This window comes from Gobio gobio (assembly GCF_949357685.1).
Source record: "Gobio gobio genome assembly, chromosome: 11".
NCBI lineage: Eukaryota > Metazoa > Chordata > Actinopteri > Cypriniformes > Gobionidae > Gobio > Gobio gobio.
This window is the reverse complement of record NC_137104.1, coordinates 42770596-42892491: the sequence shown is the minus strand read 5'-3', so window position 1 is coordinate 42892491 and position 121896 is coordinate 42770596. Positions and strand designations below refer to the sequence as shown.

Here is a 121896-nt window from a genome sequence, read left to right as displayed (position 1 = left end):
GAAGATCATTCGTAAGTACACTTAAAAAATGCAAACAAATAAAATTAACATTCTAACAAATATGCATAAAAAAAACACAAGGTAATAATATTTGACAGAAATTTTAAATAGGTATATTAATTAGGTTTTAAAAAATAATAATACAGAAAAACCATCCAACCCCACCCAAAACTTCAACCCAAAAGTGCTATCCAGAGGTAAAAGCAGGTAGCCTAATGGAGGCATGATAAACATTAATCACAAGTTTGCAGAAAAGAAATAAAAGGGGACCAAACTTTTTCAAAATGGATAATTATCTGCATCTTTCCCAAAACGTTTCCTGGTGGGGGAAAACAACAACAACAACAACATGGGATGTAGTTGTGTAAGCAGGATAATGTAATCAACCATTTATTGCAAAATAAAACCAGCAGTGGTATCACAGTCCAGCACATTACCTCTTGCTTTTTAGATGTAAAGCATTCAATGTTCGCCTTTTGGGACCGTAAGGACGCATTGAATGTCCTTAAATTTATTTCAGTTTCAATGTAGCTATTTTGAAATCAGTCAAAATAATTAGTCACAGAACAAGTTTCCCATTTTAGCTCACACCGTGAGGTTTCGGGGGGGAGGGGGGTCAGATGATACTGCACATGCGCAGAGAGGATTACATTCAAGGGAGATGAAAGCTATTGATTACATGGATTTCTCGTGCTCCTAATAAACTTTTTTGCTATGCGTTTACTTAACCGAATTCTAGGACTCGGAGCATTTGGAAGAAATCTAAAGGAATCGGATTACATTTTCCAAGGAGATAATCTCGGTGAAAAATAATCAGGTTTAATTTTTGCGATGGCGCGGTGGTTTTCGGGACACGTGATCTGCTCCATCCAATCATGGCGCAGCAACGATAGCCATATCTTCTTTGTTCTGGATTTATCAACGTTGCTGACTAATTACTTGCTTACATTTTATGGATTTTTAAAGATCAAGTATTTAATCGCTAGAGGATACTCTCTGTTTGCAATGTATTTAAAAGGAAGACGTGTTTTACGGAATTCCTGCTTAAACCCAGTTTTAAGCCACGCGTAGTTGTGGGTGATCACATGACTCTCCCTGCCCCCACTTCGATCCAATGAATGGGGAAGAAGAAGTCGGACATGTTTGAGGGAAATGTGTTGAATAAAGAAACGTGGCTGAAGACGAGAAGAAAATCAGGATTTTTTTTTTCCAACAATGAGGAATTCGACATATTTTGTTTTTCCTTTTTGTTTTCAATTCACTTAATCTGGATAGAGGTATATGTTAAGATATTTAGATTTATTTAAAAATTTAGTTGTTTGTAATGTAAAATTAAGCGTTTTAATTTTAGTATTTTATAGATAACTAATAATTTGGGAGGTTTAGTGTTGTACTTTTGTTTCCGACAGTCTATGACATTGTTTCAAATATGTAACCTTGGCAGTGGGGGATGGGCGGCAGTATATTTTTCTTAAAATCGGTTGTCCTAAACAGTTTAAAAATCGAAGATCCTTTTAAAATACACGTTGTTGTACCAGGTAATTTACATTTAGACGTCTAACAATTGTTAATGACTTCTGGAAAGAGAATATTTTAATCAGAGTATTTTAAGTGTCTTCTAAAAGGCGTTGATTTAAAAACCTCGACAATGTTATTAAAACATTATTGGCTTTTATCAAAACCGCTAGAAATTTAGAGGCGAATCAAACGTAATTTAAGTTTTATAGATGATTGATTTTGGTTGTGGTTGGTAGAGCTCGACGTCGGCCTAAGCGCATTACTTCTGTTTCTAGGCTTTTGTTTAAATTCTCGACGCAATTCGAATAATTAAGGTATTTCTGTCGGTTTTTAGTGTGTTTTGTATATATTTGGTCATTAAATAGTGTTTTAACCACTGTGGGTCGTCGTTCGAAAGACCAAAGTTGCTGCGTCATTTATGGAGGACACTCCTTGTAGGCCATGTTGAATCGACACAGAGACGGACGTCGCCTTTTGTCAGCTTTAGTGTGGGTTTGAGGTCGATGTATGGTCTTTTTTGTACATTAATGGGACGATTAAAAACATTGTGGACTATGGTTTTTGGCTTTTAGGTTGCTTTCCCCCTCACGGTTTTATTTTTAGGATGTATCAGTACCACATGGACGTTTGAGTTATATAGTATTTTTGTGATATTTTTTCCAGGCAGTCGATGAGCAACAGACTGTAAGGCGAGGTGATCTGTACGTGTGTGTGCCGCATTTGTCTGTTACGCGTGACTAATCGGGTGAGCCAATGGCGTATTTCCAACTTGCCCTGGGTAAACGCGCCTTAGTTTTGGGGAACCAATCAGCGAAGTCTGTTGACGTAACGCTCAACTCTTGAGAAACGCAGTATTTCTGGAAATGCTAGCGCAACCTCGAATGTTGTAAACTATTCGCTAAAATGTTTGAATGTATGTTGGTTATAGTGGCGCTGTTACCTAGATAAGCGTTTTTTGGCAAAATATATGGTTTAAATCCACAAATCGTGCTCCGGAGGATGTGCGGGCGTGGTTTATTTGACGGACAGCTCGAGTGGCCTATAGAATACGCGTAGGCGTGTACGAATGGTGTTACATCAGCCAATGGAGCCGTCGATGGGTTTATAAAAAGTCGGGCGGAGCCTTTACCTCGCCATTTCATTGTAGCGCTGCGCTGGAGGATAGAGGAAGTCAGAAAAACAAGGCCGCGAAACTCGGATATTCGAACGAAACCGGTTCATAAACAGAATCCGGATCCATCCCGATGGAGACGGCCATTAGCCCGCCCTTTGACAGGTACCGGTTGGAGTAAATGACATTGCACTTGCTCTGTGAACGAAAATGTTGTTTGGATTGTCATAATTCGGCATCTTTCGGAATTATTTATTTTAATCACTTGCGTCCTGTCGCAATAACTTCAAGCGAAATACCGGAATAATAAGACTGCATTGACTTTCACTCTCTAATGGCAGTGGTGTTGCAGAGACTGTTTTTTTTATTTATTACAACGTCAGTTCGCCACTAGTTTTAAAGTCTTAATAACGAGCAGCTGCCCGCGTTTACTGCGCATGCGCGTTTTCGCTCCGTGAGACGGGCAGTTTGTTTATTGACAAATTTGTTCGTGTCCAGACGGTCAAGATTGAGTATTACAACCGCCTTTTCATTTATGAGACTGTTTAAATCCTAAATTTGACTGCATGTCGCTAAATATGCATTGCTAGGATGCGAACGTGAAATTAGCACGGTTGGCTAATGCTAACAGCGATCAGTATCTTTGTATTGGTCATACAGGTTGTGGACACGCTAACGTTAGTAGAAATGTTACTATACTTTTTTTGTGATTTTATTAAGACTCGGTAATGTGTGCTCACTTTTAGATCCACTGCTAATGTTGTGATGCATCGATAATTTCTTCCACGAGTGTTACAGTGACCATGTGGTTGTGTATTTGATCGCTAGATTACATACAATACTGTCTGGCGTAATGGAAAGGCATGTTATGATCGATATGGTGTTTCATTGAGATATATTTATATTTCTGTGTTGTGTATAGATGTAACGTTAGGTCACAAGGCGGCGCCTTGACTAGGAAAACAAATGTATTTATTAGGGGTTTTGTAAGTTGTTTTGCCTCTTATAGTAGTTCGCATGTGTTTGGGTCACTTTGAGGCTCGTATGTTAACAACTTTTGGTTTTATTTTTTAAACGTTTTAGTCATTCTGAAACTCAACTTAAGTTGAGCTTCCGCCTCACACCACGTGGACTTTTGTCAACATCTTGCACGCGTGAAAGGTTCTGCGCGCGAGCCTGTTTGATGACCTCACGACTTGATTTTGTGGCGAGTGTCATTAATTCGTGAATTCTAATGACACAAGCACTGAATAATTTGTGGAGTTGTTTCGCTTTTGGTTGCTTAGCAACGCGTGTAGTTTAACGAGCCGCATGAATCCCGCCGTCTGCCCCCCCTCCCAAACCAGCATGCAGTATATGGGACAAAACAATTAGACCTATTATTTGTTTTTATTGTTTTTCCAAATATTGTTTGTAATCCAACATTTTACTTGACTGAAAATAAAACGTTTTCAATGTCAACTGTTTGTGATTTTTGTATCATTCAGCAATGTTTATATTGTATATTCAAACCTTAAATTATTCAATGTATTATCAGCATGTCTAAATATTTATAAAGTTGAAAAATTTATTGTGTGATAGATTTATTCAAAGTTTACTTTGAAGCAGCTCATCTGCATTCTGTTTTCTTCAGTTTATTAAATTATACTCAGAATCCATACTGGGGCAAGTATGCAGACCTTCACTTACAGAACCTGACTGGAAGGCATGAGAGCTACTGGAGAAAGAGTTGAACACCCACCTTAACTGTTATGTAGTTTTGTTTCATATTAAAATCACGTAACTATGTTTTTACAAATATTGCTGCATCGTGTATGGGCAGTCCCAATAAATGAATCTCCAGAGGATGAGCATGTAATGTCAAATATTGGGTGCTGTCAACTCACCCATTTTAAAGCATTGAACAGGCCTCAGAAGGTAAGTCTCATGGAGGAAGTGAGATTCTTTATATTGGCAGGTTATACAAAGCAAATGTTTTACATTTTAAAATTAGCGAGGGTAGGGCAGTTTTACATGAGCAATTTGTGAGCTTATCAAAGGCTTTTAATTGCCCTCTAGGAATACATTCCTGTATACATGAGCTCATAATGAAGTTTGTTTTTAAATAGACTTAACCTCTTCAATTGTATTGACAGCATACATTTATAGAAACTATTTTATAGTGATGTCTGAGATATTAAATGTAAATAAAATCATGTTTAAAACTTAATGTGTTAAAACAGTCGTGGTCAAATTTTCCTCGCTCTCTTTGAAGAAGCAGAGTATTGCTGCATTATTTGACATTTAATAAAACATTTGTTTAGGGTGAATCATTATTAATATTAGGCCAACAGGAATAATTGATTTGTGCTTCAAACTATTTGTTTTGAAAGCTGCACACTCATTGGCTAATTCCTTGGATAAACACAAACATGACCTGATCTGGGTTATCAAGTCTATTTAAAGTCACGCCCCCAGTTTCCAGTTGGACTGTGGTGTATCGGTTTGGAATGAGTCGTAGCATAACTCACCCATGCGCGGACAGATGAACTGCTGGAGGGGCAGTTGTGTTTTCATGCTCGGCGCACATAGGCAAAGCAGACGATTAGTCAAGAGTTTGAGTCATCATGAGTGTGCTGTGATTATGTTGACTTGTCATATTTCATCTCATTAAATCACAAAGTTGTCTGTCGTTCAGTCTCTCTAGTTAAAAATTTATCTGTGCATAAAACAATCCACATATTTGATTGTCTCTATTCCCTGGTTTCACAGACGAGGTTTAAGCCTAGTCCCAGACTAAAATGCATGTTTGAGCTGACTCGAAACTGGCTTATCTTAAAATATGTCAGTACCCTTGTTTTGTCTCAAGATTCTAAGTCACGTTTATAAAAGTTTCTTAAATGTCCTAGTTTAACTAAAGCCTACTCTTGGCTTAATCTAAGCCCTTTCTGTGAAACCAGGCCAAGATGTTCTCTCCTGGCTCTTCTCTACATGACCCATCCTCATCTTCTTGTTCTCCACAGCTCTTTGGGCGGGGGCGACGGCATGCAGGGGGTCACAATGATGGATCACACCATCTCTGGACCCGGCAAGCGCATCCGCAAGCCGTCGCTGCTGTATGAAGGTTTTGAAGGACCTGCTCTGCCCCAGATACACCAATCTGGACCCCATCAACCCCCTGTACGGGACCCCAATCGACAGGGTCGCATGACCAACCAACTGCAGTTCCTCCAGAAGGCTTTACAGAAGACGCTGTGGAGGCATCACTTCGCCTGGCCTTTTCATGAGCCAGTGGATGCTTCCAAGCTCAACCTCCCTGTAAGTTTGTTCTTGTTCCAGATTGGACCGTTTGGGGGATGTTTCGCAGAACCTAAGATTTGTTAAGTTCTGAGTTTAAGTATTTAACAAGATGGCATGTAATGAGTCTAAACTCAAGCATTTGCTCATCTCTTCTCTCATGTAGGATTATTATAACATCATTAAGCAGCCGATGGACATGGGCACTATCAAGAAAAGACTGGAGAACAATTATTACCGCAGTGCCAGCGAGTGTATGCAGGATTTCAACACCATGTTCACCAACTGCTACATCTACAACAAGGTCAGTCAGTTCATTAATGTGCTCAGCCTTGTTTTGTTCTTCCATCAAGTGGCTCAGGTCTTCTACCCAGCCTGTTATGGTGCAATTACATGCATCAGTAGTGTTGTCTAGAGACTGCCATGTGATCTAAAAGTCGTCTGTTTATTATAGCCAACAGATGATATTGTCCTGATGGCCCAGTCTCTGGAGAAGGCTTTCCTGCAGAAGGTTGCACAGATGCCCCAAGAGGAAGAAGAGATTCCTGCACCAGTCCCTAGGGGCAAACCGGGCAAACTTAAAAAAGGCCACAAATCATGTAAGAACAGGGTGGGGAAAAAAAGATGACCCTGATTAATTAAAAACTTATATATATATATATATATATATTAGTGCTGGGAATCGATGAAAAAACAACAACTAATTAATCGCAAGTTTTGCGAGTTTTTAATATTTTGATATTGTAATAATTTCAGTTACTTAAATATGTGTTATAATGGCATATTTTTATGAATGAAGGCCAGTTATCACTGATAGTTATGTCTATATGAAACATTAATGATATTACATCATAGTATAACTGAAAACTGCCAATTTCAACATTTATTAGGCTTTAAAAAATAACAACTTTTAATTTAAGTGAGCTTAAAACAAGCTTTAAATAAACCCATTATAATAAATGTTATATTTACCCATGGCCTTCCCTGTTAGAGATGTACAGAAATGTAATAGTTATCAAACACCTTTCTTAACTGCATAAATAATACATTAAATAGAGATGAATCATATTTTCTCTCATATTTTCCCCTTTGTTCTTTGATGAACATTAATGACAGACATCATTAGTGCTGCTGTCACTTTAAGATCGGCCGCTGCCGTCACGCGCAGCTCATTTTCTCACGTTCATTTAAGACGTTATTTAACTCCTTTAAGACTCCTATTATGAGAATACTCAACAAAAGTATTTTCGCAACATTTTCTGTGTTGTTATTGTTTGTTCAAGAGCGAAAGAGAACTCAATGTGTGCACGAGACTGGTGCAAATAGGGATTGAGACGCAGCCACACACACACACACACACACACACACACACACACACACAGACAGGACATTGACATACAGCGCGTTCTCTTGTGTGTCTTGTCGCGCTTGGATGGTTTAAAAGCATTTACATGAGTAAGAGCGTGATCATATAATGTAACGGCAGGCAAAAATGGATATAAAAACGAGCGCTACGTTAATTGCGATAAATATTTTGAATGCATTAAAATTAGAAAATTAATCGCACTCGTTAATTTGCCCAGCACTAATATATATATATATATAATTAATTGCATCAGTCAAATTTTTTATGAAAATTATATATTACAAATAATAATTTATAAATTCATACATCGAAATGGGCTGCATTCATACATAGAAATCGCTTAATATATTCAAGTAATTATTATACATTTTATATGCGAATGGGTGTTTCTAGATGCTCAGTTCTACAATATTTAATCAACTAGAAGCTGCTCTTTTTCAATAATAAAAAAAAATCCTTAAAGATTAATTACGAACAATTTGTGTGAAATACAATTGGTGCTGGTGTTTATTGGCTGTTTGTCTGTTTTTGTGCTTATGCATTTCTTTTTTACCCTCTCACTTTTAGTTTTAGGTGGATTCACGACCGCTCATCAGGTCCCTGCTATATCTTCTGTATCCCAGTCTGCCTACTCCCCTCCCACTCCAGACACCCCAGACTCTGTGTTGTCCACCCCACCACAGATGCTTATAACCAAGTCTTTGCCTCCCACTTCACATAGCACCCCTACAATGCTGGGCCTGCCACCTACTCAACCTACCACAAAGGTAAGACCACCTCTTATTTTTAAAAGAAACTATTTATACACAATTCGTTTTCAGATGCAGCATAAGCTAGTTGGAATGCCAATGTGCTTGTTTGCATATTATATGCAATTTAGCTCATTTTTCTTTCTCCGTCTTTTCAATAGAAAAAGGGCGTCAAGCGCAAGGCAGACACAACCACCCCCACCACCACAGGCATGCCCCTCACTATGGGTGTAGGTGGCATGGGTCTCGGGGGCATGGGTCTCGGGGGCATGGGTCTCGGCTTGGGCGGTGGTGACTCCCCTCTCACCATCTCTGCTTTTAGTGCAGACCCCAAACAGAGCCTGACCCTTGGCCTGAACCTGGGTCTTGGCGGGGGCCTGATTGGAGACAAAGTTCCTGCGAGACGAGGTGGCAGTGGCAGGCCCATCAAGCCACCACGGAAAGACTTGCCTGACTCCCAGAATCAACATCAGCCAGTGCGGCGTGGGAGGCTGAGCCAGCAGCTACGGTACTGCAGCACGATTCTCAAGGAGCTGCTGTCGAAGAAGCACACAGCCTACGCCTGGCCCTTCTACAAGCCGGTGGATGTTTCCTTACTGGGACTGCATGACTATCACGAAATTATCAAGTGTCCCATGGATCTAAGCACTATAAAGGTGTGCATCGAAGCGTTTCAAATACATAACCATTTAAAAATGCCACCATGTGCACAATCAGATCTCCATGTATTTCTCGATGTTGCAGAGGAAAATGGATCATCGGGAGTACCGGGATGCATTGCAGTTTGCTGCTGACATCAGGCTAATGTTTTCAAACTGTTACAAGTACAATCCCCCAGATCACGATGTGGTGTCCATGGCCCGAAAATTACAGGTATGTTTTATTACAATTATTCTCATTTCAGAAATTTCTTTTTACATTTTAATCAGAATTTCATGCAAACACAAATCAAGATATTGTCAACTCATACTTATTTATTGTATGCATCATATACATTAACACTCCCTCTACATTATTAAAACTGATAAAACCTTAAGAAACTTGTCAAAAGCTGAAACAGTGAAATTCCTAATATTAATTACACCTTATTCTAGTGTTTTGTTCTTCTATTAAAACAACAAAATAACGCTGTACTGTAGCAAAAAGGTTCCATAAGTGCATTTATTCAGCATCAGCAATCGCAAAACATTACAGTTTATTTATTACAGCACGTCACAGATTTAGTTTCAGCAAATAGCATATGAAACAGACTGGCTGTATTACATTTCATTTGAGCAGAATTAAAATCTCTAAACTTGCTTCAGATCATCAGAGGGGTTTTTTTTGCACCGCAGAGAGTGTATGTGCATGGCTGTCAGGTTGGGAAGATTAAGTAAAACACTGAGCAGAAAATATACCCTTTATAGGAGTATTTCACTTTAAAATGAAAATTACCTCATGATTTACTCACCCTCAATCCAACCTAGGTGTATATGACTTTCTGATGAACACAATCTGAGATATTAATAAATATCCTGGCTCTTCCAAGCTTTATAATGGCAGTGAACAGGCCCGAGTTTGAAGCCCAAAAAAGTGCATCCATCCATCATAAGCATAATCTATTTGGCTCCGGGGGTTAATTAAAGCCTTCTGAAGCATATTGATGGTTTTTTTAAAGAAAAATATAAATATTTAAAACTTTATAAAATCACATATCTAGCTTTCGCCAGACTGCCTTCCGTATTCAACTAAAGAAAAAAGCGCATGCTCTCTTCGGGGGGATTTAAACCCTTGTCATCTGGCAACCTCAAGCATGGAAAGGCTTTTTACCAATGAAATATAACAAATATTGAAATGATTTTTTTTTTTAGGATAAATAACCAGTGGGCCAATATTATGGTTAATCGAGCAAAGCCGAAATTGTGATCACGATTTAAGTACGCTTAATCACGCAGCCCTACTTTTTCTATTCTTTACACCACAAGTAAGCATGTAAGTTGCATATTAAAAATGTCACCTCTCTATTGCAGGATGTCTTTGAGTTCCGCTTCGCCAAGATGCCCGACGAGCCCCTGGAGTCCATCCCACCTGCGTCCCTGGGCGGTGGCCTGGGCGGTCACTCCTCCTCTTCCTCCTCCTCTTCCTCCTCGTCGTCAGAGAGTGACGTGAGCAGCGAGAGTGAGAGCGAGAGCAGCCCGAGCTCTGACAGTGAGGAGGAGAGAGCGCATCGCCTGGCCCAGCTTCAGGAACAGGTGTGTACACAGGTAGCGACTGAACTTTTCCAACAAAGTTCGCTAAACCGGCACTGACAGATTTGACGTATTTGTACGTTTACTGAGAGCTGCAGTGGCCGTGGGTTTAGAAACACAGTGACACTCATTCACTCGCTTGTCTGCAGTTGAGGGCGGTGCACGAGCAGCTGGCTGCGCTGTCCTCTACGCCCATCGTCAAGCCTAAGAAGAAGAAAGAAAAGAAAGACAAGAAGAAAAAGAAGAAGCCGGAAAAACACAAGCGGGCCAGGAGTATGATGGAGGATGAGGTAGTCATTCGGCCGCCGAAAACGCCAAAACTCTCCAAGACACCAAAGAGCAAGAGCAACAGCAAAGCGGCGACCTCCACTCAGGGCAAGAAGGGCTCCAGTAAGAAGAGCAACAAGAGCAAGTACGTCTCCACTTACTGATTTAGACAGTAGCTAATTCATAAATCATTAACGAAAACAGACTTCTAATATTCCTTCTCATGTTTCCCTTAGATCCTCAAAGAAATCTCAAGCTGCATCTTTTAACCCCCTATCTATGAGCCATGGTGGTCTTACGCCACACTACGACTCGGAGGAAGAGGAAGAGACCAGCCCCATGAGCTACGACGAGAAGCGGCAGCTCAGTCTGGACATCAACAGGCTGCCGGGCGAGAAACTGGGCCGCGTGGTCCACATCATCCAATCGCGAGAGCCCTCGCTGCGTGATACCAACCCAGAAGAGATTGAGATCGACTTCGAGACGCTCAAACCGTCCACGCTACGGGAATTGGAGCGCTACGTTATGATGTGTTTACGAAAGAAACCAAGGAAACCTTATGGTAAGAGCACATTTCATTTAAATAACATTGATGATATGATTTGTAAAAAAAAAAAAAATAATTATATGATTTTCCTCTGAGAAAGCAATGTTTGTTCTTGGGCAGCTAATGGGAATCTGAAGCTAGACTTTAACCCATAATGCTTTGTGTAGCCCCACCTTTCCTGGTTTTACTCAACACACTCCACAGGTAGACAGTCATCTGCTCTTTACCCTTCTGTGAACAAGCACAATGCTGTTCTTTCATTCCTCCACTGATGTCGAGTCATCTCCCATGTGACTCGTGTCAATAGAGGTGCAATGTTGAATGATTACATGGCAAGAGGGAATAAAAGAATACACTACCTTTCAAACATTTTTTTTTTAAAGAAGTCCCTTATGCTCACCAAGGCTACATTGATTTGATTAAAAAATACATAAAAAAAATATAATACTGTGAAATATTATTACTATTTAAGAGACCTATTTTCTTAAGTATATTTTAAAATGTAATATTCCTGTTCAGCATCATTACTCCAGTCTTCAGTGTCACATGATTCTTCAGAAATAATTCTAATATGCTGATTTGCTGCTCAAGAAACATTTCTTCTTCTTCTTCTTCTTATTATTATTATTATTATTATTATTATCAATGTTGAAAAAAGTTGTGCTGCTTAATATTTTTGTGGAAACTGCTACATATTTTTTTTTTCAGCATGAATTGAAAGTTCAAATGAACAGCGTATATTTGAAAGATAAATCTTATGGCTTTTAAAATGAATACATTTAATTCAATGTCAGTCTGTTGTGTATATGTTATATTGTCTCTGCTCTCCAAGTAGGAGTATATGAAGCCTTTTTATATTTTAATTTGTATTTTGTATAACTTAATGGTAGCAAATGTGACATGGAAAGAATTGGAGGAATAATGCATTTGGCAGATGCTTTTATCCAAAGCGATTTGCATTGAATCCAAGCTATACATTTGATCAGTTCATTCTCTACTGTTTGTTAGCATTATGCTTTACTGTTTGGGCTACACTATTCACTGCAAATGAACAGTCAGTAGATTTTGTTCACTAGGGTGAACTAACATTTGACAAAATCCGACAGGTGGTACAACCATAGACTGTAAAAAAATATGGACGTAGTGTCCGTGACGTCACCCATAGGATTCTGATGAGCAGTTTTGAAGCATAATGTAGGATCGAGCTGGCCGTTGTCATCTTGGCAGCGAGTCACTCCCGGATAACAGAAAATAGGTGACGCGATGACTAACAGACAGCAGACAAACGGCAATCCACCTGTCACTCAAAGTGGCCACCCCCGTAATTATGCAGAACTTTAAGGCTTCATATAATGTTAACAAATGCGTTATAAAAAAAAATTCGCCCCCCGCACAGTTGTCATGAAGGGCAAAATTAGATTTATAGACCAAAACCACAATTTTTAGGCTGTAAACATGTTTTTTTCTGCTGTAAAGTTGTGCATTTTAACATGGGGCTCAATGAGATTCTGCTCCCTTTTGGAACCTGCCCCTAGCGGCCAACCGATGAATTGCAGTATAATTCACGTACGAAACTGGGGGAGGTTGCCGCTTGGGTACAACTGATGCTGATTCTCTCAAAAAGACTGCCAATTAAAGGGTTGGTTCACCCAAAAAATTAAAATAATGTAATTTATTCCTCACCCTCATGCCGTTCCACACCCGTAAGACCTCCGTTCATCTTCGGAACACAAATGAAGATATTTTTGTTGAAATCCGAAGGCTCAGTGAGGCCTGCATATGTAATTTACACTCTCAAGATCCATTAATGGACTAAAAACATTTAAATCAGTCCATGTGAGTAAAGTGGTTCAATATTAATATTATAAAGCGACGAGAATATTTTTTCGTGCGCCAAAAAAAACAAAATAATGACTTCGGATTTCAACAAAAATATCTTCATTTGTGTTCCGAAGATGAACGGAGGTCTTACGGGCGTGGAACGGCATGAGGGTGTGTAATAAATTACATTATTTTCATTTTTGGGTGAACTAACACTTTAAGTGGTTTAGCTGATATGTCTTGATGTTTGACTAATAAATGTCCACCTAAATAGTGGAAAAGTTAGTTTGAAGTAAAAAAAAAAATGCAGTTTCCCTAATCTCATTTACATTTATTGTATCTTTGATTTAAAATGTAAGCCTCTGGGATGGGTAGAGACTCCTTTGACTGATTATGTCATATAACATGCAGCATTTCTAGATAAAATACTATAAATTACTTAAATATTCTGCAATATTATCGATTTGACTGCGCTGACACTATAGGATGAGAACTGAACTGAGCTGGATGATGACATCACTGTTTTCTCCACCGCTGCTTTATAGATAAATTGAACTCATTCCGTAATTGATGAACTTTACACAGTTATTGAAGAGATCTGACTAAACTGATTTCAACTGAACAATTACAGTAATGTCTTTACAGCCAAATTGAACCCTGTTTGTATCTTTATTTACCTGTTTATCACTGTTACGCTGCTTTGAAACAATCTGTATTGTATAAAATGCTATATAAATAACGGTGACTTGATTTGAAGATTTTAGAAATTGCATGGGAAATTTGACCAAACGTGCGTTGTGTGTTTTCCAGTGGCAGTCAAAGGTGCTGCGGGAAAATCCCGTGAGGAGTTGGCTCTGGAGAAGAAGAGAGAACTGGAGAGAAGACTGCAGGACGTCAGCGGCCAGCTGAACTCTGGCAAGAAACCACAGAAAACCAAAGGTAGGGACTGAGATGTTTACATACGATCAATCAGAATCAGGATAAGACCGATGAAATGAACATCTCTCTTGCTCTTTCAGTGGAGAAGCCCACTGCGGTGGAACCCCATGCCATGGCGTCTCGTCTCAGCGCCAGCAGTTCCAGCTCAGACTCCTCCTCATCGTCATCCTCTTCATCATCCTCTGACACCAGTGACTCAGACTCGGGCTGAGCGAATCGAGAGGAACAGACGTTAATTAAAAACACGCACTCCATCCCAGAATAGAATAGAATAGAGCTCCTGCTCTAATAAACAATAACTAGAGAAATATGAATAAGGAAGAGCAGGCTTTCTCTTTAGATGTACAGAAGCAATGTGAGGTCGAAGAGAATTCTGGGAGATGTTGGACGGAGAAGGAACTGATGGAAAAAAAGACCAGGGCATCGTTGTCTATTTTGGGACTCATTTCCGTTAGTCCATCCTTCTTTACCTTGTGTATATACATGTACAAAGATATATAAATATCTATTTTTCTTTTATAAAGAAGAATTTTAAGCAATTCCCTGGTAGGGAAGAAAACAAAAATCTGACTTTCTTTTGTGAATCTTTTGTTGCTTTTTTGTTTTTTTTTCTCTCTCTCCCTCTTTACGTTTGACCTATTAGTTGTTTGTCCTAAAGAAAACAAAAGGCTTGGAGTGGAAACTGCTGTCACTTTTGTCTGCATGAGCGAGTTTGTGATGTGTACGTGTGCCATTGAATCTAGTGGTTTTCCTGCCCACTCCGAGTGGATTTACACACTTTGCACATACATGGATGTGTGGCCTCTTGGCTGTGCATTTGAATAAAAAAACAAAGCTCCACCTATTCAAATGGCATCTGTACACCCTGAAGTTAGAACATGGAATCACGTCATCCGTCTCTGTTCGATGGGCGGCCTGTTGGCTTTAGTGGCGTCTTGAAACTTGAATCTGATCTCACCTCCATCCAGCCTGCTTAATTTCCCATGGACAAATGAATGGGTTCAAATCTGCATTAAACATACAGAATCGTGCTCTTCGAATTCAGCTGGGCTACATGAGCGTTTCTTTTTCTGGATGCATAAATTATTTTTCCATTCATGTGGTTTCGGTCAGGATTATTTGAGCAGAACTGAGTCTTAGATGCACTATCAGAAATACACAGCTGCTTAATTAGGTGTTGATATGAATACTGTTTTGTAAATCTTGGTTTTTGAGTTTTAGTCTGGTTTTGTTTTAGTGTGTTTATTATTATTTTCCCAGAGAATGAATGCACAATTTATGTTTTTAACAAAATGACCCTCGTGTTCAGAAATTAAATGCTTGGAAATGTAGTTTCAGTATCATAGCACGTGCAGTTACACAACAATGTGTACTTTTTTCTTCCAAAATGTGTACATATGTAAGTTTCATGACCTCGCAGCTTGCATCTGTCAATATGACCTGATTTCTGTTTCCTGCATTCTTTTTTTCTTTGTTTACTCCTGTCTTCAGCTCTTCTGTTTAGTATTGTGGCTGGTTTTTTCCACAGCTCATTTTTTTAAGAAAACAACAACAGTAAAACATAACGAAATGAAACCTCAAGCTATGAGCATCATCTCAACAGATGCTTCATGCGACCGAAATTCTCATCTGATAAATGTCACATTAATAAAGAGGGTGAGATGTTCTTAAAACAAAATCTTGTGGCGAGTGTTTTCTTCAGGACCCATTAAATTTAATTAGCATATTTCTAAATGAACTTCAATGGAATATTTATTGCTTCCAGGGCTATTATAGTTAACTAAAACTGAAACCATAAAAAACTATTTTTGTTACTATAAAGTTTTGTTAGTATAAAAAAGAAACGTAACTTCATAAAAGGTTCTGATTTGGCCAAAGGCTGTGCCTATATATATACATATTTTTTTTTTTTTTCGCTGTCAAGCTATAAATCGCATCCAAAATAAACATTTGTGTTTACATAATATATGTCTGTAATTTGTGTAATTATGTATATTTGAATACACACACATGCATGTATATATTTAGGAAAATGTGTTATATTTATATATAAAATATATATAATATAAATTATATAAAAATATATAAAGGCTTTGCATGGAAATATTTCTTATTATATACATGTGTATTCAAATATACATAATACATACTGTAATAATTATACACAGTACACACATATATTATGTAAACACATCTTTTGAATCGTTTGATACTAAAATGCAATTTATTTTTGTGATTCAAAGCTGAATTTTCAGCATCATTACTCCAGTCTTTAGAGTCACGTGATCCTTCAGAAATCATTCTAATATGATGATTAGCTGCTTAAGAAACATTTATTATTAGTATCAACTTTGAAAACTTTTTTTCAAGATTATTTAATGGATAGAAAGTTCAAATTAACAACATTTATCTGAAATATAAAGCTTTTGCAACATTATAAATGTCTATACTGTCACTTGATCAATTTAATGCATTCTTGCTGAAAATATGTATTCATTTCTTCAAGTTGTTTCCCAAAAAAAAAATAATAATAATTCTTACCGACTCAACTTTTGAAAGGTACAATGTTGCTTTATATTTCAGATTAATGCTGTTCTTTTGAACTTTCTATTCATCAAATAATCCTAAAAAAAAATTTGTACACAACTGTTTTCATCGTTGATAATAATCATAAATGTTTCTTGAGCAGCAAATCAGCATATTAGAATGATTTCTGAAGGATCATGTGACACTGAATGATGCTCAAAATTCAGCTTTACATCACAGGAATAAATTACATTTTAAAATATGTTCAAATAGAAAACAGTTATTTTACATTTTAATAATATTTCACAATATTACAGCTTTTTTTATAACATAAAAGGAGCCTTGGTGAACAGAAGAGACTTCTTTTAAAAACAATCAAAATAGTACAGTTTCCAAACTTTTGACTGGTAGTGTATAATACACACACACACATACACAAAACTTCACCACAATAATTTATTAGTATATTATAGCATCAGTTTGTCTTGGGAATGCCCAATAAATGTCCTGCACAGTAGCCAGAGGGATTTTGAGCCATTCCTCCTCCGGAACAATGGACAGGTCACTATGTGATGCTGATGGAGGAAAAATTTTTGCTTCTCCAAAACACCCTAAAGTGGCTCAAAATATTTATATCTGGTGACTGTGCAGGCCAATTCATGTTCATCAAACCATTCTGTCAAAGAAGCCTCCCCAAGGTGCCAATTGTACACCCCACCAATACTGATCTGTACACAGGATATTAGCACACACACACACAGATACACAGCTTCTTCAAGGTTGGAGTTGGTCGAGCTCTAAACAGGGAAGTTTCCCAAAACATAGCCTACTGATAACATGTTCTTTCTCTCAGTGAGAGGTTCAGACAATATTCGTTATTATTCTCTAATGTTTATAGAGGAAAAGTAAAGTAAGTGCTTTGACTAAGAAGTGGTCACGTAAGCTCCAAGCTGAATTTGTCCCGTTTTGAACTCTGATATGTCTCCCTTGTGTGGATTGCAATATTTTATGTACAGCTGTGCTATTGCTCTGCTAACTCAAACTTCACACTCTGCTCTTACTGATGGAATGTACAATCAGTGAAGATTGGCCACCAGGCTGTTAATATATACAGGTGTGAAACCAACACTACATCGGCCAGTGTTTCAGCTTCATTGTCCATCTCCTATATAATGGACAAATAAAACTTCAAAAACACACTTGAAAAAATCTTTTTAAAACTCATGTAATGCATATTTCTGAGTCATGAACAATGTGTTTAAACAAGTTTCAGTTGTTAAATAACATTTCAAAACATTTTGTCTGTTTTTGTGTCAGGCAGTTTCTATACTGTAGTTGTACCACCTGACGTGGAAAGTGTACCAAACCCATACTTAAAATAGGCAGTTTTTACCAGTATTTGAGCGAGATCTACACACCTTTGCACTCTGCCACAAGGATCAGTTGAGCTCCTCCTGATGATTCATTATCATGTTTACTGTTATTACCAATTCATAATGCAATTCATATGTTTGCCACAATGACATTTGAAAATATACAAATTGCTGGACAAAAGTTTTTCAATGATCTGAACAGCTTTAAAACTATTGATTTTTTTTTAAAATGTTTATATGAAAGGTTTCAAACATAAAATTAAAAACTAAAAACTAAAAGTCATTGATTATTAAGACACCATTTTAACCCTTAAATGCATACCTCGGGTCTTTAGTGACCCGAGACGACATTCACTACCCTCCTCCTCATTCATTTTTAAAGTTAGACATCAACCTTCTTAGTATTCCTCAATCAATCCATTTTAAACAATATAACAAGAAAAAAATATTAAAATTATAATTGAATGCCTGTTTTTCCACTAGTTTTTTTGTAAAAAATTGTATAGGGTCGCTAACGACCCGAGGTGTGTAAGATTGTAGGCCTACTTTTTTTTCTCCCCTGCACAATAATAAATGAATCTATAATGACGAAATAAGTGCAATTCACCTTTATTCCACAAGGTGGCAATGTCTGATACACAATTATGAAGTGACGCTTCACTCATAGTTACCGCAGGCAGAAAACAAATCAATAATATTTACATTATAATCTGCAACACTTGAAATGGCTCAGCGATTTACTGCAGAGCAAGTACTGAACACATTCAAATATTACTGTCAATGTCACTTGATGGTAGATCTGGTGAAGGAAGCCGTCAGTGATCAAAATATTTATTTTGAAGACGTTGAAAATGAGTTTTGAGAATATGTGTGAGATCGCGAATATGAGCCAGATGCTGAATGTATAGTCTGGGAAATGAGCTCTGACGAGTACAGTGATAATGGTATAAAACATCTGCTCAAACTGAACCCTTCCAAGCTCCCAAATGTAACGAAATATGTTACTGTAATTGTTACTCTAATATCAGGAGTTTTATATATTATCGTGACAGGTATAAATCTATCCATGTTAGATATAGATCCGGGTCGCTAATGACCCGAATATGTAAGAATGTTTGGCGAAACAGTCATGCATTTAAGAGTTAAATAGTTTTCTTAGTCTGTTCATTTGTTCGGACAGTTGCACACCCTGACATTTTGGGGTTCTTTTTTTCTTGAACCTTTAACGCCATTCCAGCTTCTATGGCTATGTTCATGGCGAGAGCCAGGTTTAGTTATTCAAAAATACAACTAAATAAGATGTTTAAGATGAGTTTTTTTCTTTAAAAAAACTTAAGACTACATTTGGATTTACTTGATTAAAAACCTTTTCAAAAGTCTACAGAATAAAACTAATTTCTCAAAGGGGTAGAAGTATTACAGTCCAGCAAATTATGTTTAATGGACAGTGGAGTCTGCCAAGATGAATACTTTGGCGAATTTTCTCCTGATAGTAAAAATATTTGAGGCTTGAGCATCATGAATAAAAATGAATTAATCACAACATCAAGATATATTCCATGTAGTCTGTTTTTTAAGCACTGATCGCATTCTCATTTATTTTTGGTATCTGCATTTAATTTTAGTCTGGTCTCAGATCTGTGAAAGATATAGAGCATTTACTGGATCTGTAGATAATGCTTCCTTGGCAGCACTGTCTGCTTGCTCATTACCAGAGATTCCCTAGTGGCCAGGTACGCAGCAGAAAATTATATTCAAATTCTTCGATTCAAGAGATGACAATTTGATAAAAATCTTCACAGTTGTTGGGTGATCAGTTTTTATAGATTCCACTGCTTCAAGACATGATTTTTGAATCAGTTATTATTAAAAAATCCTATTGCGAAGAACTTGAACTTGCCAATAATAGAACATTTGCCTCTGCAGTGAAAACTGAACTTTGGTCATGGATGCGTATATATAAGTTGATTTGTTGCAAAATATGCTACCGCTTGATTTCCAGATTTAGATTCATCTGTGTATATCTGAGGGAACATTGCTCTTATGTCTAAAAATGGCTGATGATAATCATTCGGGAGATTTTTTGATGTTTAGTTTCTTGCTAAATCCAGATTCTGCAAAAATGTCTGTTCCAAATTGTTTAAATCCACTTTCAGGTTCTCCAGATGGGTTTTAATGCGTAGACCAAATGGTTACGGATGTAACTTGGTTTTCTTTGCTATATTATTGAATTCTGAATTGCTGAATAAACTGGATTTTCCTTATTTGATTTATGTTTTATTGCTGAGCCAACTTTAGTCGTCTGATTTCCAAGTAAGGTTCATTGGCTTCCACATATAATCTTTGGACTGGTGATGTTCTGTAGGCCCCCAAAGCCAATCTTATGTATCCAGTATCCAAACTGTATATAAACACAGCCGTATATAATTTCTTGGCTGATCCAAAAATGATGCGAATCAAAGTTCTGTACAAATTCATACGAGTTGAACTGTCTGCTCCCCATTTGGTTTTGGATAAAATCTTTAAAACATTCATGGCTTTAAAAAATGTATTTTTAAGTGATTTAATGAGAGGGATAAAAGACAGTTTGCTGTCAAGGGTGATACCAAGAAACCTTGTCTCTTTTACTATTTTAATGGGGGCTCCATCATTGTGCAAATAACAAAGCTGACAGAAATGCATACAGTCAGTTTCTGTTTGTGAGAACTTGAAACCGTTCTCAGTTGACCAAGATTGCATTTTCATTTTGGGGGTTTAAGATAACAAAACTTAAATGTACTAATAATAAATTAAAACTAAATAGGTTTTATAAAAGTGAATTATTATTTTGAATTAAGTGTCATGAATTTATCTAATTATTTTATGCCGTCGAGGCATGGACTCCACTAGACCCCTGAAGGTGTGCTGTGGTATCTGACACCAAGATGTTAGCAGCAGATATTTTAAGTCCTGTAGGTTGCGAGGTGGGGCCTCCATGGATCGGACTTGTTTGTTCAGCACATCCCACAGATGCTCAATTGGATTGAGATCAGGGGAATTTGGAGGCAGAGTCAACACTTCTAACTATTTGTTGTGCTCCTCAAACCATTCCTGAACCATTTTTGCTTTGTGGCAGGCGCATTATCCTGCTGAAAGAGGTCACTGCCAACATTGAAAACCGTTTCCTTGAAAGGGTGTACATGGTCTGCAACAATGCTTAGGTAGGTGGTACATATCAAACATCCACACGGATTTCAGGACCCAGGGTTTCCCAGCAGCCCCATATATGCTCCTTAATATATTGTGTAGATGATGTGTGAACATAATATTATAGAAGATCTTTAGCTTTCCTTTACACTGAAATGTGTTTGTATAAAAAAAAAGTTGAAGGCGTGTTTTACAGGCCTTGTGTACTTTTTGTTCCGGGTCCCATGGATGACTAATACTGAATAATGAGGAAGTATCCTTGAGCAGTGAAACAAATAAATGCTTTCATTATTTAGACTGATTTTCAAACACCCTCCTCGAGCAGCACAGCTTCTTCACTGGAAGAAGAAGACTTAGATGAACACATTCACACTCATTGTCCTGGTGGGCGTTGTTTTGTTGTGTCTCATCTAAAGGTGAGTTTAATTCCCTGAAATGACTGTTATAGGAAGACAGGACTGACATGTAGGGCCAGTCTCACAATTTTACGGTAACTAATCACATGCTCAGAACCATTTTAAGTCCATGTTTGATCTCTCCAAGAACCTCAATGCTGAAAAACAAAATACCTCATTGCTGAATATGTGCAGATTTCTGAATTTAGCTATTGAGTCCTCAATTATGTATCTTAACTGGCATACATTGACACTTATTTGAATAACTTTGTTCCCTTCAGACGTTTACGTGTTCCAGGAGATTGATGAATGTGAATATAGCAAAGAGGATTTGTCTGACATGGTCTACATAATAAAGCTGGTCTTCAACCAGAAGCTTCTGTGCAGTTATGACTCAAGGCTGGCGAAATATGTTGGTTATGATGAGTTTGGGATCAGAAATGCTGAGCATTTCAACAATCAGACCTGGAAGATGAAACAGCAGAAGGAAGAGCTGGAGACACTGTGTAGAGCTAATGCAAGATTTTAAGTCAACAGCACAACGAGAACAGGTAAACAATGTATTTTTCATTCTTCTTTTATATTCTGCATTTTCATTTGAGCAAAATTATAGCATTTTAAGGAAATAAACGCAATGAGTTGTGATAGTCTGAATTGGTCCAATAGGTTATATTTAGTGTTCATTTTATTGTCTTCGCAACAGTGCCGCCCATTGTTACCGTGCGTGCCACTGAGAAGGCTCATTACGGTCAGCTGACCACCCTGGTGTGCCATGCATACCATTTTTACCCAGAGGCTATTAATATGACATGGCTATTGGACGGATCGAAGGTCACAGGTGATGTGATCTCCACTGAATTCATGGAGAACGGTGACTGGAGCAACCAGATGCATTCATACCTGGAGTCAGAGTGAGCTGCCGAGTAGAGTACAGCGGCCAGGAGAAACCTCTCATTGTTCAGTGGGGTGAGTTAAGATGGTGAGATAATTAATCATTGTTTAGATTATTCTTGGAATTTACCAGTGGTATTTGGTGGCGATCATCTGACGATCCACGAACAAAAGGACAGCACACTGCCACAATCAATCAACTTCTCCTTTCTGATTCATGCAAAAGAACTGACCCAGGTTATTAACGTTAAAACCACTTTTTATTAACATAAAGCTGAAATAAAATACAATTCAATATTTTCCATTTAATATTTTTAAGCTAAAGCACTAAAATTACACACTGGAATAAATACATGTCTTAAACTAATGTAAATGTAAAAAACTAAACAAAACAAAAAACAGGAAAGAATAAAAATGAGAAAAGCGCTTAACAATGTTACTAAAATGAAACTGAAAAAATTAAAACTGAAAATAGAAAAAGCTATTTAAAATGATTAATAAAAAAAATATAATCAGTGTTAGGGTTGATGCATTACAAGTAACTTAAGTTACGTAATCAGATTACTTTTCTCAAGTAACTAGTAAAGTAACATTACTTTTAAATTTACAACAAAATAATAATAACAATATTAATTTGTTACATTTATAATGCGCTTTTCTGGGAACTCAAAGCGCTTTACATTTAAGGAGGGGGGGGGGGTTCTTCTCTGGTTATCACCAGACCAAGCTCAATTTAAGATTGAACATTGGTCTGGGGAGTATGCTATGTATTTTCTACTGCACAAGAGGCGTGATAAACAAGCATAAATTAAATGACTCTTTATGCAATTGGATAGTCCTTCAACCAATCAGACCACAAGTGCCGTGATCAACGGGCATCAATCTATTGCTTCTCTATTCGTCATCGTGTAAAACCCGCCAATAGCGCGCCAGGTGGATAAGCCAGTCTGTGATTGGTTCCTGCAAAAGTGTAACAGAAGCAGAAGAAATGAATGTATAGGTTTCCAGACTGAGTTGCAGGGCAAAATCAAATCGACAGCAGATCAGGCTGGGTTTACCCAGTCTAGGGGATCTCCTCAACCACCACCAATGTGCAGTATCCACCTGGATGATGTGACGGCAGCCATATTGCGCCAGAACGCCCACCACACACACACCAGCTGATTGGTGGAGAGGACACCGAGTGATGAAGCCATCCAGGATAGGGGGATGATAAGGAGGCCATGATGAACAGAGGCCAATAGGCAAATTTGGCCAGGATGCCGGGGTTACACCCCTACTCTTTTCCAAAGGACATCCTGGGATTTTTAATGACCAAAGAGAGTCAGGACTTCGGTTTAATGTCTCATCTGAAGGACGGTGCTTGTTACAGTATAGTGTCCCCATCACTATACTGAGGTGTTAGGACCCACACAGACCACAGGGTGAGCACCCCCTGCTGGGCTCACTAACACCTCTACCAGCAGCAACCTAGTTTTCCCAGGAGGTCTCCCATCCAGGTACTGACCAGGCTCAACCCTGCTTAGCTTCAGTGGGAAACCAGTCTTGGGCTACAGGGTGATATGGCTGCTGGTAATATCAATTAAAATAAAATACCCAAGTTACTTTTTCAAATGAGTAGAGCAAGTAACTTTGTTTTTCCATTAATTGACGGACAGCTCTCATGTTGAGAGAGCAACACCCAGCAATTGGGTTGTTTTAACCCAGTGAATGGGTCGTTTTAACCCAGCGGTTGGGTTAAATGATTGCTTAAAACAACCCAATCGCTGGATTAAAACAACCCAATTGCTTTTTGAGTGCATTTTTGAGCATTTTTTTTAGAGTGTACAGAGTGTGTGTGTGTGAACATGCTGGTTGTTGTAGTTCTATAATAAATGTGAGCAGGCATTTACTCAACTCACTTGCAAAAAAACCCCACCAAAAAACAGATTCAGTATCAAAATGAATAAAAACTGAATATTATGCAAACTTGCAATAATGAAATGGTCAATTTCACAAATATTCTTTATGTATTTGATTTCACTTTATTAACCAATGTCTTTGCGGCTGACCTTCGATGGTCCACTTCAATCACTAATAAGCAAAAATGACTTTAGGTAAACATCACATTTGTGTTTAATTTTTTGATATTTTAATTTCTGAAGTATAAGCATGTTGAACTTTCTTCTCCTGCATTCTTCTTCAATTAAGAATGACAGAACAGCAGAAAGTTTTTTTTTTTAAATTGCGGCATCTACTGTACAGGCGTGAATTTGCATTTCTTTCAGCCTGAGGATTATTCATTTAACTTTTGTGTGAAAAAAAGGGGCTTTACATTTGGTAAAAATAGAACTTTATTGATGTTATTAAAACAAAAACAACATCAACAACAACAAAAAAACAAGCCCAGCCCAGTTGAGAAAAGGTAAAACATTACTTTCCATAAAAAGTAGTAGTTAGGCTACTTTTTTTATGGAGTAACACAATATTGTAATGCATTACTTTTAAAAGTAACTTTCTCGAACACTGACTAATAGTATAAATAATGTAATAAAATGACACTAAAACTGACGAGGCATTTTGTCCATGACCCACTAAACGTGGTCTGGTCCAAATTTTCTGACACTTCCGCTTTTGTCCCCTCACAAATACAAATGTTGCTGCATGAAGTACTTGTTCTTGTTGCACTGAAGTCATGTTGGAATTACTGTTGAAATTTCCCTAGTAAAATCCACAATGCACATTTCAATGTCATGATGTTCAGATGTTTTTCTTGCATTGTTGGTTTACTGATTTGCATGTAAACTCTTAAAATAGGTTATTTGTGTCTGTCACCAGTTCATTCTCTTTCTCTGGTCTTTTCTCATGCTCAGACTCGACGTCTCTCGATACCAGAATTGCAAAATTAGCTGTGGGTTGCTTTTTTTCCCTTATCGGCCTTATTGTGGCTCTTTTTGCTGCATATACTTCTACTACAAACGAAACCACAGAGGTAAACGTCAACCAGTCTTGAAATAATAATGTGATAATCCAGCATAAAAGAAACTATGTAAACACTTTTCTTGTCTTTCACCAGGTTTTTCTTCCCTTCCCCTCAATTGAGCACCTTTTTCATTGAAATGATTTTGTGATGTACGGTTGAACCATTGATGAAAATCAACTCTGCTTTTATGTGGATGTGTATAAATGTTTGATTCCCCGTTGTTGTAGATTATTGCTCATTTTAATAAAGAATAATATTTTGAACTTGCCTCGGACTCATTGAAGAGTTTTATTCGTAATCATCTGGTGGTGAATGATATCATTAGGGTAGAAAAGCAGCAGAAAGAAAACACTCTGACTGCATTTACTCCAACAGCCACAAGGGACCGTCGTTAATTGTTCTGTTTATTTCCCCAGACGCACAGCGGAGGTTTGTGTTTCAGAGCAGGTGCAGTGGAGCTTATTCACTGTCATTATCACTCCTGAGCCCAGAAGCCCTTTTGTGTTAAAGCTCTTTATGTTTCTCGTAAGTATTTCACCTAGGAACAAACCTTTTCAATTAACAAAAACTAAAGCTTTTTGTAGTTTATACATTTGATATAGAAAGCAAAATATGCAGAAAAGTTAAAATTAGATAAATTATATTATGTTCAAAATAAATTATATTAATTATTTATTATATAATATGTATTAATTATATAATATTATGTTAATTATTAATTATAATTATATTAATAAGAAATTAATTATTAAAAATTGTAACTTTAAAATATTATAAATTGTATAAAATAAATGTAATTATAAATAATAAAATAAAATAAAAATATATTTAATAAATGATATATATACTATGTACATAATTCACATTCCATTGCATAATTTGTTTATAGAATACCTGTAGCCTACATTTACTGTCTATATATACTGTATTTTTTTTTTGTCTTTTTACTGTTTATTTTTATAGATATATTTTATTTTTTTTCACTTATTTTTATGATCAAGTTTCTTTTTGTTGTTGTTGTTGTTGTTGTTGTTGTTGTTGTTGTTGTTGTTGTTGTTGTTGTTGTGTGTGTGTGGGTGGGTGTGGGTGGGTGTGTGGGTGTGTGTGTGTGTGTGTGCATACTTGGCAATAAAGCTCTTTCTGTGTCGGCTATAACAATCAAATTATTATTAAATTATATCTACATTTTATTTTAAATAAGTTTAAGATTTATTGAGGGTCCCTTGGAATTTTTTTGAAGCCCGTTGTTTACCACTGCTCTAGACTTAAATGTAATAAAATAAAATAAAATATGCTGGTGTATTCTTTTCATAATAAAAAGGTGACTTTTTAGAGGGAGTCATTTTTCCCCCCAGTTGTACACTTCTGCCCTCTTCTGGTCAGTCACGGTATTGAGCATTTGTAAATTACCCTAGTGTGGTTTCTCAGTTTCTCACAGTGCTCCTAGCTGGCATAGTATACCTCGTTTCATAAATCTGTCTTTTTGATGTAAAAAAAAAAAAAATACTTTTATCTTTAACTACCAAGCACTTTATCACTCCCTCTCTCCAATCGACAGTAACTGCAATCTTTACACTCAAAAATGGTCCTTGTTTAGTTTACTTATTAAAAAGTGTCAATGCAATGCAATTTCAGTTCTGTTAAATTTGTAAAATGAAGTAGTTTACAGACTACATGAATACCCAATTAACATTTACCTCGTGAAATAGGCCTATGTGCTGGACAATTTATTTCACTGAAATCGAGTAGCAACAACAGTAAACGTTTCCGTTAAATTATATATAAAATAGGCGGAGCTTATGACGACAGAAATGTAAAATGATCTGATCATTTCCATGCATGTTTCGTCCAGGTAATGTATGTGCTCCTGTAGGGTGACCAGAGGTTTGCCAACAGCAGCTGCTTCAACATTCTGCTAAACTCATACAAAGCATGATTTTACCGACATAAATGTAAGCGAATCCATTTAATTGTATTAATTAATCCTTTAAGAAGACTATCTGTGCAAATTGTGTTGACCCTCAAGATGACTGAAAGTCAAGAGGTCGTGACGGAGAAGCATGGAAAAATATATAAGTGGTAATTTAATGTCCTCTAGTGGACATAATTAGGTACTACAGCACACAGTTGACCGTCATGGCGGCGTCCTCTCGTCTCATATCCAGGTTGACATTAGTGACGGGTGAGAGTTTAAACATTTCATTTGTCTTAATGGCCATATATATTTTGTATAATTTAAGTCATAATACCATTTTATAGTTGAACACTTTTGTTATACAAGTCATATACAGATAGCGTTCACTTTCAGTGCTCGTGAAAACACCTTTGTTTAGATTATGTGTAGAATGATTTAAACAAAAGATTGAGTCTGTAGAAATGCAACATTAAAAGCTACAGTTACAATATTGATTTGAGTCTTTATCGAACAGAATACATGACATGCATTTAGCTTTGTGTTTAACCATTAATATGGTTATGTTATGCAATATTTAGGGCATGTGTCATTTTCAAGTTTAAGGAAATCTATTGGAAGTACGTTTTTGTATGTATCAGAGATGTATTGATAAGATTAATAAAGCAGTCATGTTTTTGTTTTGTTTCAGGAGGTGGCAGTGGCATCGGCAGAGCCGTGTGTCAGAGATTTGCCACTGAAGGTGCTTCTGTAGTAGTTGCTGACCGCAATGAGGAATCAGCCAATCAGACCTTGGAGCTCCTGTCACGTGACCACAAAGGTCAGGAGCACATGGCCCTGGGGGTGGATGTGTCATTAAAGGACAGTGTGGAGAAACTAGTGACAAGTATACAGGTAGGACAGATGTGTGTCTATTCCATTCATGGGCTCTCCTGTAGAGGTCGAATAATAAACCAGAAGGTTCATGCAGTTTTATCTTGTTTTCTTACAGTGCCGCTACTTCCAGCCGCCCTCTGTGTGTGTGAATGCAGCCGGGATCACGCAAGATGAATTCCTTCTCAAGATGGAAGAAGATGATTTTGACAAAGTCATTGAAGTCAACCTCAAGGTACTACAATCTAGAGTCTCACTGTTGTGTTTACAGTTTTCCACCTTTGCTAAGACCTCCCATTTTCTCATAACATTATTCACAAGACTCCCTTCATTCACAAAACCCCTGACTCTTCTGGCAAAATCAGACAATCGGCTCAAAACCATTTAATCTGTACTCAAAATCAAACAATGCTTTCAGATCATACACACATCAGTCAATATATAAACACTACAGATCATTCATTGGACATTACATCAAAAAATGGAGAACACAGCATCCAAAGCATGCAGTTACAGAATAAATGTGTATTGTATACAGTAAACAAAATTTGGAATTATGTAAAGAAGTATAGTAATCGCAACAAAGTAAGGTGAATATATGGTATACTGTATGTACTGCAAGTGTAGCATTGTATTGAATATTGTATATTATTGAATGTATGTATATTCAGAACTTGCACACTGTAAAAATACAGTAGTCCAAATGCAAAAGGTAAAAAAAAAAACTGAAAAGAAGCAAGTTACTGTACACTTAAAAGAGCGAAACTGCAAAATCAAAGTCAATGAGAGGTTCATTCTGCCTCAGCGTCATGTCTTTGTGTTGGGTCTGGCCTGAGGACTTGGACAGGCAATGTCTTCTCTTGCCAGGCAAAGGGAAAACCCCTCTAGTTTGCCGGATCCTGCTTTGATAACTATCACACCTTGCTCTTTCTCATCCTCATCCTCTTCCATCTTCCATAGTATCCATCTGTTATTGGTCTCAACATTCAGTGCACCGTGCGCGCCACATGTGCACTCTGAACTGGCTTATATTTAATGTGTTCGATCACCTCATTAGAAACAAGTGTGAACAATTTTGAGTCAGTGTGTGTTGACTTTTGCTGCTTGCATTTACCGTTTTGCAACACATGTGCATCGCGGTGCGAAATGTGTTTTAGTGTGTGAGAATGTGTTTAAGGTTTTGCAGAAAGAGTGAATTATTCAATAAATTAGTTTAGGCCATTGAGAATTTTGTGCAGAGGTTTAGTGTCTTAGCAATAAAAAAAAAAAAGATATAGATACAGTCATTTAAAACAACAGAGATGGTCACTGTTTGGGAAAAAAGTGGATTGGGGAAAACTTTTGCTTTCTCTTGCCAGAAGTAACACAAAGTTTACAATCCTTGTGTAACAATGTGCAAAATGTTGTGACCTGCAGAAAGATTTCTGGTCTTGTCAAGAAACACACACAAGTTTCTTCTAAAAAAATTCTAAAACAATTATTTTCTGACGCAAGCAAAATGTATATAGATAAAGATAAAAACGTGCCTAATAATTCTGCACACCTGAATATAAGGCGTTTTTCATTTCCAGCCTTCATGAACAATTATATATCACTTATTAATGATTAAATACAAAATTAATAGTAGTTATTAAGATTAAAGTTGTTTTGGAATTGGTAAAATATGACCAGATCAGAAAATCAATGTGCCTGATAATTCTGCGAGCACATGTTTTTACTGCCACTTTTGATCAATTTAATGCTTGCTGAATGAACAAAACAATTCTTACTAACCTTAAACTTTAAAATGGTGGTGTATAAATAGTTTTTTTTCCATTAAGGTTGTCCCCTTCTCCGTAGTGTTTCTGAAACTTTTGAATGTAATCTGTGCAAGTCTGTGTCTGATCTTCTGTATTCGTGATCTCTTTCAGGGGACTTTCCTTCTGACTCAGGCCGTCTCTAAGGCTTTAGTTTCTGCCGGAGCTGCGAAGGGCTCCATCATCACTGTGGGCAGTATAGTGGGCAAGGTCAAGCATTAACAGTATAGCGCTATCATGCTGTTGGACATTTAACATTTTCTGATCATAGGGTCTCTCTCTTTGGCTTTAGGTTGGGAATATTGGCCAGGTGAATTACTCTGCTTCTAAAGCAGGAGTGGAGGGACTCACTCGAACCGCAGCCAAAGAGCTCAGCAGGTATGAGCGTTTTACTATGACTGGAACACATTTACAGACCTGCAGTTTTTAAACGCATTGTAACCATTTTATGTTTTGCTTTAGGGTGTGTGGTGCTGCTTATGTGTTAGTAATGGGCTGTAAACATGGAAATGGTTGAGCTTTTTATGAAGAGAGATCATTAGGCAGCTAACTTGTTGCCATGCTGCCTTATCAGACAATGACCTTGTAGGCAGCTTTAGGTATCTTTCAAAGGTACTTCATGAAACTGATTTCAGACAGGCTTCCATTTAATGATCTACAGCACAATAAAGAGAACTTTGGTGATAACTAAACAAATATTTAATTACTACAAATAGTCATTTCTCACTAGAAATGACATCAAAAATACAAAATGTACGTTTACACGCAAACAGACCACCAACTGCAACTTTCAGGCGCCATCTTTATTTTTTAGTTCAACTGTCACGGAATGGAAAGCACAGGATTGTGGGATATCAAAGGCAGCGAAGGATACATCTATGCTGCCTTCAAAAATTGACCAGATGAAGGCATCTCAGGATACAGGAAATGTAGCTAGCATTAGATTTGGACGTGCCTTGATGCATTTATAAGCTTTCGCATGTAGCCCATGTCTCTTTATGTTCTGTTTTTTTATTTTTATAACTTAATATAATTTTTTTTTGTTCCTTTTAGATTCGGTATTCGCTGCAACTGTGTCCTGCCAGGGTTCATCGCTACACCCATGACAGATAAAGTACCAGAGAAAGTCATCAATAAAGTAAGGAGGAATATTTCTGTCTTCAAATGAATAAAATGAGCTGATTATTTGTGCACATGAACGAGTCTTTTAGAGTTCTTTCTTAGATGCAACGTGATTTGAACTTTACTGAAGGATCTGAACATTTGTATTATATTAATTTATTGCTTTTTCAGACCATTACAAGATATCTTACCGCATTAAAGCCACTTTTATAGTAACTTTAAATACTATTTTGGTTATTCTGTTCAGCTCACTTCCATCATTCCAATGGGAAGGATGGGAGAGCCTGCTGGTAAGTATTTTTTTTCATTATACAAAAACATTTTCATGAATGCACTTGTGAGTATCACACCAAAAGGGTTCTTCTAATTGGTTTGGATGATCACTATGTATATACACTATATTGCCAAAAGTTTTGGGACGCCTGCCTTTACATGCACATGAACTTTAATGACATCCCATTTTTAATCCACAGGGTTTAATATGGAGTTGGCCCACCCTTTGCAGCTATAACAGCTTCAACTCTTCTGGGAAGGCTTTCCACAAGGTTTAGAAGTGTGTTTATGGGGATTTTTGACCATTCTTCTAGAAGCACATTTGTGAGGTCAGGCACTGATGTTGGACCAGAAGGCCTGTTTCATCCCAAAGGTGTTTTATCTGGTTGAGGTCAGGACTCTGTGCAGGCTAATCAAGTTCCTCCACACCAAACTCACTCATCCATGTCTTTATGGACCTTGCTTTGTGCACTGGTGCGCAGTCATGTTGGAACAGAAATGGGCCATCCACAAACTGTTCCCACAAAGTTGGGAGCATGGAATTGTCCAAAATGTCTTGGTATGCTGAAGCATTAAGAGTTAATTTCACTGGAACTTAGGGGCCAAGCCAACCCCTGAAAAACAACCCCACACCATAATCCCCCCTCCACCAAACTTTACACTCGGCACAATGCAGTCAGACAAGTACTGTTCTCTTGGCAACTGCCAAACCCAGACTCGTCCATCAGATTGCCAGAGAGAGAAGCTTGATTGGTCACTCCAGAGAACAGAGAGTGGTGTGCTTTACACCACTGCATCCGATGCTTTGCATTGCACTTGATGTAAGGCTTGGATGCAGCTGCTCGGCCATGGAAACCCATTCCATGAAGCTCTCTACACACTGTTCTTGAGTTAATCTGAAGGTCACATGAAGTTTGCAGGTCTGTAGCTATTGACTAGAAAGTTGGTGACTTCTGTGCACTGTGCGCCTCAGCATGCACTGACCCCGCTCTGTGGTTTTACGTGGCCTACCACTTCGTGGCTGAGTTGCTGTTTCCAATTGCTTCCACTTTGTTATAATACCACTAACAGTTGACCGTGGAATATTTAGTAGTGAGAAAATTTCACCAATGGGTGGCAACCTATCACGGTACCACGATTGAATTCACTGAGCTCCTGAGAGTGACCCATTCTTTACAAATGTTTGTAGAAGCATCTGCATGTCTAGGTGCTTGATTTTATACATCTCTGGCCATGACAAATGATTTTGAGGGGTGTCCCAATACTTTTGGCAATATAGTGTATAAATATATATTTGGATATAATTCTCTTTCACTCTGTCTCTGCAGAAGTCGCTGACGCGTGCGCCTTTCTGGCTTCTGATGACAGTCGATATATTACTGGAGTCAGCATTGAAGTTGCTGGTAAGAAGCTTGATCTCTTGCTGAACAGCATCTTCAGCAGAAAAACATGTATGATTTTGTTTGGGAAATATGCTGTCGTCAATTTGTTTTGAATTGACATGGACTTTTCTCTTTAATCAATACAGGCGGACTCTTCATTGGCTGAAAACATTGTTAAAAGTCTCTAAAGTGTTCACCAACACAGTGCCTTTATCTCTGACAAATTGTCCTTGTATAAATGTAATTTAATTGCTGTAAAATATTGTGTACAATGCAACAAATAAATGAAAATTCTATATTTATACAATTAAAATGTGAAAATGTAATACCCACTTTTAAAAACAATTAAGCTGACACAGGAGGAAATGTGTTGATGTGTGGTTTAATGGGAATGTTTGGACCAAACAACATCGTCAAAGAATTAATACAGTTAACAGTTCAAAACCCAGATTAATAGAGCGAAAACAAAACTGAGCGTTTAGATGATGTTTTTTTTTTTAAATATAGGTGTTTGAATGAAAGTGGCCAAATTACATATGGTTTTACTAAGACATGAGAAGACTTGTGCTGGGAAGTTGTTGAAAGGTGAAAATGGGAGTTTGGCTCAGAAGAATGAGGCAGATCATATATTAGCTAAAGCACCATGTGACCATGACAACAGGAAACAAACGGGGAAAAGAACAACAAAGGAGTCCAACAGCTCTTTAAATAGATTATATATTACACAAACAGATTTTGAAGTACTTACATAAAACAAGTTTTAGCACCATATTTTATTTAAAGACAGATGTTTGTCTTTCACCGGCAAAAACAATCCTAGCAGTATTGTCCTTGTGAGAAAACCACACAAACAACTTTTAATTCACAAATAATTTTTATAGCATTTCATTCCCCTCTCCATGTTTTAAAAAAAGAAACAAAAAATATACATAAAAAACAAACCACCATCAGTTTCCTTCCCTCTTCCTGTCCCTTCTCCACTGCTGTCTGAATCTCGAGACTTTTCCGTCATTTTTTTTTGTCGTCTCCACCTGCACTAAACTCTCCTAAACCTCTATTCGTGACTGAAATGCATTGAAACAATGCGATATTATCACCAAGAACTGATCACAAGCAAGTATATATATCATACAGAGAAGGCAGATTTGCTTTCTGGGGTTTAATTTACATATTTAATAGGTTGATGAAAAAAACTACAGGAAATAATTACAGATGAATACCACATTTTGTACTGCAAGTGTTGGTCATTTTCTTGTGAGCACCTGTTTGTTTCACAAAATAAATACAATAAAATATTTCTGTACAAATGGTTCTAATGCACAATTCCAGCCTGAACACTGTTCACACGAAAGGTCTAAGGTGACAAACAGATTGGTTTATCATCGATACTGAATGCTGTGGGTCAATTGTGTGCAGATAAAATGCAAATTTGTAAAAAAGGCCCCTGTAGTGAAACAATAATCAGCTTAACTTTCACCATAAATACTGGACTGGTAAGTTGGCAGCATGTCTAAAAAAAAATATTCGAAAATACGTACAGATTTTCTTACCCTATAATACATGTACAACATTATCAGATTCATTACAATTTTACACTGTTAATGGCTTTGATTTCATATGGCCCAAGTCATTCAGTACAGTTACAATGCTGGTGTGATTTTTTTGACGGCACAGAAACGCGTTCCAATTTCACCTTCTAATGTAATTTTCATGCTCGGCTTCCGTTCCTCAGTTTAAATTTTGCACCTGCATTCTATTCTATAAGGTAAGGGAGGAGGCGAGGAAGGGGCGGAGCTCTGCACAGGACTAAAAAAAAAGGATTGATCAGGCATGGAGGTAGGAAGAGTGGAACGTCTCGGAAGAGAAACAGTGGGGAGGGGAGCTGTAGGAGAGAGGGGGCCGAAACGGGAGGGTCTTCCGCTCTAGGCCAGCAGTATCTGCTCGAACACACTTCTGTTACTTGACAGAATATTTGTCAATCTCTTCTCTCCTGCGAGAATGGCTCTCTTCTCCTCTTGTTGTCCATCCGTTGCTGGGAGTGTTTTTCCCTGGGCGTGTACTTTGTGTGCAACTTTGTTTCACAACAATGTGTCTGTGTGCATGTGTATGTGTGTGTGTATGAATCTATGTGTCCCACTTCTTACATGTAATTTCAAATGTCTTTATAGTGTTGGTTTTATGTCTAGGTTTTAAGTGCATGATTAAGTGAGTATGTTTGTGTGTGAGTGTTTGTATCGGTGACTGTATTCCCCTTGCCCTCAGCATGTGTGTGTTTATCCCAGGAAACAGACAGGTCCCACTTCAAAACCAAATTTCTGATTGTCCTCCCCAAAGTCTGAGATCCTGATGTCCAGCAGAGGGAGCTGCTCCACCTGAGGTGTGTTCACCTCCAGCACTGTCCTGTCCAAACCTTTACGATACTGCAGAGAGAAAAAAAGAGAAAGAAATACTTAGGAGGAGAGACAGAATACCTGAAGATAATGAAAAAAGAACTGTGTAATAATGAGTAGAGACAATTGTACCGGACAAACTACCCAGCAAACTGAACATTTTTAATAATATTGTATTTGGTTATACACTAAAATTCAAAAGTTTGGGGTACATTTGTTTAAAAGAAATGAATGCTTTTATTCAGCAAGGATGCTTTAAATTGAACAAAAGTGACAGCAAAGACATTTATATTTTTTAAAAATATTTATCTATAAAAGCTGTTCTTTTGAACTTTGTTTTCATGAAAGGATCCTAAAAATGTGGTTTAGAAATGTTTCTTGAGCACCAAATCAACATTAGGAAGGTTTGTGAAGGATCATGTGACAAGAACACTGAAAAATCCAACTTTACAGCCATCACAGGATTTTTTTAATCAAATAATTACAACCATGGTGAGCATAAGAGACTTCTAACATTACTAAAATATTAATTATTAAACATTATTGATAATGTTACATTCAATGAATGTACTTTAATGCACGTTTAATGTTAATTTAGTGTAAAAAAAAAAAAAAAACATGAAACATTTAAGTTTCATGACTTAAAATGATTTGTGCAGGTACGTTAGCTTGTATTTAATAGCACATAAACATCTTGAAATCTATTGTTCATTTATTAGTTTTGAAATAGCATGAGGAAACTTACAGAGCAGCCGTCGATGAGGGCTTTGATATAGGGGCTGGTCTCGTAGCTCAGCTCTTCATCGTTGGCTCCCTGGAAGTGTAGCGCCCTCTGGTAACCGTTGTCGGTAGTGAGGTCAGCCCAGGCCACTGATCGGTGGCAGTGGTAGGTTAGGTTTTGACGGGCCTGGACGCTGAGCAACCGCAAGAATCCCAGCTGCACTACACCTACAGGTTCTCCACTCGTGTCAACATATGAAAACTACGACACAACGGAAAGCATTAATTCATGATTCAAAATATATTAAGCTTGACCATAATCATGAGATAAGAGCTTTTGGTTTGGCATATTAGTTGGATCTGATATTAAAGCGTTGAGGCCATAAACTCACCTTGTTGCCCTTTGCAAACTGACTGTACCAGGACTCAGGCTTCTCCTTTGGCCAAGAGTTAATCTTCACCTATAGGATAATTTTGAACAAATTAAACAGGATTCGTACAATCAGATCAATCCAGATTTCAGAAGTGGATGTCTTATGAATGTTTAAACGTATAAAGGTGAATGACTGCAAGTTCTTACATTCTCTACTGCTTTGCTGGGATACAAGCACGTCTCTCCACCGGCAGTGAAGTTACAGTAAACTCTGAAAGAGTCCCGGGCGCAGCCTTGATTTGGATCAATCCAGTACTCACCTGAATAAAATAACCATAATGATTGGAATGCGAAATGCATTGGTCATGGGATGTGTCAATCGTGTAATAACAATGATGATCATACCGTCTTTCAAATCTGGCTGGCTGAGGTGGAGATCCTGGCAGGTGCGGGCCGGGCTTTCCTGCGTTCCCAGTGGGAAGCGCATGCTCTCGATCTCCTGGCGCAGGGAATTGAGCGAGCCGAAGATCTCCTCCATACCTTCATTGCCAGTCAGGAACTCTGTGCCCGTGGCGTCGGCAGCCTCAGTGTCAGTCTCAGAGTGCATCTTGCTGGCGTCGATGGAGCGCTTGGACTTCTTGGGGATCTGAATGGGCAGCGGCTGGATGACATCACCAGGTGGACCCTATAGCAAAAGATGAATTCAGCTGCATTTCAAGGACGCAGGAACTCTGGGATGTGCTGATCTCCTTTAAATCTGTGGCTTAAATGATTGCATGTTTTTTTGTATTAAATGATTTCCCTGCCGAATGTTTCTTGTGCAACATCCTGTGTTTTGTACTGTAGATAACACACTCACCGGTTGTCCTGGTGGTCCTTGTACACCTTTTTCTCCTTTAGGACCAGCTCCACCCTGTAACAGAGATAAGATTTTACTGAAAAGTATGACATAAGACAGAAACTATGTATAACGCTTTATTTAAACATTACCTCACATAATATGGCTCATGATATATCACTCTCATTAATAGACATTTTATGTTAGGTACAAATATTTAAGGAAGGATTTCAAAAATGGTTACTCACAGTGGCACCTTTAGCTCCTTTGACACCCCTAGGACCCTGTGAGAAACATCACATCCATTTAGCTTTAATCAAACAGACCAATATTTTGAGACTATATTTTGGTGCTTCAGAGCTCAATTGGGTGCTCATAGTTCCAGAAAATTCAGAATTTGGTATGATAAACAGCTCTACAAAACTGAGAAATAGAGAGGAAAGTTTACTTACAGGCAAACCAGCAGGACCTGCAGGGCCAAGAGGGCCACTTCCTCCAGACATACCCTAAAATAAAACACATTAAGAAATTGTAGGTAGGTGACCTCCAGTCTTCAGTGTCACATGAGCCTTCACAAATCATTCTAATATGATTGGTATGCAGATTACATGCTCAAGAGACATTTCTTATTATCAGTGTTGAACACATGTGCTGCTTAATATTTTTGTGGAAAAGGTGATACATTTTCATCCAGGCTTCTTTAATAAAATAAATGCTACAAAAGAAAATTGATTTTAAACCGAAATCTTTTGTAACATTATAAATGTTCTTACTGTCACGTTTGATCAATTTAATGCATCCTTGCTGAATATAAGCATTAATTTCTTTAAAAACAATTGTACGATGCGCAAAATTTTAAATGGTCATGTAGATTTTCCTGCGGTCTTATTTCGATGTGCAGACTTGACCAGACTTCACGTACCGTTTCTCCCTTGGGTCCTGATGATCCCTGGGGTCCTGGCATGCCTCTGTCTCCCTTCTCTCCTTGTTCTCCTGGAGGCCCAATCAGACCAAGCATACCTGGATGTCCCTTCTCACCCTTAGCACCAGGGTCACCACGAAGACCAAGTAAACCTGGAGGACCCTGTGAGAAGAGGGGAAAGCATTTTAGAACTGAATATATATGCATATATTACATTAAATTATAATAGTAGTTCATTAAAGGGGTCATGAATTGAGAAATCAACTTTTCATTCAGCCTTTGATATATAAAAGTTCATCGTGATATAAGAATATTCTGTAAGTTTCGGAGCTGAAAACATCCTTGTTAGTCAAAGAAAAGCCTTTATTGACACCAGGTCCAGAAAACGCTCGATCTCAGAATCTGCCAAGCTATGAAGTCAGAGAGTGGTGAAACACTGCCTCAACAGAAAATAACAACACCTGATTCTGTAGCCCCGCCCACCAATTTGTGCATGGGATGTTATAGATAAATAACAAAGGCCTACATGGAGCTAAACCGGATTGAACTTCCAAGCAATAAACATGCTGCATAAACTTAATTCGGATTCCAATATTATGAATGCATGGATGACTTTATTTTTAATGAATATCCAGCTCACGTGGGCAAGACATTGCACATTTGTTCCTTCATTTCACCACAGATTAGTTTGTAAACAAGAGACTGGATTTGCAGATTACATGAATGAATGAAGCAACACACTTATGTGAGTAAACATTTTTTTTTTTGTGATAGTATTGCATTGTTACATATCGTTTGATATCTATTGATTATGTGTACGTGTCTAACTGAACATAACTTACCACGGCTGTCACAGGGCTCGCAAAGCCCAATGTCCCGGGGCTATGCATTTTCCAGACGAGCTATAACATTCCTTTCTTGATGTGCGGTACTTGACTTGATATTTGAAGGTAAAAAAATTGCGGAAGTTTTGATCATGCTGTTGTTTGAGTATGCACTGAGCCATGTGTGTGTGTGTTAGTGATGCACGGTTCGCGGTTATATCCACCGATCGGGCAGGCCAAGTAATACAAAATAACATTCCAATTAATCGCGGGTGGATGAGAGATAAATCATTGTGTTTGTTTGATAAAGACATTTTGCGAGCCCTGTGGGCGAGCCGTTTTCCCACACGCTTTCAAAACAATTCCTCACGTGTACTCACGGGAGTGCCGATCGCTCATTATAATATGCAAAGCTTATCCCATATTAGCAGTGGCCGTTTACTTCCAAGTCTTCAGTGCGGCACGCCCATAAAAACGAGGGTTCCACGAGAGAGGCTCAAAACCAGGGTATAAATAGCCTATTACTTATTCATTATCATGTTTTTTAATGTAAAAACCACGCAAACATCATAAGTTGACCTAAGACAACAGTTGACCTCAGACAACAGTATAAAAAAATTAAAAAAGCCAGTTCATGACCCCTTTAATTAATTCTTGTATTTTCAATACTCAATCCGTTGATAATGCAGAAGGTCTTACCATAGGTCCAGGGGGTCCTTTCTGGCCAGTAGCACCTGGGGAACCTTGCTCACCCTGTTTATCAGTAGATCATTTTGATTAATATGACATGATTACAGTACTTTTACAGAAAAATAAACAATTCTGATTGGATAACTGTCATCTCGTACCACTGATCCAGGCAACCCTCTTAGACCTTCAGTTCCTGGTTTTCCTGGTGGACCCTGTGCCCCCACAGGGCCAGTCTTTCCTGGAGGGCCAAGGGCACCTGAATCGCCCTAGGAAAAAAACCCCAGAAAGATTACAGGGGGAAAAGAACTACAGAAAGCCTGTTTATTTCTTGTAGTTGTAGTCTCTCTCAATTATATAGTCTTACCTTGCTTCCTTTCTCTCCTTGACGACCCTCTGGTCCCCTTGTACCTGGAGGACCCTAAAATATTAACATTAACACACAATTTAGAGTCCAGAAATATGCCTTTTTGTAAGATCCTGTATAATATGTATTGTATATCAAATACAGTTGTGGTCAGAATTATTGGCACCCCTGGTAAATATGATCAAAGATGGCTGTAAAAATAATTCTGCAATGTTTATCCTTTTGATCTTTTATTTAAAAATGCGCAAAAATCTAACCTTTCATTGAAGAAAAAATTATTGAAATTAAGGGGTAAATTAAGTATGAAATAAATGCTTTTCTCCAAAACACGTTGGCCATAATTATTGGCACCTATAAAAAATGTAATGAGTAAAATATCTCTCAAGTATATTCAAATTAATATTAAAAAATTTTTTTAGCACACCAGGGTGACTATGATCATGAAATTGCCTAGCTATGACTATCACAGCACTATGGCAGGAGTATAAATATGAGGAAACAGAAAGGCCAAATTCCCTTAAGCATCCATCAGAATGAGTAAAACCAAAGAATATAGTTCTGATTGTTAAGCTTCACAAAATAGAAAGTGGCTGTAAGAAAATAGCTAAAGCATTGAAAATCCCAATTTCCACCATAAGGGCAATAATTAAGCAGTTCCAATCAACTAAATATGTTACAAATCTGCCTGGATGAGGACGTGTGTCTATATCGTCCTAATACACGGTGAGGAGGAGAGTTTGAGTGGACAAAGACTCCCCAAGGATCACAGATGAAGAATTGCAGAGATTAGTTGAGTCTTGGGGTCAGAAAGCCTTAAAAAAAATCTAACAACCCTACATCACCACATGTTGTTTGGGAGGGTTTCAGGAAAAATATTACTTGCTCACCCAGCACTCCAGCATATTCAGTTGTCAGATACAACTGGAACTTCAAACGGGACCTGGTTCTATAGTCAGATGAAACTAAAAAAAATAGCTTTTTGGCAGCAAACCCACCAGATGTGTTTGGTGCAAACAGGGATAAAAAGTACCCCATGCCCACGGTTAAATATACCGCTGGATCTTTAATGTTGTGGGCCTATTTTTTCTGGAAGTCCTGGACATCTTGGTACATGGTATCATGGATTCTAGCAAATACCAACAAATAAAAAATCAAAACCTGACTGCTTCTGCTAGAAATCATATAATGGGCCGTCGTTGGATCTTTCATCAGGACAACGATCCAAAACAAACATCAAAATCAACACACAAATGAGTCACTGAGCACAAAATGAAGCTTCTGCCATGACCGTCCCAGTCCCCTGACCTGAACCCTATAGAAAATGAGTGGGGTGAACTGAAGAGAAGAAGCACCAACATGGATCTGGGAATTTGAAGGATCTGGAGAGGTTCTGTGTGAAGGAATGATCTCTGATCTCTTGTCAGGTGTTCTCCAAACTCATCAGGCATTATAGACTCATAGCTGTTATCTTGGCAAAAGGGGGTTGCGAAAAGTATTTAATAAAAGGGTGCCGATAATTATGTTTTGGAGAAAAGCATTTATTTCATAATGTGATTTACCCCCCACTTTCAATTCTTTTACTTCAATGAAAGGTTAGATTTTTGTGCATTTTTAAATAAAGATCAAAAGGATAAACATTGCAGATTTATTTTTACAGCCATCTTTGATAATATTTACCAGGGGTGCTAATATGTATGTAAATGTAATTGTATGTAAATATAATATTATGAATGACTCTCTTCTAGGTCAAGCTCAAGGTGCTCTTACCCTCTTTCCTGGAGGTCCAGGTGGTCCGTTCTCACCTGTTGGTCCAGGTGAACCCTAAAGTAAATACAACATATGTTGATCAACACCTCATAAGGCCCAGTATGCATAAGGAAGATGTGCACTTCATAAACAGGAAAATGATCACTCACAGCTTCTCCTTGTTCTCCGTCCTCTCCTCTGTCACCCTTTGCACCATCTTGGCCCTGTAAGAGAAGTCAGAAAGAAAGTCAAACATTTTTGAACGTATAAAGAATTCATGTTGACTTTAAGTGTCATGTATTAGTATATAAATAACAATAGCTCTACTCACTCTGGGTCCAACTTCACCAGGGGGGCCAGGATCACCAGGGAAACCAACAGGACCCTTAAAAATACAAGTATCAGCTGCTGAAGTGTCACAGAGAGACATATTTCTTGTTTATCACGTTTAATACATACAGGGTTTCCTTTGGGTCCATCATCTCCTGTGGGTCCCTTTCCACCAGCAGGACCAGCGGTGCCAGGCTGCCCAGCCTCTCCCTTCTCACCGCGCTCTCCTCTCGGGCCCTGTCATTGAATAAGCGCACCAGTAAAATGTTAGCTGTGATTGTATCTACTAAATGAATAAATGTAAGTATTTTTGAATGGTTGAGAGGATGACAAAAAGTTTCAAATAAAAACTAAAATTATCACCATTTTTCCTGGCTCTCCACCAACACCAGGTGGTCCAGATTCACCAGGCTCGCCCTGTCAAAACAAATAAAAAGACGTCAAGTGCCATCAATCAGAACAATCATATAGTCGCCATATATGCAAAAGTTGAATTCTCCTCTACTTGCCTTCTCTCCTATAGAACCTGGATTACCCAAACCTCCTGGAGGACCTTGAGGGCCCTGCATGCATGAAACAAAATAATGCCATTATACAAAATTAACTTACCACAGAATCTGAATCAAGTATTCCAGATGGAGTCAATGCATAGTGATTATAACACATAATAATGAATTTATATTATTTATGGTGCAGTTAATTCACTTACGTCAGCACCATTAGGACCAGCTGGACCACGTGGACCTGGGGGACCAGGAGGACCCTACAGTAATACGTAACCAGAAAGGATTAGGAAATACATTCATTCTAATCGTGATCCAAAACACTAGAAGATCAAATGATGCATTATACATAACAATTGCACCTTTTGATTGCCTTAACTCTCTATAAATCAAAATATTAAGACTCACCAATGGCCCAACATCTCCTGTCTCTCCCTTTTCTCCAGATGTGCCTGGCAAACCCTAATGAACATAAATTAAGTATAAATGATGTAAACTAATGTATGTAGAATTTAATTGGTATGAGTAAATGAAATGCCATCTGAATATAGTACCTGTAGTCCAATGGGGCCTGGAGGCCCAGGGAATCCTCTTGTCCCTTCATCTCCCTTAGAGCCAAACGGTCCCTGCTGACCTCTCGCACCGGTCTCGCCATCAGCACCCTGAGTAGAGATGAAGAGATTTGAAATGGGGTTGTTATAAAGCCTATAAAACCCATGCATGGCACCATGAAATTGTAATCCCATTTGTTTCCATCAAAGTGCAATGTAAACATTTCTTGAACATATGATTTTCATGAAATTCCTTTCACACTTACAGGTGCACCAGGCTGTCCAACAGGACCCATTGTCCCAGGTGGACCAGGAGGACCCTGTAAATATGCACATAATTGATTATAGATTGATATCATGCTCACAAAAACAAGGATTTGTTGCTTTAAGTGAAAGCTAATTTACTTACATGTTCTCCTTTGGATCCTTTACCTCCTTTTTGTCCTGGCTCTCCAACCTCGCCCTATGCAGGAACAATGAACAATGTAGAATTTGAATCCATTTGAATGTGATGATTGAGATCAAAATATGAAGAAGTCACTGACCTTGTCTCCATCCTCTCCAGCAGTACCCGGAGGTCCAGCAGGGCCGGGGAGACCAACTGGGCCTTGGATGCCATCGCGACCAGCTGGACCAATTGGACCTTTCTCTCCCTGTAAAACAGGACGTTCTTGCGTGACGGGCCTATAAATAAAACTGTATTAGAGATCAATGCAAACTTACAGTAGACACTTACTGGCACTCCTTTTTCTCCTGCCGCTCCAGGGGGCCCCTGAGGTCCAGGTCGTCCAGGTGGGCCGACAGGACCTGCAGTGCCAGCACCTCCCCTCTCCCCAGACGATCCCTGCATTGAAATTAAATTTGTTGAAATATCAACATATGCTTTCATAATTCCTCAAAAGATTTATTTTTATTGTGACATTTTCATAACAGTTAAGCACTTGAGGAATTATCTTAGGCCTACTGTAATGACATTTTTTTTTTTTTTGATGTAATGCGAAAATATAATATTTAAATTGTAAAAAATTGTGAAGTACAAATGTAAACATACATCATGTTTGTATTTGTTGTGATAATTTTCATTTAAGCTATGATGCAATGCAAAATCTTAATGTTTCTTGAAATTATTTTCGTCATGTAAAATATATTTTTATTTTTCCTGTTAATTTTCTGTTGGAATATGAGAGATATGAGATATTCACCTATTCATGGGTCAATATAGAACTGATCAAATAAAAGTCTGCATTCTACTAATATTTTGATGATATGTTTAATATGAGCAACATACAGCAGGTCCAGGTGGTCCAGCAGGGCCTTCATTTCCTTTCAGTCCTCCACCGCCCTATGGAAACACACAGGTAGACTCAGATATTAGGTGTAGTTTTAAAGTTGGTTGACCAAACCCAGAAAAGGTTTTACAATCTAAATTTCACTGGTAACAATGAGCAGGTCTTGTTACCGGAGTTCCTGGTAGTCCTCTCTCTCCGGGAAATCCTCTCAGTCCAGGGGGTCCGTCTTTACCGGGGCCGCCAGAGGGACCGGGATCTCCTTTGGTTCCCTCTTTTCCAGAGGGCCCAGGAAGGCCTTGTTCACCGGGTGGTCCTGGGGGTCCTGAGTGGCCACGCTCACCCATCTGACCAGTCTCACCAGAGGGACCCTAAACGAGAATTAGATTTGAGTAAAACTTGCATAGTTTAATACATTTCTAAAATGATTAGAGAAGATAACCTCTACCTTCGAAGAAGCAGTATGTAAGCCTCTACCATGAAGCTTCTACCTCTGATGAAATGATAAAACTCACCTGTGGTCCAACAACTCCTGGTGGCCCAGGTGGTCCAACTTTGCCTTGGAAACCCTACAAGTGCAACAAAAACGATAAAATAAGGTTGTTGCACATTGATCTCAGTGAATGTTGTAACTTGGATGCACAAACACAAAAGATACGTACAACTTCGCCTCTCTGTCCAGGGTGTCCAGGCAGTCCATCCTTTCCTGGAGGTCCCTTCAAAAATTGATTTACATATCAATAAGAAATAGGTAAAAACGTAAGTTTCAAAGCATCAGATCCAACTAAATTGTAACTTACAGGAGGTCCCTTTGGCCCAGGGAATCCATTTGCACCTTGAGGTCCGGTTAATCCCTGAAAAATGTGGAAACATTAAAAAATAAATTAAAGATGAACCAGAAAACCCAGGCTTGTTTTAAAGGATTAAAAAAAATACAATAAAATTGTAAATAAAGACATACTCTCTCTCCAGGTGGTCCAGGAGGCCCGTCACTGCCTGATCCGCCCTAAAACATTTGATTGAATTGGTTATGTACACATAATCTATGATTGTTGGCAATTACAAGATTTAATACATTTTTTGAGAATAATTTCACGTAAATTACGTTTATACCTTAGCACCTGTTTTTCCTGTTGACCCACGGGGTCCCCTCTGCCCTCTGGGACCCTAAATAAATAAATAAAAAATCTTAGAAGATCATTAAACATTGCTTTACAAGTGAACTGATCTGAAATCAGACATCTGCTTGATTAAATTAACAACAGCTTTAAAGCAGTTTAATCTACAGTAAAATAGAATAAATCAAGGAACAGAATAAGATAAGAGATGAGATGATGAATTAAAACGGGTCCTTACTGTCGGCCCTCTTAGTCCTCTTGGTCCAGGTTTTCCAATCAAACCCTGGAAAAATTAATTCAGAATTTTTCAGCATCATCAATTATTTTCTAAAGGAAGATAGAATATATGGTACTATTTAAATTATTCATGTAAATGCAGGACTTTACTCAACCTTGAGTTAAAAAGCAGATTGGAGATTGACTGGAGATTTAGTGTAATTTAGTCTAAAAATTTTTTACCCTTGCGCCCTTCTCTCCATTTGTACCAGGGAATCCTGGGAAACCAAGGGAGCCCTAAAAATACAAGCATTACATTGATTGAAAAAAAAGCATTACATTTGATGAAATACTTGGCTGTATATCAAATGATGAGTCATAAACAATATTATTTTGTTTACCTTAATTCCTTGTCTTCCGGGATAGCCAGGAAGTCCAGGCACACCAAGTTTACCCTGGAATGACATAATTTAGAAAGATTTAACACATCTTTAGACCAGCAATATAACATTATAACGATATACCTTACTGTCAGCATCAATTGCAATACAAACATAGCTAAAATGATATATGACGGAACAAAAATAGCAATAATCAAACTAACCTTCTCTCCCACCACGCCGATAGGTCCAATTTCACCAGGGGGACCAAAACGTCCCTTTGGCCCCTCAGGGCCGTCCTCTCCTCTTGGGCCGGGCACTCCCACCTCTCCCTGTTGGTGCAAAACAAATCTTAGTGGCCAGTTGAAATGGGTCAATATAGTCAAGTGCTACTAATGTTAGCCTGACATCTGAAGCAACTCTGGACTGCATCGTTTTACATTTGTGCTAAATCATATGCTAATCGATGAGTTTCTATCCACTGATGTTTTATATGCAAGACGTACCCTCTCTCCCTTCACACCAAAGTCTCCTTTGATTCCAGGGAATCCATCCTCTCCCTGAAAATAAGAAAAAAGTTATTTAACACAGTCCGTTGAACCTGCACCTTTGGCACAAACAGGTCACAATTTACTAAAATGTTTCATTATTATGACATTGAATTTGACTTATGTTAATGTTTTTGACCAAAAACACTCGCCTTCTCTCCCTTATGGCCCTTCAGTCCACGGATACCTTGAGTTCCCTGTGAATGTCACAAAATATTCAGTCTATTATCTGACTCAGAGTATTACAGGTGAGAGTTGATATCAAACCATTACCAAAGTTCCAATATGTAAAATGTCTTTTGACAGAATTGTTTATAAAAATTATATATTTACACATATTTAATTTCCAGTGGAAAATGATCCCAACAAAACAACAAAAGCTACCTGCATTGACCAAAATAAAGAAGATATATTTTACCTTCACTCCCCGAGGGCCAGGATAGCCAATAGACCCCTGAGGACCATTGGGACCCTAAATATATATGAACAAGGAAAATAAACGTTGAAATATGAACACACTGGGAATTGTGGGAACGTGCTGGATATGCAAATCTTAGATATATGATATATTGAGACTTTATTTTATATTATCTCTTTGTACTGACGGCTAATGTCATTGTTGATTACACTCAACTACAAAGAAGTATACAACAATTCACAAAAAGTATACAAATAATTGTGGCACAAATAACATTTAAATATGAAGCTAAATAGAGAATATACTTATTATTATTATATGACCTCACCTGATTTCCTTTGGTTCCACCAGGGCCTTCCTTTCCGGGATGACCCTGTGGGACAAACACGTACGGCACATTCATTACCTCATGTATTATCACATATATTTTCATTGTCTTCTGGCAACTGGTCTAAAATTAACAGACCAAATAGATTTTAAAAAATCATATCTAGCACTTACAGGAGGACCGTCAGCTCCGGGCATTCCTGGTAGACCTGGCTTTCCTGTGGGTCCCTGTTAGAAGACAAACAAAATGGCAGTATAATTGCATTAAATTCCTTTAAACATAATTGGTGATCCTACTTAGACTGGACGTGTAAGTATGTCATACATTTTTATCAAATTCAAGTAAGTCATATTTTTTTTATCAAATGCAGACATCAAAGTGTTAAAGAGCACATTCTGTAAAGCACATTTTTTGATGATTAAAAATTGCTTTTAGTTCTGCAATCACAAAAATCACTCACTTTCTCTCCTGGCGGTCCATTAGCACCCTGTGGCCCTGGCATTCCCTGTTGCACAGAAAAGCAATAATTTATTATAAATACACTTTACTAAGATCTTGCCCCTTTTGTCATTAAATCTGTCATAAACTTCATCGTTCACCTGTGTTCCTGAAGCCCCCTGCTGTCCTGGAGGACCAGGCTCTCCTTGTGGTCCCTTAAAAGAGGAAAGAGGACAATGATAATGAGGACAGACATTTAGTGCTGATGTTTTTCTCTTACACTATTAATTTTTTCTATTACAGTTTATGAATATTTAGCCTATTACATACATATGCCAACTATTGCATAATTTTAAACTGTTAAAAAATTGACATCTAGAGTAACGTCAGAGAACTCTGACCATTTACTGACCAAGTTTCCTTTTGGACCATGTGGACCATCATTTCCGCGAACACCCTGGCAAAGGCAGATAATAATAAGAAGAAATGAAAGAAAGATCGTTCTGGATATCCATGTACAAATATTTTGTTTTAAAATTTTATGATGGTGTATTGAAGCTGTTGTGCAACCAAAGCAATTATAAAATTGACTCAAAAGTCCTCATTTAACACTTTACTATGTGGTATTTGTAGCTTTCAATGAATACTCACAGGAGGACCAGGAAGTCCAGAAGGCCCTTTAGGCCCCAGCAAACCACGGGGCCCCTACAAAATGAGAAAAAGGTAAATCAAAGAACATACAATGAATTCCAAGTAAAACACACAGCATTATGGAGTTAAAACTGGAGAGGAAATAAATGTTATGCAGGGCAATACTATCACATACACTGTCATATCTGTGTACAGTGTTTGAGAAAAAAGAAATGCCTACCGGTTCGCCGGGAAGACCTCTGGGTCCGACGTCTCCATCATCTCCCTGACAATTGTCAAGATGAAAAAAAAAAATCAAAACACATTTTTTTATGCTTTATGAAGATGATGATAGATATAAGGCAAATACAATGACAGATCAAGAGAACGTTTAAACAACATACATTATAATATTTACTATTGTATGGTGTTAATTTACTGTAACAGATGTTTTAAAAAATCCTTGAGAAGTACCCTCTCTCCGTCCTCTCCAGTGGGTCCTGGGGGTCCCATTCCTCCAGTTTGACCCTGTAGAAAACATTTAACATTTTAATATTACTATGCATCCAATAGCTACGTAACAAATTCCATTGAGTGAAACCCTTGCTGTCTACTGTGCACACATGGGATGCTGCATTCAATGTTGGCCAAAAGAAGGTATCATAGAAGCCATAATTTATGCTACCTCACTACATTTTGGAACAGGGCTTATGATTAACATTAATTCAATGAATTTTAGCCCTTACCCGATAACCCTTGTCACCAGGCAAACCAGGAAGGCCATCAAAGCCACGGTCACCCTAACATAGAAAAACACACATACATGAACTGCATGTCCAAAAGATTCAGTCAAGGTCAATATGGTTGCCTTTCAGAGTTGGAAGATACGTACAGCTGAAATCAAACACATGACACAATAAATCACACACAGAAAACAACTTAAACAAAAATATCCAACCTTAACTCCGGACTCTCCCGGCATTCCCCTGGCTCCATCAGCACCAGCACGACCCTGTAGGATACATCATATTGTTAACAAATAACAAATTGGTATTAGGAAGCGCTAAGTAGTTTCAATGACATTACTGTGTGGTTTCTAATGTGTTCTGGGTTGTTGCAAGGTGGTTGCTTTAAAAAAACACTGTTAAGTTATTATGATGATGTTCTGATCCCTAGATATGGCCTGTGTCGATGTAAATCTATGGGTTTGGTTTTTTATTAGTAAGGAAAACTGTAGTGGACTCACTCTCCGACCAGCTTTACCAGCAGGACCAGATAATCCCTGAGGACCTCTGGGGCCCTGCAAAAACACAATAGGGATGCATGATAAAGGCCTGTCTCTTTAGATTCTATGCAAGATATATATATATATATATATATATATATATATATATATATATATATATATATATATATATATATATATATATATATATATATATATATGTATATATATATATATATACATATATATATATATATATACATTCTGTCTGTCAGAGTATCTCAATTTCTGGCAAATGTTCTTGAAGGCAAGACTAACAATTATAAAAACACAGAAACACAAATGCAGAACACCTTACCTGAGGACCAGGGTCTCCACCTTCTCCCTTTATGCCAGGACTTCCAGGTGTTCCCTATTTAGGAACCAGATAAAAAAAAAAACTACAATATAACACATTGATCACAAAATCAAAATGCAAGAGCTTGACAAAGAACATGTAAAAGACATTATATATATTTTATTTATTTATTTTTGTTTGTTTAGTTCTTTTACCAAAGGTCCAGGACGGCCAGTGAAACCCATTGGTCCTGGTGGACCTTTCAGAGCCATCTAGACAGGAGAAAACTCCATTAATTCTAAATTAAGTATAAAGTTAGACCTCAATGTGAAAACACAATAAGTAAATGGTTGATTTATGACAGCTGCAACTAACCCGAGCCTGAGACAGAATGGCTTGAGCTTGGGCCTCCTGTGCTGAGGCAACGGGCCCTTTTTCGCCACCACTCTGTCCAAAACGGAACTGCGAGAACAGAAAAGAGGGTTGCAAATCAAGAACCAACATTTATGTGGGAGCTACAGGCCAATTTATACTTCTGCGTCGAGTGTACGCCGTAGTGTACGCCGTAGGCTACGCGCGTAGCCGACGCCGTCGTGAGCATTTATACTTCTGCGCTGTTGTCTGCGTCAATGTGCAATTACACATGCAGACGCTAGTAGGCAGTGTCCTCCGGCATGTTGGTGTAATCAAGAGAACAGCCGAAGAAGAAGCAGCTTGTTGTGTAGAATCTGTACATTCATGCCGGAGTATCAGCAGCAGTGAGAGAACGGCTTTTCTTGCAGCTTGAGTTGTTGTATCTAATACAAATTAAGCATCTCTAGTTGATTAGTAAAGTTAAATAAGGCGATCTGGCGCTGGAATGTGTTTGTGAAATCATGCAGAGCTGGTGGCCGCTGTTTTCAGTAGCGGTGGCTCGAGCAATCGATTGCTGTTGCGGAGACTTCATTCACGAAATATACCCTAATGTGTCCCTGTTCTTGATATACAATTACTGATTAACATCTTTGGTTTTAATGAGAAAATAAATAAACTATACTCAGTGGATCTATGTATTTATTTACTACCATAAAGAATCGCTGGACTGCAAAATATTGTGTTATAGCAGACATAAGGAACTATCATCCAATTTCTGGACACACACACACTCCTATCGCAGATTTTTTATTTATTTATTGACCTGAGGGAAGGGTTCTGGCAGACCAATCACAGCGCTTGCGGTCCGCGTAGAATTGACGCGTTGTTACATTTTTGGAGAGGTGCGCGTCAGGCTACGGCGTAGGGTACGGCGTATCCAACGCGTCTATGCGTAGGGTACGCCGTACCCTCTGCGTGCACTCGACGCAGAAGTATAAATTGGCCTTAAGGGGAAGCAGGTTTGGAATAAAGTCCTGTATGACATCCTTGACCGTAATGGTATAATAGTGACATCTAGTGGTGAGATGACTTTATGAACACTGAGCATCGAGAGAAGGAAAGAAAGAGGAGAGCAGACTTACAGGAAGCATGACAGAAGTTCCTGGAGGTCCTGGGACACCGTCCGCTCCAGGTAGACCAGCCTTACCAGTAGGACCCTACAGAAACAAACGCTTTCAATTATAACTACATACTCTTGACGTGAACTTGGAAAAACTTAAGGAAACAATGAGCACCACAATGTATGAATAATGTTTCAAATTAGCATAATCAAAAAACTAAAGCGTAATTAGTGAAAACACAAAAAAAAAATCTACTCACCCTCTCACCAGGATCACCAACAGAACCAGGGGGTCCGTGAGGGCCAGCGGGGCCAGGGAGACCCTAATGCAGAGAGAAATGGCATAAATAAGAGTTTTTTTAATCTACACAAACTACCATTGTGAACATTTTACTAGCATGTAGCAACAAGTAACTTCTGCTAACTAGGGTAGTTAGGGACGTCCCAAACTAGGGACGGCCCTGTGTAGTAAATATCATATACTAGGGTGAATTCAGGTTGATTGGGACACTTTATTGCCATTGAAATTACTGAGGAAAAGGTGTCCAAATCAACCTGAATTCACCCCTATATGAGGAGGGAAAATAGATGGCAATACACACAATATGGAGGCTGAATATAATGAAGTTCTGCACTTCAGTTAAAAGGAATGGGAATGCTAATTTATCATAAATTCACTCAAAATAATAAAAGTGAACATACTGCTGGTCCTTCTGGTCCAGGTGGCCCTTCAATCAGCATGCCCTGTGAGAGTGAGAGTGATAAAATTAAGAAATTAAAGACATAAATACATTTAAAAACGACATAAAGATGCAATACATCAACATGTTATTCTGTAGCACCATCTGGTGGCCTGGGTGAATTACGTGTCTAAACAGGTTTAGTAGTTGTATTTACACTTTCTAAATGTTAGCATTTATCATGTTTTGATTATGGAATTATGATGCTTACAGGTTCAAGGACAGCAGGCTCTCCCTTCTCTCCCTTCAGGGCTCGCACGGAGGCCTGAGGAAAACAGATATGTAACCCAAAACAGAGCCCAGTCAATATACAAAAAGAAGAAACCAACAGTCTAAGATGTTAAGGTAGTAGCTGAGCATTGTACACCCACCTACAATATAACCCTTGAGTGGTTATGAATGTGACTTATAACTTCCCATAAACCATTGAAACTCGTGATATGTCTTGACGGACAATATATTTATAAGGAAGTCAAGTAAATACTTAGCTGAGGCTTAAAATGCCACTCATCTGCTGTTGTGAAGCCGTCCATCTAAATGTAGCACATTACAGACTGAAGTAACCTCTACACATTTTTTATTGTTGTATATGCAGATAAGGATCTACAAAGCTACAGCACATTAATACATACTGAAGTACTCTGGTGCTGAAGTCAAGCTCAAACAGTCGTGGTGCCCTTCCGAGAAGATATACTGCTGTTCTATGCTGATCGAGATTAAGGCTGGTCTCAGATCAGCATGAGAGCAGATGAGTCTACCAATATTGATGGCTCTATACTGAACTAAGCACTCTATGCAGACTTGCAGAGGAATCTTGTGCAAAGGGGGCAGTGTTCAAGTCCTGTGATAATCAAAGTTTGCTGACAGGGGAACTATTTCCTGTTGATGGCATAACTTGCTAACCCATTACTCTTTAAGCAAACTTGTTTTAGTCTTAGGTAAACATTGACTGAAAACTCTTTTGGAAATTGAAGTTCTCTTCCAAAACCTAGTGTGGTGCCTTGCTGCCTACCAATGTTGTTATTGTTAAAGGAATAGTTCACCCACAATTTTTTTGCTAACCAGGCATTTGACGGTAGCATTTTTTTTCTGTTTGATAACAACATTCTTCAAAATATCTTCTTTTGTGTTCAACAGATGAAAATTATACCGGTTTTGGAACAACATAAGGGTGAGTAAATGATGACCGAATTTTTATTTTTGGGTGAACTAACCCTTTAACTAAAATACAATAAAAAAATTCCTGTTAATTGAAAGAAAAAATATTAGATGAAAAACAAAAAAATATATAATCTTGTTTTTGAAACAGAACTTTAATCTTAAACCAGGGGCGGGCTGGTTGCATGCAAACTGACTAGTCTTAAGTTAGTAAGTAATCTAATTTTTTTTTTTATATGGCCAATCAGTCTAATTTGAATCAGAAAAGTTAGACTGGTTACCTTTTGTCTAACTGCTAGTTGGTCAAACTAGTTCTTAAGACACAGTCTTAACACAGTGGCTAAGTATATGCCACTGGCAGCAGAACTTAGCACCAGTGCTTAGCTGGTCTTAACAACTCTCTGCTTGATGCCTCTGCAAGACTTAAAGCCATAGCAAATTCAATTTAAGCTTTTATAAAAGCTTTAAAGGGAATTTGCTGGAAAGCACAAGGTAACTTACACCACCCTCATCTGTCACAGCGGACAGGGCAGGGCCTAGGGTATCTTCCGTCTTGCTCTCGGAGATGGGCTCATTGTAGTCCTTGTAGGAATAGTCATACTCCTTCATTCCAAAGTCGCTTGTTATGTACTCCTCAGCGAAGGGCTCTTCTGGTGTTTGAGACACCTCTTCACCACCTGTCTTGGTCGTATCGATTTCCTCGACAGCGAAGGTCTCGTCCACCTGGGCCGTACCATTGGGAGCAGAGGTGGGGGTGGAGTGGATGGTTTGGAGGATGGAAGATTAAATGGTGGGATGGGGTAGGAATGGAGAGAAGATAGGAAAATAGAGAGGAGAAATGGAAATGAGAGGGCAAAGAGACAGAATAATCAGAATAATAGATCTTACCTGTTGTAAAACAGATCATGAGAGAGGAACACACAGATTTGGGCACAGGTTTACAGACAAGCACACACACACACACACACACACACACTCATAGCACACAAACTGATCTCAGTCTTCTTCATGTCAAAATTTACAAAGAATTGGTATCGTTTACCGCTTTATTCAGTCCAAAGGCCTGTTCACACCAAGAACAATAACTATAAAGATAACTATAGTGATAACTATATTAGCATCCACACCAACAGACTATAATATATATTTTATTAAAATCATGCACTGCCTCTTTAAATACTTAAAGCTACACTGTGTAACTTTTTTAGTTTATTCTTAGCTAAAAACACTTAGTTCTTTCAAAAATATATGTGCTCATTAATGTATATTTACTTCTTTCAAGTAATAAAGTATTCTCGTAAGTTTATAATATGCCATTGAAAATACATACGGGTAAGGGGTTCGAATGCCGGTCGCCATGTTGCCCCTCCATCTTGAAAGTACATTAGCCAAAGAGGGACATACCCGTAAATTCAAGCTTCGCCTTACACGTTTTAACACTCGATGGCACCGTGTCGAATGTGGACGAGGTCGAACTGGAAGCCATGTTAATCTTGGACTAAATCGGCCACCGTAGGAGTTAAAACGAAATCAAAATTGAGAGGAACAAACTAATATTCACTGGATGGTCATATACCTTTTCACCGCTAGATGGGGGAAAATATCACACAGTGTAACTTTAAGCTCTGGCTATGTTGTTGATTGAAAAAAAAAATCTTTCAAAAGTGATTCCAACAATATTATTCCTCTGTGTTGTTATCGTTTTAGCTGTGGTGTGGACTTCCCTATTCTTACAGAATAAGAATGATTATTAAATCTTTATTGTTATAGTTATCTGTCTTGATGTGAATGGGCCTAATTAAGGCACTTGTCCATTTCTTCTCAGTCTTCATGACATTGACTAAGCAAAATGTGTGACCATAATTATGAGCATTGTGCTTCAATGAAATTACTTTTTTGTGGTGTATTATCCAATTATTTAATTGATTTACAAGACTACAGAATCACTCAGGTCTATGGCAACACACTTACTATGAGGCAAAGACTAAAGCAATACTTCCTACTAGTCTCTTACCATTATATTGTTGACTATTAACTTTCTGGCCATGTAGATTGTCCATTTCCAAACTATTACTAAACATATAGTTTAATCCAAAATACAAACCTGACCGAAAAGTCCCACTCTAGACGAAACGTTTTAGTTGCGTCTACCCATAACTAACTGAATTCTTTGTTCGCTCTCAGTAAAATGGCTATATATGAAGTTCATAAGTTTCTTTGAACTTACGGATTGATAGTGTCTGACTCCCAAACATATCTCACTCTTAAACGAAGCTGTCTGGCAATGAATGCATGGTACTCATTCCATATTTGCACCATTTCTTTTGTGATCTCTGTTTCTCAAGATTTTCGTTCTTATGTCAAGATGATGTCACATCCGGTTTTGATATAAGAGCTAGGATAAAATCTTGAGGAAAGTAAAATAAGAGTCGCAAAAGAATATCTGATCAAATGGATGCTATGCATTCATTTTGCAGTTAAGTACAGCACTTATCATGGCACACGTGGCTGCAGAATTGTTAATTGTTAAGGTAAAATTAACACAGGCTGGTCTCACCTCCAGTGTAATGATTTAAAGCAATTGAGAGACTCTTATAGAGATTGTTGACTGCTCCACGTCTCTCAGCTATCTATGGGTGTGGGTTACCTGGTTAATGGTTTCTTCATATCCAGTCAGATCACTCTCTGGCTGTGGGGACGCCTCTTCTTCTACTGTGTAATAATAATCGGTCTCTGTGGGGGTGTGGTCAGCCTCTGAGTAAGCAGGATCTACGTCCTGATTGGAGGAGGCCAAGAGGTGGGTGGGGTTGGGGGTGGAGGTAAGCAGATTTGAAGGGGAGAGATTGATTAGTATAAAAACAAGCTCAGGTCTGATGAACTTGTTACATGCAGAAAGAAGAGATCAATGTGCCTTTGCTGATAGAAGACGATATGTCTTCTGGCAAAAAGCCATTGTTCTCGTGTCATAGTAAAATCAGAACAGGAAACTTTTGCAGCTGGAAACGAAAATCTTGGAATAAATCTTTCCGTCTTGAAAGACTTATTTTTATCACCAAGATTTGCTGTCCCAGACAGATTTTCCTTTGAACCTGATTTGATTTAATAAGCCACATTGCCATGTCAAGCAAAAAATGCAGTCAAGGTGGGTCAAAACTTGACTTTACGGGTGTTGACGTTAGTGCCAATGGTCACCGGACCATTGAAACACAACAGACATCATTAATAAACTTTTTGTCCATCATTTCATGGGACAGATCTTCAACAAAGACAGAAAGAATTGATCATCATGGAATGCAGCGTCACAGAGTCAATATTTTAAGTAGTATATTTTCTGTGAAACCGCATCTCTCATATTTCATTCACATATAAATAACACATAAAAGAGAAACAGGATGAAATCAGAAAGTAAGACGGAGAAAGAGACTCGTTGTGTCATGTGTAACATTGAGCTCTACAATGACTCATTAAACTGTGGGATCTTATGACTATGTTTCTCAACTGATCACATGCTCTAATCGGCATTACCTGGTAAACTAATTTCTACAAACTAACCAGTTAGAGAGTGTAGATTTGGAGTGACAGGAAATAAAAAGGAAGAGAAACAAAAGACTGTACAAATAGCCATGCGGTGATGACACAGTCTATACCGCTTATCATATCCTTCTAATGATCGCTCGGATCATTTGATATATGAAAGGGTGGAGGAGATCCAGTGGGTCTGTATGTCTCCAACCTCACAGCTGGTCAATGTCATGATATCTTTATGGTTTTACACACTGCTTTCTGAATTTTGAATAACCCGATGGAAAGTAAAAATCAACTGAAGATTAAAAATGGCCAATGTTCTGTTTTAACATTTATCCTGAAATGTAGAAAAATGTATGCAAAACCTGAAAGGTACGATGTAGGATCGTATTCAAGAAGCACCTCAGAGTATGTGTTGTATCTGTTATCTTTCAACATTTTCAATGAAGGCAAATCCCAGATCAACCTTTACTCTGAGGTATGAATACAGTCCTGAACCAAGACGACGAGGTTGGAAATACAGCTCTGGACAGCCAACACGGGCTCTTGATTTTGTACCTGTTGATAACCATTGGTGGGTTTCTTCTTGGGGATTTCAGGAGAAGAGATGGTCGTGCCACTCACAGCAGCCTTGTTGAAGGGTGGGAAATTTTTGGACTTTGATTTGACGTTATTGAAATCCAAGACCTTAGGTTTTGAAGGGAGAGGCAAAGGCGCAGGGGTAGGTTTGAAAACAACAGGTTTTTGAGTGACGGCTGCTACTTTGGCAGTTTTCGTGACTTTGGTCTTAACCTTCTCTACCACAGTTTTGGTCACTTTAGACTTTGCAGGTGCTGTATAGGCTTTCGTTTTGTCTTTGGTTGGTTGTGGTTTGGCCAGCGGTTTAGTTTTTCCCATCTCAGTTTTCGCCGCAGTTGTCTCTGACTTCTTGGTTATTGTTACTTTGGTCACTGCTGCCTTTTCAGTCTTCACTGTTTTTGCACCATTGCCATTAGTTTTAGCTTCTCCGTTTGCTTTTTTCTCCACAGCTGCCTTCCCATTGCCATTGTTATTGACTTTACCATTGCTGCCAGCCTTAGCCTTACCATTAGCGTCTTTCCCATTCCCGTTGATTTTGCCATTGCCATTACCGTTTACTTTAGCCTGACCATTGTTTTTTTTCTCCACAACTGCCTTTCCATTGTCATTAGCCTTCTTTTTGTTGTCATTCTTTGGGGCCGGAGTTGCTTTTGGTTTAGGTGCTAGTTTAGAAGCCAAAGTAGGTTTTATCTTTGAAATCAATAACTGCGCTGCAGTAGGTTTGGTCTTTGTCGTTTTGGCTGATGGAGTTGGCTTGGCTTTAGCTGGTTTAGCTGGAGCTGATTTTGCACCAGCAGTGGCTTTGGCTGGAGCATTTTTTTGCTTATCAGCTTTGCCGTTGTTCGCCTTGCCCTCCTATTTCATACATATCGTTTTTATTTATTGTATTAAAAAGTGTCGGGTCAGCGTTCATGAAAAGGGAGGGAATGAGAAAGAGATAGAGATTGGAAGACATCAGGGATGGGTGGGATTGAAAGTAGTGGGGATGGACAGAAAAAGAGAGAGAGACAACACAATGAATTTAAGATCGCTGGCGCTTGAATGACTGACTGAGATTTCACTGGCATTACTGGATACAGTATAATGTTCAGTCAGATTTAATTGTCCATAGTTATATCATGAGTTTAGATTTAGTGAACTTCAATGGCACCTAAAGAAAGATAAATAATGCGATACTGTTTTCTCCAATAATGCCAATCTCCACATTAAAAAAGCAGCATGTTGTGCGCATGGGGATGTAACGCTGTGAGGCACTGGGGGAAAAGTATGCTCAAATAGCATCTGTTGATAAAACTGATGCATGGCTGGTACACTGTGCTGCTCAACTGCACAGAAAGAGAAAAATTCAAGGACAGGAAGTGTGATAGTCATATTACACCATTCATAATCCTGTTGCCAGCATGTATCGAATCATTAAAGAAAACCATTTTAGACAAATAACATACAAATTGCAATACTAATCAATGTGCAAGGAATGAATGGCGTAGACTACCCAGAATCAGATGACAAGCAGAAGCACACAGAGAATAAAACAGGCATTTTAACTGAAGACTTATCTACATGTTGACACATACTGAGCTAGTAGAAGTTATCTTTACTCACAGTGAAATACAAACTTCAAGCTAAGACTGTCCACAGGGCAAGAAAAACAGCACTACAAATAAGTGAGAGTACAATGTTGGCCAAAGTGAAAGTAAACCTAAGAAGTGAAGAGATGGATATGAACAAACACATAGACACAGACGCTCGTTGTACATAATAACAAATCAGAAGTGACACAAGACACAAGAGGACTCACAAGTTTTGTTACTAACACAACAGGTGAAATGTGAAAACATGCAAACCAGATTTTAGGAAGAGTAATGCCATGCAACTGTGAAGAATAAAAAGTGGTTTCCTTAAAAACCTCTGTGTGTCTGAGCTATCTGAGCTGTTATCATCAAATCAATAAGTTATGGACCTCAATGACATGCATATGAAAAGAAGAAGAATTTGGTTATATACTGAAAATCCACTTGGTTAAATTACTATGAAGAATTACTGAATTGTAGTAATTACCCAGAATATGGACTAATCGTAAAATGATTAAAAATGTCACTGAAATATAGTAAGGTCAATTAGAATTAAACTAGCTAATGTAACTATAAAATAAATGATAAAATATAATTTTAGAATGTAAATATAAACTTACTAAGTCACTAGATTTCCTAAATATAACATTTATTCTAGATAACACATGGATGTATGAACACTTCCCACTCTGTTTAGTAAATCAGTGTTTCTACCTCTTTCTCTACGGCTGTTGGGTTAACACAGTGGGGCCATGATCTGTGCGTGATATTGTGTGTGTCTGTATGTGTGTGTGCCTCCAGTGCCCCTTTAAAATCCACATACACACAATCATATACTGACCAACACGAACATTTTGACACTATACAGGTACAAATATATGACAAAGGACAACATGTAGGTGACACAAGCAACATCAATATATAGTGTTATAGGTGAGGGGTGAGGTGAAACGAGTTGGCGTACGGAAAGACGTGGGACATCACACATGACGATGCAAAACAGGAGTGAACAGAACGGAGAGGATGAATTTACTCATTTGAAAGAGATGGGTAAGTTTAACATTACACTTTCTGTGTTCAAATGTGTCATCACATCTGGGTTTTTTTTTGTAAAGTTTATACTTTTATAAAATTTGAGATGTAAATATGAAAAGATTTTGGTGTTCTTTCTTACATCCATTTGCATACTAAATGCTGATTCGTCTTTTCTTTCTTGTTATGTTACTAATCAGTTTCCTTAGTCATCATGTACAAACAGCTAATCAATTTTTAAGCATATTTTTCTGACCTCTCTGTCTTGTTTTAAGTATAAACCTCATAAAATATATTTATTTTGTTACAGGGAGGTTTAGATATAATGTAAAACAAGACAACTTGTTTTGCACTGTACCTGAAACTTTAAGACTACTGATATTTCCTTTAGAAAATGCAAATCTAGCAAAAATGCAAATCTTTTCTTCATAACCCATGCAATCTCTTTCTCCTCTCTTTTCCGATTCACCCCATTTCCGCGCTCCCTCTTTACCTGTTCGGTGAGGGTCCCGGCTGTGACGGAGGGAGGGACGGATTGGGAGGGAGGGACACTCATAGTTCCTTCATAATAATAGGGGTATTCATAATCACCCCGCTCTTCATCAAAGTACTGAGAGACATGGGGGGAGAGAGAGGAGGAGTGAAGCCAGAGGAATGCAGGGAAGGAGAGAGAGGGCGTGTGAGTGACAGTAAGAGAATGTAGCAAATGACAAGAGTGAAAAAAGAAGACTTTGGGAAGAGAGAACAAAGGAGAGAATAATACGGAGAGAGGAGAGAAAAGTTATGGATGAGTAAAGTAAGATGTAGGAACTAGAAAAGAGGGTCTTAGCAAAGGCAGGATGAAAGCATGATGGTTTATCATTTGTTCATCAGACTCATGGGTTTGAGTAATAATTACTGCAAAACACATTGAGAGCATCAATGAACGAAAATATCTGAAAAGCTAACATAAGAGAATACTGTAAGAAGAAATAAAGCTATTATATGCAGTTTCTGCATTTAGAGTGAAATGGTTGTTATAAAACCGATGCACTGCATTAGAATAAAGCACCTTTGATGATGTGGAAGAGCTGTGGATGTATGAAAATGCATTGTAGGGCGGTGATGTGGGTATCTGACTCAAATCAGGGGCTTTATATATTTTACTGTAGGTGAAATATAATACTAATGTGCTTTGAAACATAACCATTCTAGATTTGTGTGCATAATTTTCAGAACAGCTAGCATTCTGATGTGAGATTTTGTGAGTAACATTTACAATCATTTTTTGGCCCAAGCATTTAGCGCAAGTCCAGTCCAAGTCAAATACAGGTGCAGATTTTGAACGGCATGATTAATGACTTGAATATTTGGTTGCTTTTTTCGAAAAAACATTTAGCATACATTTGGTGGCTTATACAAATATGATGCATTGAGGAGAGTTGCATTAACATACTGTAAACTAAACATCAAACACTTGCTACTAGTGAACCATCTATATATCTCACATCAGGACGCTTTGCCCTATTTGAAAAATGTGCTGTGGTACTCACGTAGGTGTTTGGGTCCTGGGACTGGACTTTGGGCAGAGGGGAGTCACAGTCAGGGCTGTAGTGCTCGCAGAAGTCAAAGGCGGCCTGAGGGTTGGATGCGATCAGAAGTTGCTGGATCTCACCCTGGAGAGAAGCAAAGAAAAAGAGGGGATGTCAGTTTGCTGCCGGGAACCTGGGGTCAAAATCAGGCCCACTGGGATAGTACGGGATTAAGAATGTGCAAGATTCATTTCTTGTGAAATTAGCAGTATGAAATTAAAGGGGGGCCATTCTGCTGTTTTTTGTTTCTTTCACATATTTTATATTATTGCAGCACCTCTTTTTTCAGTCTGTCAGTAATGATGTGTTTAGTTCCAGTCTCTATGAAGCCCCTCCTTCTGAAAAGCACAGTGTGCTCTGATTGGTTGGCTGGATCAATATGACTTTGCTTTGGAAATGTCAGAACTGTTTCACATGTGAATCACTGAATATGTAATATAAGATTAACGTCAACATAAAATGACATTTGCAACCAATTTAGATAGATTAGATTAGATTCAACTTTATTGTCATTACACAAGTACAAGTACAAGGCAACGAAATGCAGTTTAGGTCTAACCAGAAGTGCAATAGCAGCAAGTGCAGGATATACAATGGATGCGTAAGTGCAGGACATGGATATGTACTGAATATGTATAAATATGTATAAATAGAGAGACGTTATTACTATAAACAGAACTGAATTTACAGGTGAATATGTACAGTGAATAAATATACAGATGGCTATTACTATAAAAAGAATTTACAGGTGAATATGTACTATGAATACAATATACAGATGGCTATTACTATAATCAGAATTTTACAGATAGAGGTATACAATAATATGTTAGGCTAATATGAGGAATAGCAGTGGATTAGGGTAGTGCAATAAATTATGGACAGAGCTATCCGGAAAAAAAAGTGTAAAGTGCAGTGGAAAGTGGTTGCATATTACATTTAGAAGTACAGTGCAAAAATGCAAATGTAAACATTGGTACTATAAATACAGTCAGCAGTGCAAATGAGCATAATCCAGTTAAGATATGGCAGTGTAAGATGCATATGTAAACAGTTGTTACTGTGATAAACAGTCGGTAGTGCAAATAACAAAGTGAAGGTGGATGTGAGGTAGGAGAGTTATCAGTATATGAGGGAAGTGGATCAGCGGGGGTTGGAGTTCAGTAAGGAGACAGCTCTGGGGAAAAAACTGTTCTTTAGTCTGCTGGTCCTGGTCCGGTGGATCCTGAAACGCCTGCCGGAGGGCAGGAGAGAAAACAGTCTGTGGGCTGGGTGAGAGGAGTCCTTGAGGATGCTGCGAGCTCGATGCAGACAGCGTTTCCTCTGGATGTGCTCGATGGCAGGCAGTGGAGTCCCTGTGATGCGCTGGGCAGTTTTCACCACCCGCTGCAGTGCCTTGCGCTCCGCAACAGAGCAGCTCCCATACCACACTGCCACACAGTTGGTCAGGATGCTTTCTATTGCGCAGCGATAGAAGTTCACCAGGATAGCCGAGGAGAGCTGATTCTTCCTCAGTGTCCTCAGGAAGAAGAGGCGCTGGTGAGCCTTCTTGACCAGGCTGGAGGTGTTGGTCGTCCACGACATGTCCGCCGAGATGTGGATCCCCAGGAACTTGAAACTGGAGACACGTTCAACAGCCATTCCATTGATGTGGATGGTGTCGTGTGTGCCTCTTGACTCCTTCCTGAAGTCCACGATGAGCTCCTTCGTTTTGGTGGTGTTGAGGAGCAGGTTATTATCAGCGCACCATGTGGCCAGGTGCTGGATCTCTTCCCTGTAGGCAGTCTCATCGTTGTTGCTGATGAGACCGATCACCGTTGTGTCGTCCGCAAACTTGACGATAGAATTAGATCCATACACAGGCTTGCAGTCGGCGGTGAAGAGGGAGTAGAGAAACGGGCTTAGCACACAGCCCTGTGGTACACCAGTGTTAAGAGTGATGGATGTGGAGCAGGTGGATCCTGAACGAACATTCTGGGGTCTGTCAGTTAGGAAGTCCAAAATCCAGTTACACATTGAAGTGTTGATGCCCAGGTCTCCAAGTTTAGCTATTAACTTGGATGGGATGACAGTGTTGAATGCTGAGCTGAAGTCAACAAACAGCATGCGTGCGTAAGTGTTCTTATTGTCCAGGTGAGTGAGCACAGAGTGCAGTGCCATGGAAACGGCATCCTCTGTGCTCCTATTGCTGCGGTAGGCAAACTGGTGTGAGTCCAATGTGGATGGTAGAGAGTCTTTTAGGTGTTCCAGGACCAGCCGCTCAAAGCACTTCATAACGATGGGTGTGAGTGCTACAGGGCGGTAGTCATTAGGGCACCTCGGGTTAGAGTGTTTCGGCACTGGCACAATGGAAGTGCGTTTAAAGCATGTCGGTACAGCTGCTTGGGCAAGAGACAGGTTGAAAATGTCTGTAAAAACCCCAGCGAGCTGCTCCGCACATGCCCTGAGAACACGTCCAGGGATGTTGTCTGGTCCAGCAGCCTTGTGTGCGCTGATCCGGCTCAGTGCCTTGCAGACATCTGTGGAGGAGAGTGTGATTGGTGGGTGGTCAGCTGAGGGTTTGAGCTTGGTGGCAGTTTCTCTGTTGTCTCTTTCAAAACGAGCATAAAAGTAATTTAGCTCGTTCAGGAAGTTGACATCAGTGGCTGCGGGGGTGGAGTGGGGGGGTTTGTAGTCACTGATGGCCTGGATGCCCTGCCACATGCGTCGAGGGTCAGAGTTGGAAAAGTGACCCTCTATCTTTAGCTTGTAGCAGTGCTTGGCCTTTTTGATGCCCCTCTTCAGGTTTGCCCTGGACGTACTGTAGGCTTGTGCATCACCTGATTTGAAGGCAGTATTGCGTGACTTCAGCAGGAGTCGCACTTCCCTGTTCATCCATGGCTTCTGATTAGGGTATGTGGTGATCTGTTTCTGGGTTGTAACACTGTCGATGGTGGTATTGATATGATCCAATACAGAGGAAGTGAATGAGTCAATGTCCGTGTGAGCGCCACTGGTGGCTTGAGAAGCAAACATACTCCAGTCTGTGTTTAGAAACCTTTCCTGGAGTGTGGAGTCTGCCCCCGCAGGCCACACCTTGATGGTCTTTACTGATGGCTTCACACTCAAAGGCAGAGCACTCATTTAATGTTTAATGTGAAAAAATACAGCAACTGCTACAATTTTTCGACTGGTCATAACTTTTATTAAGGTCCCATGACATGAACATTTCACTTTATGAGGGTTTTTTAACATTAATATGAGTTCCTCTAGCCTGTCTATGGTCCCACAGTGGCTAGAAATGGAGATAGGTGTAAACCAAGCCCTGGGTATCCTGCTCTGCCTTTGAGAAAATGATGGGCAAATCTGGAATCTTCCATATATGTTGTCATACGGGGAAAGTTTACCTCCCTTTTCTCTGCTTTGCCCACCCAGAGAATTTTGATTAAATGGATTCAGTTTATTTTAGTCGCAATGTCAGCACAGGCTTTACAAACAGACTTTTACAATATGGATTCGACAGCACCGCCACAAACAGTGAGTAACAGTGTTCATTAATGCCTGATCTGTGATCAGTGATTTCTGTTGTGTAGCCAATTATTCAAGTTCACTCAGACTTTCTTTCTAAATCGTTTAATACTGTTTATGTATCAGTGAATCAAGCCAGTGACTAAACGATCAACTTCACATTGTTTCTCTTAGTAGCATGAAACAAATCTGTTATTTAAATTGTGATTATTCTACAGAGAGCGATCAAAGAGCACTCTCTTTATAATGTTCGAAGCTGTCATTTACACATTGCGAGTGTATCTGCACACTTGCCCAAACTCCCGTTATAATGAATGACGCTGTTATGCTGCACAACGACGCTCGTACTGTATTTATATTTTGCTATTAGTTGTGGTGAAAGCGTTTTGTGAGAGAAAAAGCGTTGCAATGATGAGATCACTGCATTCACGCGATCAACAGACTGTCTGTGTACTCAATGCTCATCACTGCAGCCTTTCATGTGATGGGAAAAGATCTAAAAATAATGCTATAATCAACACTTTCATGATTTGTTAATCTCGTCAGCCAATCACAGCAGTGGGCGTTTACACTGAAGTCTTACAGCAGACATGCCCCTTCAAAACAGAGCATTCAAGCCAGAGGGCTAAAATCAGGATAGAAAAATGCCTTTTATTTCTAAATGATGACATTTTATGATGTAAAAATCATACTAACAATATAAGTACACCTCAGGAAACATTATAAAATAATTTTAAAAATCCACATCATGGGACCTTTCAGTCAGTTACACCAAAAGGTAGATTGGTCTAATTTGAATCCGAAACGTAAGACTGATTAGTCCTTAATCTAATTGCATAGTGGTTATATTTATGTAAGTGGCCCCAGTAATGTGCAATAAAAAAGTAAATTAGGACAGAAATTATTGCATGGCGACTTGCCTATATATCACCATAAATTGTAGTTCATTTCATGCATGAACTCCAAAAAAATTGGCTTAACTGTCATCTATTAATCACAAAGTGTGTCTCGTTGCACAGGTGTACCAGACCTGGAAGACCTCCTCATCCAGGAGACGGGCTCCAAAGACAGTGATGCCCTTGGTGTCCAAGACTGGGTTGTTGCTACGCGGCAGAGATTTAGTTATACGATTCTTGCAGTCAAGGATCAGAGTGATGTTCTTCTTCTGCACAGAAATGGCTATGCGGTGCCACCTATAAGATGAGATAAGATATTGAAGGTTTTAATGAGCATGAACTCAGCAGACAGTCACAAAGGAGTTGCTGTATATAGTTTGTGTCAGAAACATAGACCGTAAGGAACCTTTGTCCCTGTGTACAAAATGTATTAGTCTAAAAAGTGATATTTACTATTCAACCAACAGTTACACATCACACTGCTTGAAAACTAACAGCAAAACAAATAACTATAAGATATATGAAACTGCTATAGACACAGATGGGTTGATGGGGCTCAGCAGGGTTTGGTTACTGACTTGCCGTCAGCCAGGTTGACCCCTTTGAACAGTGGGTAGTCCTCTGGGGCGGGTTTGCGATTCTGGTCCTCATACAGGAAGATGGGTGAGCGTCCCAACTCGAGACCGAGCTGCTGTACACCCTGCTCGTTGTAGATGGACAGCAGGAAGGCCTGAAGACCAGCCTTGGCCTTTACCAGAGTCATAATGGAGAAGTTCTCTGGGAAACGTCCTACAGGTAAAGAACATATGCTACATGAAGATTTGAGACAATAAAGTAGCTCCTTTCAAGCACCGATTCATTTGCAGTCTGGGGGAAAGCTATGATTCATGACTCAACTTGCATAAATTGTACTCATTTCATTGACACTAACATTCGGATTTAGTGTTAACCATGCAACCATCTCATTAGCTTCTGAAAAGCTCTCATCCTGCTTTAGAGGAGTAATTGCATGTTAGCGACCCAAATGATTTTCACCCACACCCAATAAACTTTCTAAGCATAACAAAACAACATCCAAATAAAAACTTTTGTCTGAGAATAAATCTGTCACAAAACAATAAAAAATACAACCCAAATACCTTGCTGAAAAATAATTTCCTGTATTATACAACATATAAATATAATATTCTTTCCAAATAATCAACATGTAAAATTCCTAATTATATATACAAAAACTATGCAGTCATCAGTTTTTACAAGTCTCAGCTCTTCTTTCAAACCTTTCAATTATGAGCCATCTTTTCGCTTAAATCATAGCCTAGTCTTTTATGAATTCCTTCATATTCCAGACACATACTGAAATACCACTTCAGATACATGTCACTGTAAGATCCTGTTGTTGGTTGTATAGATAAAACAAATGTGTGTCTATGAACCCAGTGGAATATCTTCAGGTTTGGTTTGTATGATTAAATGTTATCAGATATTAAAGAAATGTACCTGAGAATAGTTGTTTGGTGGGGGCAGAGATCTGGGCTTTCTTATTGATGCGGTAGGCATGATCAGGAGTGCCGGCCCGGCGGGAGGTACAGAAACCCGGAACCTTCTGCACACCTTCGGGGAGGGAAGGCAACTGCAGCACCCGCAAAACATCTATTGGATCTGCAGGAGTGAAAGAGTTTTTAGATTCAAAGTGAATACCAACAGCATACATTCTTTTAGTCTGAGCATTGCAAAATAATACTACCTTATTTTTAGACATGTTAAATGCACTTGTTTCTGCACCATTTTACACAGCTCAAAATATTCCCCATAATGTATTTGGAAAGTGGTGTTCAGAACAGATGTTGACTCCTTCAAAAGGCCCCACACAGACAGGTTTTAAAATGTTATTTCGGTTTCCATCTTTCTATTGCTCTTGGCAGCTCTGTTGCTCTTTATGGGGATTCGTGTGAATCCTGATGCCATCTGCTCAACCCACAATGTGTACTACATTATTAACTGTCTAAAACTATGTTAAACTCTCTAACAAGACTTAATGCATTTGCAGTACGTATTTGAGGTTAAGCATGTTTGGCTCTGTCTCCATACACTCTTTCTAGCTCTAGACAAATCCTTTATTTCCTTTCATTTTAGTGCTGGAACTTTCCTCTGAGGCTCTGCCAGTATTTTTGGTCCCTATAACCACACTGACCAAAATATGGTCTGTGTAGTTACCACAATGGGTAGTTAAGTCACTTTGTATTTAGCAACTAGCATATTCATATTATAGACCGAACATCTACTTATGTAAACTAATTAGAATGTGTGTACACAGTTAGCCAGATATTCATAAGAGTGGAATAGACTAGAGAGAATTAGTGTACATTGTTCAATAAAATACTGTGGAAACAGCCTGAAAGAGGTTCAAGAGTGCAGGAATACCCTGTGGGACTTCTAACTAAAATGCAATGCTTCCTTGATTCTCAAAAGGTGAACCTATTCAAATGCTGGGAGGAAAAGATGAACAAGAAGGAGAAAGTCTCTGGTCACTGTATCGGCTTTCAGAAGAGACAACACACACAATGTATGCCACTGTTTGAGAGCTGAACCTATATGTCCACTGGGCCTTCTTGGCTAAATCGGATGAAATAAGGAGGGAGAAGCCCAAAAAGCATTTCCCAAATACAGCTAAATTAGGAATAAAGGCAAGCATAAATAAAATAAGATATAAAAGAGAATAAAAACCTTATGTATCATAAGTTCAAAATAATAATTTGGATATATACTGATAAAATAAATATTTAAAATTATAGTTTCCAAAAGAGGGCAATTTCATAAAGAACCATTGTTTGTTCTTTTTACATTGTAATAATCTAAAGAACGTTTTATGTAATGGAAAGGTTCCATGGAAGTTAAAGGTTCTTTATGGAACCATTGATGCCAATATTAAATTTTACAGAGTGAGTAGCTTACACACACTTTCCTCAAAGTTAATAAAAAAACAGAGAACAAAATGTGCACTCTCTATTGATTCTGACTCTCATGAAGTCATGGATTTTTTTAACTGGCACTAGGTGGAATGAGAGGCCAAATCATCAAAAAACAGCCAAATATCAGCCGAATAATCAACCTTAATTGGTCTATCACCACTACTAAGCCATGTATTTATTACAAAAGACATTCTATTGGATATACCAAATCCCAGCAATGAATAGAGATATAAGTATACACACAGAAGAGCTAAGGTAGAAGTGTGTTTTTTACACTGTAAACATGTCCTTGAATGTCTGAAAGCAAGAGTCACTGGATGCTCACACAAAGCGTTCACACAAACAAACAGTGTATGCTCACACAGACTGCAAACACACGAGCAGACAATGGCTTTCAATGAACAAGACCTAGTACAAACATTCCAAACAGTAAGTCCCTGCCAGTCAAGGTGACCCAAACATTTCCATCAGAGCTCTGTCATGCATGCCATGCATGTGAGAGAACATTTAGAAGATTCGATTATTGGATGCTCTTCCTCTTTTTTGACCTTCTACTGTCTTATGGCTCTCTTTGTGAGCTTCAAATAACTGTGCTAAATACCAGCAAGACACACCACCTGACACCTTGACCTTTCAACTCTCACCTTTACTGTCTCACAAAGATGCCCTTGTTTTGAGTGAGACGGACAATTTGAAGCTGCACAGAATGAAGTGGAGGATGAAGATGGAGAAAAGGTTCAACATTTCTGAAAGGTTCAAGGAGGAGAACGTATCAAACAACTGCAACAACTGTGACAACAAACCACAAAGAGATTCGACTTCAAAAGATGCAAAAGACATGAAGATAAATCCATCATGCCGTCTGGATCTGTCTCGTTCTCTCTTCCAGCCAACCGCAACAGTTAGGCGTGCATGTACAGGCCTGTCTGGAGGTTATAATTTAGATCATGGCTCTCTATATTTATGATTTATTTATAATACGCAGACATCTATGCCATCATACCAGCTCCTGGCATAATATGGGGTTATAGAGACATATATATCAAACGAGCATTTAATGTTCACAGATTGCCAAGTGTGTTAGTGTGGTTGATTTCTCTTGATCTTGATGAAAGGTTAAAAAAAAAAGAGCCACAAGCGCATTAGCCTGACTACTGATGTGATCCTTGTCAAGAACTGAAATAAAGGGGTTTTTACTGATAAAAAAAAAAATCATATGAGATTTTTAAGACGATAAGCTGCAGGCCAGTTCATTTGTGCTGTCTATATAATGTGTCTATTTAACTGTAGTGCAGAAAGCGATTCAATATTTCAAAAGATTCTTTGCTATTTCATTTGATAAATGTTATTCTCCTGCCCTGGAGATGAGGTCCTCTTGAAAGTCGACTAAGAATTGCACTAGAACATGCAATGCCTTAAAGGCCATACATTGATTATACATTATAATAATTTCCTATATACTGTATATACATATATATATATCCAGTGCCACTAGTCTGTGTGGTTCAGTATGAGTCAGTGTGGGTACACGCCTCTGCTTGGCACTGCCATGATGGGTTAACTGACCACACGGCCACTATATTAAACGTCATGTAAACTAAAAAAGATTGAGCGTTTATACAGGCTCCCCCACAGCTACTGTACACCCTTCACTGTAAACCAAAGAATTATACTACCCAGAGAAAAAATAATAAACTTTACTAGGAAATATGCTATGAATTACTCAGACTAAGGTAATATGGCTAGCGATGTCTTGCAAACATTTTGAATTAGTCAAAAAAAAATGTGGTTATTGACAATTAATCACCTTTATAATCTGTTGTGATCCTAGCACACAAGTGTGAAAACAGACTTTCATCATCTTCAAACTGTAAAGATACAACCATACGAGCTACAACCATGAGACATATAGAAAAGTTGGCATTCCCTTTAATAAAAAAAGCCAGACTAAAGGATGAGGGTGCTTATTATGTGCTCAGTGAATCTTTTAGATGTGGTGCTATTGAGTTAAAAAGCTTGAGCATGTGTTGGGCCCTCTTGTGGTGAGTCGTCTGGATTCCAAAAAAACAATTTTAGACTAACCTTGAAATACAGAAATTGTGTGAGATGCTGCAACAATGTCGGTAAAGTCATTTTCATTGGATGTTTCCATTCCAGAATAACTATTTGCAAAATACAATGAAACATGTCTGGAAAGGAGATCCAGTCTAAAGTATTAATGGCTCAAATCATTTGGCCTACTTTCTATGAGCCAAAAAAAGAACCCTTGTGTGGACTGAATCTTGAAGACATGGTGACTAACTATCTCTGTATAGTTAGTGGGAAACATCCCACAAAGCGGCGCTTCTTCAACCAGGGGAACTGTATTGTTGTCAACAGAGCCATTTGTGGAAGCGTGAGGCTTTTGAGGCCCTGTCGTGGTTAAAGTTTGGAAAGGTTCTTACAGCTGAAAATTGTATGACTAGGGTTCGTTTTGTTCATCAGTTATGGGAGTCTGATCACCTAGAAAACTAATAGTGCAGCTTACAACAATTAATTTGAGGTATCATTCACGTGCAAACAATATAGGACAAGTTTAACACCAAGTACGCACAATGGCCATATTGTGCCCTTTCCATGCATAAATAACAACTTCAACAAAACTTCAAAAAGGGACCTGAAGAGGACACAATAAACTTTGGCCTTCATAATCCAAATTTACTTCAGGACAAGGGTAAGTTAGTGAGGGGGAAGATTAGGAATGAAAATAACACACAATGACATGCTGCATTTCACGAAACTGTCAGGAATAACGGACACACCCGTGAGGACAGTCTTTTCTCACGTGCTACGAATATACACACGAATATTCCGGGCATTTCCTTCACACACAGTGGCTCCATTCAGTCCTCAGCACTGCCTTTGGTTGAGGGTGTTTTGGTTAACAGAGGTGAGACAGACTGTTCTTTGAGAGTGCTGCCTTTGAAATGAGGTTGAAGGAACATCCATGTTAAAAAAATATTCCCCACCTAAAAATCACAGCGCTCTCAAAAGTCTGTCTGCTGCCCCAAATTCAACAATATGGAACAATGTTGAGCGCTTGAGGACACTAGCAGAAATAAATAGACTTGGACATAAAAATGGTGGCTTTGGTTTCCATAATATTTTGAGGCTCACCATTTTGAGCAACATAACCTGGTTTCTTACTGTTAATTTAAAATAAATTGATGTTTTATCAACCAGAAACAGCAGGCTGATGTATATTCACAGTGCAACTTTCACTGGCCTAAAACTGGCATACTGTGGAAAATTCTTCAGGTGTAACAGACGTGTGCGTTTACACAAATATCACTGAGCTCACACACACGGAGACACTAACTCATTCACTACACCTCTCTGAACCACAGGGCAGAATAATAACCTACTCATGAGAGGCACAAATATTCAGACTTCCTCCAAATACACAAGGGAAGGAACGGGAAGAAAACGTGCGATCAAATCAGCAATCTGGAATTACACCCATGCCTGAGGGACGTTAGGTGCACGGCGCGCCATTATCTAATGTTTTGTTATTGACTTCTTTAATTTTTTTACATAAAATTTGAATCAAATATGTACTAATTTCAGGTAGGAAAATCCATTATATCGGTTTATGTCTACTGCTACTTTACTTACTGTACAAGAAACTTCTTTGGAAAAACAGCAGGACCTCGAGCGCCACTCACCCAGTAGTGGTGGTCACTAGAAGCGCAGTTTTTCATTGTTGTTTCCAGCTGTGCGGTAAATGAATAAAATCGGTGTAAATGAAATAATTATGACTAAATAAAAAGGGGAATATTTTTTATAAAATTTTTAAAATAATGTTCTTAAAGTCGCATACACAATACTCTGACACATAAGGTTTATGAAGAAGAACAGCGACAATCTTATTTATAAAAATAACTTTAGGCTACACAGAGGAGCAGGTGTCAAGTAGCCTACATGCAAGGAAAAATGTCTAACAAACTCGATAGGATGATTAGGACAGTCGCAAAAGTCTTGGAACAACTTGAACATGTGTATCTATACTTAATAAAATAATAAATTAACTCGAAATATTGATTTGAGAAATTATTTTAAAGAGACCCCGGAGAGAGATCATTTATAAACTGTTGCTATAGGGTCATTATTCAGAAATATTTGATACGTTCAGAAATATTCTGAACACCGGAAGGCATCACAGAGAATGTAATTAGTAAATTTAAAAATATATTTTAAAAAATGTAGATAATATAAACTAGGCTATACATTTTGAAATACATGGGTAGCTAACGATTTATGTTCATTGTTTGCACAAACAACAACAAACGACGCCTCAAGGTGCTGCGCGCAGGATGTGAAATCCTGTCAGTGAAGCACCGTCCTATCCTATGCCCCCGCCGGGATGCCACGCTACATGTGTGCCAACGAGGCCTGGAGCTCAACTCATGGGCCTATATTTGGACTATATTCCAGTTCTTAACCAATTCTGACAAGATAAACGAATGATGTTACCTGAAGGGACACGAACGAACGTAGCCTACCAACGTGAGCTCACCAAAAGCGAACAACATCCACTAGGATATCTATCAACCAAATTAAGAGTAGACTACAGCATAACTGAGAACTGAAATCACTTGATATAGGCTACCTAAATATACGTTAGAAAAACTTATAAGCATCTTCATTGGAAACAGCAGCGAGTCACCTGTAATCTCACCGTTTAGCCAATGGAGTAAAGCGCGTCAACACCAAATGTTGCATTGAGGTATAACCCGTAGCCTACATAAATCATGTCAAATCCCACAAACACCCCAAAAAAGCAAAATGCTCACCTGCTTGTGCCAGAGTAAGGCACATGAGGAGCACGAACGAGGTCTCCATGCACCACGGCCTCCGCTTCTTCCGAATATCCATAGTTCCCAAGTTTTTTGAGCGGTTTGGTTGGACTACAAGGCAGGACAATTTCAAAAAAGTTAGCTTTTTCGCTCTTTCTCTCACAGTAACTGGCTTCTAGGGAGCCTTTAAGGAACTTGGTGCGCCTGAGGAGACGCACACCCACCTTGTTCTTCAATAAGTTATCTGTGTTATGTACAAAACTTAAATAGAAAGAAGGGAACGGGTAATAAATATGCAGTTTTACAGCTTGAAACCCCTAATGCTAGAGCCCCATTGAGTCTGGGTGAACAGAAAAGCGGAGAGAGCAGAGAGAGACTTCAAATCACTCTCTCTCTCAATCTCTCTCTTTCTCTCTCCCTCTTCTTACTTTCTCCCACGAAATGCGAGGGAGCGTGTGTGCGTGTCTGGAGAGAGAGAGAGAGTGAATGAGAGGGTAGAGAGTAAAGAAAGAGGGAGGGAGATGCATGCATACGGGCTTCTGCGGCTTTCTACACGTTCGTTACGTGTCGACAGACGTTCAAGAAATCATCGAGGATCTATAGCTATGGCCCAAAATATCTGCATTCATCAAATGAGCTGTTTCATGTTGACGTGCCAGCGATTGGCATGCAGATCTGTCGGTTTATTTCTATTTATTTCTGTTAGACAGCTGAACCATGTAGGACCGATGGGTCCGTAGGCATGAAGAATTTCAGCAGCCAATCAGATCCTTATCCGCTCGTGACGTCAAACACCCTTTTTCCTGCCCATTTCATGGCACGGTCCGAATCGGTTAGTCAAATGACCACGCCAGCAGGTACGAAACGAAATGAAAGCTTAGCCCTGTCAGCAAAACTTCATTTCAGTTAGTCATTGTCGACAATTATTGAAGAAAATTTTATTTTATGCAAATTATGAGTCACTTGTTCTGTCAGTAATTTATGGCACGCAATTTGGTTCTCGCGCAACGTCCTTTGTCTCATTTTTGTAATAAATGTATGATGTGAAAATCTATAATAAAGTGACAGTAGTAGCCTATGTTACTTTTGCTGACGTACCATCCCATTCTGATTAGTTATTTTATTCAAATTCATTCCACCTTTTCACAGCCTCAGTGTTAAAAGTGGCTCAATTTACAAGAATTTATAGCTATAGTATAGTTATGGCTTTAAGTAGTTGATAAAAGTATGCCTATAAACAGTCTATATACTTTGACATGAGTCAGAAAGCAATGAGTGTAATCATGTGCTCTCTCTCTCATTTTGCTATTTGATCTCTGATACACCAAAGAAATGTCTCTCCTTCACTTTCTTTCTCACTGCCTCCTATAGATGCAGTTCTTCAAAGTAAGGGATATAAAAGGAAAACCAGTCATTTATTTAGGTTACGCCTGTGCTCTGTCTGTCCAAGGATCTTTATAAGTGCCTTTGCTTTTGAAGAAACAGCCCTTATATGAGTATGCGTTTCTTAAATGGACAGAAATAAAAAGTCTCACAAGTGCATAAAAAACTTTTTTTTTTAAATGGTTGCCATCGATTGGTAATAAAATGCCATACTGTCAGCAGCCACTAATCACAATATGACCTGCACTTCATTCTTTTATGAATATTAAAATTCCTAGCAACACTATTAGGAGCTGACGGGAGCTTTTTCCCCTGCAGAGATATTCTAATTTACAGTGATTAAAATCAGTGCTTCTTATGTCCTGTGGCCCATTATGGTCTAAGGGAGACAATCCATAAACAATCATGGCATGTATTTTTGTAAGGCCTCTGGCTGGTGCACTCTAGCGTTTCTATAATAAAACAGTATAATCATACGCTTTAAATCTGTGGTGTTCCCATTGACACAGAGAGGGCAGAGGAGAATGTGAGGAAGAATAAAGGTATTTTTAAAAATGTGAGAAAAGATCATGGAAAATTAAGATGTGGGTGGGAAGTGGAAATCAGGTGTATACTATATTACAACTGAAGATAAAATGTTATATACATATACAGGAAAAAAATATATATATTGGGACACCCCTCCAAATAATTGAATTCAGGTGCTCCAATCACTTCAATGGCCACAGGTGTATATGCAGACTACAAACATTTGTAAAGAATGGGTCGCTCTCAGGAGTTCAGTGAATTCAAGCGTGGTACCATGATAGGTTGCCACCTGTGCAATAAGTACTTTCGTGAAATTTCCTCACTACTAAATATTCCATGGTGAACTGTTTGTGGTATTATAACAAAGTGGAAGCAATTGGGAGCAAAAGCAATTCAGTCACGAAGTGGTAGGCCACGTAAAATCTCAGAGTGGGGTCAGCGCATGCTGAGGTGCACAGTGCGCAGAATTCGCCAACTTTCTGCAGAGTCAATAGCTACAGACCTCCAAACTTTGTGTGACCTTCAAATTAGATCAAGAACAGCGTGTAGAGAGCTTCATGGAATGGGTTTCCATGGCCGAGCAGCTGCATCCAAGCCTTACATCACCAAGTGCAATGCAAAGCATCGGATGCAGTGGTGTAAAACACGTCATCACTGGACTCTAGAGCAGTGGAGACGTGTTCTCTGGAGTGACCAATCACTCTTCTCTGTCTGGCAATCCGATGGACGAGTCTGGGTTTGGCGGTTGCCAGGAAAACGGTACTTGCCTGACTGCATTGTGCCAAGTGTAAAGTTTGGTGGAGGGTGGATTATGGTGTGGGGGTTGTTTTCTCAGGGGTTGGGCTTGGCCCCTTAGTTCCAGTGAAAGGCTCTTAATGCTTCAGCATACCAAGACATTTTGGACAATTTCATGCTCCCAACTTTGAGAGAACAGTTTGGGGATGGCCCTTTCCTGTTCCAACATGACTGTGCACCAGTGCACAAAGCAAGGTCCATAAAGACATGGATGAGCGAGTTTGGTGTGGAGGAACTTGACTGGCCTGCACAGAGTCCTGACCTCAACCCATCAGAACACCTTTCTACTAGAAGGAAGAGATGATCGGTTCACGAGCAGCTTTAACTGAGGCGCTACAGCGACCTGTCACCACACATTAAGAGGCACAAACGGTATTTATTGATTACATTTCTTTAAAAAAGGACAAAATGTTAGAGTTGAGACTTTGTTTCATATTAAAAGTAACCGGCTCTGTCCTGTCTGTCAGTGCGTTGTCAGTATCCTCTTTGCTCTGCGATCAGTGTGATGTGTTTTCTACTGCGTGACTCGTGAGAACATGATGAGTGTGTGGTGTGAGAGCACGGCTTGTCGGACATAGCAACAGTAACTAAAGGGGGCGGGTCTTTGCGAACGGTCAATTAGAGCGGAGACTGCGAGCCAGGTCTTCTCGTCCAACATCAGTGCCTGACCTCACAAATTCGCTTCAAGAAGAATGGTCAAAAATCCCCATAAACACACTTCTAAACCTTGTGGAAAGCTTTCCCAGAAGAGTTGAAGCTGTTATAGCTGCAAAGGGTGGGCCAACTCCATATTAAACCCAACGGATTAAGAATGAGATGTCATTAAAGTTCATGTGCATGTAAAGGCAGGCGTCCCAAAACTTTTGGCAATATAGTGTATATATGTGTGTGTGCGTGTGTATATACAGTATATATAATATATATAAATATAATATAAATATAATATAGACACAAATGAGGTAAACACAAATTTGTATGTTAGATGCGATTAATTGATTTGACAATAAAACAAGTTTATATATATGAAATAAATAAATAGACAAGCACAAATCTTGTGGCAGGTTTTGAACAGCAAATCAGAGCACTTTTATAAAGGGTTGTGTGCAGATTAATCTTCTAAATTATTGTATTTTTTTCAAATTAGCACTGATGCTAAACCTAACTGCTTTGCTGGGTAGGACAAAAATGAGCAGTTAGTTGTTCATAATTACAGTTTTATCATGAACAGCATTTAAAAAAAGGAAATCTCTAAACTGACATAAACAACTAAATGCAACTAAAACAACTGCCCACTTGGTCTGTCTGAAATCACGGTTGAGCATGTGAGCATTGAGAAGTTGACGTACAGGTGAACATGGACCTTGAGAAGATATAAAAATACAGCTGGGGTTGAAATGGCCTGAGACCAGTTTACATCCAGAAAAACACTGAAGCGCAACTTCAACTCAAACACTGCAAAGTACCTTGAGAACATTCACATAAATAGACGACTGACATAATGTCTTGGCTTGTGTACAAACCATGTACAAGGCAAAACCGATGAAACGTATTATTAGAAAGAAACAGGTAAAAAGCCATTTTGACAGAGAACTCCTCAAGACAGATGTTTCCCACCTTGAGTGAATTCAGCTGTTCAGATTAATACAGCCTACTAATTTTTCCACAGTAATTTCAGGGTATGACGATAGGCCACTAGCCATGCGGTTGTGTAGGTTTTGGTTGGCCACCCATGCTAACAGATTTTATGACAACATCTTGAGCGAGCAAATAAAATTCGCTGTGTGTGTGAGAAAATGAATTATCTGCTGATAGGGCTACGTGCCGGGCACAAACCAGTTCAATGGGGGGCACACGAAAGCAAAGCTCAAGTTTTCCTTGGAGACAGACACGGCAAGTGCTTGCGGACAGCCTGGTTATTTCCAAAATGGGGACCTTGTAATTACAATAAAGCGACCAGATTATATTGCAGACTTCCTTAAAAAGTCTGTATTTTACTGGGCAGGGCTGCAAACCACGCACACACACCCTAGCCCACTACAACACACCAAAATAGATCGGAGAAGGGGGGGAGGAAATAGATTGGCATGTGTATATTTGTGCGTGTGTGAGTTTGCGAGGAAATGGACTGGGTTGGTACAGGGTTACAGCGGGAGCATTGAGAATAATTGGCTATGTATGTACCTCTGTATTACGCTACACAGAGCTCCCAGTAAGTAGAGACCCAGATATAAGAGCACAAAATGAGAGAGCTAGAGAGAATGGATCAGTGATTTTGGATACTGGCCTCATGTACGCCCAAGATCAGGCTGTGAAATGGGAAGGGTGAGATTGAAGGCCGGCTAGAAGGTTTCAGACAAAAATGAAGCAAATGTTTGCTAGCTTAATGGTTGCTGTGCCAGCTCGTATATGAGAGCGGCACATGGTTATCAAACCATCAATTATGCTAGTAAGAGTTTAAAGCTCCAACAAATAAATGTTTGTTTGTTTGTTGAACAGATTATTGTAGTATGTACGAACATGTGAACACTCACATAAGCTCTTGGCTTGACTAATTTTTTTCTGATTTTCCAAATGTAGCTGCCTGAAAGCGCCTCAGATCATTTAGCACAATTATGCATCATTAACCAAATTTTCGTCAACTTCAATCTTCTCAGTAATGGTGACTATTAAACAAAACGGCTACTTATAGATTGAGAGCTCGTGTAATGGAAATTTCAGAACAGAAATTCTATACTTTCTCCTAAAAAAGCAATCATATTAAATGGAATGCAAAAGGAGACTTTACATAACTTTGTTCACCTCAGATTTTCTTCTTGAGAAAAAGACCCATCTCCTCTAGAGTTTCAGAAGATATCTTAAACTGTGCTCAGATTTGCCAAAATGCAAATATTGCAAAGTCTGCGACCAAAAGAGATCAGAGATCTCATGGCTAAATAATATGAACTACGGTATAAACATTTATTTAATAGCATTAAATTCTTACTTTGTTAACATTTGTCTGTTTTCCTCTTTTTTTTTGAGACAAAGTTGAAACTTCACTGATATATAAATGATACACATGTCATGAAAATATCTTTTTGTTAGAGCTGTCATGACAGCCATTCATAAATTTGAATATATAATGGTCATAAAGGAAATGTATCATAGCTTAGTGACCAGTGTCATCTACATTTATTCAAAACAGGTGAAACAAACAAGTGTGGGAGAAAGACAGAGAAGAGTAAGACTGAAAATGACTCTGGAAAAAGATGATGCGAAAAGAGAGAGAACAGGTACTTAACTATTTGAGAAGTCAAGGAAAACTTCACCGAGGGAAAAAAATCATTGGAATGAATAGGGATGGTGAGGGGGGTCCGATGGCATGCAGCAGGAGAGAGGGAATGAATGAGGCCTATTGATGGAGAGAGAGAGAGAGGGATCAAACAGTATTTACCCAGAGAGAGAGAGAGAGAGAGAGAGAGAGAGAGCAAGTGAGCGAGCGAGCAAGAGAAAGAGGTGGAATTGAGGGAGTCATGAGCAGAAGGGAGGAGGTCGAATCATATGACCCACTGACTGAAGTGGAAATTTGGGGACATACTGATGAGTCAAGGGAGGGGACGGTGATGGAGAGGACAGAGAGAGAGAATGAGAGGATGTCATGAAAATTTCCTGGATGAAAACCAAATTGCATTACAAAATCTTATTTGAAACATGGCAGTAAAAGAAGAACATCCACTGTCTTGTATCTATAGTAAAAAAAAAAGTAAACAGTTAACATAATACATTTATATAATAATGTAATAATGTAAATAACAAATGCTAAAGGAAAAAACACCCTGTTAAAACCCATTTAAGCCCACCGGCAACTACGTATAGTTGCCGCAGTGTATAGTTGTCATTCATTTTCTTTTTGTAAGTATTTTTCTAGATGTTATCCATGTTTTATGTCTCAATGACATGCAAGCAAACAACCAAATAAAGGATTTCAATAAGGAAAAAAGGTATTCACTTCCTTCCTGTCACATGAGACTGCCAACTTCCTACCTTCCAGGGAGCATGACAAAGGCAAAAGCTCCCAAAGAAAGGTAATTTTCATGTTACTAATAAGTACTTTTTGTTGACATGTATATATCTACATAATCACGAAGATCTCTAGAATCATCCAAACAAAACAATTATTACAAGAGATCTATAGTTTTTTGTATACTTAGTCAAAAGTCCAAGCGGCAACTAAAGTTGCCGGTGGGCAAATGACTTGTAAGTACATACACTCACCTAAAGGATTATTAGGAGCACCTGCAATTTCTCATTAATGCAATTATCTAATCAACCAAACACATGGCAGTTGCTTCAATGCATTTAGGGGTGTGGTCCTGGTCAAGACAATCTCCTGAACTCCAAACTGAATGTCAGAATGGGAAAGAAAGGTGATTTAAGCAATTTTGAGCGTGGCATGGTTGTTGGTGCCAGACGGGCCGGTCTGAGTATTTCACAATCTGCTCAGTTACTGGGATTTTCACGCACAACCATTTCTAGGGTTTACAAAGAATGGTGTGAAAAGGGAAAAACATCCAGTATGCAGCAGTCCTGTGGGCGAAAATGCCTTGTTGAAGCTAGAGGTCAGAGGAGAATGGGCCGACTGATTCAAGCTGATAGAAGAGCAGTTGACTGAAATAACCACTCGTTACAACTGAGGAATGCAGCAAAGCATTTGTGAAGCCACAACACGCACAACCTTGAGGCGGATGGGCTACAACAGCAGAAGACCCCACCGGGTACCAGTCATCTCCACTACAAATAGGAAAAAGAGGCTACAATTTGCACGAGCTCACCAAAATTGGATAGTTGAAGACTGGAAAAATGTTGCCTGGTCTGATGAGTCTCGATTTCTGTTGAGACATTCAGATGGTAGAGTCAGAATTTGGCGTAAACAGAATGAGAACATGGATCCATCATGCCTTGTTACCACTGTGCAGGCTGGTGGTGGTGTAATGGTGTGGGGGGTGTTTTCTTGGCACACTTTAGGCCCCTTAGTGCCAATTGGACATCGTTTAAATGCCACGGCCTACCTGAGCATTGTTTCTGACCATGTCCATCCCTTTATGACCAACATGTACCCATCCTCTGATGGCTACTTCCAGCAGGATAATGCACCATGTCACAAAGCTCGAATCATTTCAAATTGGTTTCTTGAACATGACAATGAGTTCACTGCACTAAATTGGCCCCCACAGTCACCAGATCTCAACCCAATAGAGCATCTTTGGGATGTGGTGGAACGGGAGCTTCGTGCCCTGGATGTGCATCCCACAAATCTCCATCAACTGCAAGATGCTATCCTATCAATATGGGCCAACATTTCTAAAGAATGCTTTCAGCACCTTGTTGAATCAATGGCACGTAGAATTAAGGCAGTTCTGAAGGCGAAAGGGGGTCAAACACAGTATTAGTATGGTGTTCCTAATATTCCTTTAGGTGAGTGTATATTGGGGAAATGGGGTATACTGTGTTAACAGGTTAATAAATCAAGATTTTTGGTCTTGTTTAGTGCTTTTTGCTTTCAAAATATCCCACCTAAAACATAACTTAACCCTTTAACTGACATCTCTACTGTACAGTAGACCTTAATTCGATAGGGGAAAAAATCATATTTTATGGGCTTGTAAGGGCCAAAATATTGAGGACCCTTCATCCAGTTTGGAAGAGTTTCATTCTAATCGGTCAAGGACCCCAATTCTTTTTATGGCTAGTAGCTTATGATTCCATTATAATGTGGAAATTCAGACAAGTAATGAGTTTACATTTACATTATTAAATGAAATCACCTACACGCTAAAAAAAAAGGTTCTATATGGCACCAAAAATGGTTCTTGGCTCGTAATCATAGGGGAACCTTTTTAAGTGCTACATAGCACCAATTTTGATGCTTCAGTGGTTCTTCAGCGGTTCTTCAGAGGTGCTATATAGCACCTTAGTCAAAGAACCGCTGAAGAACCTCTAAAGAACCGCTGAAGAACCACTGAAGAACCACTGAAGCACCAAAATTGGTGCTATATAGCACTTAATTTTTTTTCCATAATTTATTTATTTATTTATTTTCATTTAACTTTTTGATACACAATGCCCTGTTGGGGCAACTCAATGGCTGCACTTTGTTCTGCACTATGTTCCACCACTTTAAGACAGATGTATTTGTTGTTTGTGTTTTCATATTCAAAAGATAAGATAGATGCAGCTTTTTTAAGTTTAAAAGTTTTTTAAGTTTTTAAATCGAATGTTCTTTGACTTTTATACATAATGAAGGGGTGTATACAACATATTTGCCCACCGGCAACTATAGTTGCCACACATTCAAATACGATTTTCAAGAAAAAAAAAGAAAAACCATGGGAAAATAAATGCAGAACATTGTCACATAGGACACTAATAACATGACTATATGCATGAAACCATTCAGAAAAATTTGGGCACAAATGGGTTAATAGGGTGTGGAAAAAAAATACATTACTTTACATGTCAAAAAAAGTCCAAATCAAAAGTGAATCACCTTATAATTTATGGGAAAAGGGCTTTACCCTTTCCTTGGCTATTTTCATGGCGAGTAACAAGCTAAAATATAAATGTAGAAATTTTCTTTTCTTTTTCGTAAAAATACAAAATCCGACAAATCTGAATACAGAATGTTTTCAGATGAATGTTGAATAAGGGTATATGATTAAAAAGGACAAATTGTGAAAAAGTCTAAAAATGTTAAAACGCATCTGCATGCATCTTTCCAGCCTTGAGAGTTAGCAACACCAACCATCCCAATTTGAAATGCATGCACACTGAAGGGATGTTTGCTTCTGCCAGGTGTAATGATGGGTTTATCATGTGTGCTACCTATGTAGAAAGCTCCAAATCTGTCACTTATGAGCAGGCCGCACGTCCTGATTTTGTTAAGTTAGAAGTGTTCCTGGGTGAACATATATTGTTAATCCTAGAACAACATTCCTGTCTGAAAATGTTATCCTAACCATGTCCCTACCCCTAAACCTAGCCCTACCCATAAGTTATCCCTAAAGGGGGGATGAATAACACTGATATAGAAGCACCTAACCCTGGTTGTTAGCCTAAACTTGACATAAACTGTAAACTCAACTCAAATCTGATTGGTTGATTGGAATGTTGTTCCTCAAGATCCAGGAACATCTCTCTCTCTCTCTCTCTCATTAACCATTTCAGTCGTATCTTGGCAAAGATTTTTCCGGGGTAGGTTGCCAGGTCTTTCCCTAACCCTCCCCATTACATGGCTCGGGATTCGCATTCACACCTACGGACAATTTTAGCATCTCCAATTCACCTATACTGCATGCTTTTAGGATTGTGGGGGAAACCGGAGCACCTGGAGGAAACTTACGCAGATACAAGGACTCAGAACAAACAGAAAGGACTTTTGGCTCAGCCAGGACTCGAACCAGGGACTCTCTTGCTGTGACAATGCTACCCACTGACCCACTGTGCCGCTCAGGGACATGTTGCACTTAGTGAAATCAGGTTCTGGTGAATCTGCAGACTTTCCCCACATTTCCTGCACTGATTTTGGAGGGAAATCTGAAAGTGTCATCATATTAGATATTAAATAATCATATAAGATATTAAAGGGATAGTTCGCCCAAAAATTTAATTTCTGTCATTAATTACTCACCCTCATGTCGTTCCAAACAACCCATAAGACCTTTGTTCATCTTCAGAACACAAATCAAGATATTTTTGATGAAATGATGACACAATGACCACTTTCAAGGCCCAGAAAGGTAGTAAAGAGATCATTAAAATAGTCCATGTGACTACAGTGGTTCAACCATAATGTTATGAAGCGAGAAACGACTTTATTCAACAATGTCTTCTCTCCATTTTACTCTTGTACAAAATCATAAGCATTCCAATTCTGCAGGAATCAGTGAAGATTCTGGAGTTCTGTGGGTGCAGATTCTGTGTGGCCCTGCTTATGGGGTTCAGTTGTGGTTAGAATGCTACCTTAGGTAGGTGTCGATTAAGGCGGTAGACAGCAAGGCATCTGGCAGGCTTTTGGAAGAGTTTACAAGTCACCTAGCAGCAAGTTTTTACAAAAACAACAAGCAATTTCCAGAACACTAATTGCAGGAAAGACCCTGCAGATCAACCTAGGGTTGCATGCGTCAGTCAAGCACACAATGATGAATGTGATGATCTATAAGCATGAACTAGCTAGCAGCTGGTAGCTAGTTGCGCAACCATTAAGCAAAACTTCACAAAAACAATGGATACTACCATTCAAAAGTTTGTGGTCAGTACGGCGTTTTTTTTTTTCAGCAAGGATGCATTAAATTGATCAAAAGTTACAGTAAAGACAAAGAATCCTGAATAAATATTTATTGCGGTTTTCACAAAAACAACCGATTTCAACATTGGTAATATGAAATGTTTCTTGAGCACCAAATCAGCATGTTAGAATGATTTCTGAAGGATCATGTGACACTGAAGACTGGAGTAATGATGCTGAAAATTCAATTACATTCTAAAATATATTACAAAACAAAATAGTTATTTTACAATGTAATAATATTTAACAAGATTACCGTTTTTGCTTTATTCTAGATCAAAAAGGCAGCCTTGGTGAGTATAAGCGACTTCTTTCAAACATTAATAAAATCTTTACCAACCCTTAAATTTTAAAAGGTTACTTAGTGATTAAGTTGTAGGACCCTCAAGGCATCAGTCATTCTCAATGTTTCTGTAACTGTAGAGCTGTAAGAGACAAACGTCTTAGCGTTACAGCATGTGTGAAACAACAGGTCTGTTTGTAGAGTCAGAGCTGGATAACACATCAGCTTGAGGTGTCTGCAGCACAGACTATCCGCACACTGTACCGTAATAATGCACCTTTGTAGCTGAACTAAAGCTAAAGGTGAGGAGAAGAGCTCCACAATGGGACCGGTCAATGAGACATGCACTCCAGGGGGAGGATGAGGAGGAAAGGGAATGTACCACTTGGGTGTTGAGGAAGGGGGTGGGGTGGCCGGGGTAAAGCCCAGAGAACAGAGGGGTCTTTTGTGAGACACACAGCGAGCGGTAGGTACAGTAGATGCCTGATGGGAGTGGAGAGAGAAGGAGAGATTGAGAGGTACGGAGAGATGTGCCTGTGGCCTTTACAAGACAACCAAAGTGACTCCTAATTTAGATATTTGATCCTACATTATGCTTATATTATACTGAACAGATCAAAACAAATCTATCTATCTAATCTAGATTTGGTTTGTTCAGTGTGCACTAAATGTGCCATCACATTTTGTTAATGTCCAAGAGTTTTAATAATATATGGTCACAATTTGCCTTTGGATAAGTTTCATGGTCTTTGCAGACTCAATATGTAGTTCAAAAGTTTGGGATCGGTGAGATTTTTCAATGTTTAAAAGTAGTCTTTAATTTAAGCTTGTTTCTTCCATGGTTTAAAAAAAGGGTAATTGTAACTTTTTTCTCAGAACTGTGAGATACAATCTCGGTCCAATTCTCACTATTGACTAGTTGCTTATTAGTATGCATATTACTAGGATATTGGCTGTTTATTAGTACTTATAACGCACATTATAGCTGTGGCCTAATTCAGAGGCTGCATCCATCGAAGTCTGCAAAGGTCGGACAGAGTTTTTTTAAATCGGACGTCAAGCCTACGGAGGACTTTTCTTGTATGGAGTAACGTTAGTACTCAACCATTTTGAAAGTTATATTAAACTGTCTGAAAACAAAACAGGGTTCACAAACTGTCTAAATATATTCTCCATGGTCTATTTCTTTATATAATAAAGAGTATGAACTATATATAATCGCATCTTAGTAAGATATGTCAATATTTGGACTGCCTTTAAAGTTTTTTTTTATTTTTAAATTTGTGTCATTACACTGTAAAAAAAATTCAGGTCTCCAATAGTGACCGATCACATCTAAATTTTTCAGTAAAAATTTAGATGTGATCGGTCACTAGAACATTTTCAATTGGAGACCTGATTTTTTTTACAGTGTATAAATTAAAGTAAGCTGAAACCCAATACTTACGTTTAAAAGAGTAATTCGGCAATTTTTCTCAAAACAAATCCTGTCACTGGCAAGCAATGAATTCTGGGCTGCAAAGCATCCATTGTTTGTATCCTTCATTTCACGGGACACAAAGGACGCATTTGGAGGCCACATTTAAAAGGAGCCTTTGAATTGGGACAGCCTTCATCATGCCATGGTGACCCAATCGGCTTTCGAAGGATGCAGCCTCTGAATTGGGACGCAGCTAAAAGACCATATTCTACATTCCTTAATCCTACCCAATACCTAAACTTAAAGGAACACGCCGACATTTTGGGATTTTAGCTTACCGTATCCCCCAGAGTTAGATAAGTCCATACATACCATTCTCATCTCCGTGCGTGCCATAACTCTGTCTGACGCACCCACCGCTAGCCTAGCTTAGCACAAAGACTGGAGGTAAACGGCTCCAGCTAGCCTACTGCTGCGTAATATCATTGCACCGCTGCACCCATGGTACGGCAGTAAAGTTCCTTGATTATTACGCAGGAATGAGAGAATAGTTCCTAGCCATATCGGTCTAGAAAATCGCAACTTTTCATTTTCCGTCGGTCTTAGTACACGATGTACTGTAACTATTCACATCACAACATGTAAATAGGAAAACGTTGGCGTTATTTTGTCTCTTATTGAGCAGTAGGCTAGCTGGAGCCGTTTACCTCCAGTCTTTGTGCTAAGCTAGGCTAGCGGTGGGTGTGTCAGACAGAGTTATGGCACGCACGGAGATGAGAATGGTATGTATGGACTTATCTAACTCTGGGGGATACAGTGAATAAGCTAAGGTCCCAAAAAGTCAGCGTGTTCCTTTAACAACTTACTAACTATTAAGCAGTAAGGCAAAAGTAGTAGTTAATAGTAAGAATTTGACCCTAATTTAAAGTGACCAAACTCAGAATTGCAAGAAAAAGTCATAATTGAGAGATATAAAATCTAATTTAAAGGTACACTATGTCGTTTTTCACCGCTAGAGGTCGCCTATTCAAAACAAAGGCGTAACTTGATGCCGCTGAGATTGATTGCGGATTCATGGGAGATGTCGCCCTCACCTCACAGCCGGTGGAAAAGAATCGGGACAGGTCTCGGGCAGAAATCATGTTTATGGATGAAATTATTAACGTTACTGTATATGGAGCAGAGTATAGGGTCGAGTGTTATGGGAGCTGAACGAGGTCGCTGGAGTGATTTCTAGTGAGAGACGAGCGCGACACTCGACTCGAGAGCAGCAAAACTTTTATTATGCCACAGTGGAGCGCTTCTGCTTCTTCCGGTCATGCGCATGTGGGGTAACGCAACGTTGTTTTAATATATTAGATACATTTGAGCGTGTTGAAAATTATGTACTAACGTTACTCTGTGCTTTCCCTCGGTGGCTACTATGAGACACTTGTTGCACACTACAGTAACTACAGATCGATATTAGGCATGGTAAAACATGGTACTCGCGGTAAATCAAGAAAACGAGATTCAAACAATAAGACTAACTGTGTTGAGCTATATAACAATATATATAACTGATTAGTTTTCTTTCTGTACCCAAACAGTTGCTCCCTTGTCTAATAAAACATATCATTAAAGTGTCTTTGGTGTTTCCAAGATTTCCACAAAATAAAAAAAAATCAAGGGGGTATGATGTCAATGATAGGCGACGCATACGGTCCGTGTCCTGGTTAAAATAGTTTATTTCTCTGGATTTAAATATTCTTGGAAACATCTGGGATAATGCAAGTACACAAGTCAACAAAATATATAACATTGTTCTAGTGGTTTTTGGATGTTTTAATCCAAAAATCTTACATATTGTTCCTTTAATCTCTCATTTCTGACCTTTTTTTTCCTTGCTAGTTTATATCTCACAATTCTGAAAAAAGTCAGAACTGTTAGATAAAAAGTGACAATAATTATTTGTATTTTTTATTCCTTTGCAGAAACAAGCTTCCATACTTATGATCACCAAGACTGGATTTATTTGATGAAAAATGCGTGCACGCACGCACACACACACACACACACACACACACACACACACACACACACACACACACACACACACACACACACACACACACACACACACACACACACACACACACACACACACACACACACACACACACACACACACACACACACACACACACACACCTTCAGAAATCATTCCAATATGCTGACTTGGTGCTTATTTCTTATTATCAATGTTGATGTTGATTATAAATGTCACAAAACTGTCACTTTTGATACATTTTTTATGTCTTACAGAACTAACTAACCCCAAATTTTGAAATACACAGTGTATATACACAAACAATGTGAATTCATTATGAGTCTCATAATGCGAAGATCTATAGGCAAACAAATAGTGTTATCTGGTGACCGGATCAAGGCCTCTGTAAGACAACAATCATACATTTCACAAGGAAACTTAAAAGCAGGAAATCTAAATGGCATAAACGTCAGTTACTCCAATGTAGTTCACTTTTCCAGCCGTACAACAGCTGACACAACAGCATCTAGTGAGTGACAACCAATAAACAAACAAACAGTGAATGACATGGAAAAATAAACTCATCTCTTTTCCTTGCCATCTTCTGGTTTCTAATCTTTACTCTCTTTCTCCATCTTAACTGGATAATCTTACAAAATCTCTTCTCATTTCCAGCTCTGGCAGTGTTTTTTCAACACATTTTAATACCAGGAAGTAAATTGTTCTTCATTATTTTGGAAAATAATTATCTCCAATAAATACTTTTTTTGCACAAGATAATTACAAAATAAATGACACAAGCAGTCAGCATGCGCTCTATTTTAAATCAACAACCAAAATGTATTTCAAGACACTGAAACTTTGCCTTCCATTCTGGAGTATTTCTGCCAGTTTTAAATACGAATTACAGCGTTGGTTAGCCTATATCCTCCTGTGCACTTGTTTTCTTTTGCTCTCCAGCGCTCTTAAGAAAGCTTTACTTTTCTGAAGAAATGAACTATAAGCAGAAGTATGTTTTTAAGAGAACAAAAAGCTTTGGGCATCCACACTGCCACACAGAAGAAGCACAGTCTGCAATTTTTCTATATTTTAGTCAACAGCAAACATGCCTTCCTTTGCAAAACAATCACAGAATGTCAACAACTATAAAAAGACAATTCTTCAGCACAGATCTGAAAGGGGAAAATATTTATGTAGATAACAGACAGAATAACACACAACTTTAAACAAATCAGCGTTGGGTTACTCTTAAAAAGTAATGAATTACTAATTACTCGCTATAAAACTTATTTGCATTACTTAATACTTTCTAAATCGCATATCAACCTCAACCAGTTGAACAATACAAGGATAGACATGAAACTGCTATTTTAATTATTTCATATAAATAATATAAAATTGCATAAATTATTCTTGAACTGACCAAAGGGAGAAGGTTAAATTAAAAACATACATTTTAATAGCCGTTACATTTTTATGTTAAATCCACTATTGTTTCATGTAAATATACATACTGAAAAAAAACAGTTGTAGGATTTACTTCCTGCTATTGTTTTGTACAACCTGTTATGATCAAGTAAAAATGACTTACTATTGAACTCAACATTCACGTAACTAAGTAAATATTAATTATATTTAATGTATTTAATTTCACATATAGGCATACAGAATTCAGTAAAATCTACTTAACTAAGTTAAGCAAATTTAACTAAATTAACTTTTTACTCAAATAATATAACATTGTTTTAAAAGTTTTAAAGTAAATTTGGTTCTAAGCAAATAATACAATAGATATTGTGTATGGCACCATTGGCACTCACCCAAACCTATAGGTCTTCAATAGAGACTTCAATACTTGGCACACAATACACAATGACGGTAACATTCAAGATTGTTTTTGAGTATGAATGTGTCATTTTGAGTAGAAAACGTCCAGATTTTACCTAACAACAAAAGCAACGATAAAACAGTGTAAAAACAGCTGGACAACAGCAAAAAACAACAACAACAACAACAACACCCTTATTACTCAAACGCGCTACACTTTTAGATTTAAATTTACTTAACATGTGCACTGTCTATAAAACATGTAAATATTACAAACAAATATTAATAGGAGTTACTCTTTCCACCCACTTAATTTAATGTTGCTAATTAAATGTATATATATATATTTTTTTTAATTACTTAGAAAATTCTAGCTCTCATTGAATTTTAATTTGATAAAGTAAATGTTATGATGGTTACTTTAATACATATTACTATACCAAAAAGTATTTCTGATGCAATTGCAGTATGCAATTACATCAGAAGTAATTAATTAATGAATTACTTAACCCTTAATCACCGCTCAAGTAGGGTTTACGTTTGTGATCCTTGGGGTTAGATAGACCCCAAACATTTACAGAGCGATTGCATAAGGATATATACATTTTTTACATGCAAAACTATATATCATTTTTTATTATTTACTTCTCAACTTTACATTTATGCTGTGTTTTTGTGGATATTTGGTAGTTTTTTACCTATTCACTGCACAAATACTTAACTAGGCCATAAATTGGCTCATTAAATGTAATATCTTAATTTAATCTAAATTGTTTTTGGACAATGCTCTATGTGTTAGGGATAGAATACTGGCATCTACAGGTTTGTGGAAAAACCTTAGGAATTATAGTTAAAGAAAGAAAGTGCAATGACCACATATATCCACTAGAGGTCCATAGGGACTTAATTGTGTGTGTGTGTGTGTGTGTGTGTGTGTGTGTGTGTGTGTGTGTGTGTGTGTGTGTGTGTGTGTGTGTGTGTGTGTGTGTGTGTGTGTGTGTGTGTGTGTGTGTGTGTGTGTGTGTGTGTGTGTGTGTGTGTGTGTGTGTGTGTGTGTGTGTGTGTGTGTGTGAACATGCATGTTGCATTTGTGCTCTAGTATTAGTTGATTGTAGTTGAATTGTTGATTGTATTTGCCAATTTCTATAAAAATGCACACTGATGCAGTCACACACGTGTGTTTGTGTGTGTGTGTGTGTGTGTGTGAGAGAGAGAGAGAGAGAGAGAGAGAGAGAGAGAGAGAGAGAGAGAGAGAGAGAGAGAGAGAGAGAGAGAGAGAGAGAGAGAGAGAGAAAGTTTGTTCCACTTTGTTTTTATGCTCTAGGACCAGACCTTGATTTAAATGTAGAAATTTTCAGATTTGTACTGGATTTATAAAAAAAAAATTGACAAACAAATAAAAAATATATTTTTTACATTCATTACCAAAATCTAAAAAATGCCCCATGACACCTGTGTGTGTTTGTGTGTGAGTGAACATGCTTGTTCCATGCTGCATTTGTGCTCTAGTATTAGTCCTTCATTTATGTATGGCAATTTTTCAGATTTATGCCAGTTTTGTTGATTTTATTTGCCAATTTCTATACAAATGCACTCTGTTGCAGTCACACACATGGTGTGTTTGTGCGCACATGTGCGTGTGTGTGTATGAGATAGAAAGTTCATTCCACTTTGTGTTTATGCTCTAGGACCAGACCTTGATTTAAAATTTTCAGATTTATATTGGATTTTGTTTTATTTTTGCGACAAAAATCATTTTTCCATTCATTTTCAATGGGGGGTCAATCTGACCCAGAGGACCTTAAATGGTAAAAAACAATGTACACACCTTTAGAACAACCAAATCAAGCCCAGATTTTTTTGTTTAGATATTATTTAGGAAAAGTCACAGAGTCTCATGCCCCTGAGATGAAGGGAACACTTTTTAAAAATGAAAGAAAAGTCCAGCGGGGTCAGCTGGACCCCAAGGGGTGATTAAGGGTTAAGTAATGCATTACACCCAATACTGAAACAAATATGTTCATATTGAGGAGCTCGTGAGGACCTTTGCCATCAGAACAGATTCACATTCAAATATATTTCACCACACTGTTTATGAAAAAGAATAATTTGGTTTAAGGGGTGAAAGTGGAAAAGATTCAGTGTCCTTATTTTGAACACCCATTTCACTTGAACTATGACCTGAAGTGTTTGTGGCCAATGGGCTCTGAAGAACTTTGTCACTTGCCTCACGTTGCTGTTTAAACTCACAAACCAAAGTGCTAATTTGCAAACCTCTTATGGCTGATAGAACCCTCATCTCTGCAGCTGTAATTTAGCAAATGCTCATTAGTTTAACTCCTCTGTCATATAATGAGCTCATCATTTTGTCCACTTATTGTAGAATATTTACAGCATTCCCTATAGAAGAGAGTTTCATTTTGTATGTATTTAAACATATATACATTAAGGAATATATGGCCGTCTACTTTGCTGGGAAACTCCATTTTAAAGAACAGTGATGGTCATTCAAAGAGAGCAGTGAGGTTTCTGTCCTGCATTCACCTCACACCGCTGCTGGTCAAGGCTGATAGGTGGAGCTGCCTTGTAACTTAACCGATAACTGAGTAGACAAGTGTTACTTTACATGGCTATTTTAAGTTTGCTAGAGCTGTAAATGCATTGTCACGATTTAAGCTATACTCAAGGAACCTATACATTAAAATATAAATTAGACCCTTTTTGCTTAAATAGGTGATGTGAGCAAATCATGAGCTCAGCATACGGCATCTCTTCCATTAACAATCAAATGACTAGGATGCAAGATAGAGTTATGAGTAAAAAGGCTTCTCATGCCTTATTGTACTCGTGAGATGCGCCAGAAATAGCTATTGTTGCAAACAAAATTCAAAAATGGTTAAGGATTAGGTTTTGGCGTCAGTTCTAGAACTGTTTACTGCGCAAATAGCCTATAACTGCGAAAATATGCTGGCCTCATCATTCCAGTACAGAGCAGTCATTGTAAGAGCTCCACCTGACGGCGGACGGAGGAACTGCAGGCGCACCTCACACAGGAAACCAAATGGTTCAAAAACACGCATATTGAATAAATATATATATTTTTTAACCTCATAAATGATATGGCTAAACCAGTGGGTAGTTATAATATATAAGAGCCATACTATCAGAACAGACACTAAAGATAATGCCTAGATAAGGCCTCTTTAAACGAGTCTCTTCCTCAGTTGTAAGTGGCACTGGATAAAAGCGTCTACTAAATGAATAAATGTACGAAAAACTCAAACAGATAACCTGCACATTCAGAATACAGCTTTTCATCCATTCCTGTTTTTCTTTTGCGTGCGTGGCCTAGAATTTAGAAAAGAAGGAAGTGAGGGAGGAGTCAAAGTTGAGGCAGAATGTCATTGGTACATTACAGGAGTGACGTTGCAGACGCCCTCCCTCCAGCGGCCACAGCGCGACACTGCAGCGCCAGCAGCGGCTCAGGGCCCGGGGGTCCTGCTGGACTGAAGACCAAACCTACTCACCTACACGCCTGAGGGACCCCCAAAACACACAACACTCCACTGCCTCAGAAATCAAGAGTTCCTTTTTTAGGAAAGACTAGTTTAAAAATCAACAATATGTTGTAAAAGAGGGGGAAACAGAATTTGAGCTGTCCATGAGCTACTTTCAACATCAAGATTTTAAGCTAAAATTTTAGCTTTCTGCAAATAATTTCAATGATCCAGCAATGACAAATTAATGTAAAATGTATTTTTAAAAAGTACAAATATTTAATGTATATCAATGAGGTAACAAAACCATACACACACACACTATATAGTAACTGTCACCCTCCCTGTATCCTTGAGAATACACATGAACATGCACTATCCAAACTTAAAGGGTTATAATTCAAGAATGCTTTGGAATATAGACCAAAGTTTGGTCTCGTTTTAAAGAAGACACTCTGCAGATTATTGCTGAAGCAATTCAAAATATGAAAGTATGAAAAAGTTATGGAAGTTTAAATTTACTGTAAATGAAAAATACTGTACTAAATATTTTTTATTTTATATAAAATATATATTTTACAAAAAATGGTTTACTCTAAAATTACTATAAAATCAAAGCCATATGTCTAACCAATTTGTGTTCCAACTTTGAAGTTGATATCACAAAAATTGAAGTTCCCATATTTTGTTTAGGCGCTGTACCAAAAACAGCCACCGGGTGTCATTCAAATTCCATTGATTGTTTTTTGATGCATTTTCCTGTAAATTTCTGTCCAAATATCACTTCCATCACAAAACAGTCACCAAATATGGGCCCTTGAGACTCAGACCTTTCCGACAATATGCGTTTTGTCAAGATTGGAAAAGATTTTGATTATAAAGTGATTAAAATAATTGTTGTAATATGAAACATGACACCGCCCACTAGGGGAGGAGCCCGCTAGAATAATTTAGAGTAACGTTTCTATGGTAACACAATGTCCGATTTCAAAACGGGTTTCAGAGGATGAATTTTGAGTTTGTAAGCTTTCAAATGATACCTAATTTATGATAATTACTTAAATATATGATACAAAAAAAAGGCTATCAAAAAAAGAGCACCAGGCGTCGCACCTGTGTTTAAAGGAAGAATATAAATCTAGGCAAATCAATTATACAGGTCTGGCAAATCAAAGATACGTCGAAATGTTTGTGAAAAGGCAGGCAGAAGATAAAAAGCTCACACAAGTGTGCTGTATTAAAACCTTTACTTACACATGGTACATCCAACAAAAACAGATTCTGAATTAATGACAATAAAGCAAAAAGAAAGAGACATTTCTTTCTCCACACTCGGTACAGTCAATCATTTCCACAACTGCTGGAGACAAGAAACTAGACAAGAAAAATGAAGAGGGAAGGGTGTGGAGGGGGGAAAAAGACCCCAAATAACATAACAGTTTTGCACTAATACGTCAGGATACACAAAGATGTAAAGCATAAGAAAAGAGCAGTCAGAAAACAGTGAGAAGCAATATTTTTGTCGTTTTTTTTCTTTTTGGTGGGAGTAAATTAAGAAAGCTCTTTCATTTCAAGTCTGAAATCTCTTAAGGACTCCCATTAAACAATCACCATATCATCAGCCTGAGCCCACCCACTTACAAAGTACAAAATCATCATCACATAGCCCTCCTTCAGCTGTACATCCATCCAACATGATCCTGAATGAATGAATCTCACAAAAAAAAACATGTCCAGGTCACATTTCACCTCAAAATCAATAAGAAAAATAACATTGAAATAAAAAAAAAATATTCCATTAAATGTAATGCATCCAGACATGTTTATTCCAATTATAAACGTGCATTAAAGTGGTACTCAAATAGGCGCATTTTTCCTTTCCTTTTGATTTTGCGGTGAAACGTGACCCGGTCACATTCTTGACAGGTTTTGTGCAATTCACCTGTATGAACCCACTTGACCGGACGTCACTCATATCTTATGCATATATCTCTTTACGGAAGCAAACATTCACAGATAAGCCAAAAACGAAGATAAAAGTGAATCAGCTCTCGAGACTGTAACGTGCTCAACCACTTCATTCTCAGGCAAAGAGTAATTCAAGTTTGCACTGTGCATATTTCAGAGCGCCGCTCGGCTTCAAATACACAAACAGGAGGGCTTTCCCACGCGTGACAAAAATTGCAGCAACAAGGCCTTAGAAAAAACACACTAGCAGAACCCTCTGGATCTCTGACTCAGCTCAGTATAAATAGTTGCAATGGGGCTCTGTTTAGTGATCATCACAGTACACAGTCAACCAGGGGTTAGTTAGGAACGGCCCAAAAACACTCCCCTCGCACCTGTTTGGCAGTGCTGAATCAGTTCAGGTGCATGATGGATAATTCAGGGGTTACGGTCCATTGTAACGAGACATTGTACATTGTACAAAATCCTGTGCAAGCCGTATTCATTTTTATGAACGCCTTGCAACCCTTTTGAGAGCTGTTAAAAGGTGAGATTTTGAAAAAAGTAACAATTTTGGGGAAGAGGGGGAAAAAAAAGTGGACCCCAAAGACAGGGAGGGTCGGCCACACAAGCTCACAGCGCACGTCTGGATTAATATGTAGTCAAGCGAAAGTCGATTATGGCAAACTGCAATCAAGTAATAGGAGACTGACGCCATTGCACTCCATTTCAAGGAAATACGGTGAAGATTTTTACCACATGACGACTCTTGTAAGCATCTTTCACATAGGATTCTTTCTGTAATGCTGCAAACACACTCACACACACCTACACCCTATAGGGTGGCAAAGCTCGAGTCGCCCACATGAAAACACAAGCACACAGTGCACAATCAAATGAGCCTTCCCACTGTTCAGATATAGAGCAGACCATCGACATCAACTGAATTAGCTTTAATTCCTGGATAAATGGAACCTGGATTGACCAAACACGCAAGAAAAATACAGAACCTCTTCTTTGAGGAACTACCGGGAAGCCAAATTTAGAGGACCAGAGGTCAGTCGTTGATCACATTGAAAAGATTTCAAAACTCTTCCTTCCTACCACTGGCCCTAACAAAAACACACAGGGAAGTTACGCTAGGAGGAAACAAAGCTAGAAATGGAAGTCTGGATTCAGTCACATGTCAATGGCTAACATATTATGGATTACAGTACAATCCATCGATTGTTAAAAACATCTGAGAACGATCTTATCCGATTTTGGCCGATTTCGGCATGACTATACTCTCAACTGGAAAATTAAGCACCTTATGCATATATAAAATCTGGATACTACAATTGAAATAGTTATGCAGAAGATGGTGTACTAAACAAGAAATTGGCATATCAAATTCAAGCTTATTAGAGAAATTGCATATTTTAACTGCTGTGTATCTATTTTGGTGTCAACATTTATGTCTAACCGTTGTCATTATTAGCACCAAAACTGGTGGGACCATTTGCAATCTCTAGATATTTTTCCTCTATAAAAACACTGTCAGTATTTGATCTCAAGTCTCTTGACTAAAATTACTTGGTTTGAGCCACAAAAACTAACAGGTATGAAAATAGTACCCACCATCAATACTGGTGCATTTTCTGGATCTTGTTTAATGGCCTTAATTCTTTCTCTGACTCTCTTTCAATTTCAGTCTATACAAACGTTTTCAAATAAATGCATAGAGATTGTAGTGGATGCTGGTTTTGACACTTAGGCCTTTCAGATTGAATGCAAAATTCTTCCATGACCCAAGTCCCTCAGTCCCTGTTGAATAATTCAGAGAGTTGCTACGAGGGAGGCAACCTGTACAGATGGAATGTCGAAGGTGATTCTACTGCAACACATTAAAGCTGGAATACACACTGCACTACCTTTAAAATAGGAACAGATTTTAAAACACTAGGCAGCATCCACTTGCCGACTTTTTACTGAGAAAAACAGGGCATCGACTCATGCAGAAACATTGTTTCTCGCATGCTAGGAGATGCATGTCAAATGAAAACAAGATGTGTTCAAATATAAGAATTTGATATTCTCCAACTAGATGGAATCAGTCTGAGGTTTTTTTTTTTAAATCGGTCAACACTGACTGTCCAAAAATTGCATTGATTCGGCAACTAACGTAGACTCTTCCAGACTGTAAACCAGGGCAAAAATCTGTGCAAACGTTGTGTAGAGTATTCCAGCCTTTACACAAACCAGAATCACCTTTGTTGTTTACTATGCCAAAATTAATACCAGTTCATTCCAAAGGAGCCTGATGACAAGCTGATTTCATAAACTCAAAAGAAAAAGGCCTTCTTCACCGATCACGTGGAAAGGACAAGAGTGGTTGGACATACTACACAGCACACACACACACACACACACTTTATAAATATTAATCTTTTGGGGGACATGGTGTGGATTTGGTTCCCATTCGAGGAATTGGTGAAGAAATGGATCCAAAGAACATTTTGGGGAATTATGAAATGGCAACGGTACAAGGTCCTCTAGAAGGTACCAAAACCTTTACCAATCTATTTGCTCATTTAAAAACAACACAAACCAAGAAAAATAAGGTCGACCATCCTATTGCCGCCAAACAAAAGCAGGATTTTCCTGCGAGAATTATTCTGTGCCTTTAGGCCCTCCTTGGAACATGATCAAAAATTCATGTCCAAAAAACCTGCATACATTTATTCACAAATGTAAAACCCTGGCCTGCTTTTCATATGGGCCAGATGCAGCAGGCCGAGAATTTCCAATGCCTTTTATAAATCAGACTCATTTCATGAGTACAGTACAAAGTAGGATTTCAAAGTAAAAATCCCAAAGATAGCAGTTAGCAGTATTCCACAGTCAAAAACAAAGAGGCAGGTCTGCCGCGACTTGATTCGTACCAGCCAAAGGGCTCGCCGGATTCTCACCCCGGTCACACATGCACTGTAAATTCAGCCGACGGGCTGTCTAACTGCAATGACGAACGAAAAAGAAGTACAATTCGTGCATTCAGAGTAACATACAAACCAAAACGACACACGGAGATCTCTAGAATCAATACGAGAGTTCTAAAACTGGAAGCCGAAGTCTTTAAATTGAAGCTTATGATTTAGAACCTCCAAGGAATTTGAAAAATAAGATCTCTCCGGACAGCTCACACTGTGTAAAACGTTACATGGAAAACAAGTTTTTTTTTTCAGACAGCTTAAGAGTCTTTTTTCGGGGCTGTACTGGTTTGAAGGTGCGGCATGGAGAACGTGTAGGAGCGAATTGTGGGGGAAGGTGTTAATGGGAAGTGAGACACAGTAAAGCCTCAGAGTCCAGGGGGGACTGCGATACCCTGGTGCAAACCGGATTGAACTGGATCGAGCCTGGTCCAGGTTAGGTCAGCTGGTGAGGCGCTTCAAGCATTTCCATTAAGAAGGTGTCGATTGGGGTGTCTCCAATCAGCTTAAAGAAGAACAGGTGCTCCAAGCATTTCAAGCCAATAGAGCGAAGCGCTGGCAGTCGGAGAAGGAGCTTGGCAAACCTGAAAACCAAGTTAAAAATTGAGAAACTGCACACCCACTTTTTTTCACAATGAAGACTGTAAAGGGGATTTTACTTCTGTGATCTATTGAAGGATAGAAGTGAAAAAACATGTGCTGTACCTGCCCTGCTGGTCAGGATATCTCTGTTTACAATAAGCCTCCAGCGATGCATAGACCTTCTCTCTCAGTAACTCCACTTCACTTGGGCTCGACAATCCCTTTGCATCTGCAATACACACATAAAACAAAAAGCTGTCATCAGGTAGGTCAGGAACAGTGGGAGTAAAAATCTGACAAAAATAACAAAAGGTGTGTAGTGATTTAAAACTGTGATATACTGCAATATTTTACTCGCTAGCTTCGCTTGCACAGTTACACTCTTAGCTTATTCTACGTTTGGATTTTGGTTGAATAGAAATTGAGTGTATGAACTAGAGATGCACCGATAATGCTTGGTATTGGTGCATCAAACAAACATTTCTGGGAAGTTTGTGGCTAAATTGTTTGTTCAAATCTTTCTATAGCAAAGTAAAACAATTCACATATTTTCAAATGTTATGGTGAGGAGAGAGAATGAGAGAGAGCTCTTCTGTTGCATGTGCTTGATTACAGTTCGCTCACTCACCACACACGCTTGTGCCACTTCGATTAAAACGAAAACATCAGTCAAATTATTAAATATTACATGAATTATGTATAACAAGTTGTTCCCTATATTACACAAAAAAGTCATTTGATTACTGCATTGCTGCACTGAAGCTGCTCTAAATGTGTGCATTGCCATTAAATGGACGATAAAATATGATGGAATGTTAAAATAAACAGTTGATGTAACTGAAGTAACAGAACAGCATACAATATATATGTTTACAGGCACAATTAAGCACTAAAAGAAACATCTATTTACTAAACAAATTAAGCCAACTAATATGATTCATATTCTTTTGGTTTCTCTACCAATTTTTTTTTTTAATTACAAATGCGTCACTGGCAAGTACCAAAAATGAAAGTATCGGTATCATATTTGATCTGGAAAAAAGGTGTATCGGAATATCCTTAGCATGAACGAATATTAAATGAATGTTTATGTCTTTGCGGACTGACCTGGGTTGAAAAGGATGATGGCTCTCAGGCAGCCCAACTCTGTTTTATCCATCTGCATGTCTCTCATCTTGCTCACCAGCTCCGTCAGCACCCTGATGCCACAAAAATGGGGACAGGGAGGAGCATGGGATGAAAAGAAGGAAGGGAAAGGTGAAAAAAAAAAAAAAAGATTTAGGTTAATTTCTGAAGTACAACAAATCACAATGAGGCAACAGAAAAAAGCTTGGTGGAGCTGTTTTCATAACCACTTCAAAATATACAAATGAACAAAAATCCCTGGTATAACAGAGATATAAAATAAAACAGATTTCATCTTAACAGGACAAAAAGAACAATCAGAAATTAACTTTTTAAAAACAGAGCATGCCACATAAAACATCAGTCACTCTTACTAACATTGTGAGTCCAAGCAAAGCATTCAATCACACAGACACTCATACACAAGGTCAGTTTGGTCTTTACCTGCCCCAAACAGCCCCAGACATAATTTTATCCAAAATAAACTCTCAAGCTACAGGCTTTTCTGACTGCTGCTGTTTTGTTTATGGCGTGTGGCGGAGTGTCATTACCTGTCGAATATGGCCCCAACCTCTGCATTGTGCGCACTCTCCCTGTGTGTTCAATCACAATGTATTATTAAAATGTCATTACACATATCAAAGTTATATAATGTCTCCCCGCTCCAGAAAGGCCCAGGCAGAGACGTTAAGACTCCACGTATGTTGGCGGTAGGCCCAGTTCAAAGAGTAACAAGCTACAGGCTCTTGTTGAAAGGAAGGCAGACGGATCATGGGTTGGCGGCAATGAAGCTTGAAATGACAATTCCCAGCACAGAACAAATACAACATAACATGATCAACAAAAAAAATCTTTGACAGGATAAGACCAGGGCTCAACAATAAGGATGGGACACTTCAACGATTGAATCATGTACATGGAATTTCAAGTCAAGCAAACTTTGATGTTTTGCAAACCTCACCAAGGTTCTCTCAAAATCTGGTAAGCATTAGTTAAAATCAGTTACAATAAATGTAATAAATATACCTATATCATTTCTAGCTACTGTAAATGACATTTTTTTCTATTAATACAAAATATAACACTAAAATTATGATAAATGTTGATTGAATTTCAGATTTTTGATAATGCTGCCTGTAAATATCTGAACAAGAGTAAAAAATTAAACAAAATCACTGTTGAGCCCTGATGGAAAAAATATAAAATGGTTGTTGTGGAATATAACAGTTCATTCGTTTAGTTATGGTATCGTTACGCACTATATTACTCGGCATGCCTTAATTGCTTAAAATGCACATCAAATGATTCTGAAGACACATCAGATTTTGCACAGAGGGTTAAATAGCATCTAAAGCATGAGCCAACAAAGCAAAGCAAGAAGCATTTGCACACATCACATGGCACCAACAGGACAACAATGAAGCGCTGCAAAAATCAGGTGAGATGGACAGTGAAGCACAAGGACAGGGAGGCTCATTTCTGAAGCAGAGACATTATGACAAGATGAATGGCAACAAAAGACAATTTCATATGAGCGTCACAACAAACTGTAGCACAGCACATCTAGAATGAGCTAATTTTAAACAACAGCCTGTAGCTCATTATTCCTGGATATGCATAAGACAAAGTCTTCAGAAGTCTTGGGGAGAAATGTGCTAAATTTGTTGCTTAAAATAAACAATTGCTGTGATAAACAGCAGCTTACATGACAGAGCACACGTCATATGTGTGCCTGTAATGATTATGTAAATGGGAGTGTTTTGAGACTATAAGCAGAGGAGAGCGTTGGTGCACATATAGGTGTTTGCATGTATGTGCATGTCCTGTCTGTTGTGCGGTGTCATTCTAATAAAGCACACTATATACAGCAGCGTCAAGGCGGCAGGCTGTCGGGAGTAAAAGGTATTTTTCTTTGTCATGACGCAGGAAAATCCAACCACCTTTGCAGCCTTAAATGTGTCATAAAAAGCAAGAATCAAAGCTGTTAAGTTTTATGAGCGCAGGTTTACCACAAATTATGATACAATAAACTATTTCTTGTCTAGTCCTTTTCACACATAAGCAAAGCAGGTCACATGCACATCTTTACATAATTGCAACAAGAAATGATTCAAGAAAAGCAAAGTCAGTATTAACAAATGTAACAAAGATCTGTCATTAAAGGTTTAGTTCACTCAAAAATGTAAATTCTGTCATTAATTACTCACCCTCATGTCGTTCCAAAACCCTAAGACCTTCGTTCATCTTCGGAACACAAGATATTTTTTATGAAATCTGAGGGCTCTTTGACCCCTCCATTGACAGCAATTTAACACTTTTTAAGGCCCAGAAAGGTAGGAAATACATTGTTAAAATAGTCCATGTGACTCCAATGGTTCAACCTTAATTTTATGAAGCAACGAGAATACTTTTTATGCAAAAAAAACAAACTAAAATAAGTGCATTCACCAATTTCTTCTTGTCTGTGTCAGTCTCCTACGCAGTTTATGTTGTAAATAACTTTCAAATCGCTACGGCAGAACGGAGGCTCACCATTGGCTAGCTCCTGCGTCAGCATCATACGCATACGTGAACCAACAGGTGCTCACGTGAACAGCATCGGGCAATGGTAAGCCGGTGTTCTGTTGTAGCACTTTGAAAGCACTGTACTGTATTTACAATGTAAACTGCGTTATATTTCTTTGTTTTTTTGCATACAAAATGTATTCTCGTCGCTTCATAACGCTAAGGTTGAACCACTGTAGTCACATGGTCTATTTTAACTATGTCTTTCCTATCTTTCTGGGCCTTGAAAAGTGGTAATTACATTGCTGTCTATGGAGGGGTCAGAGAGCTCTCGGATTTCATAAAAAATATCTTAATTTGTGTTCTAAAGATAAACGAAGGTCTTACGGGTTTGGAACGACATGAGGGTGAGGAATTAATGACAGAATTTTCATTTTTGGGTAAAATAACCCTTTAAGTCCCATTAACAAAGTCTGATTCCAGCTAAATAAATGTCCGATGTGAATATGAACTATCACCAATTGCTATGTTTCCATCCAGGGTTGCGAATTTATAACTTTTTATAATGTAATATAACTATGTATAACGTAAAATAGGAATAGCGCTAAAAACGTTTCACATTCATCCCATGTGGGAGAACAAAAATCGTCACTTGCTGGGAAATTTACGCAAAATATCTGTAATGAAAATGGAAGTTGATGCAATTGGAGAAGCCACTGTGGCTCTTTTTTCCAGATGAAACGCAATAAACCTTTGTCATGTTATCTTGCGTTCAGATGCTGGTGTTTGGGAACACAAGCATGTGAACGCAATCTAATGAAAGAGTCATTATTTCATGACAGACTTTGGCTCAGGCATTTCAGAATGATCAAACCAACAACTGAAATGCTGTACAATGAAATTGGTCCGCTGGTTAGTCCAGTTAATAAATCACATCTACTGTTGAGGCAAAGTCACATAAGCCTTTTGTTGCGCATCGAGAGATTTAATCGGTAAATGTGTTTTCATCATAGTTTATGCGCATGTCTTCTTAACGAATACATTTTTTTATCCACATCAATTGAGTGCATGTTTTTTAGGCTTAGTTTTAGAATGTATGTGTATCTTGGCAGTCTGCAGTCGTGAGACATGACTATTACCTGTCAAAGATGGCTCCCACCCCAGCACTGTGAGCACTGTTCCTGTGCACGTGGAGGCCGGTGGCCAGCAGAATGCCATCCTTCACCGTGATGGAGCGATGAGAGAATGATGCGATCAATAGCTCATTCCAGCCTGACAGACAAATGATAGCAGCAAAAGATGTGTGTGGTTCAATAAAAGTGTTTGCTAAGGGGGGCATCCCTTGAAATACAGTTTGCAGATTTACATTATTAAATGGTTTTCAAAAACATGAATTTTTTTATTCAGAGTCAAAAAGACAGAGGCAAACAAGTTTACCTGCACGCAGTAGAATGACCTGGTCATCCAGAGACAGCTCACTGAAGTGAGGGATCCTTTTTGCCCACTCCACCAAAGTGAATAGCTGTTTATCAGCTGCCTGGCAGATATTTGTGACTGGGTCGTTCGGCTGAGGAGAGGGGAAAAATAAAGTATTATGGGTAAGTAGCAAGCAGAGGGAATGAAACAAAACCGTAACATTATACTAGTCTTTTTGTTGTTATATATAGGGTTGGACACCGAAACCAAAACACCGATTTCGGGGCCTCATTTCGGTGCCACTTGAATTCAAAAGTGCTTTCACCCTTTGGTTAGTGCCGAGCCAGAAACAGACCCGCTCAGCGCTTGTCACATATCACAACTATTCAGTGTTTTCAACCACGTTTATTTTAGGTTTCAGACATTTAAATGCACATAAGTACTAGCAAAAAATGTATTTATAGTTTGTAAAATACACACTGATGTCTATGGAAGCGCCAATAACAAATCTTTCAGTTATAATTTGACTATGTGTCTTATTTATATCAGATACACATTGTATAGTTAACTATATGGTTTACTCTATTCTTCTGCCAGTTCACCGGTCACTTTCTTTCATGTATTTAGTGAGATGTCGATGAATTTACTGATGTAAATCCGACAGATCCGATTCTCTGAATTGCGGTGCAAACTAACATGGCGGCACCATCGCACATTATAGATCAACTAACATATAATTATATAGGGTTTTAAATGACAGAAAATTGGAATATCAGATAGCTCATGACATGGTTAACAAGATGGTGTATATTTTGAATAAAAAAGGAAAAACTAAATAAAAGCGATGCATCTGTCATACAGCACTATTGTGACTGCGGTGTCATGTGAGAAGCATGGCGTGTCGCCATGGAAATAATAAGGTGATGTGTTCTAAAATATTTAGCCAGAGGCAATCAGAGGCAATCTTTTCAAGGCTATTAGATCATATTTCTGCAAAAGAATTGCTGAAACTTAAAGCTGGTTTGTAGCATACCAAGAATACCAACTACTCTGCTGTTATTACTGTAACAGTTATTTAGTGTGAAATTAGGCCTATTGTAGTTGGGTTTCATGGTTTAGGTTTTATTATGAATTTGTTAAGCCAATTTGTTGTGTTTTGTATCTATTTATATTTAGGTATACTTTAAACTTTTAATGGGCCCTTTTAACATTTCCGGGTTTCTCAGAGTGGAAGTCGTCATAGTTGGGTTAACTTTTATAGCGGTGAATGAGAGTATTTCACAACTTTCAAAAAGAGTGAAAAATTTGAGTGAGATTGATAACGGCAGTGAAAAAAGAGAAAGATGTTAATTTTTACCATCACTCCCATAGACGCTGTATTAGAAACACCCTCACAGCAGCGGTAACTTGTTTTTTGTAATTTGATGAAAAGGTAATATAATACAAAGTATTAGTGTTATAAATGTACATACTAGGGCTGGGCGATATGACGATATTATGGCATATCGACGATGTCTCGCAAATATCTCGATGTCGATAACAGTCAGTGTTATCAGACGATAAATCACAGTATCATAAAAATGACGACTGATAAACTCACAGGACATTGCGTTGCCAAATACATTATAAATAGCTTAGTAGTTACCATACACTTACCTTTTTAGTGTTTTGATGCATAGCTACAGTAGCCTATATGTGTTAAAGCAAAACATTGAAGTATATGGATAAGATGTTGGTTGTGGTTGTGCGCAAAGAGAAGCACGTTACAAATTAACGAGACATAGGTTGGCTTGACTAAATGTTTTAAACAGCTCTAAAAATATTATTGGCTATTAAATTATAAATAGAATAGCCTATTAATAATACAAATATTAATCAAACATGTAAACCTGGAACATTTAACCTGGAACATTTAAAATACTAACGCTAAAAATAAAACGAGAGAGCGAAACCTTTGAAAAAAAAAAAAATATTCAGGACACAATGCGAACGATATTCAATCATTTAGACAAATTGCTTTTATCAGTAACATATTCAAAACGTTTTAAAAAAAAAATCAAAATATGGGTAAACAAACATCACCTCAAAATAACTTTATGCAGGTGATCTGTAAAACACCGTAAATGTGGTTTACCCAGCATGTCTTAACAGTTGCGTATGAAAATCATAAATGCACTTTTTAAAATCATCAGTAAAATCTTCAAAAAACTAAATCATCATTCAAAATGAAAACAATTGATTTTTTTTTAATTAGACACCTTAATAATAAAATATAATCCAAACACAGCGTTATTTAATTGTCTTAGCAGTTGCCATGCATTTTTAAAAAAATCATTAAAATCATCAAAAATCTAAATTATCATTCAAAATTAAAACAAATATGTTTTCATTTTTTAAAAATACATTAGGCTAGTTCTCAGAAATAAAATATAATCTAAACACCACGTTATTTAATTGAACCTATGCATTTATAAAACATTAACGCAACAATCTAATGCAGGTTTCTAGACACAAAATTTTGCATGATTTTGCTTAGAAAGCCCTTCTTTAATGTGAATTTCGTTTTGTATAAATTGTATCTTAATTTTAATCAACGTTTAATCAGATAATTGCCTGGATTTAATAAATAAGAAGCAAATAGTCTATAGCAGACAATAGCCTAATTGCGGGAGCGATCACATGCTTTGCGCATGAACTTGAGCGTGTCTCAAATAAACCCAAACTCAGCAGCTACTTGTCTCACAAACATGAGAAATATGTTTATATAAAGCTTGAAATGTCCACTTTTAAACGTAACGAAAATAGTCCAGCAATGCGCAGTGTTCAATAGTGGCAACGATATGCGTCCGTTCATGTGAAATGAGGCCGCTACACTGGATGGTGTAGCCTATGTGGATATGGCAGCGGAGATTAGTGGGTTGCGCATTTTTTTTTTTGATACTTTTTTTTTGCACAGCCTGCAGATAGCCTCTGTTGGATCCGCTGGTTCTCCATTTGCATTTGGTTTTAAATCCATAATACTGCCAAATTACCGGTGTGCATCTTTTCTTTGATATTAAGCCGTTGTCCTCCATTTTATGCCTGGAAAATTTTGACACAGACATGAGCAATGGCGCGCGTGGGCGAGGTCAGTGCGGAGTAGACGATATTATCAGATATCGCGATATTTTTGAAGGCGATTATCCCCCCCAAAAAATTCACATATCGCCCAGCCCTAGTACATACATTTTTTTCAAAATGAAAATACAAAAAAACTTTGCAGGACTTACGATAATGATGACGGTTAAAATGTGTCATCACAGTCTGTGAAAAGGGTCTATAAATTGTTCAATGTAAAGAATTTATCTTTTTTTTCTCAAAAAAAAAAAAAACATTCTTTAATGTCATCGGCCGCCGTATTGTGGCTCTTTTTTTTTTTTTTAAGTATCGGTTCAGGCACTGTTTAGGCACCGGTACTGTTTTAAAAGAATCGGTTTGGCACCAGTATCATAAAAAACCCAAACAATACCCAACCCTATTTATATAGCAGTAAGAATCTGTATTTGAAAGAGACCATATTATGCCCTTTTACAATGGGGTCTACTAGAATAGATTTTCATGCTTGAATGTTCAAAAAACACACTAGTTTTCCTATATTTTACCGTTCCCAGTCTGTCTTTAACACTCTACTTTTCTCAAAAGCATCATAAGCCTATGTAGATCGTAGAACCATTGCCACCAAAGGTCTCAACGATCATCTTTGCATCATATGCTTTTGAGAACTCCAGCCCTGTTTATTCCTGTCTCTATGAAGTCCTTTTTTCCAAAAAGCGCAATGTTTTCTGATTGGTTAGCTAGACCAGTGTGTTTTGATAGGTAAATGTTTTGAGTGGGTTTTTTGAAAATGTCATGCCACTTACCAAAACAGTGAGTTTCAACACACTACTAAGGCAACCAGGACTCAACCCCCCCCCCCCCTTTTTTGTTGCCTTGGGTAGGAATTATTTAAATGAGAAATATTGTGACATGCATGTTACTGGAAGAAAACTCATGACTACAATTGTGGCGTTTCAGGGAGTTCAGAAACAGTGCGCACTGATATAGAGAATAACTCCCTTTGGAGTGGACTTTGTGTTTTGTAACTTTGCAGACATTTTTCTTGCACAAACAGCAACATTACACACTAAAGAAAGTTGAATATGTAAAAAAGTATAATAGGTCCTCTCTTTAAAATCTGAAGATGGTGCTAAATATGCATGCAGTCTGTCTCAGACATTACATCTCATGCATATTGCAAGTCAAAAAATGTCAAAAAGTTTATCAAAACTGAAAGCCCTAATATAAATGGCTGGCTCTATGCAACTTCCTTGTTTAGTCAGTCCACCAACTTACTGTCATTGGCATGCTACAATTAGAGCCTGATTACCTTAAAGGTCTGGATCACGTAACAGATAATCCTGGCACTAAAGATAATTGTAACATGCTTATCTGTTACTTACAGAGCTTCCACCTGAGCTGCCATCCGCATGCAGCTCAGTCTTCTGCTCCACGGCCATTTCGGCTTCCAGAATCTTCTCCACCGGCATCTCTTCATTCGCGGCGCTGGTGGACTCCACCTCTCCTTCCCGCTCCTTGTTCCTCTGACGCTCCTCCTGAACGGCTGCATCGCACACAGGGGAATGAAGAAAAGGACCAAGACGGGGAAACAGAGATGAAGGATAGAGCAGAGGACAGTGCGAGAGAGATTAACATGATGGAAAAAGAAAAATGAAATGAGAGAAAGGGTAGTGAACAGGGAAAGCGGTAAAGATGAAGACAGGTGTAGAGAGACACAGAGATATACAGATACAAGTAGTTCCAGGTTAGTTTTCAACACATTCATCCACACACTGAAGTCCTCCAGCAACATTTATTCTTCAATGACCCAGTAAAAGCTACAAAGGTCACTTATTGCACAAATTCAAAACAACATTCTCACATGACTAAAATGTTTTGCTGCGTCATGTCATTTAAAGGGGTCATATCATGTGGAATCAAGTTTCCTTTGACCTATTGATTCAAACATTTTGATGCACTATGAAAACTGTAAATTCAGATCTGAAAAGTTGCTCGTTTAGCATAATAAAGAATTTATTGAAATGAATCAATCAGTCTCATTTCAGTCAGACTCTTACCATAAATAATAAAAAAACACTAAGAAAATATTTTCATATTTTCAAGTGGATCCCGGGGGAGGGGGGGTGACATGACCCCTTTAATGGCCGTGACTAATAGCCTACTGAGCAATCCTTTCACCATTCCCACATTCACACACACATGACCAACCCTCCCTCCCTCCCTGCTTTCTCCTTACATCGTTGGCGTTCATCTTGGACCACTACAGAAGGAGAGGGAGGAAGAGAGAGAACGAGAGGAAACAAAAGAGGGAGAGAGGGGGACAGGTGTTAGTGGTGACATCAGCCCTCCCTCCCCCTCTCCTCTCCTCTCTGGTTTGTGCTGTGATGTATATGACTTATGAAATCTACATGTCTCTGCAATACCTAGTCTTGTCATTACTGTCTATCTGTCTGGCTTAATTCTAGAAAGCCCATCTTTCGCTCTCTTTAGTGATAGACCAATATATTGCACAATAAATAAAATATAAAATCAAAATAAATCAAATTACATTTCTGCAATTTTGGGGAAAATCCCAATTTCCATTAAATTGTACATCCTATTTTAGTGCTTTATTGTCTATCAACCAACCAAAACTCTAGATATTACTATCAGTCTGTTTCCTGCATCACAGCAAAGAATATTTCACCCAAGTTGTGGTAGATCAGTCATTATATTGCATTCACATAAATATGAACATTGACCAATGCAGTCTAATTTACAAACAAATGACTATTAAATGTAGGGGCATTTATAAGGGGAGGAAACACTAGCATCAGACACTGAAAACCCTTTATCAGTCGATCACTACTCCTTACCTCTAGTGTCATCCCTTCAGTGGAACTCATATACCCCTTTTCCACCAAAGCAGTGCTAGAGCTAGTTCAGAGCCAGAGCTAGTCCCAGTTCATAGTTGGTTCGACTGAGGAGCCTTCTAAGAACCGTTTGCTTTTCCACATGCTGAGAGCCACAACAGAGCCATGTCTTACGTCACTGTATATATGTCTCATCTTTCTCAGCAACGCTAGCGAGGCAGCGGCAGTGTTGCCAAGTGTTTTTCATGTCCGTGGGTTGAAGCGACCCCAATTATGTGATATTTAGCCCCGAGAATGTGAATTTTAGTAGGTAACCATGCCAAAAAAAAACACGTATTTTACCCCCAAATGTGATTTTTAGCGGGGAAGCCCCCCTGAAAGGCGATTGGGCTTGTTTTGAGTAGCAATAATTTGGGCGGGTTTTGTTGTGAAAACCTGGCAACCCTGGGCAGCGGGAAACACAAACACAGCAGGCTTGTTCGAGATGTTTCGGCGCTGCGCAGACCGATCCACGTATGATATAAATAAATAAAAAACGCATGAGTGAATCAAAAGCATACGGAGTCATATGCTCTCGCTGGACTCGTTATCATACGGCGATCGGTCTGCACAGCACTGCTACGAACAAGCCTTCCATCAACAATGCAAACGTTGCGTTACTATTGATTCACATGGCTTTACGATCCTACATCGGCATCAAAACACCACGAAAACACCCCGAATCCAACGCATTCATGCAGTACGGCGTAATGTGTAAGTTATAGAGGGAGATTAAAAAACGAGCAGCAGCTGTTAGCTCCATTAGCTGCTATTTCAACAATGGGGGATCTCAAGTTTGTGTTGGTCTTGTTGACCCCGCCCCCAGCGCCTGACGTATTCGGTTCTTTCTTCTACGCTACTTAAGAACCACTTTTCCTGGCTCGGAGCTGGGGCTTTGGGTGTGGAAACACAAAGAACCGATTTGAAACTAGGTTCTGGCTCCGATCTAGCTCTATCACTGCCTTGGTGGAAAAGGGGAAATATTGGGTCTGTAGTATGTGTATGTGTTAGGTGGGACAGGCAGTTCTGGTTCTTACCCTCTCTCTTCATCCCCATGGCCAGGCACTTCTGGTAGCGGCAGTACTGGCAGCGGTTCCTCTGGCGTTTGTCCACCAGACAGTCCTTATTGTCTCTGCATGTGTAGCTCAGGTCCTTTCTCACAGTGCGCTTGAAAAAGCCCTTACAGCCCTCACAGCTGTACACGCCATAGTGCTTGCCTGGACAGAAGAGACATGAGACCAGTTTAGATCAGAGTCCTGCACAGGTCCGATTTTAGAACCGACAATCAACCCGCACCCAAAATAAAATCAGTTTAGCTGATCACATTATAGACACACTTACAAAAATGTTTATTGCCAGGGCATACAGAAGTTATTGCACGACCATTAACACAAGGACAACTTCAGCTGAAGCTGTCAAAAGGCTACATCATGAAGAACATGGTTATGTGTCCTTATCATCTCTACAAGGCACCTTCAGTTCTGTCCCCTTTGAAAAATACTGTTCGATAGAACTGCTTGTGCTTGGTTTGTTACCACAGTTATCTGCGTGCTTCCTCAGCGATGAAGTTCCACATTTGCGGCTATCCAACGCGAAAACTTTACGGCAGGTTTTGTATGCAGAAAAGCCTTTCACAATATTGTTCTGGTCATCTGAGATAAGGCAGCGCAGCATTTGAACAAATGCTGCGCGTCAAAAAAGCTGGCCGAAGCCCATCTTTATGCAAATGAATTCCGTTGAACGCGACGTGAATATCCAATAGAAGTAGAGCACATGGGGACGGGGGGGAAGTCTCTCACTGGTCCTTTGTTTTTCATTCCCCGCTGGCTCAAACGCACGCCCATAGCAGTAAACTTGAGGAAAGCCCAACAACATACACACGAGGGGAAGCGTCACAACACCACGCTTCAGTCGTGCCGCAAAAGTGGATCTGTACCGGCACCTTGATGAAATAAACGCGGCTCTGCAAAACTGATGAAATGAACGCGGCAAAAAATCTACCAATCAGAATTTTGGTCGAGCCAGAACGTATCGACTAATAATCGACTGGGAGATTACAGCCCTATTAAACATCAAACATAAAATCTAATTAGCTGAAGTACCTTTATTTGTAAAATATTTAATTATCACATGGTTATTTAATATATACAAACCATAACAGCTGACTGGATAGGGTGGAGTCACGTGACTACACACGCTTAGTAGTATGTTTTTAAGGGGAAAGTATTAACAGGATTAAAAAAAACGAAATAACTGACATGGGAAAATTATGTCGGTTAGAGGTTCTGAATTACGGTTTTGATTACTCGTCTAGCCCTAATTTAAACTGTGTCAATAATATACGTACTCATTACAACTACCCCTGATTGATGATACTGTACCATTTTTAGATTCACTATATTACTCACCTATCCAATCTATTCTAAACATTGAAAAGGAACAAGACATTTTCATAAGCAATAACAGTTTCAGTTTTTAGATCAGACTATGAAATTAGTGTTTATCAGTGACGTACCAGAGGAGCGATCCCCACAGATGGCACACAAGCGTTTCTGTGAGACCATGGGTCCTGGGCTGTGGCTGGACAGTGGCTTCAAACCGAAGGGCGGTTTCACGTCATCAGAGCTGCTGACAGCGTGCAGGCCCGACATGGACACAGTGGAGTTGATCTGAGAAGGGCGATGAGAAAGATGAAGAAAGAGATGACGTGGCAGAAAAAGAGATAAAGGAAATATTTTATTTAAATAAAATGAACATCCCATTTTTTGTTAGTGATAAACAAAAATCAAATTGCAAGGTAAAAAAACATGTTAATTTCTTATGGTCAGTAACACATGCCTGATTAGCCCTTAACTGATCACAACCAGACATTTCTCCCCAAATCATTCAAACACCATTTCAACAAATCAACTTAAGCGTAAGTGGAAGATGATCAATCATTAAGAATCTTCTTTTGATTGCATTTTGATGATATTTGAACACAACCTTTCAAAAAAAAAAAGGAATGCATCCAAGTAATCATCCAAAAAGAGCTACATTTCAAAATGTATGAGCAACAGTAAAAAGAAGAAGACATTTGCATGAGAGGAGAGTATGAGAGAGTCAGGAACTGAGAGAGGGTACAAGGTCTCACCTCTGTGTTTCTGGGAAACATGTTCATCTGTGAAGTAGAAATGCAGTGATGAGGAGGGGCGCAAAAAGGCTTGTGGAGTGAGGGACGCTAAATTACCAAATCCACTATGATATTTTGTTTTGTTAAAACTAAAATTTAGACTACAAAAAAAAAAAAAAATCAGTTTAGATCGACAGAAACCTACCTGAGAGACTTTGGAAATTAAGGGCAAAATACCAGATGGTCTGTTAAAGATTAACATTTTAGAGTGAAACACTCAAATAACCTCTGTAAATAAACTGGGAATTTGAAAAAAACAAAAATTGCTCAACCAAACCTTGAGATTTTGTGCAGGCCCCGTTACATATTGCTAGTCATTGTACAATATCGTTCAAAACTTTGTGGTTGGTAAGATGTTTTAAATATATTTTTAAAAAGTCTCTAATGCTCATCATGGCTGCATTTATAGGATCAAAAATACAGTAAAAACAGTGAAATATTAAAGGGATAGTTCACCAAAAAATTATAATAGCCTATATATTTACTTCACAAACTAACTCTACAAATACGGAAAACAGTGATAGATGGACCTCTTAACCTTTACGCTAAGGAGTAATTCCAATGCAACTTTGAGGGGACCAAGCATAACATGATTATGAATTTCTGCTCAGCTAGCGACAGCATTAAATCCACGGCAAACGCTAATACTTTTTCATATTCTGTCAACTTTCTTTGAATAACAGTTCTTTCTAATAACATATTAGACAGGACTGTTAAACAGACTGTAAACTAAAGAAGATGGAGAATGTGAAAGCTGTGTGCTCAGGCTCTAGTGTTGTCAGCGCTGTCAAAATAAATGTCTACCGCGCTGTCAAAATGAAAGTCACAACAACAAGCGTGGCTTATATCACTTCAGAGTTCCTACTGGCGGTGCGAATGCAACCAGGAAAATGGCCCTAGGGGAACATTTAGTTCTCAGGGAACCACCCTGGTGGCTAGCTCCTGTAGAACCTAGAACTACCCTGTGCGAAAGCCCCTATAATTACCTGGTTCACTATTTCAATACATTTTCAAATGTAATTTAATTAATGTGATGCAAAGCTAAATTTTCGGCATCATTCCAGTCTTCAGTGTCACATGATCCTTCAGAAATTAATCTAATATGCTGATTTGCTACTCAAGAAACATTTCTTATTATCAATGTTGAAATCAGTTGTGCTACATAATATTTTTGAGAAAACTGAAATCCTTTTTTCAAAATTAATTTATTTGAATTTTTTTTTGTAACATTATAATGTCTTTACTGTCACTTTTGATTAATTGAATGCATACTTGGTGAATAAAATAATTAATTTCTTTAAAAAAAAAACTTACTGAACCCAGACTTTTGAACTGTAGAGTACATTATAAGATGTTGATGATAACTATGATATTAATGCAAATTTAACTACTTTTCAGCTTTTGTCCTAAATCTACATTATTTTATAAAAATGTAATGTACTCAATACAAAAAGATCAGAAATCTGTCAGACTTAGCAGGTTTTTACACAACAGCGTTTTCAACTAAAAACTTTTAATGCTTTTTGGCCATTCATTTACATGACAACAATGTTTTGGGGGCCTGAAAACGCAAACTTTTGAAAATGGGTTTCTAAGTGCATGTTTTGAAAATGATACCGTTACTGTCTCAGTGTAAAAAAAACAAACAAAAAAACATGAATTTGTGAAAACGGTGACGTTATGCGTATTACGTGTTCAGCCTATAGGCGTGTAGTGTTTCTTTATAAAGTGATGTCGCCAACTACTGGCCTGGCATGCATAATACAGCGTTTGTAGTCATTTTCACGGATTGATAACATGAAAGTGCTCACCTGTGGGCTGCTGATGGGGCCGTAGCCTACTGAGGGAGTTCCAGGAAGGCAAGGAGAACCCAGAGAGGAGCTGATGACTGAGAAGGGTGAGCCCATGCTGCTGATGGGACTGTTCACAGCTGAAGTGATGGGTGGCAGAGAAGTCATGGCGGCGGCTGAAGGGGCCAACGGGGGCGAACGCTGACCTGATGGTGGTGAGGAAACGGATGAACTGTCTGGACTACGAGAATCTGTGAGGAAAGGTAGGGTTTATGGATAAGACAGAAGCAAAAAATTATACAATTATATTTGGTGTGGCAAATCCGAATTTCAGCTTTCGTGATTTAAACACCTGCTATTATTAAATTAGCACATTGTCAAGCTTTGTCTCATGCAATGAAGTTAGCTTCAGAAACCTAAATGTCAATTATCTAAACATAAATAATTTGTAGCCTTGATCAGACTTAAGCATTACGTAAAAAAGTGAGTACACAAACTACTTATTTATCTTGAATGGATGCTAAATAAACTGGGTTACATTTTATTTTAAGGTGTCTTAGTGTAATTATATATTTAACAAATGAGTAATATCAATTGAAACGTGCACTTACTATAGAGATTATTAGTTTAGAGGGTTGCAAGTAATTACACATTTATTACTGCTATTAATATAGTAAGTACATGTAACAGACACTAAAATAAAGTGTTTCCATAAACTAATAATGAAACTAAGCTATTTAAACGTATAACAAAAAGACAATCATGAAACACTGGCAAACCAATGAATACACTTTGCAGGAGTATTAACCTTAACGTCTCAATTCACTGATTATATACAAAACACAATGTCATTCATATCCTTAACATGTAACTTGATGAGTGCAATTCAAATCTAGGCTTACAGCTCTAAGTGTAAATCACTGCACAAACGTGGAGCCACATGTAGATATACAATCAAAACAATCTCACCTCTGCTGTCGCCCATGATGTGCAGACGGGCTCTGCTAATCAAACCGACTCGCTCGCTCTGATGTCGGATGGCTGTTCAACTCAAGACCGCGGACTGAGGCCCGGGCCCCTGGGTCTTTTACCAACTGAAGTTATCCCTGCAGTATACAAAACGCTACGTTAATGGCATTTAAAAACATTTACACTAAAAACATGAAACATGTATATAAAAAGCGAGTTATATTGCATTTCTGGGTAAACATGACAGAAAACTTCAATTTGTCAGGGAAGCCACGTGGTTTTTTTATGCACATACATTGTATAGAATAGATTCGATATATTCTACATTGTATTAGTGTGATAAAACAGGATTAATCACGTGCAAGCATTCAAAACGTAATTTCCAGTATCGGCTAGCTGGTTAGCTCACTAGATAGCTTTAATTTAACAGAAAAACAAGCCACGTTATGTCTCAGAAAACTGCCTAAATGTATCCGTAAATTCATTAATGTTGTTTTATTGTACGAAAGATGTTTCGTTTACAAGTGCTGTGTGTAATAACACGGGCATTTATATTTGCGTTCGGCTAATCGACTCAACTAGCATGTTAGCTAGCACGCTAATAACTCTGCAGGCACAAATTGTTGCCCACAAACAAACAGCGGAAAACCGAGCATAGTGTTATTATAACAGGGTTATAACAACACATACCTGTCAATAAATGTACACAACAGCAGCATTTACCCGAGTTACGTAAATATGATGAGGATTTGTATTTAAAATGGCTTAATTAGGGCCGCGACCCTCCGTTCCCATCTCTTCGGTGTGATCCTCACAGTCGCCCTGATCTTCCTTTCTGAGGAGGAAACTGAAGCTGTTTACGTCCGAGCCATAGACTGTAAAAAAATAGGTCCGAGCACGGAAACTGACGCCATTTTGGCTCGTGTAAAGTATCGATCGAGCCAAAATGTCTAATTCCAAAAATAGTTGATTTCTACATTCAGAGTACATTATATAACTGTTCCCGGGTGATTCTTCAAATGTCTGTCGCATTACCATATTTACATAATTCCAAAACAATTATATTAAATGTTGTATCGTTAGACTATTTTATTTAGCTATATATTATATATATATATATATATATATATATATATATATATATATATATATATATATATATATATATATATATATATATATATATATATATATATATATATATATATATATATATATATATATATATATATAATGCTATTATTTGATATATTAAATGTTTTGTTTCATAGATTTTTCATGAGAGCGTCTTTCTTTATAAACAAACAGGGACATTTTGAAACAAAAATAAGATTCCATATAGATTTAATATATTATAAAAAATAAACTCCAGCTATGCAACAAGTTTTACTGTAATACTTTGTGCAAAATGACGATGCACTGAATTAAACTAAATGACGATGCACTATTAAATTTAACTGAATTAAAATGACAGTAAAGCAATATATAATATTCCAAAATGCTGTTGAACTTCATATACACCAAAGTAACCTGGTCTACACAATATAATAGCAAAACCGTTTTCAACATAAATTCTGAATGACCTTATGGCACTGAAGACTAGAGTAATGAAGCTGAAAATTCAGCTTTGCATCACAGAAATAAATTACTTTTTAAAATATATTCAAATAAAAAGTTATTTTAAACTATACAACATATTCACAATATTATTGTTTTACTGTATTTCTCCTCAAATAAATGCACCTGATGAGCATAAAAGACTTATTTTAAAAACATGGATAAATCTTACCGACCCCACATTTTAAGCAGCGGCTTACATTAAATTACAATAATTTGCACAACAGTAACGCAAATATACACCATTGGCGCATCTAAACTACTAAGTCTTTTGTATTACAGAATTATAACGTGTTCAAACATCATAGCATGTCTGTATGAACACTCACTTCTGGTTTGCACCTCATACTTATTCATCATTCGCTCAATATATAATAGCTTATTTTAAAATTACGTTTTCCAAAGTGGTGTATAAATAATTAAACACATTCTCGTCATTGAAGTTTGCCTTTATAACAAGGGCCTGTGCTTTTCTGTGAACTCAGTTGCCATCCACAGGCAAGAGTACTCTACTACAGTCAAACAAATGCATTTAGACTTAATTGCAATCTAATTACTTTTTCCTTAATCCTTGAGTATCTTTTTTTAACTTTAACTTTTTTTTTATCAGGTAGTTGTGATTAAGTGTCAACACAAATATTCATGCTTTTTTCCTGCATGCTTCACTTTGTGAACACCAGTTTTGGGGAATGTTCAGCTGTGCTGTCATTCTGGAATGCAGAATAGTAGGACGCAGGAGAAGAAAGTGAAACTGAGTCTTACTTCAGTAACAAACAAACAAAAAAAATGACACAAATGTAATGTTTATCTAAAGTTATTTTCGCTTATTAGTATGGTTGAATTGGATCATCAAAGGTCAGTAGCTAAAACATTGGGGTTAATAATGTGAGATTAAATTCATAAAGTATACACCGATCAGGCATTACATTATAACCACCTTCCTAATATTGTGTCGGTCCCCCTTTTGCTGCCAAAACAGCCCCGTCGAGGCATGGACTCCACTAGACCCCTGAAGGTGTGTTGTGGTATCTGGCACCAAGATGTTAGCAGCAGATCCTTTAAGTCCTGTAAGTTGCGAGATGGGGCCTCTATTGATCAGACTCCATGTTCAGCGCATCCCACAGATGCTCGATTGGATTGAGATCTGGGGAATTTGGAGGCCAAGTCAACACCTCAAACTCGTTGTTGTGCTCCTCAAACCATTACTGGACCATTTTTGCTTTGTGGCAGGCGCATTATCCTGCTGAAAGAGGCCACAGCCACCAGGGAATACCGTTTCTATGAAAGGGTGTACATGGTCTGCAACAATGCTTAGGTAGGTGGTACGTGTCAAAGTAACATCCACATGGATGGCAGGACCCAAGGTTTCCCAGCAGAATATCAAAAAAAGCATCAGTGCATTCTGGTGCCATGTGTTCCCCAGGTAAGCGACGTACATGCACCCAGCTATTCACGTGATGTAAAAGAAAACGTAATTCATCAGACCAGGCCACCTTCTTCCATTGCTCCGTGGTCCAGTTCTGATGCTCACGTGTCCACTGTTGGCACTTTTGGCGGTGGACAAGGGTCAGCATGGACACCTTGACTGGTCAGCAACAAACTGCGATGCACTGTGTATTCTGACACCTTTCTATCAGAACCAGCAGCATTAACTTCTTGAGCAATTTGAGCTACAGTAGCTCGTCTGTTTGATCGGACCACATGGGCCAGCCTTCGCACCCCATGTGCATCAATGAGCCTTGGCCGCCCATGACCCTGTCACCGGTTCACCACTGTTCCTTCCTTGGAGCACTTTTGAAAGATACTGACCACTGCAGACCGGGAACAGCCCACAAGAGCTGCAGTTTTGGAGATGCTCTGACCCAGTCGTCTATCCATCACAATTCGGCCCTTGTCAAACTCGCTCAAATTCTTACGCTTGCCCATTTTTCCTGCTTCTAACACATCAACTTTGAGGACAAAATGTTCACTTTCTGCCTAATATATCCCACCCACTAACAGGTGCAGTGATGAAGAGATAATCAGTGTTATTCACTTCACCTGTCAGTGGTCATGTTATGTTATGCCTGATCGGTGCATTTGTATTCTTTAAGATTTAATTATAGTAGGTTTGTATAATATTCGGAGTCAGCATTTAACTGTTTTTATTAATTTTGAGGAATACTTCATCTGTTTTTGTGCAACTGAGAAGAGTAAATTTCTGTTCACATTTAGTCTATAACTACAATAACCATCATGTTCACACAGCGCACATAACGCCTCTGCACTCACACCCGATTTTTCTCAACATGGGGACAGAAATGGGAAAAAGTAAATTGTGTTTCTTATTTAAAAGGGTAACTCGGATATTTAGTTGTAAATGTAAAAGTAATGCGTTACTTTACTAGTTACTTGAAAAAGTAATCTGATTACATAACTCTAAAATGTTACCCCAAACACTGTCTTCAAAAAAAAAATTTCTCTCTAGTGAACACCAAAACATTTCAATATCATAGACCAAAAAATTTTCACCCAGATCATCTTTATTGAGTTTAAACAGAACATGCAAGAACTTTACATACAGAGGAGTATTTTTGTATATTTGAGAATGAAAGGCCACCAGGTCAAATACACATGTAACCGGACATTGTATTAGCATCACAAACTGTTAAGTTAGGAGCTTACAACTTAAATCTATTTTCCACAAGGTGCAAGTGCTTCTTGACTGCAATATGAAAAGCATTCAACATTTAAGTATTAAATATTTAATGATTTACTTGCCAGCACGGTGTAGAGCAAATGTGATGGATGCGTTTCAGAGAACATAAAGCAATATTACACAGCTGTTATATTTAACAGGAAGTCTTACAGTAGCTTTTCATTTGCTCTGATATTTCAGCGAATAGTATTAAGATCATATTTAAATGAAGTGTCAAACGCAAGATATTCCTTCACTTGTTTATTGGCTGATTATAAATAAGCAAAAGGGCGGAGTCAGCTTGGATACGCCGGGATATGTTTAATAGGAACGGATTGCAGGGGGAATGGCGGCACAGTCTTCTGCGTTCAGGGAGTTGTCAATCACAGGTCTGTATTCAAGAGTAACCTGAAACACACGTTTGTCCATGTTAGCTCATATGAATGATGTTTTCTTCCTTAATGCAGACTCACAAGACAGATTTAAAGTGCCCCGATTATGCTAGGTTCCTAATTTTCTTTTGGAGGTCTCCTACAATAGGTTTAAAGGCATCAAAGGTCAAAAAAACACTTTCATTTTCTCATGATATACATTGACCATCACCTCATTTTTCAAAGAGTCTGAAAATGGTTTATTCGAAGATTCAGATTGATCAGACGCCCCAGTCTGTTGTTATTGGTCTACTGCTTACAGCATGTGTCGGAAACAAAACACTCATTACCATATCGGAATTTCAGCTCCGGACGGAGGCTTCTTCAGTGCTCGATAGATACACATTGATACGAACAATGCAGTCAGTTTTTCCATATAAATTCAAGCACAAATTCTCATCCTTTTGAAGAGCATGCAAAGTGGATTCACAGCTCTGAAAACAGCATCTTTTCGACCTGATGACAACAGTCTCAGCTACAACTACAGTATTTGAAGGTCAAAATAGACATTGTTTGTTGGCAGCAAATGAAGACTATAGGCTGGCAATATGCAAATTTGTTACATTGTTATGCATGTATGTATCAGGAACTGAGACTGGAATTGCTGACGACTCATTTCAGCAGTTCAAAATCGATTCTCTTTTTAAAAAGACAGCTTTATTTGTCATGGACCTAGATCTTTAAAACTTTGTAGACATTTTACGTTCACATACAACATCTATAATTACACTTTACATTAAAGGTAATATTTAAAAAAAAAAAAAAAAAAGCATAACAGGGGCACTTTAAATGTGTACAAAGGAACAGATTCCATTATATATATTACCTTTCCTGTCTTGGGATCCACGTAGGACAGTGTGTGTTTCCTCCAGTGCTGTTCAAAAGGCTTCTTCACTTGTCCCTGCAGGGGTTTGGCAAAGTCATACTCATCCACACGGTCCTGTAACAAGAACAGGGAATCAGAACCATTAAAAACACAAACATTATCAACATTGCAGTTGTCTTTAAAGGGATAGTTCACCAAAAATGTTTAATGTTTAATTTAAAATCATTTACTCACCCTCAAGTTATTCCAA

General features: G+C 38.4%; 5 protein-coding genes across 24 annotated transcripts in view; 2 read left to right on the top strand and 3 right to left on the bottom strand.

Moving 5' to 3' along the window:
• Positions 1–648: 648 nt before the first annotated feature.
• Positions 649–15784, top strand: brd2a (bromodomain containing 2a). Of its 3 annotated transcripts, none has more exons than XM_079829375.1 (12): positions 649–1277; positions 5632–5926; positions 6072–6209; positions 6360–6504; positions 7839–8038; positions 8182–8676; positions 8765–8893; positions 10030–10251; positions 10398–10660; positions 10752–11077; positions 13694–13822; positions 13903–15784. In XM_079829375.1, exons 2-12 carry the CDS (start codon positions 5654–5656, stop codon positions 14031–14033), a joined length of 2451 nt encoding a protein of 816 aa, XP_079685501.1. In that variant the 5' UTR covers positions 649–1277; positions 5632–5653; the 3' UTR covers positions 14034–15784. The 3 variants fall into 3 exon arrangements, with proteins under 3 accessions (XP_079685501.1, XP_079685500.1, XP_079685499.1); XM_079829374.1 differs by lacking the exon at positions 649–1277 and adding an exon at positions 2398–2794; XM_079829373.1 differs by lacking the exon at positions 649–1277 and adding an exon at positions 2618–2794 and having other exon boundaries at positions 10030–10263.
• An 11191-nt stretch (positions 15785–26975) lies between these two features.
• Positions 26976–33817, top strand: hsd17b8 (hydroxysteroid (17-beta) dehydrogenase 8). The gene is made up of 9 exons (XM_079830244.1): positions 26976–27337; positions 27759–27961; positions 28059–28175; positions 29851–29946; positions 30029–30114; positions 30790–30874; positions 31106–31148; positions 32460–32534; positions 32660–33817. Exons 1-9 carry the CDS (start codon positions 27292–27294, stop codon positions 32677–32679), a joined length of 771 nt encoding a protein of 256 aa, XP_079686370.1. The 5' UTR covers positions 26976–27291; the 3' UTR covers positions 32680–33817.
• Positions 33213–74005, bottom strand: col11a2 (collagen, type XI, alpha 2). The gene is made up of 65 exons (XM_079830245.1): positions 73546–74005; positions 67242–67403; positions 66320–66530; positions 65876–66038; positions 61300–61422; positions 57144–58019; positions 55708–55836; positions 53562–53783; positions 52114–52167; positions 51865–51906; positions 51423–51485; positions 51185–51259; positions 50064–50150; positions 49904–49960; positions 49710–49763; positions 49373–49426; positions 49085–49138; positions 48873–48926; positions 48601–48654; positions 48368–48412; positions 48148–48201; positions 47909–47953; positions 47658–47711; positions 47519–47563; positions 47232–47285; positions 47059–47103; positions 46731–46784; positions 46465–46509; positions 46271–46324; positions 45989–46096; positions 45786–45839; positions 45628–45681; positions 45407–45451; positions 45164–45217; positions 45012–45056; positions 44851–44904; positions 44713–44766; positions 44566–44619; positions 44224–44421; positions 44053–44106; positions 43501–43608; positions 43310–43417; positions 43174–43227; positions 43031–43084; positions 42768–42875; positions 42622–42675; positions 42420–42473; positions 42220–42273; positions 42074–42127; positions 41840–41947; positions 41712–41765; positions 41551–41604; positions 41402–41455; positions 39635–39688; positions 39429–39536; positions 39280–39333; positions 37757–37918; positions 37287–37340; positions 37083–37118; positions 36856–36909; positions 36402–36681; positions 36204–36316; positions 36016–36084; positions 35649–35885; positions 33213–34933 (listed from the first exon to the last, which is right to left on the bottom strand). The coding sequence occupies exons 1-65, from the start codon at positions 73625–73627 to the stop codon at positions 34787–34789; spliced, it is 6171 nt and encodes a 2056-aa protein (XP_079686371.1). The 5' UTR covers positions 73628–74005; the 3' UTR covers positions 33213–34786.
• Positions 74006–94862: 20857 nt separating this feature from the next.
• On the bottom strand, positions 94863–117017 carry rxrba (retinoid x receptor, beta a). 18 transcript variants are annotated; one of them, XR_013817463.1, is made up of 15 exons: positions 116819–117017; positions 116096–116232; positions 115148–115377; positions 113298–113324; positions 112680–112833; positions 111202–111381; positions 109510–109533; positions 108656–108816; positions 104199–104328; positions 103901–104033; positions 100808–100849; positions 100239–100330; positions 99255–99360; positions 95549–99133; positions 94863–95382 (listed from the first exon to the last, which is right to left on the bottom strand). XR_013817463.1 is itself a non-coding variant. In XM_079828794.1 (14 exons), exons 2-14 carry the CDS (start codon positions 116109–116111, stop codon positions 98986–98988), a joined length of 1443 nt encoding a protein of 480 aa, XP_079684920.1. In that variant the 5' UTR covers positions 116112–116232; positions 116819–117017; the 3' UTR covers positions 94863–98985. The 18 variants fall into 18 exon arrangements, 8 of the variants coding, with proteins under 8 accessions (XP_079684920.1, XP_079684925.1, XP_079684927.1 ...); XR_013817469.1 differs by having other exon boundaries at positions 94864–95382; positions 95576–99133; positions 116786–116932; XR_013817464.1 differs by having other exon boundaries at positions 94865–97068; positions 97210–99133.
• A 3196-nt stretch (positions 117018–120213) lies between these two features.
• sdha (succinate dehydrogenase complex, subunit A, flavoprotein (Fp)) overlaps positions 120214–121896 on the bottom strand; it is a 16927-nt gene continuing 15244 nt past the window's right edge. The window contains exons 14-15 of the mRNA XM_079829671.1: positions 121647–121760; positions 120214–120797 (exon numbers count right to left, since the gene is read on the bottom strand). Of these exons, the coding sequence (XP_079685797.1) occupies positions 120711–120797; positions 121647–121760 (201 nt within the window). The 3' untranslated portion in view covers positions 120214–120710. The remainder of the gene's footprint in view (positions 120798–121646; positions 121761–121896) is intronic.

What these genes read in the sequence shown, in the direction of transcription:
- brd2a (XM_079829373.1), top strand. Translation starts at nt 2,763, where the DNA reads ATGGAGACGGCCATTAGCCCGCCCTTTGACAG. An exon ending in CCATGGCCCGAAAATTACAG is followed by an intron (nt 8,894 to 10,029) that starts GTATGTTTTATT and finishes TCTCTATTGCAG; the next exon opens with GATGTCTTTGAGTTCCGCTT. An exon ending in AAGAAGAGCAACAAGAGCAA is followed by an intron (nt 10,661 to 10,751) that starts GTACGTCTCCAC and finishes TGTTTCCCTTAG; the next exon opens with ATCCTCAAAGAAATCTCAAG.
- hsd17b8 (XM_079830244.1), top strand. Translation starts at nt 27,292, where the DNA reads ATGGCGGCGTCCTCTCGTCTCATATCCAGGTTGACATTAGTGACGG. An exon ending in CAGAGAAAGTCATCAATAAA is followed by an intron (nt 30,875 to 31,105) that starts GTAAGGAGGAAT and finishes TATTCTGTTCAG; the next exon opens with CTCACTTCCATCATTCCAAT. An exon ending in AAGGATGGGAGAGCCTGCTG is followed by an intron (nt 31,149 to 32,459) that starts GTAAGTATTTTT and finishes CTGTCTCTGCAG; the next exon opens with AAGTCGCTGACGCGTGCGCC.
- col11a2 (XM_079830245.1), bottom strand. Translation starts at nt 73,627, where the DNA reads ATGGATATTCGGAAGAAGCGGAGGCCGTGGTGCATGGAGACCTCGTTC. An exon ending in CTGGTAAAGCTGGTCGGAGA is followed by an intron (nt 49,139 to 49,372) that starts GTGAGTCCACTA and finishes TGTATCCTACAG; the next exon opens with GGTCGTGCTGGTGCTGATGG. An exon ending in CTGGACAGAGAGGCGAAGTT is followed by an intron (nt 44,620 to 44,712) that starts GTACGTATCTTT and finishes TTGCACTTGTAG; the next exon opens with GGTTTCCAAGGCAAAGTTGG.
- rxrba (XM_079828794.1), bottom strand. An exon ending in GCCCCATCAGCAGCCCACAG is followed by an intron (nt 113,325 to 115,147) that starts GTGAGCACTTTC and finishes TCTACTTCACAG; the next exon opens with ATGAACATGTTTCCCAGAAA. An exon ending in CATCATCCTTTTCAACCCAG is followed by an intron (nt 99,361 to 100,238) that starts GTCAGTCCGCAA and finishes TGTGTATTGCAG; the next exon opens with ATGCAAAGGGATTGTCGAGC.